The sequence below is a fragment of the Phragmites australis genome, chromosome 14, assembly GCF_958298935.1.
Source record: "Phragmites australis chromosome 14, lpPhrAust1.1, whole genome shotgun sequence".
NCBI lineage: Eukaryota > Viridiplantae > Streptophyta > Magnoliopsida > Poales > Poaceae > Phragmites > Phragmites australis.
In genome coordinates this window covers 28,602,988-28,743,852 of record NC_084934.1, presented here as the reverse complement: position 1 = coordinate 28,743,852, position 140,865 = coordinate 28,602,988, and the positions used below count along the sequence as shown (strand labels likewise).

The 140,865-nt window shown below is 45.6% G+C and overlaps 11 protein-coding genes, 2 long non-coding RNA genes and 2 pseudogenes across 28 annotated transcripts; 8 read left to right on the top strand and 7 right to left on the bottom strand.

Annotated features, from left to right (window-relative positions):
• Positions 1–11,082: 11,082 nt before the first annotated feature.
• Positions 11,083–11,847, top strand: LOC133891404 (uncharacterized). The gene has a single exon (XM_062332121.1). It carries the CDS (start codon positions 11,083–11,085, stop codon positions 11,845–11,847), a length of 765 nt encoding a protein of 254 aa, XP_062188105.1.
• A 3,326-nt stretch (positions 11,848–15,173) lies between these two features.
• On the top strand, positions 15,174–20,477 carry LOC133891010 (uncharacterized). 2 transcript variants are annotated; one of them, XM_062331691.1, is made up of 9 exons: positions 15,176–15,564; positions 16,721–16,782; positions 17,077–17,131; positions 17,243–17,341; positions 17,595–17,681; positions 17,836–17,952; positions 18,330–18,422; positions 19,237–19,267; positions 20,047–20,477. In XM_062331691.1, the coding sequence occupies exons 1-9, from the start codon at positions 15,469–15,471 to the stop codon at positions 20,220–20,222; spliced, it is 816 nt and encodes a 271-aa protein (XP_062187675.1). In that variant the 5' UTR covers positions 15,176–15,468; the 3' UTR covers positions 20,223–20,477. The 2 variants fall into 2 exon arrangements, with proteins under 2 accessions (XP_062187676.1, XP_062187675.1); XM_062331692.1 differs by lacking the exons at positions 19,237–19,267; positions 20,047–20,477 and adding an exon at positions 18,845–19,230 and having other exon boundaries at positions 15,174–15,564.
• Positions 20,478–26,706: 6,229 nt separating this feature from the next.
• Positions 26,707–28,418, top strand: LOC133890404 (protein trichome birefringence-like 11). Its single transcript, XM_062330785.1, has 4 exons — positions 26,707–27,107; positions 27,207–27,596; positions 27,803–27,961; positions 28,100–28,418. The coding sequence occupies exons 1-4, from the start codon at positions 26,707–26,709 to the stop codon at positions 28,416–28,418; spliced, it is 1,269 nt and encodes a 422-aa protein (XP_062186769.1).
• A 2,252-nt stretch (positions 28,419–30,670) lies between these two features.
• Positions 30,671–31,350, bottom strand: LOC133891591 (antifungal protein ginkbilobin-like protein 1). Its single transcript, XM_062332318.1, has one exon. The coding sequence runs from the start codon at positions 31,237–31,239 to the stop codon at positions 30,820–30,822; it is 420 nt and encodes a 139-aa protein (XP_062188302.1). The 5' UTR covers positions 31,240–31,350; the 3' UTR covers positions 30,671–30,819.
• A 4,344-nt stretch (positions 31,351–35,694) lies between these two features.
• On the bottom strand, positions 35,695–39,089 carry LOC133891503 (uncharacterized). The gene is made up of 2 exons (XM_062332232.1): positions 36,936–39,089; positions 35,695–36,536 (listed from the first exon to the last, which is right to left on the bottom strand). Exons 1-2 carry the CDS (start codon positions 38,943–38,945, stop codon positions 36,117–36,119), a joined length of 2,430 nt encoding a protein of 809 aa, XP_062188216.1. The 5' UTR covers positions 38,946–39,089; the 3' UTR covers positions 35,695–36,116.
• Positions 39,090–62,091: 23,002 nt separating this feature from the next.
• LOC133890561 (uncharacterized) lies at positions 62,092–107,969 on the bottom strand. Of its 13 annotated transcripts, none has more exons than XM_062330988.1 (5): positions 88,106–88,544; positions 87,833–88,030; positions 63,376–64,269; positions 62,793–62,942; positions 62,092–62,664 (listed from the first exon to the last, which is right to left on the bottom strand). In XM_062330988.1, the coding sequence occupies exons 2-5, from the start codon at positions 87,860–87,862 to the stop codon at positions 62,296–62,298; spliced, it is 1,443 nt and encodes a 480-aa protein (XP_062186972.1). In that variant the 5' UTR covers positions 87,863–88,030; positions 88,106–88,544; the 3' UTR covers positions 62,092–62,295. The 13 variants fall into 13 exon arrangements, with proteins under 13 accessions (XP_062186972.1, XP_062186974.1, XP_062186973.1 ...); XM_062330990.1 differs by lacking the exons at positions 87,833–88,030; positions 88,106–88,544 and adding exons at positions 64,742–64,873; positions 65,011–65,856; XM_062330982.1 differs by lacking the exons at positions 62,092–62,664; positions 62,793–62,942; positions 63,376–64,269 and adding exons at positions 85,163–85,753; positions 85,882–86,031; positions 86,466–87,359 and having other exon boundaries at positions 88,106–88,528.
• Positions 78,513–83,174, top strand: LOC133891143 (uncharacterized; annotated as a pseudogene).
• On the top strand, positions 96,051–98,137 carry LOC133890052 (uncharacterized). 2 transcript variants are annotated; one of them, XR_009903987.1, is made up of 4 exons: positions 96,051–96,797; positions 97,047–97,124; positions 97,222–97,409; positions 97,517–98,137. It is a non-coding gene; the product is annotated as an uncharacterized LOC133890052 (long non-coding RNA). The 2 variants fall into 2 exon arrangements; XR_009903988.1 differs by having other exon boundaries at positions 96,051–96,935.
• A 34-nt stretch (positions 107,970–108,003) lies between the features above and the next one.
• On the top strand, positions 108,004–110,844 carry LOC133890564 (uncharacterized). The gene is made up of 3 exons (XR_009904073.1): positions 108,004–109,293; positions 109,618–109,657; positions 110,013–110,844. It is a non-coding gene; the product is annotated as an uncharacterized LOC133890564 (long non-coding RNA).
• A 555-nt stretch (positions 110,845–111,399) lies between these two features.
• LOC133890563 (uncharacterized) lies at positions 111,400–114,653 on the bottom strand. Its single transcript, XM_062330996.1, has 4 exons — positions 114,030–114,653; positions 112,660–113,556; positions 112,105–112,254; positions 111,400–111,976 (listed from the first exon to the last, which is right to left on the bottom strand). Exons 1-4 carry the CDS (start codon positions 114,057–114,059, stop codon positions 111,608–111,610), a joined length of 1,446 nt encoding a protein of 481 aa, XP_062186980.1. The 5' UTR covers positions 114,060–114,653; the 3' UTR covers positions 111,400–111,607.
• Positions 114,654–116,869: 2,216 nt separating this feature from the next.
• LOC133891477 (DEAD-box ATP-dependent RNA helicase 57) lies at positions 116,870–121,678 on the bottom strand. Its single transcript, XM_062332190.1, has 11 exons — positions 121,357–121,678; positions 121,115–121,251; positions 120,722–120,813; positions 120,526–120,622; positions 120,353–120,433; positions 120,046–120,278; positions 119,382–119,576; positions 119,211–119,301; positions 117,926–118,048; positions 117,644–117,794; positions 116,870–117,240 (listed from the first exon to the last, which is right to left on the bottom strand). The coding sequence occupies exons 1-11, from the start codon at positions 121,580–121,582 to the stop codon at positions 117,038–117,040; spliced, it is 1,629 nt and encodes a 542-aa protein (XP_062188174.1). The 5' UTR covers positions 121,583–121,678; the 3' UTR covers positions 116,870–117,037.
• Positions 121,679–122,952: 1,274 nt separating this feature from the next.
• On the top strand, positions 122,953–127,119 carry LOC133891012 (E3 ubiquitin-protein ligase SP1-like). The gene is made up of 11 exons (XM_062331693.1): positions 122,953–123,193; positions 123,279–123,331; positions 123,714–123,838; positions 123,933–124,028; positions 124,588–124,725; positions 124,801–124,866; positions 124,969–125,081; positions 125,159–125,269; positions 125,755–125,798; positions 125,879–125,984; positions 126,452–127,119. Exons 1-11 carry the CDS (start codon positions 123,117–123,119, stop codon positions 126,552–126,554), a joined length of 1,032 nt encoding a protein of 343 aa, XP_062187677.1. The 5' UTR covers positions 122,953–123,116; the 3' UTR covers positions 126,555–127,119.
• A 1,275-nt stretch (positions 127,120–128,394) lies between these two features.
• Positions 128,395–128,911, top strand: LOC133890403 (uncharacterized; annotated as a pseudogene).
• Positions 128,912–130,939: 2,028 nt separating this feature from the next.
• Positions 130,940–132,504, bottom strand: LOC133889926 (uncharacterized). Its single transcript, XM_062330346.1, has 3 exons — positions 132,346–132,504; positions 131,305–131,461; positions 130,940–131,203 (listed from the first exon to the last, which is right to left on the bottom strand). Exons 2-3 carry the CDS (start codon positions 131,458–131,460, stop codon positions 131,156–131,158), a joined length of 204 nt encoding a protein of 67 aa, XP_062186330.1. The 5' UTR covers position 131,461; positions 132,346–132,504; the 3' UTR covers positions 130,940–131,155.
• A 956-nt stretch (positions 132,505–133,460) lies between these two features.
• On the bottom strand, positions 133,461–136,288 carry LOC133891001 (uncharacterized). Of its 2 annotated transcripts, none has more exons than XM_062331670.1 (2): positions 134,702–136,288; positions 133,461–133,581 (listed from the first exon to the last, which is right to left on the bottom strand). In XM_062331670.1, the coding sequence occupies exon 1, from the start codon at positions 136,115–136,117 to the stop codon at positions 134,714–134,716; it is 1,404 nt and encodes a 467-aa protein (XP_062187654.1). In that variant the 5' UTR covers positions 136,118–136,288; the 3' UTR covers positions 133,461–133,581; positions 134,702–134,713. The 2 variants fall into 2 exon arrangements, with proteins under 2 accessions (XP_062187654.1, XP_062187655.1); XM_062331671.1 differs by lacking the exon at positions 133,461–133,581 and adding an exon at positions 133,687–133,703.
• Positions 136,289–140,865: the final 4,577 nt, after the last annotated feature.

Sequence of the window (140,865 nt, the reverse complement as noted above, 5' to 3'; positions counted from 1 at the left end):
TCGCGCCTTTGCTGCTCCTGCTCACCCTCAGAATATGCATGCACCCGGGGGAGCCTAGAGTGAGCTCGGAGGGGAGGACCGCCTCAGCGCCGTAGACGAGGAAGAACAGAGTCTCCCCGGTGGCGCGGCTTGGCGTGGTCCAATTAGCCCATAGCACGGCGGGCAGCTCGTCCACCCATCCCTTCCCGTGCTTGGCGAGCACGTTATAGGTCCGGGTTTTGAGGCCCTTTGGTATCTCCGCGTTGGCGCGCTCGACTTGCCCGTTACTCCGAGGATGAGCGACGGAGGCGAAGCAGAGCTTGATGCCGAGGTCTTCGCAATAGTCCCCGAATAGGGCACTCGTGAACTGGGTGCCGTTGTCGGTGATGATTCGGTTCGGGACTCCAAAGCGGCTGGTGATGCCGCGGATAAACTGGAACGCCGTGTTTTTGGTCACTTTGATGACTGGGACCGCCTCCGGCCACTTGATGAACTTGTCGATGGCGACATATAGGTACGCATAGCCCCCGATTGCTCGGGGGAATAGACCCAGAATGTCCAACCCCTAGACCGCAAAAGGCCATGACAGGGGGATGGTATGAAGAGCCTGAGCTGGCTGGTGAATCTGCTTTGCGTGGAACTGGCACGCCCTGCAGCGCCGAACCAGCTCGGAAGCATCTTGGAGAGCTGTAGGCCAGTAGAAACCTTGCCGGAAGGCCTTCGCGACCAGCGTGCGGAACGATGAATGGCCACCGCACTCGCCCTCGTGGATCTCAGTGAGAAGATCGTCGCCTTCTGCCCGGGAGATGCATTTCAGGAGGACACCTCCTGCGCTACGCCGGTAGAGATCCCCATCTACTATGGCATAACGTTTGGACTGCCGAGCAACTCTTTCGGTAGACGCCTCATCCCCGGGAATGAACTTTTCCTTCAAGTACCCTCGGATGTCAGACATCCACGAGGCATCTTGAGAACATTCGGCGAGTGCAGCGCACTCGCCGGACGGCGGCGCCCTGATGGGGCTTCCCACTGAGGGCACCGCCGGGGTCCCTTGAATTGAGTTCGAGGTTTCCCCTTCGTCCTGTTCGGCAGGCAGGACGAAAGGCCGTGCGAGTCTTTCTTCAAAGACTCCGGCAGGGACGCGCGCACAGGAGGAGGCCAGGCGGGAGAGCTCGTCGGCCAGAATGTTATCGCGGTGAGGGATGTGCCGCAACTCCAGGCAATCGAAACGCCTCTCCAGCTTCCTGACCGCAGCCATGTACGCCGCCATTTGAGGATCCGTGCACTGGTACTCCTTGGATACCTGGTTGACCACCAGTTGGGAGTCCCCTTTGACCAGGAGGCGACGAATCCTGAGCCCCACCGCAGCCCGGAGGCCGGCGATGAGACCTTCATATTCCGCCATGTTGTTGGATGCGCGGAACTGCAACTGCACGACGTACCGGAGCTCTTCACCCGTTGGGGAGGTGAGAACCACTCCGGCCCCTGCGCCTTTCAGCGAGAGGGAGCTGTCGAAGTGCATGACCCAGTACCCGGGCGCGTCGTGCCCGAGATAGGCAGAGATCTCTTCTGGAACGATGTTGGGGACGGGTGTCCACTCTGCCACGAAGTCGGAGAGCGCCTGGCTTTTGATCGCCTAGCGACTGACAAAGTGCAGGTCAAATTCCGCCAGCTCCACTGCCCACTTGACAACATGCCCGGTGCCTTCCCGGTTCTGGAGAATGGGTCCCAGTGGATACGTGGTAACCACCGAGACCTTGTGTGCCTGGAAGTAATGGCGCAGCTTCCGGGAAGCGACGAGCACGGCGTAGAGCAGCTTCTGAGCCTGGGGATATCTTGTCTTGGCTTCCCGGAGGACTTCACTGACGAAGTACACCGGTCGCTGTACCCGCGCGGGCCCGGCCGGCGGCATGGTCGGGGCTGGCCGGATACTCGGGCTCGACTCCCTGATCGGGAGGAGCAGTGTGCTCGGGCTCGACCCCTCGCTCAGGGGGAGCCGCGAGGACGGGTGAGCGCTAGGGGGCCACTGGGAGCTGGGACCCAGCACCTGGCCCCATGCACTTGTCACGCTCCACCACCAGTACCATGCTCACGACCTGAGGAGTGGCCGAAACATAGAGCAGTAGGGGCTCACCTTCGGAGGGAGCCACCAGCACGGGTGGCGAGGTGAGGTACTTCTTCAGATCACGGAAGGCCTGCTCGGCCTCCGGCGTCCAGTCAAAATGACCGGTCTTCTTCAGAAGCTTGAAGAGGGGGAGCCCTCGCTCCCCGAGCTTGGAGATGAAGCGCCCGAGGGCCACCATGCAGCCGGCGAGACGCTGGACCTCTTTGAGTCGAGCCGGGGGTCGCATCTGCTCGATGGCCCGGATCTTCTCTGGATTGGCCTCGATTCCTCGGCCAGAAACCAAGAAACCGAGGAGCTTGCCCGCCGGCACCCCGAAGACACACTTCTCGGGGTTGAGCTTGAGGCAGGTAGTGCGGAGACTGTTGAAAGTCTCGGCAAGGTCCTCGAGTAGGGTGGCACGGTCTCGGGTTTTGACCACGAGATCGTCGATGTAAGCCTCGACGTTGCGGCCAACTTGTGAATCAAGGGTAATACGAATAGCGCGCTGGAAAGAGTATCCAGCGTTGCGCAGGCCAAAAGGCATTGACATATAGCAATAAGTTCCCACCGGAGTGGTAAAAGCAGTTTTTTTCCTCGTCCCCTACGGCCATGCGAATCTGGTGATATCCAGAGTTTGCATCTAAAAAGCATAAAAGATCGCATCCCGCAGTTGCATCTACAATTTGATCAATGCGAGGTAAGGGGAAGGGATCTTTAGGGCAAGCTTTATTTAAGTCGGTGTAGTCCACGCACATGCGGAGCTTGCCGTTGGCCTTCGGGACGATGACTGGGTTTACCAGCCAGTCGGGGTGGAGGACTTCTCGGATAAATCCGGCGTCGAGGAGCTTGCTGACCTGCTCTCGGATAAACTCCTGGCGCTCAGGCGCCTGCCGCCGGACCTTCTGCTTCACCGGGCGGGAGTCCGGGCGCACCGCCAAGAGATGCTCGATCACCTCCCTAGGGATCCCGGGTATGTCGGACGGTTGCCAGGCAAACACGTCTGCGTTAGCCCGGAGGAAGGCGACGAGCGCGCTTTCCTATTTGCTGCCCAGGTCACCGCCGATCCGGACGACCTGGGTAGCGCCTTCGCCCACCACGACCTCCTTCGTCGGAACAGAGGCGTCGGCGGCGAGTCGGGGTTTGGATGAAGAAGGTCCCGGGCCCCCTGTACAGCCTTCGACCTCGGCCTGTGCTGAAACCAGAGCCATGTATGACTGCTTAGCGCAGGAGACGGTGCCTCCGGAGTCGGCGATCACGGAGATGGGGCCCGCGGGGCCCGACATCTTAACCGTGAGATATGCGTAGTGCACGGCCATCATGAACTTGGCGAGCGCCGGACGCCCGAGGATGACGTTGTAGGGGAGGGGGAGCTCCGCGACGTCGAAGAGGACGCACTCCGTGCGGAAGTTGTCCCGACTCCCGAAGGTCACGGGCAGCTCGACCTGCCCGAGGGGTAGGGAGTTCCCGGGGGTCACTCCGCAGAAGGGGAGCGACGGCCTTAGGCGCCTAGAGGACACCTGCAGCTTCTCAAAAGCCTCCTTAGAGAGGAGGTTGAGGCCTGCACCACCGTCGATCAGCACTCTGCTGACCTTAACATTGCAGACAGTGGGGGACACCACCAGGGGTAGTCGCCCCACGGCTGCAGTACTCGCGGGGTGATCGGCCATGCTGAACGTGATCGGGGCATCCGACCACCTTAGGGGCCTAGCGGCCTCCTCGCTCGGGGTTGCCGAGCACACCTTGCGTCGCATGACCTTGATGCCACGGCGCGAGGAAGGCGTGTAGGCGCCTCCGTCGATGAAGGCGACGGCATGCTCGGGCTCCTGGAAACCGAGCTCGGCGTTGTCGGGGGCGACCTCTGCATCGCCTCCCCCGCGGGACTCGTCGCGCTCCCTCTGGCACTGCTCGACGAGTCCTTTGACCGTACGACACTCCGTGAGGTCGTGCCATTTGGTCTGGTGTATGGGGCACCATTTGCCTGGCTCGGGCCCCGCGGGAGCGGGGACCCTCGCTGGAGCAGGAGCCCGGCCGGGGTCTGGGGCTCTTGCGGGAGCCGGTGCCCTAGCTGGTGCCGGGGCCTTTGTGAGCACGGGGGCCCGAGGAGGGGCCCTGGCAGGGGTCCTTGCGGGTGCGGGCCGTCTGTCGGCGCCCGCCCAGCGCTCTTGCCGGCGGTCGGGCTCTTGAGCCGGCCTATGGGCGGGGCCCTGGGCCGGCTTGACAGGAGCGGCCTCGCGCTTCCTTCTCTTCTTGTTTTCCCGCTTGTCGGAGTCGGAAGAACTTGGCTGGTCGGTGGCGGGGCGGGGAGCATGCCACGCCATGGCCTCCGCAGCCTTGGCGCACTTATCGGCCAGTGCTAAGAGCTCCGCAGTGGTCTCGATCTCGTGCGTACCTAGCTTTTCGAGCATCCGCTCGTCGCGGACGCCCTGCCGGAAAGCGACGATAACAGCGTGGGGGGCCACCCGCGGGATGGTGTTGCGGACCTGGCTGAAATGCTGTATAAAGCGCCGCAGCGTCTTCCCGTCCTGTTGCTTGACGGCGTGGAGGTCGCACTCCAAGCGGGGGCGCGTGAATGTGCCTTGAAAGTTGGCCACAAACTGGTGGCAAAGGTCATCCCAGGAGCTAATAGACCCCGGGGGTAAGTTCATAAGCCAGGAACGGGCAGAGCCCCTCAAGGCAACATGAAAATAATTTGCCATCACCTTTTCGCTGCCTCCGGCCGTTTGAACGGCCGTAGTGTAGATCTGGAGGAACTCGACAGGGTCGATGGACCCGTCGTACTTCTCCGGTAGCTCGGGGCGGAACTTGGAGGGCCACTTGACCCGATGGAGCTCAGCGGTAAAAGCACGGCAACCGGTGCCGTACCCCGCGGCGTGGGCGGGTGCCCTGGGTGGTGAATGCCGGCGAGCCGGGGATTCCCGGTGATCGTGGGCCGGGAAAGAGGAAGCCTGGTCCTCTGCCTCGGCCTCCTGCCGGGTTTCCCACTGGCGCTCGAGAGTGACACGGGCGTCCTCGTGGCCCCTCCGCTCGTTAAGACGCAAGCGGAGGTCCCGGGCTTCGAACACGGCCAGGGGGGCGGCACTCCGCCTGGAGGCCCCTCGGCCCGTGCGGACGTTGCCCGTTGAGCAGCCGGTTCTGGCGGCGCCACGCTGGGTGGTGGTGCGAGGAATCCCGGCCAGCACCTGGCGGCGAGCAGTGCCGACCAAGGCGACGACATCTTGGATCCACCGGCCTTTCGGAGTGTTCGGCGTGGCCTAGACGGGCGAGTGCCTGAGGAGAGCATGCGCTGCAAGCAGCGCGCTCCCCGGGCTGGCCTCGCTAAAGGCGAGTCTGCGCCGAAGCGGCACCCGGCGCTGTCCAGAGGCGGACCTGGCGGTCGGGGTCTCGACCTCCTGCTGGGGGTCGGAGAGTGCATCAGCGGCGGCGGCGGCGGCCCTGCTGGGCCTAGCACCTTGGTTCCCTTGGGAGGGAAAAACCGCGCGCGTGGATAGTGGCTGCTGCTGGAATGCAGCAGCGACTAGGGCCTCTTGGGCGTCGGGCAGCACTCCGTCACTGGAAGTGGAGCCGGAACGCTGGAGACGGTGCCCATCGGCCATCTTTTCCTGTGGAAGAAAGCAAACGAACAAATTCAGGGATATTCCCCCCTACCTAGCGCGCCAGCTGTCGGAGGATGAACTCCTGTCGCAAGGATCCCGAGAGACCCCTTTTTAAAGATTCGGCCGGGGGGATGATCCTGAACGAGTTCGTCGGAGAAATAAATGGAAGTGAAAATAAATGCAACGGCCGGTGGTGGGGGATGATCGACCTAGTGCAAAGAGAAATAAATGCACCGGAGTTTAGACAGGTTTGGACCGCACGGGGGCGTAATACCCTACTCCTGTGTGGATGCAATATCCTTCCTTGAAGTGAATCCTTCAAGGATATATCTGGTTACAAGGGTGTATTGTCTAACAGAGAGCTTCAGGCTCCCTTGCTCTAGCTCTACTCGAGCTTGCTTGTGGTGTTCTTCGGATGCTTCAGGAGAGCTTCAGGGGCGATAGCTTCTTTTTGGAGAGATAGCTTGATCCAGGTTGATCCCTTCCTTTTATACACTCGCCGACCACGACTTACCCCAAATGGGAAAGAGGGGGCGCAAGTTCCAAGACGCCACGGAGAAAGGTGTCATCATTCCCTCTGGGCGAAGCGACAGGGGCGGTGGAAAAACGCAGCGCGCATCCGACCACCCGTCACTGTGGACGTCCTGGCGCCGTTGAGAGGGCCCACCGGGCGGCCACAAAGGCACCCGGCGCGCCCACCCTGTCTTGTTCTTCTGCCAGAGCAGGGTGGTAGGCGGAACGCTTTGATCCTGGCAACGTTATCCCGAGATACCCCGGATGATACGGGACGGGACCCGTGCAATTAATGGACCCACGCCCCTCTACCAAAGCATGGCAGGGACTGACACTGCGGCGTGGGCAGTTGGGAATGTCAGGATGTCAGGCCGCGCATGCCCATTAAATGCGGCTTCGGACCTTTGACTGGTTGACACCTCGTCGACGGGTCCTTCCGGGTCGTCGGGGCGTCGGGTGATCTTGCGCGAACCTTCGGGGAACCGGGTGCTCGGGAGCTTCCACGTGCAGCCCCGAGCACTCTCTCCCGAGTACTTCTGCAGAACCTTTGGGGAACCGAGTGCTCGGGGGCTGCCACGTGCAGCTCCGAGCACTCTCTCCCGAGCACTTCTGCAGAACCTTTGGGGAACCGAGTGCTCGGGGGCTGCCACGTGCAGCCCCGAGCACTCTCTCCCGAGCCCTTCTGTAGAACCTTCGGGGAACCGAGTGCTCGGGGGCTGCCACGTGCAGCTCCGAGCACTCTCTCCTGAGCACTTCTGTAGAACCTTCGGGGAACCGAGTGCTCGAGGGCTGCCACGTGCAGCCCCGAGCACTCTCTCCCGAGCACTTGGCTGTTCGGCCCATCGGGGGACTATGGTACTTGGGGGCGAGCGGGCACCTCTCCGAGCACTTTCTTCCCGGTACTTGGACTCTGCGGGTCATCGGGGAACTGGGGTGCTCGGGAACCAGAGACTGTGGCCCCGAGCACCTTCTCCCGGAACTTAGATTTTCCTCATCCTGCAGGGGGGACCTCGCGGGATGGTGACACGTGGCGGACACCGGCCTGTTCTCGGGACTCAGGGACCCCCGGTTCCTGATACACCGACAGAGACCGTGTGCACAAATGGTCTATTAGGATCATTCATTTGTATTGAGATTCATGCTAAAAGAGAGATGAATATAAGGTGGGAAGGATAGATGATCGAGATAGACCGTGCATGCGCATCATATTGCGAAGTTGCATTTTCCGTACAATGAAACACTAGTGCAAAAATGGTCATTAGTACCGACTCAAAAATACCATCAGTAGCGATTTTTGAATCGGCACTGATTACTCGATACGATAGTCAGTGATTTTCAGTGCCGGTTTATGAACTGACACTGATAATGAGTATCAGTACCGATTCTTTATTATGAACCGGCACGGATGGTCACTCTCCCATATACAGAATCGGTTTATAATTTACTTGTTCATGCACAATTTACAATAAATTTTTTAATATATTCAGAGAATTGTTTCTTCAATATAATGAAATTTCATTTATGCAAGACAATCAACAAAATCATTCAATCACCACAGTTACACCAAAAAGTTGTTCCATTTAACATGTAGCAAACAATCTGTTAGAACATTACCTCTTGAAGGTAAACAGCTTTACTCACCGTATGAGTACTTCTCGTACAATTATTAAGTCTAATTAACACAATAGGTTGAAATGCACATTGCATTTTTTTCTTTGACATCTAGCTCTTGATCCAAAATGAATATCGTGTAGTTTTAAAATGAGGAGATGAATCCTGATGCTGCTCCTTCCTCCTGCAAAGAAGAATCTGTGGATAGACAAAACTACAATTTAGCTCAAATGAACCAATGCAGCAAAGAAAACATTTTTCAATTTTGGAACCCTCAACATCAGGAAATGCTACTATGCATACAACATTGACTTACAAATGTGGAACGGTGAACACAATACAATTTGTAGACTAACTGTTACTTAAATACAACTTACATAAATCAGATGTAAAATTATCCAATTCTCCACACAGCAAAACAGATGTAGTTAACTGAATATGAACTAGAAAGTTTTCAGAGAACCAAAAACATGGACCAAAAATAAAACTTGAGAGAGGTTTTGCATTCACTAACCTGTATAGCAGTCTAATCTTGAAGACAAGCTTGCCCTCACGTCGAGTAAGCAACCCTAATCATGTGAGATGAAAATCCCTTTCCATTAAAGAAGCGGCACACAGAGGAGAAGAGCTATGCATCCAAGGGCCAAGGCTCCTATTTTGGTCAAACAGAAGGGACATAGCAGAGGGGACATCAATACTCACTTGATTGTAAGTAGTTTACAAAATACTAAAATTTAATGGTGTTTTAAGATGAAGGAATCCAGAATCTTGCACTTTGACTACATTTAGCATAGGCAGAAAATAAAACTTTACATACTTGCCATAGGCCATGTACATATATGCATATATAGAAAGCCTGGAACTGTTATAGCCCACAGCCTAAATTTGTTCCCAAGCAAATTGAAAGGCACTACATAAACAAGGTAAATTAGGTAAGGAGTAATTAATAGGAATGTCTTATATGAAAATTAAAGATAGTAGATACATTAATCGCATTGTAGGATGTTACTTGTTTGGTAAACGCTCCTCAAAATAACTAGTCTCGGACATGGCACGTTGGCTATTTCTATCCATTTGTACATGTAAAAGATCATCACTAGTATTGTTCTGTTGCAACTCGTCCCAAGAGAATTCTAAAATCAAACATGAACAGTCTCATCCCATGTGAGCCGCAGTCCTAGAGTCAGCACTTAGCACTGCAATCCATCAGGGCAATAGCAACGTGGCATTTCCACGAATGCCTCGCAGGCACGGCCACATCCCTCCCCTCCCGAATCTGAAGCAAGAATCTGGGAAGCAACCATGGCAACAAGCACATATGACTCTCGCGCCGTAAGAGAACAGAGCTCACCCCAAGTCTGCGAACTGCCAAGAACCCAGGGCAAAAAAAAAGAAGGCATATTTCTCCTCTAACGCCAATGGTGTCGCTAAACCAAACAAGAAGAGCGGAGCAGAAGCAGTGTCATACCAGCAATTGTGATCAGGTGGTGGATGGAGGATTTGGAAGCCGGGTGCATCTGGCCGAACACGTCGACCACGCCCTTGCTCCCGCCGCTGCCCTCCTTCGAGATCCTCCTCCTCGACGATGACGCTGCGGTCCAGGAGATGAGAGGAGGAGAGTTTGAGAGAGGGAGGAGACGAAGGGGATTGGAGTGAGAGAAAGATGATGAGGAGAGAGGGGCGCAGAGGAGATAGGAGAGAGGCGGACATGAGGCTTAAGAGCGAAAACTTAATGAAGTGTAATTTCGGATCCGGATCTATATTAGTGTCTGTTGGAATTATAAACCGGCACTGATAGTATCAGTGTTGATTTGTATCTGGAGCCGACACTGATACTGAGTATCAGTATTGGTTTAACCCGGTTCAATTGTTGATCGAATGCGGAAGTTATGAACCAGCATTGAATACTTTATCAGTGCCGATTCTATTCTAACCGGTACTGATGATCTGACTTGGATGACTGTTTTTGTTGTACTAAAAGCCGGTGCCAAGGCAACCTCCGTTTCGCAATATTTGTTCACGCCCACCATTACGTATAAACCAAGAAATACTGAAATCGAGTGAAAAAATACAGTAAGATGACCATGTTACCCCTAATCAATGCAAGGATGAGAGCAAGTAACTCACCAGCGTTGGAGTAAATACATGCATGCACTCAAAGGTATAACAGGAAAATAGACCATAAAACATCCTTGGTTACCGTAATAGACAAACAATTTGAGATAAATACTCTCGAGGTCATGAACAAATATTGCGAAACTGAGGGAGATCTGCAAATACTCGCAGCTTGTTCAGCTTCAGTTTGTTAGCTTGCATTGGCCATTAGATCGAGAAACATTTATAGCACCGCTTCACCAGCGGGTTGCCGGGAATAATCTTGAACCGTACGTTTGAGTCCTAACTCAGGTGAAGAAGAGGATCGGATCGAGAAAGAAACAAGATTGTATATTTGATATATTTCAAGGAAACAAGATTATATGAACTGCAAATAATCTATGTTTGAGTCCCAAACAAGATTATTTCTTATTGGTCTCGCCAGGCTCAGCTTAGAGCTAGGAAAAATGGGCCCATCAGTCTCAATTAGCAGACATGATATGGTACGTCGGAGGCTGCTAATTCGCGCGCACGAGATGGTAACTCGCTTCCCCTTTCGACAACCCCTCCTTTCCTCTTTTGGATTTTTTCCTCCGTGTCTTTCTATTTTCGAAAACTTTCTAATAAACTTTTTTTTTTCAAAACATTTGAGAAAAAGTTTAGCTCAAACTTTTGAAAAAAATCTTTTTAGAAAAAGTTTAGCACAAAACTTTTGAGAAAAAAATTTAATGAGAAAAATTTATGAAAAACATTTTATATCAGGATACTAGTGAGCTATGTGGACAGTCTCGCTCAGACACGTGACTTGGCTGCTAGTGCGCGCGCCGATGGAACAGGATTTTCGTACGTACGGTCGAAGGAGACAGGTAAGAATTAAACTAAGCTAGTCACACAAAGATCATCTGGTGCAGAAGCAAAACTTGTCCTTCCGGCACGAGTAAACAATCAACTGAACAAGACCGATGGAACCGTCACACACGACGAGCATGAAGCACCTACAACTCACCTTCTCCCCTGGACTCCCATTCTTTGCACGAATCCAGCAACCATGCAAAGAGAAACACGACGCTCTGTCACGAGCCACAGGCACCACAGGATCGATATATAAGCCGCGGCACGCACGCACCATGCATCGAATATCAGGTAGGTTAATTCTGGCAGCTACTGGATCCATCGAGCGGCCAGTTCATGGCTGCTTCAGCTCTCCGCGTCGCGGTCCTCGCCGCCGTCCTCCTCCTCCCGTTCCTCAGCGTGCCGGCCGCGGCGCAGACCAAGAAGTTCTGCCTCACCCAGTTCGCCATCGCGAGCCAGGCCTGCGCCATCCTGCCGCCCACCAGCCCGGAGTCGCACCACCACCACCATCACGACGACGACGACGAGGATGAGGACGATGATGACGACGAGGACGAGGATGATCACCACAGTGACGACGACGACGACGACGATGGTGGCGATCATGACCATGACCGTGATCGCAAGAGCGGCGTCGTCCGCAGCCCCGCGTCGATGATCACCGTCGAGGCGGAGGTGGATGCCGACGCCGACGACGCCCATCGCAACGGCACCAGCCGCTCCCAGGGAAACCACACCCGCAGCAGCAGCGGCCACGGCTCCAGCAGGCATCGCCACCGCCGCGGCCGCCTGCGTGACGGCGACGACGACGACGACGACCACCATGACGATGATGACCACGACGACGACGACCATCACGACGACGACGACGACGACGACGACGAGGACGAGGATGACGACGACGACGACGATGACGACGAGGACGACGACGACGACCACCGCGCGTACAGGGACTGCTGCCGGTGGCTGAAGGAGGTGGAGCCAGACTGCGTGTGCGACGCGCTGCTCCGCCTGCCGTCCTTCCTCATCAAGCCGCAGCATAAGTACACCGTCAGGGTGGGGCATACCTGCAAGTTCACCTACAGGTGCGGCGGAGTCTGAGCTGGAAGTGCCATGCATGGACTGCATGCAGTCATGCAGAGTAATCTAAGCGGCTACAGACAATTTAATTATCACAAGCTTGTACGAGTTGGTTGGTTATGTACATGTTGCATGCATCTATACGTGCATGCATGCATACTGGTAAGTGAGAGGTTTGGCCTTTTCCCGTGCTACTGCTACCATCCATCAGTTAGTCGTATGATGAAGTTGGTGTACGTGTTTATATATCAGGTAAGTGAAATTAAGAACAGTAGTACTTGAATACAAGAGTTTGGAGTGATCGATTACTGGTAGATATATATACACTTGTAAGTTCAATCTGTACGTGTTAATTACAGCTAGCTGGCCTGTTTCGGGCTTGAAGCTGGTGTACTGTCTGTCAGTGTGCGTATATGTGCGTGTGGCTAACTAGTTGATGTACTTTCAAAGAGAACTCTGTACGTACCTAGAGATGATGTATGTTTACTCATATCCAATCATGGCCCCGATCGAAATTAAAACTAGCATTATTCCTCGATGGAATACATGTTTCTATAGCATCCTGTCAAATTGTCAATGTGTACATGTTGTAGCAGAAGAAAGCTAGAAGAAAACATTGCCCAAGGAATCGGCAATTAATGAATTGAAGCACAGGTGATCGGTGCTCTAGCATGACTGCATGAGCATGATCATATTACCCGACGCACGGCGGCACGCGCGTGTCGTCTCCGCCGAGCCTTCCCAGGTAGCCGCGCGCTACGCTATGCCGCCTGCTGCGCCCGTTGGTTGCATGGCATCGGTGTGCCTCGGCCGCATGAACACTCTCCTATCCTGTTCTATAAGAGCATGTATAATAGACTGTTTAGATGAGGTGTTTATAGAAAAAAGTTAGGTTTTTTCTTAACTGCAATAGCACTTGTGTTTAGATAGAAGGTAATGGGTTTATCTAAATACCGTTGCTTATACTAATATGATAATTAACTATATTTAAGCATATATAGTCTTTGTTTGTATTGAAAATTACAATTTTTAAACATCTGTAGTTTTTGTTTACATTAAAAATTATAATTTTTATATAAATGATTAACACTATTTTTTAAAATATCTAGCTATAAACATCTAAGGGCCTGTTTGTTTCAGCTAGAGATTCTGAAAAGCAGCTTATAAAAGCTGGATTGTGAAAAGCTGGATTGTGAAAAGCTTTTAGACTGTAGATTCTAAAAAAATTTAATGGACAGTTTAGTAAAATAGACTTTCACAATCTATCAAAAGCTAAGAAAAATCAGCTTCTCAGATTATCACAATCCAAACAGCAGATTTTAAAAAACTATAATCAAAAGCTGCCTGTTTATTTCAACTTCGGATTGTAAAAACTGAAAGCCAGAATCCGAAACTGAAATAAACAGGTACTAAGTATCGCCTAAACAGCAGCTGGCCAACTTTGTCTCCTGGCCTGGGCAAATTGGCTTTGTGCGCGGCGATCGAGCAGCGCCGCTGCCCGCGGGACGCTCTGCACGTCGTCGGAACGCGCGCGTCCGTCAATTCCCCCGGCCGTGCGCGATCTGGCCGGCGCACGAGCGCGCCCCACGTCCCAACGCCAACGCGCGCGCTGAACATGTTGTCGCCGGGCCGCGCACTGGTACGGTTAACCCACGGCGACGCGACGCGTCCAGATGACTAGGAGAGATAAGGAGCAAGTTGCTTGCTACCGCAAGGTCAAGCACAGACTATGAATAGAGAAGAGCTCAATCAAACGTCTGAGCAGTTGTACAAGGCTCTCCAACCCTACACGTACGTAGGCCTCATCGTCGTGCCGACCAATTCAAGATACATCCATTTGATCACAATGATCGAGAAGCAAAGCGACATGTACAGACCCAAAGTTAACGCAAACTAAGAGCAGGATGCGACTTGTACGAGAGCCTATATATGCATATACACTGTGCGGGATATTATATACTCTCTCCGTCCATTTTTAATTTATAAGAGGTGTATTTTGATTAAAACGGTCCAACTTTATAGGTTTTGATCAATAATTAGTCACATTGGATGTATATTTAGTGTACAAAAGTTATATTAAAAGATTTGAGTTCAAATAGTTTTAATATGCCGTTGATTTCATATCAAATTGAGAATATATTATAAGAGGAATTAAATGTCAAAATATATTTTTGAAGACTTTTTTATACCAAAATACATATTATAAATTGGAAGGAGGGAACATATTTTAGAACAAGTAGCAAGAGGTTTTCCTTGGAGCAGGCAGAACAACCAATTGATGTTCATGGCCCACTGGTTCCTACTTTTTTTAGCCTCTACTCCAGGGTACAACTATAGTTTTTTTTCTTTTTTGCGGAAGTGGCGGGAGCTCTACCTAATTAAATTAAGAGAAGAAAACCAAATTATAAGAGTCCAATATCACAGAAGAGTGACCAACCATGTCACATATGGAAATGAAAAAACACAATATGGTGACCAAACCGCACGCCAAAAACAAGGGCTCCTCCCTCGTCTAAAAACAACGCTGGTCTCCTTTGCTTGATATCAGCAATGATGCTACCTCGTCTGACAACTATAGTATTCCGAATGCACATACAGTCATACACTGGCACATATTTATACCTCTTATACGCATGCTAGACCTACACAATATACACACAGTCGTCCCTAACGAGATTGACAAAGTCACTTTGGACTCCTACCACTCGCGCTAATGCGTGGTACTCATTTGTTCTTAGTTAGCCAATCTATAAGGAGTGTTGTCGAAAGTGTTGGGCACAAAAACTAAACAGGTTTGATCTTAATATTTACTCTCTCCAATTCAAAATAAATATAATTTTAGATTATGTGCAGTCAACTATTTTAAATTTTGGCTACAAAATACTTTTTATTATTGAGTTTGGTTACTTGAAAATAACACGAGTAAATTTATCTCGAAAAATAATTTCATAATAGTATGATTTGATTTTGTTTCATCAATATATTACAACAAAAACTAGTAGCTAAAATTATATTTTGAGTATCGCATCCATGTTCAAAAAGATAACTATTTTGGATTAAAGGGAGTAGTAGACATGCTGATAGACAAAGTTTTATTTTAAAAAAATTATGTACTTTATCCCGACGCGGCAATGAATGATAGTAGTAGTACATTATCCACGTCTTTGTATAAGGGGCCCCACTCGCCAGTCTCCACCCTCCCCAGCCAGAGCCGACCAGATCACGCCGCGTCACATCTGTCGGTGCTGGCCGCCGGGACGGTCGGTGGAAGCAAGGCGACGCGTACGAGCGAGCGAGCGAACCCTCGTCCGGTCGTCCCTCCGTCCTCCCTCCGAAAAAAGGCGAAGGCGACAAAAAATCGAACCCACACGCAACGCGCGACGGGACGCCTCCACCCGGCGCCAGGTCCAGCTCCACATCTCTCTCTCGCGTACGATGAGCTGCCGCGGCGGGAGAGCGTGCTAGCAGCGAGCGGTGCGCGAGGGCGGAGGAGTGGGAGGAGGCCAGATCCGGGGGGCAAATCTGGCAGGCGCCGCGGTGGGGCTGCGGGCGCGGGGGAGGGCTGGGGGCTGGGCGGACGGCGCTGAGGGCGGGGAGGACTGCAGCAGGCTCAGGCCCTGGCGGAGGAGGCTGCTCGCGTCCATGGCGCTCTCGTGGCCCTCGGCCGTACGCCTCGCCGTCGCCGCCGTCCTGCTCGTCGCGGTCGGCGTCGCGCTCTTCACGCTCCCCGTCGAGAAGGTGTGCGCCTCCTCTCGTTGAATTGGTTCGTTTGGGATTCGATGTCTCCATGTCGGGGTTGGTAAAGTGTGCATGGTTATCTGTGGCTCGTAACTTGATTGCGTGGTTAGGCATGGAAATAGTCATCCGAATTGCTGAAATGTTGATTTGCTTGAGCTTGTGATTAGATGAAACCCTTCGTTACCCTTATTACTCTGCCGTAGTTATGCTCCATGTTATTGCTGTATGGCTGGAAATTTCTGTTCGAGCGGACCTAGTTATCAGCTGTACCAAAGGTGCATTTAAATGTTCCAATCTTCAGAAATGTAGTGTTATTTAGGGTAGACCGATCAATCTTCAGAACCTACGTGCCATGAAGACATGGATTCACAAATTGAAATGCATTTCCTGCCTAGTGACCAACGTTGAAAGGCCCATCACTTCATGACATCCACTGTTGGGTGCCATAGGTCAGAGTAAATAGGGTACATGAATCGGGGGATCATTGCAGGCAGAAGTTATCTATCTACGGAATTGATATTGGCATTTAACCATGCCAATATCTTGTGTAACACCGTCTTTTGTAAGTTTTGTACTCAGTTGTGGTTTTTGAGGATCATAGAACTTTTCAAAGTGGGACCATTTCCATAGATACTGTTTTTCCATCTTAATGTTGTATCTAGCTGGTCACTTGATACCTGCAGTTTTCACCTCTCTCTACTGCTTGCATCCACTTGACATTGTTAACTGCTTTGCTAGTGTTCATGTTGATTGAAATATTATTTTTCTGGTAGACAATATGCCATGGGACTATGGGAATTAGAAGGAATTATTCAGAGTCCCAGCCTACTGTGTTATTACATCTATTTTATGTTGCTAGCCTTTTACAATAAAATATTGATGTTAATCCTTAACTTTAATTTTCTGTAGAACAAAGTCAAACTATCATCTTTCTGTGAAATGTCTCTCTAGTAGTTTTATTTTACTTGTTTAGACCATAATACTGTAATGTGGTGATAGTTATATCTACTTAGAATAGTCCAGAGTATGAGAAATTTTTTCTTCCCCTTTCCCTCTTCACTTACTAGCTGACAAAACCTCAAAGTACGAAGTTCAGAATGTAGATTGATTTAAGATTTTTCATCATATGCTTATTGTTTTAAGTTTTCATTGACAGATTTTAAAGGACTTTCTGGTTTGGATCAAGGAGAACTTGGGCCCATGGGGTCCTTTGGTGTTGTAAGTATTGAACTCCCTTGTGCACAACTGGATCAGTTTCACACTTGCACCACACTTTTGTAGCGCACTGAGTAGGGTACTACATTACGAAGCTTTTCATAAACAAACAACATACCCCCACGGCCCACCCTCTAAAATAAACCAAAAGCCACCTACAAGACACAAGAGTATGCTTTTTTATTTCTGATACTTGGTTTGCAGTGAATCACCATTGAGCTGAAATATTGCGATTATATATTATAACCTTTAGTTTTTACATTCCTACTTAATAATTCATGCTGTGTATTATTTCAGGGCCCTTGCTTACATCCCTCTGACAGTCTTAGCTGTTCCAGCATCAATTCTTACAGTATGTGTGATTCCCATTTCCCTTTTTTATGAGCCTTGCCATTTTCCTTTTCTATAAGCCTTCAGCTCTTGGATCATCTTTTTATGTTGCTGTCTGAATTCTATTTGTTAGCTTGGAGGGGGCTATCTATTTGGCCTGCCTATTGGGTTTGTTGCTGATTCCATCGGGGCAACACTTGGTGCAACTGCTGCATTTCTGCTTGGTAGAACGGTATGTTTAATTTAAATGTTTTTTAAATCTAAGCTATCAATTGCATATTGCCACAGATAAACATCAAATGCCAAGTGTTATAAAGCAGACATTGTTTTCTTTCATGTTATAAAGCGTATATTTTTAGTGTTACACCTGAGTCCTAAAAAGTTCTGCATTACTACCTATACACTTTATTTATGTGGATAATCATGTCCGCTGAGCAGAGTTGCCACTATATTTGCATTACTATAGCTGTATAATATTGTTGCAGATTGGGAGGCCTTATGTACTCTCCAAATGCAAAGATTACCCCAAGTTTCAAGCAGTAGCTATTGCCATCCAAAGGTCTGGCTTTAAGGTAACTTCTTGCGGTCTGGAGGTTTTAGGCATATGGAACTGAAAATAACATTTGGGTGATGTTTGAAACTTTGAATTCCCGAAATACAATCATATTATGATCTTGTTTGACTTATTCACATGATTTTACTAAGGCTTCTTGTTTACTCTGGCAGATTGTGTTGCTACTAAGGCTTGTACCTTTACTTCCGTTCAACATGTTGAACTACTTGTTGTCAGTCACTCCTGTTGGCATTGGAGAATACATGCTGGCTTCTTGGCTGGGAATGATGGTATGGCTCAATTTATTTTCTAGTTAAGTAATTTTCAATATGTTCTACAATCATATTTTATGCAATGTTATGGGACCATGCTACTGGCACATACTGGCTGGCCCAGTGCTGCTCTGTTATCCTCTGCTACATTGTCTGCATTGCATAATTTTGTCTTATACTATGTTCTATTAGTAAATGCACTATTGTCCTTCGGCAGTTCTTGTTTCTATACTTATTTTATATTTTTATCGACATATTTACACAGAAAACTTTGTAACTGATAACAGGATACTCTTATCATTAGCTAACTCGCAGTTTTATATTACATTTTTACTTAAGAAATCATATTATCCCATTGCTACATTTTATTTTTGTTCACCATATTTGTTATGCAGCCAATCACATTCGCTTTGGTATATGTTGGAACAACACTAAAGGATCTATCAGATGTGACACATGGGTGGAGTGAGATCTCAACTACTCGATGGGTGAGCAAATGAAACATTTGGTTACTTTATATGTGATTTGTCACATATTTGGTTTGTGTTTTGTTAACCACTAGTTCATTTAAGGTTCTGAATACAGAGTAAATAGGTTTTTCAAGAAAGGAGAATAGATCATTAGATTATTATTTATGTTTCTTTGTCATTTATCTTGGGTTTCTCCCTAAATATATTTGATTAACATGTTTATTCGCATAAGCCATGAGTTGTTTATCTTACAAAAACTTTAGACAACTGAGATCTATTCATAGGCACTGTGTATGTACACTTTCTTTTCATCTGATTTCACAAGTTGTTTTGTCAAGGAAGCTCTGCAAAACCTATAAACTTACACAGTTGTCTCACTCATTTTCACGGGTACACTCGAATGAGTGATTTAATCTTGGGATGCTTGATTTGAACTTCAGGACAAACTTTTGGTGGTGGCTGACTGCCTCTTACTTACCTGCTGTGATGGTATATTAGTGTCTATAGGCTGCATTTGATTTTGCACGGTAGATGTGACTACTATATTTCGTCTTAGTTTGAGCTGAGACATGAAAGGAAAACATTGTACATACCTGATCACCAGTGTATCAAATGATGTCCTTCAAGTTTTTTTCCTCAGTTGCTAATAAGACAATTTATATACTTGCTACTCCTACTCCTGTATTAGCTTCCGCATTTTCTTTTTACTTTTGCTTAAAGGATAAGGGAACGGAGAAAAAAAGAGCTATTCCTATTTCAAAAGTAGATACTACTCTTATACGCAACTTCCTTGTGACTTTTGCTGACACCTATGCTTGATTCTTCTTGTCAGATTGTGATAATATCTGGCTTCATAGTGTCTGGTAAGTGCCACTTCATTCCCTGCAAATCCCACCATCCCTTTCCTTTTTTTTTATACTTTTAGTTGCATCTTTTTTAGACCTATTTTTAGTTACATCTAATCTGTATATGGGAAGCCCATCTAATTTTAGTCAAAATGTTGATGCCCTGAAAATTATGAAGTCAGTTGGCTTAAAAGTCACGATTTTTTTTCTCTTTTCAATACATCAGTATTTTGTTAGGACACTTCTTTTTCTGCGCATTTCGCTTGTTGCTGGTCCTGAGTAATATGTAGTTCCAGAATATATCCTTTGTCTTAATTCTCATCTTAGAAACGTCAAATCCTAGGATATTTGAAACTCCCATACTCTTGTTTTCCGAATCTAATTAATAAAGAACATCAGTGAGATAAGGGAGTCCCATAAAGAACTTGGTTGCCCTGAGTCTAGATGACTAGTGAAATGTCATCTTGGTATATCTTTAGGCCTTGAGGAACAGATTAAATTGATATTTAACTGACTCTAACTGCAATTGTGGAAGGTCTTTGGGAGAAATAAATTTGCACTCATACAAATCCCTAATCCTATTAATAGATAGCCAGAAAGCAAACAGAACCGCGTTCAACTCTAGGCCTTCAATTGAGCTTAGTGGATTTTATATCGGGCTTTGCAACATAGAGCATTCAATTTGTTTTCTTTAAAGCAGATTTGAAGAATTTCTCTTAAATCACATGTTAAATTGTTGATGTTCTATTAGCAAAGCTCTCCCTCGTATACTGATTGTTTTCTTTGTGATCCTGCAGTTATCTTGATTATATGTGTAACAAGAGTTGCAAAATCATCTCTGGATAAGGCATTAGCTGAGAATGGAGAGGTCGATGTAGGAACTTCACAGCTACCTGTGGTAGCCACTCCCTCGGGTCTACAACAACCTCTTATAATCAAGATTGACACATCAAATGAAGATCATGAGAAGTAAAAGTGTTGTTTACAACATCAGATGTATATAAGTATATTCTTTGGCTGTCAAATCTGTAGCACTATATACGCATAGCTCGGTTTGAGTCTCATTGAGGCGGTAAAGCAGCCCCCACCCCCCAAAAAAAAATAGTACGAGGAATTGAGGATGTGAGTTTGTCTGATAGGTAATGCTGATAGACTATACGCATTGTTTTAATCCACGAGGTACATTACCTTTGATGCAAAGAATTGTAGTTCTACTTTCTTTTATTCACGTCTACAAGTTTCAAGGCCTTAACCCTCAAGTATTAACTGTAAGAGAGGAGAATGCTCGAGTTTTTCATTTATAGTGTGAAGGTACATATACATGATGCCGAAGCACTGCTGGCCGATCAATCCTAACAGACGCTAGAGAATCGGATCAGCTGAAGACCAGGGAAGCGCTAGCTAACTGGTTGAGAATAACCAACTAACTGAACCTATCCCTATCTATCTTACTGATGGAGAGTTGTTCGCTGACACCCCCCGCAGTTGAAGCTTCGGTAGACCGGATGCACAAACTGTCCCTGAACTCGTTGAACAATGGCGTCGGTAGGCCCTTGGTCATTATATCTGCAAACTGTTGTCGAGTCGGAATTTGCAGTACCTTGGATTGCCCAAGAGCCACCTTCTCCCTGACGAAGTGTATGTCAAGTTCGACATGCTTCGTGCGCCGATGATGTACTGGATTTTCAGACAAGTACACCGCTGACACATTATCGCAGTAGATCACCGTGGCCTTGTCGATGATGACATGAAGTTCCCGAAGCAGGTTCCGGAGCCAGCAGCACTCCGCGGCGGCGTTGGCCACGGCTCTGTACTCGGCCTCGGCGCTACACCGGGATACCGTAGTTTGCCGTTTCGATGAGCATGACACAAGCGAGTCACCGAGGAAGACGCAATAGCCCGATGTCGATCGCCGAGTGTCCGGGCAACCCGCCCAGTCGGCGTCGGAGTACACCTTGAGCTCAGTCGATGGAGCAGCCGAGATCTTGATGCCGTGGTTGATGGAGCCGCGGAGGTATCTGAGGATACGCTTGACAAGGTTCCAGTGCACGTCATGCGGAGCATGCATATGGAGGCACGCCTGGTTCACAGCATAGGCGATGTCCGGACGCGTGAGGGTTAGGTACTGAAGGGCGCCGGTGATGCTGCGGTAGAACGTGCTGTCGGACGCGGGTTCGCCGTCATTGGCAGACATCTTCGGCTTGGCTTCCACCGGAGTTGACGCCGGCTTGCAATTCTCCATGCCTGCGCGCTCCAGTATGTCTTCGGTGTACTGTGCCTGATTGAGGAAGAACCCAGTGGCATCGCGACGAACCTGTACGCCGAGGAAGAAACGTAGGTCGCCGAGATCCTTGATCGCAAAGGCTTGGCGCAGCTGGTCGATGACATGGCGCAGTAGAGACGATGTCGAGGCAGTAAGGATGATGTCGTCGACGTACACAAGGAGATACGCCGTGTCCTCACCGCGCTTGTAGACGAACAAGGAGCTGTCGGAGCCTGACGCAGTGAAGCCCATGCCACGAAGATGTTTCCCAAGGCGCTGAAACCAGGCGCGTGGCGCCTGCTTGAGGCCGTAGAGGGACTTGATGAGCAGACATACGTGATCGGGGCAGCTAGAGTCGATGAATCCTGCAGGTTGATGACAGTACACACGTTCGGCGAGATCACCGTGCAAGAACGCGTTCTTGACATCGAGTTGATGCACCGGCCATCGTCGTGTGGCGACGAGGTGTAGCACCGTGCATATGGTCGCTGGCTTGACCACCGGCGAGAACGTCTGATGGAAGTCGACGCCGGGGCGTTGAGAGAACCCGCGAACGACCCATCGCGCTTTACGTCGTTCCAGCGTCCCATCGGGGTTGAGCTTGTTCTTGAACAGCCACTTCCCGGTGATGACATTGGCGTGAGTTGGCCGGGCACGAGCGTCCATGTGCCGTTGCTCTGCAGCGCGTCAAATTCGGCCTGCATCGCGGCGAGCCACGCCGGGTCACGAAGAGCAGCACGGACGGACGTCGGCGGTGGCGAGGGCGCAGATGTCGTGGCAACGTGCGCATACTTGGGATTGGGCATGTGGATCCCAGCCTGCGCACGCGTGATCATAGGATGGCGTTTTGGCTGAGCTGGAGACGTTGCTGCGGACGCAGGCGGCGACACCACAGGTGGAGAACACGACGTCGTAGGTGCGGGTGCTGGTGCAGACGACGTCGTGGTGCTCGAGTCTGCAAGTGGCGACGTCGGCGGGGCCGCAGGCATCACGGCAGGCTGTAGAGGCGTCACGGCGCCACGAGCAGTGGGCAACGGAGGGTCATGTGGTGGAGACCCCGGCGCTGGAGCGTCGTGGACGCGCATCCGTGCACGACGTCGAGGCTGGTGTGGTCCGGTGGGAACCGGGATCACGTCAGGCATGCACGGGGGGCATGGCCGCTCGGCAGCTGTTGGAGATGCGTCGACCTGCGCAAAGGGGAAACATGTCTCGACGAAGTAGACGTGACGGGAGATTAGCACACGTTTGGTAACCGGATCGTAGCACTTGTATCCCCGTTGATCTAATGGATAGCCGAGAAAGACGCAACGAGCCGAACGCGGCGCAAGCTTGTGTGGAGCTGTGGCGGCTGTGTTTGGGTAGCATAGACACCCGAAGACTCGGAGGTGATCGTAATCCGGTGGTGTGCCAAAGAGGAGTTCGAAGGGGGTGGAGTTGGCACGGGGACGACATGGCCGACGATTCAGCAAGTACGTGGACGCCACAAGGGCATCTGGCCAGAAGGTGGGAGGAACCGAGGCCTGGAATAGGAGAGATCGGAGGCCATCGTTGAGAGTGCGTAGGACACGTTCCGCGCGTCCGTTCTGCTGTGAGGTGTATGGGCATGTGAGGCGGAGAGCAATGCCGTGCGTGGCAAAGAACGCGCGCGACGCCGAGTTATCAAACTCTCTGCCATTGTCTGTTTGGAAGCACATAATGGGGAGCTGGAATTGAGTACGCACAAACGCATGGAAGGAGATGAGTGTGGGAAGAACATCGGATTTGTGACGTAAGGGAAACGTCCAGGCGTAGTGCGAAAAATCATCCAAAATGACAAGGTAGAATTTGTAACCGGAATTGCTCATTATTGGGGATGTCCATACATCACAGTGGAGAAGTTGAAAAGGAAATTGAGAAACATTATTGCACTTGCTGAAAGGCAACCTGACATGCTTGCCTAGACGACAGGCGTGGCAAGTATGACTACTGGACTTAGCATTGCTGTCCACGCGGTGTAGGCGGAGCTGCGCGGTGATCGCTGTCCACGCGGTGTAGGCGGAGCTGCGTGGCTTGTAAACGTCGTTCCAAATTTCCTTGGACACGGTGGAGTACAGCCAGGAGACGATGCAGGAGTCGATCTGGAGCCACTCCGGGTCGTCGAACATCACGGCGGCGTCGACCGTGCCGTCGACATGGTTGGCAAGGCCGAACTTCTTGAAGGTGAGTTCGAAGAAGGAGCGCCACTGCCGGAAGTTGCCGTCGTCCGCGGTGAGGGTGACGGGAACATGGCTGTGTATGTTGATCAGCACTATGGTGGAGGCTGGGGGTGGGGTGGGATCAGAGGGCATGGCGAACGGGTTTGTGGCCGCCGACGAAGAAGAACCAGTGGGGCTTGCCATGCCAGGAGCAGCGGAAGCGGAAGGTGTGGATCGAGTAGAACTCTGATACCATGTAAGAGAGGAGAATGCTCGAGTTTTTCATTTACAGTGTGAAGGTACATATACATGATGCCGAAGCACTGCTGGCCGATCAATCCTAACAGACGCTAGAGAATCGGATCAGCTGAAGACCAGGGAAGCGCTAGCTAACCGGTTGAGAATAACCAACTAACTGAACCTATCCCTATCTATCTGACTGATGGAGAGTTGTTCGCTGACATTAACCAGTGTTTAAAAAAGCGGAGCTAGCCGGCGCCTACGCACTGCAGCACCGCTTTGCCTAGCACGTAGACGTTTTTCCCATTTTTATTATTTTATAATGTGTTAATATGTCACAAGATTGGTATTAACCATATGCCGCGTAGCTAGTGTACAAAGCATGCTTGCACTATTTGAAATGATTGGTTCAAATTACATTTCCAGACCAGTGGCAGAATCATTTAAATTATCCAGATGAATACATACGCTTGTCCAGGCTGGGTACAAACACACAAGCTTGGTAGTATCAGGAAGGCTTGCAGAGTTGCAGATGTGTGCTTATATACGGTTATCTGTCTTCTACAACGGTAAACTGGTCGCTGTCAATCGTGCTAGTCCAGCTCTTGGTGGCGTAAAATGTGTTTTTCTTCTGTTTCCTGACAAATCTTGAAAGCACCAGTATATGCCAAGGCGGGAAAATCTTTAGTGCAAACAAGTAAATAGATGCAAACATGCAAATAAATGCCAAACAAAAGTCGCTATGTGTGATCCTCGTCCGAAAGCAAATGGATTGATCCCACCATCCTTTTCCCCCTTCTTTTATGTCTAAAAAAAATTGGCATTCCCTTTCTCCTTTCCGCCCTTCTTTTATGTCTAAAAAATTTGACGTTCCCTCAACCTGCAAGCGACATTAGTTTCAGAATTAATTATTTTGAAATCACATTAAAAATCATTGGGCTGGTATTGCACCGCGAGGAATGTGGTGCATGCTCATTTGCTCAGCAACGTAGTGTTAGTGGGCCGAAAAGAAAGGTTTCGATGACGAACTGCACTACAACCACGAGGATTCTCAAATGCAATTGGGCTGTTACTCCTAAGGCCCAAAACTGCAATACCCTCGAGAATTTTGGCGAGAGTTCTAACATTTATACCGTACCGCTCACGTCGACGAGAGAAAGCACGCTAATAAGCCTGTCCATGATTAATTTTACACTCTCAAATGCTGAAATGAGATTGTAGATTACAAGCGCACGCCATAGCTTTTTCACTTTTTTTAAAGGACACGGTTAAATTCTGAGTGTGTATGCTACAATTTAGCAAAAATTGATCGGAGCACGTATATTTTCTGTTTTTGGATAATTAACATCTAGTGTTTAGAGTTTAATTTTTTTTATCTCATGATTATTGTGTGACAATAACCAAGGACAATCTTAATGAAAATCTATCTATTCTTGTCTTTGTACCCCTACTATATAAGCAAATTTATCAAAATATATAAGTAAAATTATATGATCCAAAAAAAATTAGAACCGTGTGAAGGTAAATCATACATATGTGTTCCATACAAAGAAGAGGACAAGTATGAACACACGAAAAGTAAAATTTCACCAAATACAAATGCTTATATTTTCTAAACTGTGTATCTAATCTCTGATCCGTTTGCACTGTTGTAGTCCTTACATTTTTATCTACAAAATGAGATCCATCTTGGTTATATTTTGGTGTAATTTTTTGGAACAACATAAATTGTCCATACCATAATTAAAAAAATGTTAGACTAATCCAATTAAAACACTTAAGTGGTTTTCTAAAATTGCTTATATTAGAACATTAAAAAAAACATTCACTTATGCAACTCAGTTATTCACTCGTTTCAATGCATGTCCATTCATACTCCTTCACTTTATCAATCATCAATCGGATAAGCAAGTTTTTATAAAGTAATGAGTAAGTTTTCAAAAAATCGTAAGTAAATTATAATACACTCAAAAGCACTTTTTTATATGAAGTTGATGTTAAAAATTTTGTTATTTTATCAACCATCAGTCATATAAGCACGTTTTTGTAAGTTATAAGCAAGTTTTTGAAAAATCTTAAGCAAATTGTAATGCACTAATAATCACTTTTTTCTATGAAGTTAATGTTGAAAAAAATGCGATCAATATATATTCAACTGGGGTCTAGTTTTGAAGTTTTTATCGCACGAAACATAATGGTGCAATCAAATTTTAATTTAGATGCTCGGTTTGAAAACCACTTATTTCAACATCAACAAATTTGTCATCTTTATTTTCTATGCATGCAATAGCATACCAACCGATAACATTCGGTACTGAAGTCGAACGACCTATCCGAACTTGCATGCACACCAACTAACGAGGGCATACACGCTCCGAATTTACTCTTTAGGTTTTTAAATGGTGATTGCCATTTTTTTGGCAGCGGATCGGAGCAGAAGGACGCTGCTGAAGTGCCAAATGCCAACGCCTTGTGTAACGGTTCCAGGTCGGCCGGCCGAGGGAACCAGGTGTGCAACTGCACAATACTTTTAACCGCTCTCGCCGCCGTCGTTCCTCGGGCTCACCGGAACACACAACCGGAGTGATTTTTTTTTATCCATCAACGCGTCGGTTTCTTTCGCGTAATCCAAGAACGAGGGAACAAAACAACCGTCCCTTTACACACAAGAACGGAGACAACAAGATCGCAAGAAAGTGATAATCTCTTGCCCTTGACGCTACGTGCAATGCCAGCCACGCCACTACCGCCGGCAGTGCAAGCCGGCAGAGCCAGGAGCGATGGAGATGGCGAGCGCGAGGAGGAGGGCGAAGCATAGCGGCGGCGACCAGATCGTGCTGTGGGGCGCCTGCGTGCTCATCTCCTCCCTCTCGCTGCTCGTCGCCGCCGTCTCCTCAGGGTTCGGCGCCGCGAGGATCACCGGGGAGGTCAGCGCGCTCGTGAGGGCCACGAGCGGCGTCGTTCACGCGGGCGGCGACGGCGACGGCGGGTACTGCGTCGAGGATGACCTCAGCAGCATGTCCGTCGCCGGGGACTGGGTGCGCGACGCTGTGCAGCACCCGCTCTACGAGCCGGGACAGTGCCCGTTCGTCGACGAGGGGTTTCGGTGCAGGGAGAACGGCCGGCCGGACGACGAGTACCCCAAGTGGAGTTGGCGGCCAAGGCGCTGCATGCTGCCAAGGTTTGCATGCACGTCCGAACCACAAGCATGCATGCATGCATGCACGCATCTGTACGTGCACACTGTTCATCATGCGCGCAACGTTGTAACAATTTTCAGATTTGACGCCAAGAAGCTGCTCGAGATCCTCCGAAACCGCCGCCTCCTGTTCATCGGCGACTCCATCGGCCGGAACCAGTGGGAGTCGATGCTGTGCATGCTCTCCTCGGCAGTCACCGACAAGAGCTCGGTGTACGAGGAGAACGGGAACCCCATAACCAAGCACAAGGGCTTCCTCTCCTTCAGGTTCCGGGACCACAACTGCACCGTGGAGCACTACCGGTCGCCCTACTTGGTCCGGCGCGGCCGTCCGCCGCGCCGCGCACCGAAGCACGTGCAGTCCACGCTGCAGTTGGGCGCCATGGATTTGAGAGCTCATCAGTGGAAGGACGCAGATATCTTGGTGTTTAACACGGGGCACTGGTGGAACCAAGAAAGGCTACTGCAACTGTAAGTGTCACGGTCTAAACTGCATGCCCTCGTGTGTAAATATCGATCGTTTAGTTTCTATTTACCACCCAAACATAGTTGAATCCGAACCGTAAACTGTTCACGTAATTGCACAAATAGATTCTCTTCATCTATGTCACTGGTACTGGCCGGTAGGCCAAACTTTTATACTGGACATTTCATATAGTGTTTCCTGTGTTGTAAAGAGGATGCTACTTCCAGGACGGCAAGAAGCTGCGGCTGGACATGAGCATCGAGGACGCCTACCAAAGAGTGATGAATACACTGCAGGAATGGATCCAAAAGGAAGTAAAAGCAACAAAAACCCTGGTCGTTCTCCGAACATACTCACCAGCACACATAAGGTGAGCAGTTTGCACCACACCAAACTCTAGCTCGAACATTTTATTTACACTTGTACACTTGCTAAAGCAATGTGACATCCAAGATTATACATACATGGCTCGCTTGTGTGATGGAACAATGCTGGGAGAAACTCGCAGGGTAACAAACAATGAAGGCTGTGCCACGGAGACGCTACCGGAGCTGAACACGTCCAGGATCTCACTGCACCAGTGGCCAGGCATGCTGAACCCGGCTTTTGTGGCATCGAAGTCCCATAACGTGCCGAAGCTGCATCTTCTGAACATCACCCTGATGACGGCGCAGAGGAGAGACGGCCACCCGTCGAGATACAACGTCGCCCAGTCGTCGAGGATGTCGGCCGGGCAAAGGGCGGACTGCAGCCACTGGTGCCTGCCCGGCGTGCCGGACGCGTGGAATGAGCTCCTCTACTCTTTAGTTATCAGGAGGTTTTTGTGATCCATCTGGCAAACGTGAGCGTGTTCTTCGTGTTTGGAACAAAACAGTATACAAATTCTAGGAGGCAGCTGCAATTGACCACAAATTCATTTTGGACAAATCATTTACAGGTTTCTAGGAGGCAGCTGCATGCAACCTGAAAGAGGCAGCTGGAGTTGACAAGAAATGGAGATGCAGAGGAAAGGTACAAGGCCGAGGCCCCTACCGCTGCCACTGCTGAACCTACAACCATTGTTGCTGCTCGGCCTTAGGCACCTGTCGCCGTTGAACCGGAGCCGTGAGCTTTATACTGTTGGTTGGTGCGAAAGTGATATATGGATGCTGGTTCTGACGACCTGAAAAGAGTGTCAATTTTCTTTGCATGGTCGGCTGTGATGTTGAGTTTGATGCCGGCTGTGACCATAAAACAGCCTCGACTTTTCTTTGCTACGTTTTCTGCCGTACTGTACTTGTATTATAATTTAACATCCTTCTTAACTGCTAAATAGATGATAGTTGGAGATATTACTATGGAATATCATGCGTTATTACATGAGCAAAGATTTGCTAGGGAGCTCCTCGAACTGAAGTCATGGCAAAGTTAGCAGTTATTTAGATGGAAGTTTCAATCTTGAAAAGAATATTATAGCTTTTTTTTTTTTTTTTGAATGTTGCCACATGGCAACAGATAGTGCCTAGGTAATCCTGGCTGACTACTACTCCATGAAACCATAGCCGTTCAAAAACTGCTCACCGGATTCATCAATAATTAGATTATCGGTTCAAGGGGCTAGTTTCATGAGCAAGATAACCATAACCGCTGAACGACTCTTTCATTGTTGACTCATGGCTTATGTAGTTCGCTATGTAAGTGTAAATATGAATAAAACTTAAACTATTTCGCAGCATTATACATCTTTATCCTAAACTTATTGCAAAAATGAGGTGTATGGATGATATATGTGAATAATGAAGTGTACGTGGTATGCGTAAATGAGATGTGAATGAATCGTGGTGTTATATGCCCGGATAAGATGTGGTGAATGAATTATGCTTATATATTGTTATGTGTTATTTTTTGTTTCACATGGTGTGACTAGTAGTACCCGAAGCTAGCAAAAAATGCAAATTTTGCATTTTAGGTGCTGAATTATCACTACCAGTTTAAGGTCAAAAACTACAACAATATCATCATTGTTACTGTTGATTTTAGCTATGAACTGATAATGATTGACATGAACTGACAATTAACGATAATAAGGTGATCATTGTCGGTGAGTATCACTACCGGTTCTTCAAGATTATGACCGCCGATTGCCCACCGTGGTTATACCAGTTATGAACCGAATGTGTTCTATGGTAGTGTAAACATCTTCTGAACTCCTCGGGTGGCAATTAATTTATATGTTGACGAACTAAACTTTGTTTTTTAATCTCGGACTATAACACTCTTGTCTGTAGCTAGCTTGACTCCCTACATTGCAAGTGCACGAGACTTTCGTGCATTTCATCCTTGTCTTATTTTTCATCAATCCATCATCGTGACTTTTAACGTCCTGTACACGGAATCTAGCTCTCCATGTACATAAGCTTAATCATCTTCGAGTAGGATGGATCAACATGACAAACCAACGGAATCAGTTTCCCTTTTTTCAGCGAGAATTCCCAGCCTGCTGCTTCGTTGCTTGTTAGTTGTCACCGTGACGGAGTCCGCCGTGACCTGGCCGGTTTCCGCGCTCAAGGGAGCTCTAACCATTATTTACCACCCTTAATGGTAATATGAAGCTCTACTAGTTTCCTTGGTTTCTCCAAATCGAATCGAAATGGAACCAATGGTTCCCTTCTGGTTCGATTTGGGCAAGGACTAATCGGGCAAGCTCTACTAGTATCTAAATAGGATTCCTTACCAATGGTTTGCTCCGTGACTTACAAATTTGCATATTGATAAGGCTGGTAAGATCCATCGGTTATGATTTGTTAAGCAACCAAATCATGATCCAAATGTTATGTTTGTTTTGGGAATTTATAGTATTTCTCTTCTTTTTTAGCCTACTGTTTCATGGAGACACCGTGCAGCTTGTAGAGGGGCCTATAAAGATTACATGAAACCAGATGGTGTTCTGTCGGCCCGCTACGTGCAGTGATTGGATCAATCTTCTTGTTGAAATTCGTTTGAAGCTTCAAATTTGGACGATTTTCGCAAACAAGACATCCGGGAGATGGCCAGCCAAGAGTTTGCCAAACTAAACACATGCGCATGATTAGAAACCACGTACGCACGAACATACATTTTGGGCAACAGGTTTAGAGGATTCTAAGAGCCAGCTGCAGGAAGTAAAAAACATGTAGTACTAGACTTGTTCCACGACTGAATTTGAAACACGAATCGAATACCGGCACGAGCACATAGCAGCGCCACGAACTAATCTACGAAGGCGTACTGCTCGTAGCGCACGCTGCAGTCCACTAGCACGGCCCTCGCGCCGACGCTGTGCCCGCAGGTCGCATCCATCTGGCTCGCGGCGGATCGGAGGCAGCTCGCCCAGTCCGCGGCCGTCAGCGCCGCCCGGCACGCGGCGTGCCCGTACGCGAACGCGGCCGGGTACGGGGAGATGTCGTAGAAGTCGTGGCCGTCCCAGGCCGGCGTGGCGGACAGCAGCTCGGACAGCACGTACGCCAGGCTCGTCGCGAAGGGGTCCCCGGCGCCGTACGACGCGCCGTTGCACAGCACCGAGAGCGCGGCCGTGTTGGGCGCGGCCCTGACACCGTGCAGGGAGGCGAGCAGCAGCAGCAGCAGCGCCATGGGAAGGAGGAGCGGTGGTGCCTCGGTTGAGGTCGCCATGGTGATGCTCCCGTCGTTGGTTTTTGACTTGTCTGATCTTGTTTCTTGGTGGTGGCGCCATGGTGGAGCTAGCTATGCGGTTGTATGAATGGAGCCATGCAAGGCAAGGGACATACGGGAGTGGGACAGGCCGGCTGGCCGGCCGGCCGGCCGGCCATGGTCCTTGTCATGGCGTGCTGCCGGGGCCCGGGAGACTGTTCGTTCGTTTGCTTGCTTGCTTGGCAGCTTCCACTCCATTATTCGTGGATGACGTGAGCAATGCATTGTGATCGAGCTCTGTTTGGTTCGATCGTGTGCGCAGAACGGCGAGGACTACAAACAATACTGTATTAAAAGTAAACATCTCTTTTTTTCCCACAAGTAATATGGCGATGCTTGTTTGTAGTAACAAACTAAACTTTGTGTTGTCAAAACAAAATCTTGAGTACCGAGCCTCGGAAAACAGAGTTGGCGCGTGTGAAATCCACCGTAAAAGCCGAAGCAAAACCTGCAAACCCAGAATGAATTCCCTCCCTGAAACCGAAGCTTCAGAGTTCACAGGCTGCAACAGAATTGTAGCATTTGCACTGATGACTGATCAGCAGGAGAGCAGGGACCGCAGGGGGCAACTGGGCAAGGCACAGCAGGCTGCACCGATGCAATCCAACCAGTTCCATACCCACACCCCAGTGGGCATGCATGATGCTCCCCAGACCATCAGTAACTCCACAAAAAAGTAGCACCGGGAAATGACACTGCATAAATATATATAAAACAGCAACCGAACTATAGATGCAGGGTACATAGCTTATTACAAAGTTTAGAGGGTACCCGTGATAGAGCCATCTCAACTGAACAAAGTATTAGAAACCAAACCGTTTAAATAACACGACAACAACCACACGGTTGATTGCAAACAAAGTCATATAATGCAGATGGAAAATAAATAAGATATCTTATGACTCGGCTACCGAAAATGATGAAATTGGTCGTGCTTGCTTACACGTCATACCACCACCCATACCTTGCCAGTTGACTGTGACACCCGGTTTTAAAGAAAACAACCAGATGTATTCCACATGTATGCCAAGATCAAATTTTACATACATGCAGCGACATCATTAGTGATAACATAAACTGTGTCTTAAATAACGTAAACATTCCTTACAAAAGGACCCGAAGGTCTGAAAGAAAATACTAATAAATCTTCAAATGGCAGCGGAACACCCATCCATCCACAGGCGTTGTCCGGGGGAAACACCAGCCTAGGACATGGTCTTCAATCAACGCCTTCTTCCTTCTAGAAATCAGCGTCCTCGCCCGGGACTTCCTCGAAGACTTCACCTTCTGAGCAGCATCCGAGGGTAGGGAAAAGGCAAGCGTGAGTACATAAAGTACTCAACAAGTGGAGGAAAAATATGACATGCAGGCTATTGACAAGGAAAGGTCAACTTAGGGATTACTGCGACTATGCTCAGCTAAACCAGACTCAAACAACCTAGTAATCCTATTTACTAGATTTTTATTCCAACAATTTAAGAGCATAACTCATCGGATTTCATCCGACTACCAGACTCACCAGATACCCCATATCCGGCTACCGACTCATCGGGAGTACCACCACCCGACTACCCAAAACCAACCCTTAAAGTTCCCATCTAATCCTGAAGAAGTCCAAGCCGCTCTTGACCGTGAGCACGGCTGATCGATCAGTTTATTTACTCTGCAGAGTTTGCACACTTTACCCACAAGTCGTGATTCCCTTTTTGCCTTACACTTCCGGGGTGTATGGCCGGGGTCTCACTACAAGGCTGTTACAAAGTATCTCCACATCTATAAGCATCCACTGAGGTTTCACCGCTAACAGGGATCCCATCCACTGCAGAGGCCCCCTCTTGTGCCACTGAACCAACCATTGGTGCGTACAGAATGTGAAGAACACTAATTACTTAGTCAGGTCGTACCCATATAGGCCTCATGGTTGTGCTATTTTGCCAGGTTACAGGCTCCAAGAACCGGTCCTTAGGATCCCACACAGGAACGTACACAAACCCTGCTATGTAGCTCCACCACATACTAGCCATCCAGTTGGGATCCCTAAATTCAAGTTACCACAAGATTATCAATTCTCCCAAGTACTTGTTTCATAGTTATTAATCAAAGTTCATAATAATTCTAATCCCTGACTGCACTAGCATGACTACCCTTTTACGGGACCCAAAAACCCCAAAAGAGGCTACAAGGAATGGCCACACAAATTCTAGTAAACCCTATTCATGGGATTTCAAAATTAGACAAGCATGCAACTAAGGAAAAGTAAACTATAATGATCTATGGTGAAATCAAGGTGATCAAGGATACTTGCCTTTGTAAGTTGGCTGCTCAAAATCTTCGAAAACTTGGTCCTGAGTGCTGGCACTCTGCTCTCCTCCTAAAGCCGAAGCACACACCGGAAAGAAATAACAAAACAGCTAAATACAACACACTAAACAGGATAAAGTAACTCTAAAAAGGCTATGAACGGAAAGTACACGCTGCTACGATCTCGGGAGCGCGAAAATCACCTAAATCGGAGTTCGTATGGAAAAGTTACACTAATTCTACTCTACAGGGGCTTTTCTGAAAGATTGCATGGACTAAATTGTAAAAACAGAAAGTTCTAGGGGCTTAATTGCAATTAACCTAAAGTCCAGGGGCCTAATTGCAATTATCCTAAAGTCCAGGGGCCTAATTGCAATTTTCTAGAAGGGCCTTTATGCAAAAACAGTGAAGCCTAGGGGTTTCCCTGTAAATTTCCCTAATTTCAGAGAATAGGTGGAATTATTTTTATACTGAAAATCCTAATTAATGCGCGAGGCTGACTTCACAGGCTGACTGGGCTGCTGACTGGGCATCCAATGCTGGCTTGGCTCTGCCACGTAGGACAGGGACACCCACGTGGCACGCTGACGTGTCTCGGCTGCTGACTGGGTTAAAGAGGGACACGTGGCACAATCTGGACGGCTAGCGAAGGGGTATTATGCGATCTAATCGGGAGCGCTCAAAATAGATCCGATGGCTGAGTTTGATTGGGGGAAAAACAGGCCGGCGGCGATCGGAAAACGGCGGCGCCGCCTCGGACTTCACCGGAAGATCGCCGGAGACACGCAAATCCCGCGCTTATGGCTGCTAAACTCTACGGCGAGCGGCGGAAAACGAAGGGGGCACACGGGGAGTCTCACCAGGGGATTCTCGACGGGCGGGGAGGTCTCGGCGGCAGTCGGCGACGAAGAGGGGCGGCGGCGATGCTCGGAACTCGACGGGGACCTGGCTGCGACGGCGGAGAGGCGAAATCGGAGGGCGGGGAAGCTTCCTGGGGGACATATGGTGCCGGAGAAGGGGTTAGTTGACCGCGGGGACCTTCGGGCGATGCTAGCGACGGCGAGGGGCGGCGATGCTTACCGGCGGTCGGCGAAACAGCAGCTTTGACGGCGAAGGGGCTTCGGCGAGCAGCAAAACGGACTCCCCACGGCTTGGCGAAACTGGCGGCGTGCTCGGTCGCGAAGGAGAAAGTTCGGCACGGCGGAATCGCTCGGCGACGGCAGCGGCTATGGCGCTCGGCTTTCTCGGGTGTTCTTGCGCGTGTGCAGGGGGGAGAAGGCGGCGCTGCTGGGAATATATAGGCGGAGGCAGGCGCGGGTTGTTGCGCAGGCGCGACGCGAAAGGCGAGCGGGCGACGGTCTCGGATTCGGCGCGGCAGCTTCGGAGATCAGTTCGGATACGGCGCGCGGGCAGAGCGGGCGCGGCAGGGATGAAGGTGCTGACGGGCAGGTCCCACTGGACAGCGGCGCACGGGCGGGCTGGGCCGAAAGCAGGCGAAGGTTGGGTTGGGCCGCGGCAATAAAACGGGCGTCACATTGACACTACAGATGACTCAAAAGCCATTGATGACATATCAGGTTTTTTTTTTAATGTAGCCACAAGATCGGCGAGAGGTTCTTTGTGCTCCATGAATCCTGCTTTCCCCAAGATCCTGTAACTTTCAACCGTTGAGATGTCTTCTATGTTGGTGATATGCCCCGAGGCAATTACAGAGGTAATTATATCATATTTATATTTATGTAATTTTAAATAATATGTTATTCTATTTTATGGATAATTATTATTTATATTGATAGATAAGTTTGTGACCTACTTGTGAAACTCTTTATTTATATTATTATGTTATTATAAATGACCACTGATCCTATATCATAGTGATGATTAAAAGACTAGTACACATATTGATTGATTATCATATTTTATAAATCATAAACATAGAAATATCAAATCAATAAGGTTGACATATGTTAGGGAACATGGTATTGGATTGACCGATCTCAAGACACTTTTAAATTGTTATGCGATGTATCATCAGTTATAATCTCAGATGATATATTTATAGGATCTTATATATGAGGTCATCACAATTTACACCGGTTATTTAACTAGTTAGGGTAACAATAATAGCACCAATACTTTTATTAACTTTCACATATGCAAATAGTAACGTTCACAATTAGCAAAACCTACACACCACCACCAGCACAAAAGGGAAACAACACCTCGGATCTGGGACACACTTTCACAGCAACAACTCTTGCCCTAGCAACTCAAGTAAAAGAAAAAAAAAAGACTCAAAAGGAGCATGTACCCATCACAGCCATGAACTGGACTTTTTTTTTAAGATAATGGGAAAAAGTTTCTAGCCTCTGCACCGTACGATACACACAACCTGATTCATTATTACATAATAGTTATATTAAGCAAACATGTTTGGATACGCAAAACTAGAGCAAACTGCATAATAAATAGACTATCATCCCCCACATAGTATGCTTTTAGATAGCCATGAACTGGATACCTGATGGCGGCAAAGTTCAACGGACGGCCAGCAGCTGTTTAGCCCTCGCCACAAGAGAGGACAAAGTCTGGCCGGTCTCCATGAGCCCTGCATCTCCCAGGAAGAGGTTGTAGTTCTCAACCTCCGAGGCCGTCTCTTCCACCAACGACAGCACGTCGGCCATGCGAAGATCGTTGAAGCGGTTCGCGTAGCGAGAGTCGTACTCCATCAAGTTTATGGCTTGCTCGAGTAGCATCCTCCTGATCCCGGGGCAATCGGCACCGGGTTCCTTGTTTGCATTCAGCGCGTCGACGAGCCGCTTCACAAATGTTTCCTTAATCTGACCGTGCTCTAGTTCTCGGAAAAACTCCCCAGGAATGGCTTTAGATATCTGTGAACTAAGGCCAATGTGGATCTCTAGTTCTGCGCCCTCTGAGAGGAGTGTTCTTTCCAGCACCTGTAATAAAAAGAGCAACGCCATGGAAGTGGTGATTACTGAAACATAATTTGATATGCTGTAGTTATACTACCTATTTAGTCGAGTGTTAATCCCCACGCAGAAAAGAAAAATGATAATCTACATGTTCCCATCGTTTGCGCAGTTGCTAATCAAGTAGGATAAATCATAGATACTTACACGAAAAACAAGAAGATTTCAAGAGTATAGACTAGTTTATATATATATCAGAAAAAATATATATTTCACTTATAAAATAGTATCTATATCTTAAAAAATAGTATTTACTTTAGTTATAATAAAATCAACTATAGATCAAATCGAAGTATGTACTTAAGAAGTACGGACTAGTTTTTCTATATATATATAAATAACATGGATTAGTAGGGCAGGGCTCACCTCTCGCAAGCTGTAGGACAGTTCCTTCAGGTCCGTCTCTTTAAGCTCGGGCCGAGCGTGCAGGATCATACTGCGCAACAGACTTGCTGCCACGCATCTGTACCTATCAACATAGATCATACTTGTGAGTACCTTAATGAATTCATACCCTGGTTCCCTTAACATGGCCAGACAGTTGTTGACACTCTCCATTGCCAACATTGCCAGTGCTTGCCCGGCGACCTTCCGTAGCAACTGATCATCATCTGTACTAGATGGTCCGTCTGGACTGAGAAATGCCTGCATCAGCCTGGTCATAATCGATTGGATGCGCCCAATTGCTTCCCTTGCGTTCCCATCGACGGCAAGGTTCCTAAGGGTTCCTGCCACTAGCTTCCTCAACTCTTGGCTGCTTAGGCTGTCTCCGAGGATATCTGCAAGATTTCTCAGTAGGAAGGGATGCTTAGATATCTTGTGCCGCAGTGTTATGCCGATTTCTCCGTCGATGCTTGTAAGACTGTGCAACAGCTTCATTGATGACTTCATTAGAGCCTTCCGTTGAGCGTCGGTATATATCGTGTCACTTGTGCAGTAGCTTGTGAATCCTACGATCTTTGAGATGAGACTGCTTGCTCTGCTGATTTCCACACAATTTTCCTGATCACAACCAGCAAGGCCGTCGAGAATTGACATGCCCAGTGCGGGTAGAAGATCCTGCTCTGTCAACGGTTCCTCCTGGGGAACTGACCAGAATTTAGAAATCCTTCGCCACCATCTGAGTATCCAGGAGCTATGTTCGGCTATGCCAACTTGATGGGTTGAGCGGTCTTGTGTCTCCAGCAGGTTACCACTATCTAGAACTGCATTCTGTATTTCCTCTTTGTTCTCTGAATCATGTATTTGTTCCTGTTCGCCATCAATAACGTCCAGAAGTGGGTGTCCTCTTTTATGTTTGCTATCAGTATCCAAAAGTGCAGATACAACCTGCACTGTCCCCGGGATAGCGACACCGTTAACTCGAAGGCTCTTTGCAAGCTCAGCAGTGACCTTTGCAGCAAATAATCTGATAGTCGTTTCACTTGGACTCGTCCACTCCAGCATGCTGATCAATCTAGCTATTGTACCTGTACGAGTGGTGAGCTTTGAAAGGAGCAGTGTTCTGGTTGGCTCCCCCTGCAGAAGGCAGTGCATCATCCGAATCCCATGGAGCCGCATCTTTGGTGAGTCTGAGTCTAGAGAGTCCATGGCAAAGCTGCTGAGGCAGATCTTCTTTTTAGCAAGAACATCCCTTTCCATGCATTTCTCCAAAGCATATCCATAGTACAGATTGACAGACTCCACCCCCCACTGGTCTCTGAACCCACCACGACGGACAAGAGATCTCCGAGGGATGAACGAGAAAATCTCGACAATGCAGGCCACAAGGTAGAGTATTCCTTGGCTGAGCACTATCCCGTATAAGATATCCAGAGATGGTTCGAGGTTTGTCTTGGCAGGATCGTTTTCATTATCACCGTAATAGTTATGTTCTATAAGGCGCCACAGTGTGAGCCCGACTCGAGCGGCCGCTGCGGGAATCTGTAAGTTGCCAAATGACACAACCACTACAGCATATAATAAGAATATGAACACTGCCGCTTGATCAACTGGATCATCAGGCATGAACACCAACATCACTAGCGCAGAAAACATGCATAAGTTCAAAATCCGTCGCTGCCAAAATACCTTTTTACTGCCCAAAGCGTTATCTACTAGTTTGATAATTCTTGGGGAACGTAGCCTGGTGATTGTAAGAAGAAGCACTGGTAGAAATAGCAGTAGGAACACTATCCACTTGGCCATTGTGTTTTTGGTGGTGAAAATGGCTATTGAAGGAATCATCAATAGGATTGCAACCAAGGGGCTGTATAGCAATGTGACAGGGCGTAGCCATTTAGGGAGTAATCTTAGAGCTCCTGAAAACCGAAACATGCAAATTACAGGTGGAACAACTATTATTAGCATTGCTATGAGCGCTCGATAGGCCAACATGTATCCCTTCGTTATTGTTGCGATCCAGTAGTTCACAATATTGGAATGATATACGATGACGATCAGCCCATTCCTGCCCAGAGGTCTAACAGCACCTTTGGTATGGAAGAACAATTGGTAATCCAGTCTGTTGTTGCGGATAAACATCCTGAAGTATATAAAGTGTAATTAAAAAGAAAGGAAGCATGCATGGAAGACATAAAAGATAACACGAAGACAACATGCATGTATCTAAATCGCAATGTTTTTTTTTTAAAGAAAAGTAAGCATTGTGGCTCTACAGATCAACGCAGGACACTTGTGAGGCGGACATGAAAAACTGAACAAAGAAAAACGCATCCGTATTTCAATTTCTATCACTAGCCAATCAACCTGGGCTCCTGCACGAGCTCGTAATTTTAGAAAAACATGAATGTTAGAAGCTTTCGAAAATTGTTTGAATGTTTAAGTTTTGGGATCTATAAAGTAGTTATCATTGTTATATAACTACGCATTTTATGGTTTGCAAATAAACTACAATTCTATTCCCGAATTACGGAGACATACCTTCTCTGACTACAACTATTTAGCTAATTAGTTTTTGGTAAATTCTTTAATTACTAATTATAAAATCCTCATCAAATTTTATACCATATTTTAAATTTGATGTACTTAATGCTATATTATATTAAAGTTGCAGGTACGTCCATGGGATCAATCTGTTTGGAGGTTAACTTCTAGCATGTGTAGTGCTAGGCCAAGTTACATTGTGAGAATTTCCTTGGGGAATCGAACCGGCCATTTCTTTTTCCCATTTCTTGGGTACCATATAGAACCAAGTGAAGGTTTGCGTGGAGGGAGACACCAGAGGTGCAATGGAGGGACCATACAGGAATCGAGAGTTGCCAGTGAGTCTTCCAGGACATCAAGGTGTATGATGGCGTGGAACTTGGTGCCATACTGCCAGCGCTCCGATGGGATCATTGAAGGTTGGATCGAGGAGGAGGAGCCTCCAAACACCCGGTGAGTGAAGGTGAAAGACAAGTAACAAATGAACAAGAATTCTCCCTCTCTGTTCTTCCTCAATCTCTATCTGTCTGCCCCTTCTATCTAGCTCTCGCCCATCGATCGGGGCAGTGACAGATACCTCACAGTCTTTCTTATAGATGAACTTGATGAGGTAAGGCTCCGAGGAGTGGTTGGAGACTGTGACCTCACCCGGTGAAGACGAAGCTCGTCCATAATGGCATCCTCGAGCCACCTCGCCCCGCCACCCAGAGGGAGGCTAACTGCCCAAGGCACCAAGGTTGTGCCCTCCCATTCCTTCAACTCATGCTCGAGATCGAAGAACGTGGGGATGAGGCAAGAAACCTCATCTAGCCTAGTGCACGGGGCAATAAGCGAGGCCATTTCCTTGGAGGAGGAAGCAGAGCAGCTCAAGGTCAACGGCGAAGGGCGGTGCAGCGTCCGTCGCCTGGACAATGATTCTTGTGGACGGAGAGGTCAAGAGGGAGCTAGAGCATGGTGAATCCGATGTGGAACTAGAGGTGGTGGCCTTGGGCAGGGGTGCGAAGCACGTGTCTTGCCATCTCGCTCCCTGTGACTCGAACGACGGCATCGGAAACACCTAACCCGATCTTGGCAGGCGGAGACCTGCCGATGGTCCGAGGCCAAGCAAATAGAGCAGCGGCCTCTGGTGTGGTCTCTGAACTGGGATATGGCCTGAGACGATGCACTTGAAATGGAGCGATTTTGCTTCATAGACTAGCGCTTGTACTTTGAAGAGGATGTGGCACGCCAGCCAGAGGGCCTGTTCTTTCGCCACCAATATCGCGCCCTGACTTGAACCCAGCCCGGGCCGTGAAGGTTCTACGCGTCATGAAGCGTATCAGCCAGAGGGCCTGTTTTTGTCACTGGAGCTGCTCCTCCCCATCCTATCTCAGCTTATTACAAATTAACTGGTGTATGTGATGTCCCTCTCCAAGGTTTGTAGTGCTATGTTATCTTATGTTTAGTTGCTGCTATTGTTATAGAAATAAAATGGTAGAATACATAGGAATAAGAAAATCACATAAATTCTGGCCAAAATGACAGCCCCCATCCCTCAACTGAGTTGCGCAAAGACACAACTCCTTGCGAAAAAAATACCAGGAAAACATGTTATAGTTTCTTTTTTATTTTATGTTTTCCACGTAGTCATTGGTGAGACCGAAGAAAGGATGAATTTAGATCGGATGTAGCCGACAACCTATGGGATAAGGTATCCGGCTCTATTTCCTACAACAAAGAGCGGCTCGAGTACCATTCATGCAAATTAAAATTTATATAATAAGGTACAATCTACATGTAAAGAATGAAAGAAGTCAGTAGTAGTACATATTTGTATTCTACATGTAAAAAAAGAAATCAATCAGTAGCATTACATATCTATATTTTTGGCGTGTAAAAGCTTGCCTACGCATACCTTTTTTTTTTTATTAAGAACAAAGAAACTAAAGGGAAAGCGTGACTACACACATGTTCTAAAATGGAGAAATTCCTTAATTGCCATAAAAAAAATTCACTCTTTTCTCTATATCGCTCTAGAAAACGAACTTCCTTATTTGTCATCGGTTTCAATTTTATGTTCCTTCCATGCCCACTCTGTTATGTTTTGGTCAGTTCTATCGTCAAATTTCATAGTCCATGGGCACTATTTATGGACACAATTTCTTCAAAAAATCAGGTTTCTTCTGTTTTTTTAAAAATCCTAGAATTTTTTGGATGTGTTTCATAATTCATGTACAACCTATTTTAATTGAATTCAGCCAAAAAGCATATGTAGAATTTAAACTAAAAATCTTCAAAAAAAAACTACTTTTCTAACTTCTAACAATTATTAGGGTCTCAAATAAAATCTCAAAAATCTAAGAAAATTCATTAATATTCTTCTTATATGATGGACTAATCTATAATATTATTTACAACCCTATATTATATGGTGAAAAAGTGAGTTCCTTTGTAATACTCAATTTATATGTATTTTTATAAAGTAACTCACAGTATCGGTGAATAGTAAATTTCGATGGCAGAATTGGCCAAAAAGGTAATAGAGTGGCATGGAAGGAACAAAAAGTTGAAACCGATGGCAGATAAGAAAGTTTATTTTCTGAAGTGGTATTGAGGGGAGAGTGAATTTTTTTTATGGTAAATAAAGAATTCGCCCTTCTAGAATTTGGGAACAGGGGAGAGTAGCGGCATTACTGCATACCTTGCTGCTTCTAGGAAAACAATGGTTGTCGCAATCCAAAAATCATCCTTTTGGCCGAGCAGTATAATTGACTTTACTTGCACACTTAGTCAATAACCGCGCGTGATTGGTAGGATTAATCTTTTGAGCATTAAGTGAAATTATGTGTGATGAAAAATTAGTTTAGTGATGAAATTGGTAAAATAAATTGATTTATATTTGCAGCATATGTAATGTACTTGTAGTAGTATAATAATATTTATGATTTTGATATATACAATACACTCGTACGAGTGATGTTGTATGGACTGACATAAATCTATGTTTGGAGAAACTTATACTCTAAATTAATTGGACAAGGATAATATGTAGCTAGCTATAGTATAGGTTATTCTGTAGCCAGCGTACGGGACACGTTCCGCGCCATTGCCCATGGCGCGGACCTCAGGGCTCGGAACTGCAGGGGAAGGCGGGTTCGCGCCTGTCGGTGTATCGGGAACCAGGGGTCCCTGAGTCCCGAGACCAGGCCGGCCGTCCGCCACGTGTCACCATCCCGCGAGGTCCCCCCTGCAGGATGAGGAGAATCTAAGTTCCGGGAGAAGGTGCTCGGGGCCACAGCTTCTAGTCCCCGAGCACCCCAGTTTCCCGATGACCCGTAGAGTCCAAGTACCGGGAAGAAAGTGCTCGGAAGGGTTCCCACTCACCCCGAGTACCATAGTCCCCCAACGGTTCGAACAGCTAAGTGCTCGGGAGAGAGTGCTCAGAGCTGCGCATGGCAGCCCCCGAGGACTCGGTTCCCCGAAGGATCTGCCCAAGTACTCGGGAGAGAGTGCTCGGGGCTGCACGTGGCAGCCCCCAAGGATTCGGTTCCCCGAAGGTTCGCGCAGGATCGCCCGACGACCCGAAGGGTCCCGTCGGCAGGGTGTCAGCCAGTCAAAGGTCCAATGCCGCATTTAATAGGCACGCGCGGCCTGACATCCTGATATTCTCAGCTGCCCACGCCCTAGTGTCAGTCCCTGCCATGCTTTGGCAGGGGGGCGTGGGTCCATTAATTGCACGGGTCCCGTCCCGTATCATCCAGGTGCCTCGGGATAACGTTGCCAGGATCGAAGCGCTCCGCCTGCCACCCTGTCCTGACAGAAGAACAAGACAGGGTGGGCGCACCGGGTGCCTCTGTGGCCGCCCGGTGGGTCCTCTCAATGACGTCGGAGGACGTCCACAGTGGCGGGTGGTCGGATGCGCGCCGTATTTTTCCACCGCCCCTGTCACTTCGCCAAAACGGAATGATGACGCCTCTCTCCGTGGCGCCTTGGTACTCGCGCCCCCTCTTTCCCATTCAGGATAAGTCGAGGTCGGTGTGTGTATAAAAGGAAAGGAGGGAGAACACATGAAGACACGCGAAGTCTAGCAGAAGACTAAGTTCAACCGAAGTCGACAACTGATCCCAAGCAGAACCAAGTCCAGTTCAACTAAGCCAAGCCCAGATCAGGAAACGAAGAACATCACAAACCAGCTCGAGCAGAGCTAGAACACGGGAGCCTCAAGTTCTCTGTAGACAATACACCCTTGTAACCTGACACATCCTTGAAGAATTCCCTTCAAGGAAAGATATTGCACTCACACAGGAGTAGGGTGTTACGCCCCCGTGCGGCCCGAACCTGTCTAAACCCCGGTGCATCTATCTCTTTTTTGCACTAGGTCGATCATCCCCCACCACCAGCCGTTGCATTTATTTCCGTTTCCATTTATTTCCCCGACGAGCTCGTTCAGGATCATCCCCCCGACCGAATCTTTAAAAAGGGGTCTCTCAGGATCCATGCGACAGGAGTTCATCCTCCGACAACGCCATGGACAATGGCGTGGGTGTTGGCCGTATTCGCGCGTCAACATCCGCGCCATTGTCCATGGCGCGGACCCTAAAGGCTCGGAACTGGAGGTGACGGTATGGGTCCGCGCCATGGACAATGGCGCGGGTGTTGACCGTGTTCGCGCTACAATATCCGCGTTATTGTCCATGGCGCGGACCCCAGGGCTCGTAACTTGAGGTGAAGGTAGGGGTTCGCGCCATGGACAATGGCGCGGATATTGACCGTGTTCGCGCTACAATATTCGCGTCATTGTCCATGGTGCGGACCCCGTGGGTTGAAACTGTAGATCAAAATAGGAAAAAAAGCTCACAATTTGAGCATATAGGTTGGATCGGGTCATTCGGCTTGGATCGAATGTGTGAGTTGAGTCCGGCCATAGAATAGGATATTCTATAGCTAGTTATATATAAATACATCTATATATATATGTGTGTCTTAAGTATAATATGATCAATTATAGTAAATCAGAACTAGGTTAAAAGAAAGTGAGATTCTAACGATTAAATATGTGATACGAGACGTTTGGACTATAGAACAACATACAAGAGATGTGAGTTTTTTTCCCCTGTTTGTGCTCGGCTTGCAAAAGAAGGTGCAGCAGGATTCGTGGCCTTTGTTTTCTCAACGTGAGAAAACAAAGGCCACGAATCCTGCTGCACCTTCTTTTGCAAGCCGAGCACAAACAGGGGAAAAAAACTCACATCTCTTGTATGTTGTTCTATAGTCCAAACGGGCAGACTGGAGAGGCTGCTCAACGTGAGAAAACAAAGGCCACGAATCCTGCTGCACCTTCTTTTGCAAGCCGAGCACATGTTGGAAGGAATAAAAAAAACTGTGCGTTACGACAGTATAAGAGAGAAAAATGAGAACATATATCTTATTAGAAGAGAAAATCATTTAAAAGACTCGATTTATAGAATTTGCTTCCCATATTGTTTGTCAGGAGCATCGTTTACCGGTGGTACAAGGATAAAGTGTGGTCAGACAAAACCGAATAAAAAAACTGTGCGTTACGACAGTATAAGAGAGAGAAGAGGCTCTCGGACTTGTTCTTTGGAATCAAGTAGGCATAGCATCTGATTTTGCTCTAGCAGTTCCGGAACTTATAAGTCGTAAAAGGATAAAACGTAGTCAGACGATGACTAAATAAAAAAAGTGCTATATGATAGTATAAAAGAAAAAGAACAGGTTATCGGTGCAAGAACCAGGACTTAATCTTTGGAACAACTAGATTTGACTTTGCTCTAGTAGTTCCGGTTATTTACGAGCCTATAAGGATAAAACGTGGTCAGACTGTGACTAAATAGAAAAACTGTGATGTACGGTAGTATAAAAGAAAAGAAGATGCTCTCGGTGAAAGAACCATGTCTTGTCTTTCGATTCAAGTGGCCACAACTAGATCTAATTTTGCTCTAGTAGTTCCGGTGGTTTGCACAATTGCAAGTGTGGTCAGACCGTGACCGAATAAAATAATTTTGATGTACGACAATATAAAAGAAGGGAAAACTGCAAAAACCCCCCCAAAAGTCACTTGGATTTTGATTTTCCCCCCCAAAAGTTGTTTTGTTGCAAAAAGCCCCCCAAAAGTTTGACTTTGTTGCAAAAAACCCCCTAAAAATTCAAAAAAATAAAAAAATCATTAAAAAAATTCTAAAAAAAACTAGAGACAATTCTAAGACCTTCTGTGAAATTTGTTTTCAAAAATAATATCCTTTGCATCATATTTCATGGAGAGGAAGTTTGGAAAAAAAAAGAAAAATGTGCAGCTCATTTATTAACTCATGTTATTTTAACTTTGTCATGTCTACCATTATTTTTCCTACACAAATAATTGTTTAAGTAAACTAATAAAAGTGGTTTCACTAATTTTGGGGGTGTTATGGATTAGTTATGAATTAATCTATCTGCAACCCATTTACTGAATCCTGCACGTTACAATAACTATTTCAAGATTTCATGTATTTTTACAAGATAGAGGATCATGTAAGAAGACTAAAAAATTTTGTTTCATGATTTTTGGATTAGTAAATAATTAACTATGCATTTAACTCGAATTAATAAATGAGTTGCACGTTTTTCTTTTTTTTCAAACTTACTCTCTATGAAATATGATGCAAAGGATATTATTTTTGAAAACAAATTTCACAAAAGGTCTTATAATTGTCTCTAGTTTTTTTTAGATTTTTTTGTGATTTGTTTTAAATTTTTTTGAATTTTTAGGGGTGTTTTTGCAACAAAATCAAACCTTTGGGGGGTTTTTTGCAACAAAACAACTTTTGGGGGGGAAAGTCAAAATCCAAGTGACTTTTGGGGGGGTTTTTGCATTTATCCCATAAAAGAAAGAGAAGATGCTCTCTATACAAGAACTGGAACTTGTTCTTTGGATTCAAGTGGGCGGAGCTAGATTTGACTTTGCTCTGGTAGTTACAGTCGTTTTCGAGTTGTACAAGGACAAATCATGAGCAAGAACTAGGACTTGTTCTTTGGACTCAAGTGGACACAACTAGATCTGATTTTGCTCTTTTAGTTCCCATCATTTACGCATAAGGACACATCGTGTTCAAACCGTGACTGAATAGAAAAATTATGTTGTACAACAATATAAAAGAAAGAGAAGTGAATCTCGGTGCAAGACCCAAGACTTGTTCTTTGGAACGCATCTAGATTTGACTTTGCTCTAGTAGTTTTGGTCATTTACGAGTCCTACTAGAATAAAGCGTGGTCAAACCATGACCGAATAGAAAAATTGTATTGTTCGGTGGTATAAAAGAAAGAGAAAAGGATCTTGGTGCAAGAACCAGTACTTGTTCTTTGAAATCAAGTGGACGCAACTAGATCTAACTTTTGTCTGAGTAGTTCCGGTCGTTTACAAGTTGTACAATGGAAAAGCATGATTAGATCGTGACCGGATAGTAAAATTGTGTTGTACGGTAATATAAAAGAAAGGAAATAGGCTCTCAGTGCAACAACCATGACTTGTTCTTTGGATTCAAGTGGGCATATCTAGGTCTAACTTTACTCTAGTAATTCCTATCATTTACAAGTCATACAAGGATAAACCGTAGTTAGACTGTGTCCATATAGAAAACTATGATGTACAATATAAAAAAGAAACATAAGAGGCTCTCGATGCAAGAACTAGGACTTGTTCTTTGGATTCAAGTGGGCACAGCTAGATCTGATTTTGCTCTTTTAGTTCCAATCGTTTACGAGTCGTACAAGGACACAACGTGGTCAGACTGTGATAGAATAGAAAATTTGTGTTGTACAACAGTAGAAAAGAAAGAGAAGAGGCTCTCGGTGCAAGAACTAGGATTTGTTCTTTTGATTCAAGTGGACACAGCTAGATATGATTTTGCTCTAGTAGTTCTGGTTTGTGCTAGGATGCGTTTATTTTGTTGATTTTTTTGACATTCTATGTTAGTTCTTGTCTTTTCTTTACTACTAGTAATTGTACATGTGCGATACGTACACACAATTTTTATACAAGTACATAGATATACTCCACATCTAGTACACTGCATGAAAGCCATATATCCAAAAATAAAACGATATGTACAATGCACCAAACACCCAGCCAACAACGCGTAATTTTTTGAATAACGATCGCCATATGTATATTGATTGGTGTTCCTGACAAGAACAAAACAAACCAGATGAACATTGTATGCATAGATGACAAGATAAGAAAAAATTAGAGATGCAAGAAGAAAAACCAACTTATGTCACCATTCTAATAATCCATGTACACAGTAATCTTGGTGCTTCTCCCCCATAGTATCTATATGTTTATTTGGCTTAGCTAGAATCCGTATTGATTGTCGTGATACACCACTCAACAATGCAACATATAGTTATCCATGAGAAAATCAGGTTCCGATAGATAAATACCAACATTAGAAAAGGTTTGTCCTTGAGCTTTATTTATGATCATTGTAAAGCTAAGACAGATTAAAAATTGTTTCCTCTTAAACCTGAAAGGAAGTGAAATGCCCTATGAGGGGAAAAAGACCAAGAATGAACACCCTCTTTCCAATATATTGGTCTCCAACAATCTCTGCATCAATCACATTATGTTAGCAGACTCTAACCATTAACCTTGTTCCATTGCATAGACTATTGTGAGGATCAAGATTTCAAAGCAGGATAACTGGACAATTATTTTTGAGTTTAAGCAAATGTGGTGGCAAGCCATTTAGTGTGATTGAGTTCAGAAAGCCAATCGAATAGTTGTTTCGTGAATCATCGTTGATGGAATCAAAGTTATAGTATATCTATCAGTCATAATTGCATTCAGCTCATCTGCATGCTCATTCTTAGTTGAGAGGATAACATATGTGCTCATCTAGGCCATTGGTGTAGAAGTGTTTTGGAGATATGGGAATACAAATTCAATGAGTTTGTCAAAATTGATTATTCTACAGTACTTTAACCAACCACAATACCATTTGGGAGATGCACATAATAATAACCAAACATCTACATCTTTTATGTTCCGCTGCTCCGTGTTCAATGCTTGCTCTGTGTGATCCATTATTTCATCAAAACCCTAACCACTGCTCCGTGTTCAGTGTTAAGGCTACCCATGTCGGTTTGTATAGGCGTTCGTGTGATGTGTGTGTATGTATCATCCAACTTGTACTCGTAAACATTGTTGTATAGGGGTAAACATTGTTGTAGCCAATAAATCATAACTTCATGTTGTCGAGTATAATTCGCTTCTTAGGAACTTGGGTCACAACTACATACTACATCCATTCTTAAATGAATGTTATTTTAAGAGTTTGATTTTATTCTTAAATAGGTGTTATTTTAGGTTTTTAAGGTTGTATTTTACTAAAGTGCCCATATTAAAAGCTATTAAAAATTGAAGTTTCAATTTAATGAGTGTGGTAGATTAGTGGTTATGTGTCATTGATTTAATATTGAAGAAAACGAGAAGGATAAATATATCATGTATGAAAAAAAAATATTACAACATTATTATGTGTGACGAGTACTAAAACGATATTAAAAAAAGAACTGAGGTAGTATTGCCATAGAAAACTGCTCCATCTAGACAATTACACTATTATTAGATATTAATACCACACGCAGCTTATTATCTCCTATACAAATGTTGCCTGGTCACACCCACACAACTGAACAGAGGGGAGCCTGAAGATGCTGCCATTGCCCGGGCAAGACCACCTGGATGTTCAGGAAGCAGCACTGTCCATGTCATACGCACTACGTAGTAGCCGGGCATCACCATGGCGTGGCAGTACAACTGCCCCAATTTCTTTATGCCACAACATCGATCGAACCCAACCACAGAGAGCAACACACCCTGTAAAACCCTAGCTGCAGTATCTAGCAAGATCACCTGGACCGACGTATTAACCTGTTTCGCGGATTCGAAACGTCTGGCGTGTAAATTATATTTGAAACCGTGTATGTAATATTGCGGGCATGCCAATATACAGAGTATATAAAAGATAGGAGAATGTAATAATTGAAACATGTAACTTTATTCATTCATATCGAAATCATAAAGTACAGCTTTTCTCATATACATTTTTACTCCACAACGCACACGCTATCTGACTATCTTCACGATCTGGCAATTGCTTTGTCTTGGTTCCCGTGGCCTCGTGAGGCTCTCCGGTTAATTACGTCCGTCTTCGGACTACCTCCGATTAAGTGCGCTGGCGGTTGTCATACCGAGATCGTCTCCGAGTCTGCAAGGCTGTAGTCACATGTAACAAAGATCAAGCAAAGTAAGCATTAGCAATAGAATGCGGTAAAGTACGGGACAACAGTCTTGGCATAAGCTTTTTGGATTGTTTATGTATCCCGGGTCATCATCGGCCACGTAGGTCTCAGAATCGTGTATGTTCTACGAAGAGGTGAGCTAGGAGCGCGGCACGATGCATAGCTTCTATCGGAAGCGGCGGCATGGCCACAACCAGGAGCTCCGACGTCGTGCTTGACTCACTAACTCACTCTTCGGACCTCGGACTTGTCCTCATCGGCCATCCCCGAAGGCAACTGGCAACGAGCCACACAAGCAAAAGCCACAAAGGCAGGGTGATCACTGGTGGGCCACGCAGGCTCCAGCCACAAAGGCGCATATTCTGGTCAGCCACAAAGGCGATAACCACATAGGCAGGGTAACACCAGGACATCCACGAGAGCATCAGCATGCCATTTAAGCAACATACATGACATGATAAAAAAAATCAGAGCCAACTCTCCATCATCTTGCAAAGATAGATCAGAGCCAACATCAGAGAAGACTGAGCACCATCCAACCTTATACTTTGCAATCTGCTACCAGTGAACATCGGAATTCATGGGACTGAAGGAGAATAGCCCACATTTATCCGGTAATCAAAGTAGTAACACAGTATGAGAAAGGTACTGCACTCATGCCATGAACCAAACTCAGTAGGAACTCATGTCAACAGAGAAGGGGGCAACACCATTAGCAGTAAGCACCAGCAATCAATCCAGTGCCCAGTGAACATTACAAACAGCAAGGGCACCACAAGCCTCAATAGTTGGCAGCCACAAGTCTTATGTATCGGAGGGCAACCATGCCGACGATAGCAATTCGTCAAAAGTATCATATTCCTCTCCCAGCACATGGCAAAATCATAACAAGATAGCACTAAAGATTGCAACCCAGAAGTAGGGACACTCGGTGCTAAGTAACCCCAAGCTCAGCACATCAGCCCAAAGGGCAAAATCGACGGCTGCATATGCGTAGTGGCAAGACGACATCACAGGGGATACCACGAGCAGCCGGGCCTCAACTTATCATCACTGGCTACGACAAACTCTCTATGATGGAGCAGCAGGAACATGGCAGCGAGCACGGCATGATGGTCGGCCACACATATGAACCCTCACGGCGCGATGACCGAGCATCACAGAGCAACGAACACACGGCAACCGACTAACAGGGACAAGGCCGGGCCACAAGCAAAGCGCAACGGCACCGCACCGGGCCTCAGTTTTAACATCACCGACCGCGGCAAAAGCACGATGGCACGAAGGCCGGGCTATCACAGAGCAGAGGGGGAGAAGCGCAACGGCACAGCCGGAGCACCGGCTACGACGGCAAGGCCGTGCATCACAGAGAAAAGTCACGGCCAGGGCTCACCTTGGGTCGACGTCATGGTGGCGATGGAGACGGATTGACAGCACGTTCCGGTCAACGTTGGGGTAGTAGCAAGGGATCGGCCTTTCCTCCTCGACATGGGGTGGCTCGGCCAATGGCGGTGCAAAAGGGGCGACAGCGCACAACCGTAACAAGGGCGTCGTCCAGCAGCGGCGAAGGGCGGCGGAGCAATGTGGCAAAGCTCACACGTTTTCTCAAAAAAAAAACTCTCTTCCCCCACCCCTCCCTGCACCTTATATAGGCACAGCATGGGGCTCCCTCGTGGAGATTTTGGATCGGGGTGTTTGGATTTCGCGAAGGGATAGAGACGGGTGGAAGAGATAAGCACAGGTTCGGCTCGGCGGATAGGGCGAAGCAGGCGCATGTGAATGGCTCGGGCCAGGGCGGCGTGGCACGAGGTGAGTGAGGGGGAGCGGCGCGAGGAGCAGCGCGGCGTGGGAGAGTGGCGGCTCGGGTGGCGGTGCGCTCGGTGGGGCAGAGGAACAGGAGGAGCGGCTCGGCGCGAGGAGCGGACGGCGCGGCGCGGGAGAGCGGCGGCTCGGGTGGCGGCGCGCTCGGTGGAGAAGAGGAACAGGAGGCCAGGCGTGTTGATAAGAGAGAGAGGAGGGGAGGAGGAGCCGGGCCGGCCTAGGCCAAGAGGAAAAAGGGAAGGAGGAAAGAGGCCGGGCCGGCCGAAAGGCAAAAGGCCGGCCGGCCTTCTTCCTCTTCTTCTTTTTTTTTCTTTTTCTTTGCTTTTTATGTATACTCATAAGTATATGGGAGATCGCGTATATGCACGACAAAATACCATCGTACAAACCCTTTCTCAGCTTAGGCCCCAGATCTGGGGGGTCGTGGCGAACAATATTGAATGGCAATCGCGGCAGTAGGAGAAAGAGAGGTCAGTGCTGTGAGGGGTACTGTCTGACGAGGAGGGTGCGGGAGAGCCTTACCTGCGCATGGACGACGATGGAGAAGGGGAGCCAGTGCGTGGGAATGAAGGAGTGCAGCAGCGACACCATCGCGATGCCGCCGATCATCGATGCCTCCTCCGCGGTCCACCGGAGCCGACTCAGACCGCCCCTGTCGCCGTCCATCCCCTATTCAATCTGTCGAGCGCCATAGTCGCTGGGGCGCGAGCCACGATTGCCGGAGGAGAGAGGGAGAGGGGGAGGAGGTTCGGGGTGAGGACAGGAGAGCCCGACGGCGATGAGGACCGGAGGGAGATGCTGTGGTTCATCTCCTTGAGGAGAGAGATCTCACGGATGGCGGTGGAGGGGACACCCTTATCCTCCTGCTTGAGACAGATCTTTTGAGCGTCCGCGGCCATAGGCTCCATTGCCACTTGCTCCTCCTTAGGAGGAATCCAAGGTCCTAGAGCCGCCGCTTAGCCCATGACGGTATTGCCTCTGTACCCTCGCCGGAGGAGTTCAAGGTCCCTGCTCAGGGTCGGTGCGCGTCAAGTGGCGACTGCGGTCGAGGTCGATGGACACGGTGGTCCAGCCGCCGATGGGGGTGGCCGCTGTAGCGTGTCTGGGTTCGCCGGAGGCTATGATTAGGGGCGTGGTGGGGGTGATGGTGGATCAATAGGGGGGAGGATGGAGGGGCGACAGAGGGGGTGGATGAGAGAGGCGGAGGCGACGCGTCTGGCGGGTGAGGTGGGTGGGGGTGGTTTAAGGTATCAGGTTTGATCATTTTTTGTTTTCGCGGTTTTGCTTCTTTTTTTATTAGGTGGATGGAAGGTGGGATTTAGATTTTATCCAGTTTTTTTATCAGATGGAGGTGGGAGGCAGGAAACCGATCGACAGAACACGAGGGTGGGAGGGGGCTGTTAGATTAGATCTAGATGGGATGAATAGGGTGCTAGACACTAAACACATTCGTGTTTTTATAGTTTAGATTTCATTTGCTCTTAGATAACCAGTTGCCAACCTAACATCCTTCCTTGCCACGAAATGGCCCACTAAGATTATGGACTAGTGTTACAATTATTAGAGAAAATTGATTGTATGCCATCAGAAATCACCTCAATTGATGATTTGCCATCAACTAAGTTCATTTTCACTGTGTAAACTGTCAATCCAAAAAACTTTCACTCCATGGTATTACCGTGATGTTACTGTTAACTAGCATGTCAAACATTATTGAAGTACCAATCTTGCCCTCGGACGAACATAGCGTGAAACTCTTGTCTGGCCAATCTCGCCCGTGAACCCTCGTTCCACCAGACAAATGAGAGAGAACCCCAAACCATAGCTAAACCCTAGCCCCCAAATCGAGATGGACCGCAGCAAGGACGATGTCGGCAGCGAGGGTCACTGCAGGGACGACATCAGCAGCGTAGACGGCAGGGGTGACATCGACGACAAGAATGGCGCTTGTGGTGAGGGAGACCGAGGCGACGGCGGCACCTACGGCGAAAACGGCCACGGAGACGACGCTCGCGGCAATGGGCCCCGCGGTGACGACGCACGTAGCGATGGGGCCCACGAAGAACACATGGCCCAGCGAATAACACCTTCTCTGCTCTCCAGGCTTGGAGCAGGGGCTGATGCTTTCAGGTAATTAGGAATTCGTGATGTAATATCATCTACCATTGTGCATTCATGTGAGTTTGATTCTTGATACTTAATTGAATGAACTGTTTGCAGCTAAAAGCAGACCGCGGCATATGTCAGTTTGATCAATTTGTTCAGTCTGAAAATTGTTCAGTTTGTTTAGTCTATTTTTTTTTTATCTACAGAGAATGTTGAGAAAATTGATCTATGCATACTAGTGGACATTTGATATAGAGTGAACTTTTGCCAATGTTAGACCATCTCCAACAGCTACCTCAAATTTTCATCCTCAAAATACTATTACAGCATCCCCTATCTCTAACACTGTAGCACTAGAATCCTCAAATTTGGAGAGGGCCTTATAGAGTGAACTTACGGTGCAGTGGTATAGAGTGAAATTTTTAGTATGCTTATTTTAGTGCAGTGGTATAGAGTGAAATTCCAAAAACCACAAAACAGGGGTACAATAGACTTTTCTTACGACCAAACCGGGCATAAACGGACATCATGCAACGGTGAAGGTATGAAGTGAAGAATCTGGTATTTCAGTGGTCTGAAGTGAAATCAAACTTTGTCGATAGCAAATAATGAAACTAGAACAATCTCGATGGCATACAATTAATCGACCCTAAATATTATGTGTATCCTAGGTTCTGAGCTCTCCAAACTTACCTAGATATCAAACTAATCATCTAGTATGCTAATTCTACTTGCAAATTAAAGTAATCCCTAAAGCAAGATAACTATATAACACCCTATGTTTTTCTCATTATTAAAAACTACTAAAATTTGAACTTTTTCAATTTTACGACAAACTCAATTTGGTAAAAAAAAAAAGGGCATAGTAACCCAAATTCACTCCAAAATTAAATTTATAATTGGAAAACCTGCATTAAAAATATTCATGTTGCCTTCTGGTATTTTCTGGAGTTTATTGAAATTCAAGTTCATGTTTGAATTTCATTCAAATTTGGAATCCTTCATCTTCTCGGAATTCCCAAATAAATTTTCTGTTTTCAAAATTTATTTGGACCAAATCCTTTTCCTTTCTCAACTTCTAGCCCAGCTCAGTCCATTTGAAACCCTCCTTCCTTTTCCTTTTTCTTAATTCTCTATGGGGACCAAAACTCCCTACCGCTCATTTCTCACCCCACCCCGCCTTGCCCGATTCACCTCACCTCACCTCACCTCACGCTTAGCCGGTCAAGTAGCCCAGGCTCCGTGGTCGCTCCGCGCCAACCGCGTCGCAGACGCACCCCTGACGCTGATGAACGGGGCCCATCCTCCCGAATCCCTGCCGCCCTCCGTCTCTCCCTGCTCCCTCTCACTTTCTCTCCTAATCTCTCTGCTCCGGATCCCCGCTCTCCCGTCCCATCGCAGCAGCAGCAACAGCAACAGCGTCAAGCACACTGCCAGCAGGCCCGAAAAGCCGTCGTCAAGTCCCGTCCACCAGCGCCGCAGCCTTGACTCGCGGAGCCCTGCCACCGGCCCGACGCCATGGGGCTCCCTCGCCACAGCCTCCCCGCTCCTTTCTTCTCGTTCAAACACCAGCCCCACAGTTTCCTCTACTCTTCTCCGGAGATCCAAAGCTGTCGCCGTCTTTCTCTCTCTGCTCACCTCCAGCCACGGACTGCCACGGCCGCCGCTTTCTTCCTCGGTACCACCTGCTAGTCTCCCCCCCCCCCCCCCTCGACACCTTGGTGAGCACCACTGCACCCCCATATCCCTCTCCTCCAAATCCTATGTTTTTCTTCCAAGTCCGACTGCCGTTCTCCCGCCGCTCTGGTCCACGCCTTTCGGCCACTTCCCTCTCTCCCTGGAAGCCGGTCTTCACATCGCGCGCACCGAGAGCCGAGCTCCTCCATCGCCATCGACATCGAGATGGAGCTACTCAGGGGCGCCATGTTGCGGCCGGAGATCGCCGTGGCCCCGAGATCCGATTTCCTATTCCTCGCCGTTAGCTTATACTCTAGAGCTCGGCTATGCAGTGACGGCTCAGGATTTTCAACTTGTACATACACGTCGCTCTCGTGTCAGCGCCATATCTGCTGCCGCAACCCCGCCTCTCTCGTGCCCGCGCTGCTGCCGCCGTCGTGGCCCACCTGGCTCATGCTCGCACCACCGCCACCGCTGCCCTCCTGGCTCGCGCCTGCGCCGTGCCCCACCCCTGCCTCGCTCGCACCCGTGCCCCCGTCGTCCTCCATCTTATGGTCGCCAGGGCAAGTGTAGTGCGAGTCACGTTGTTAGGTCGTGAGATGTCATGCACGTGGTAGTAACAAGATAGGTAGTGCGAATCACTCATACGGTTTTAACCTCTTAGGAACCAACATACACACGGGGTGTTAAGTCAAGATAGGCTTAGAAAACCCTAATCAACCTACCACATAAACCTAGTCAACGATAACTGTTGACTTGACCTGGGGTCCTACATATCAGTCTCACCCTTTTTCAAGTCCCTAATCAACATACACATGAACCTAGTTAACGACAACTGCTGATTTAACCTTGGGCCTTACATATCAGTCTCACCTTTTTTCAAGTTTTCAAAAATGGTTAATGAAAACCCAAAATCTTTTTCTAATTTTTTAGGGAATATTATCATCTTTTCATTTTTAAAATTAATCTTCTAGTAGAACTTTTGAGAGTGTTTCTCCCTTTCAACTCCGATTTTGATCATTTTTCACCTAAATACATATAAATTCAAGACTATCCAACTGCACTAGTTTCATAATTTTTGAAGTTTACTTGAATTTGAGTTCATTTTGTTGTAAGTTACAAATAACCTTTTAACTAATAATATAAATAGTTTTAATGATAGATAAATCTGATTATTCATGTTTTAGGGAATAAATACAATTTTAGTAGAAATAAGTAATGTTTTAATTAGTTTAGTTAATAATGAATACCCAATAATTAAGTATAATTGCTACATAACTGTGAATAATATCCTTAAACTAAGAAGATTAATTATGACACCTTGCACCTATAAATATACTAGCGCACATGCACACACACACACAGAAAATCCTGCTAGTCATTTTACAGCTAGTTAACATGTAGAAGCACGTCTATATAGTTAGAATGATTTGATCAGGTTTTCTTTTTAGGTCCATATTATTATGTGGAAGAATAACTTAATCTTGTTTTCGCTACATAATGCCTTTTAATCTTTATATTTCAAATTCATTTAGAAGTAGATAACATGAGAGTCCTTCTCACTAGAACTTGATCCTAGAACCGATTTGTTAAGCCTCTTTTGTGTTCTTTTCTTTGGATTATGGCTTATTTAGATTTTGAGTTGCTCTTGAGTTCGAATTTAAGTATATGTTTGGTATAGTTCTAGCTTTAAATTTTTTTTTTTAGCTAAGTCATCAATAGCTCTCGAAATTATTAGAGCTGGAGCTATGAAGAGATTCAAAGTCTTTGATTAAAGCATTTTATTCTTATTTTGAACTAAAAATATATATTTAAACTTCAAATTTTGCATTGATCTCAAAGCTTAAGATCTGCTAAAGATTCAAGTTTATTCTATTATGTGCTCATCGGTGTTAAATTGCATAGGTTAGAAGTGCAAGAGAGGCTACGCAGCAGTCGACGCCAATGCAACAAGAGACCGCGCGCCGATCCGCCGAAGCCGCGAGTCCGCTGAAAGAGCAGGCACACCTTGTTGCCTCCCATGGTGACTAACTTGCCGTAACTCAGGAAGATCGAGAAGCACCCGTTTTTGAGGAGTGACGTGGATACGCTATTCGAGAGGAAAGAAGAAGGGCAACCCTTTTATCGAGTATGGGAGAGGACGGTGTCGCTGCCACACCTCCGCTGTTTCGGCCACAGGACCCTGCTGTTGTGGTAGTGCGGCAGCCCTTTGGACTGCTCAGCTCAAGTAGCCTTGAGTGGCCCAAAGCTACTCTCAATATCTTATATCTTAGTTGATATCTAAAAGGACAGAATAAGATATTGATTTTAAAAAAATAAGCTTCCAATACATGTATATATGTGTTGACACGAAAAAATACTGCACCAAACACTGAGCATCTCTTGTGTAATATCCAGTGAGCAGTATCAAGGATATCCCGCTTGTGGTGCTGCGTCGTCGGACCTTCATTGTCATGTACTCAGGAGAGACCCCGTTGGAACGCGGATGATCGGTGACTTATCTTTAATCGTCGAGATCAAGAACGGGTAGCAAGATAGATGGGAAAAAGAACGCGATTATAGGAGCTAGGCAAAAGACTAAAGGTAATGTAAATTGTGTTTGATCGATTGAATAGTCGAATCATATCTATAAGTTTTATTTGGTTTGTATTAGAAGTTCTGATTTTGTACGACTAAGACATCGTGCCTTTTAAATATGAGAGATGAGAGGATCATGATCGATTGAAATCATTTTTTTCTTATTCAACCACGTAAATTCTCATACATCTACCAGAGTATCTTTTATTGTAGTTTGACTTTTTTTATTCAACTACGTTCTCAATCCAAACATCTATCCGTATTTCCTGCTCTTGGTTACTGTTCAGTGGTCGAAGTATTGTTTATGGTCGGTTGTATTGTTCATGGTTATATGTACTGATCTCATTCCGCTGCAATAGCCACTGTAAATGCCAATCTTATCATCAATAATATGTTTCTAGTTTTTTAGTCTCTCAAGACAATTAATTGTTTCATATTTATCTAGGATTGCTAAAAAGCTAATATCTTCTATAAGAAACAAATTTCTTATCTTTTCTTTTTAAATTGATTGCTACATCAGATTTTTCTTAGGTAGATACCTAATTAATACCTAAGGTAAGCTAATGTGGAGCATTAGGAGAGACCTAAGATACCCTACTTCTCCTTTTTTTATTTCCTTTTAATTATTTGAATAATCTATCATTCCAAATTTGACTAAAATCCAAATATGAAATTTAGGGGAAACCCCAAAATATTCAACAAATCTTTCCTCGGTGTGGTCTTGGTTGCCCTCGTACGCCTCTGGAATGGTTGTTATTTGGTGTATGTGATGTCCCTCTCCAAGATTTGTGGTGTTATGTTATCTTCTTTTTAGTTGCTGCTATTGTAACAGAAATAAAATGGTAGAATACATAGTAATAGGAAAATCAGAGAAATTCTGGCCAAAATGACAACCCCTACCCCTGAACTGAGCTACGCAAAGACACAACTCCTTGCGAAAAAAATACAAGGAAAACATGTTATAATTTCCTTTTTAATTTCTGTTTTCCACATGGTTGTTTGTGAGACCCAACGAAGAAGAAAGGATGAATATAGCCCAGACCCAACCAGGAAAACTTGTTACAATTTCTTTTTTATTTTGTGTTCTCCACATGGACGGATATTGTCTTCGGCCTGGCGGGATACGATATCACCTTCACCCTAGAGGGCACAAGCTTCCAAATTGAAGAGAGACCGATCAACCCCATGGAATAGGGACCAAGATGACGATGATGACGACCTCCTCGACGAAGATAACCATGAGGGACAAGCTGGAAAATCCAAAAAGAGGCCAAAGAATGTGTCATCTAACGCTAACGAAAAAACACGAAGTTTTGATTTTATGCAGGTGGACATGGAGACCATGGCATTAATACCTTTTACTCCTTGGCCGAGGTCGCCAAAGATAATCCCGAGGGGCACGGTCTGCTCCTCCGGCTGTCGGGGGCACGGACTCGATGCCGCGTTGTTGCATCGCTGTGAATCCTTTCAACCCACGGTGGTGCGCTACTGCGATGGCCGGCCGTGTGATCGGCGCCTCATTACAGCGACGCGGCGCGCCTAATTTTATTTAGTTACAGTGCTATATCTGAAAGTCAGTGCTACACAGATATTTCATCAAAACGAGTTACCAAACTCACGATAAAAATCTTTTAAGTTGCAGTTTTCAATTTTATGGCCCTATTTATGGTTTTTTTAATCATAGCTACTAGTGTTACATCAGATCCGGTAGTTTATTTTATGATTCAGTACGTGGTTTCTCCTTCCAAAGTTTTTTTGAATTAGTTTCTGAGTTAAAAAAGAGTTTTTTTTTTACAATGGAACAATGATCTCACCCCTTGCACGATGCTTGCTTACCATCTCACATCATAGTTTTAGTTGATGATTACGAGATAATTTATTCTTTTGACTTTTCCTACACAAATCTTTAGACGATTATGTAGGTATTTATATTGCTTCAAATAAAAAATTATTAACAACAAAGGTGTAAATTTTGTCGAGAGCTTAATAAGCTGTATTTTATTATCATTGCCGATTAATATAACGAACCGAAAATGATACTTGACTATTAGAGTCGATTTTTATTGGATAAGCTATTACTATTTTTTTTTTTAAGAATTGGTAGTGATACTCATTGCTGCTGGTTACTTTCGGTTTTAAAAGGAAAAGAAATGATTGTTTCTGTAGTAATGATTAAAAAAAGAAATGAGAGTAAAGGAAAAGCGTGACTACACACGTCCTAAAATTTGTCAACAAGGGAGAGTAGCGGCATTACTGCATACCCTGCTGCTTCTAGGAAAACAATGGTTGTCGCAACCCAGAAGTCATTGTTTTCGCCGAGCACCGTCGGGTAGACGCCTAGCAGGACGGCGGTCGCCCACGTGAACTTTATATTATAGATAAAAACTTTATATTATAGATAAAAAAATAGTTAATTAGACAACTCAAGAGTTATCGGGGAGTCGGTTCTGTTTTTGACTCGTTGAACCAAGTGCCCAGCTCTCTTGTCCTCCTGACATGAATCAGGGAAGGCAGAGAGTGGACGGTAAGGGCCTATTTGATCGGTGCCTAATTTTAATACAACTAAACTAAAGTAAAATATGACTTCCAAAAAAATGTGATATAAAATGGTTACTACACATGTGAAAAAGTTTGAAAAAAAATGAATCTACGATTACAGGGCAAGCGGCTAAGAACTTACCAAGACAAAATTATGACATTGAATTAAATATATGTCTAAGAAATCTATGATACGACTAGAGTGCACTGTGATAAGATGTGGTTAGTAGCTTCCAAATAAAATAGGGGCACTTCCATATATGCTATCATTAAAACTTAAAAATCTCTTATATGCCATCATGTGTCTATGACATTTAGGGTCGTCTCAGTCAATGACACGTGAGATCTAATGAAATATCAGAGATTGAATTTTTAACCAATAATATATAAAAAATTATTCAATAAAATAGGCCACCCTTTGTATTTACATGCATAGCCCGTGAATGAGATAAAAGAAGGCTAACAAAACGAACGTGTCATAGCCTCGCTCTCGAAGTATAGAACTTTTGCGTGTCACAGTAAAAATAAGAGGGACCAATTGCACCATGCCCGGATGGTCTCCTCTAGTTCATTTACATGAAATGGGGCCAGTATATATATAATTTAATTTAGGACATATGCGTGATATATATAGTTTATCTTAGGACAAATGTATGATATCGATTACACAATGGTGGAAACCGACGACTACACTCGGAAGGATATTGCACCAACAATATTTTTTCTGATTAGTACATTTCATTTTGGGCAGGCTGAGATACTGGCAAAATTTAAAAAAGAGTATGACAGCAGTTGTCTCAGGATAGAATTTTACAGTGCCAACTATGGATTCTTTTCTAAACATGGGATGGATTTCATCTGCTCTGACATTCGGAGGAATATGTTTGCCTCTCTAGTTCATCATGCTCATAATTCAGCAATGCTGTAGCCTGCACTGATGTACTCTGTGAGAATTCAAAAAAGGTGGTTCAATCGCAAACATTTGCAACATCACATAGTTGAAATTCTGGGGTCAAACTGTCAAGGATTTCCTTGTCTTTGAGTTTGGTAGCTTCGGTTCACAGACATTGGCTTTCGCTTCGGAGCATTCGTTAGCGACAACTTTTTGAACGAAGTGAAGGATATTTTGCTCGCATTTCAACTTTTTTACTATTTACTTTTCCAGATTAAAAAAGTGGAAAGGTCGGCGTGCAGCAAGAAAGTCCCACACTATCAACTCGAATCGTCACCAGCTGTAATTTGTTTTGGAGGGTCATAAGCTGTAATTGTAACTATGAAGGGGTTAAACAAAACTTTTATTCCCACAATATTTAAACACACCTTCCCTAATACTTAGCAAATTAATGAATGCAAGATCTGCGACTGTTCTTCCTCTCTCCTTCCCTAATACTGTTCATCTCATTGGCATAGTAGATTTGACAAAGAAGGTTCTGAAGTTTAATAACTTTGCACTCTTGTTGAAAATGTAGAGTACCAATTGATTCCCATCTTCTACTTCTAACCAAAGTATTTTGATAATGTACTTATTTCTTGATGATTTAGGTTACTACCTATTTTGTTACAACTTCCACACTACGAGAGATGATCAGAGAAAGGATAAACAAACATTTCGCCAACCTTTTATTACATAATGAGGATAAAAGTGCATTTCTTAGAACGACCAACAACCTCCAAAAAGATGATATACCACTTCTTGTTGCAAGAGCCCAACATTATTTCAGTCAGGTATTCTAAATAGGAATTATTTTTCGGTAGGCACGGAAAGATCTTAAACTCGCTCCAGATTCAGGCATTGCACTTTCTAATTATCGAAGATAATCTGGGCGCAAGAGGAGACTCCAACCATGAGCAGCTTGTCCACCATATCTCTCTCATCCTTATTCTTTGGAAACACGCACTCACTAGAAGAGCGTGGTGGAAAAATACCCATTTTTTCGCAGTCCTCGCAAGGGTCGTCGTATTTAAGAACAATCGTGGCCAAATTGGGAGCTTGCTGCATAACAGCTCTTATGAATTCGATCTGTTGTTTCAGCGGCTTGAAGCCAATAATCTGGAGCACTTTCATAAAAGAGTTTTTGCGGCTTGTGATTTCAGGCACCTTCCATAAGGGATTCGTCCTCTCCCCAAAACTTTGCCTTGAATCGTTAATCAAGCATGGATGTTCCCATATCTAATAAGCACAAATGAGTCAACTTTCTTAGTGATAATTGGAGGTGTTTCTTGAAACTAAGAAGCTTGCATTGCATAGAGAACATATAAGACTAAAATTGAAGAGGGAAAGCAAATAGATGAATCTACCTCAATATCAAACATCTCAAGGAATGGCGCAGCTTCAAGGAGGACTCTCATCCATAGTAGATTGAAATCTACGAAAATTCCATGTACAGATAGCTTCCTTAACTTGTTGAATCCAGTGCAAGGTTGTTTTCCTTCCGGTTGCATCCAAAGCTGACAGAAAAAAAACAAATAAAGAATTCCATTTTCATCAAGCGCTGCAACAAAGAAAGATGAAGAAAACAAGAAAAAGAAGAAAATATTGCTGTTTTGCATATATAGAGATCAACTGTGCTCACTACGAAAACAAGAACAAAACTTTTTTTGCCATACCCACACGTCTCACATAAACCATGCTCACTAGATTGGCTCTTTCTTATTAATTAGATGTCTCCAAGCAATTATAAATACAATAAGCAAAAACAGGAATTATTGGAACAAAAAAAAACAAGGCAGCTAGAGCAAGCATGATATATAACTAGTGAATTTTCGTAAAGTAACTTAACACCAAACATAGATCTTTGTTGTAAATCATATAAAATTAGAAGTGCATTAAACAACAATGCCAATGATAATAGCAGACCACGAAAAATGTGCATGGACTAACCTTTTCTCCTTGGAAATCTAATTTCATAGTATGTATAGTTGTATCACGTAGAACTTCACTTAACACAAATCCTTGCATATGTCTTACTGCACCGCATATGAGGTATAATTCCTTCAGGGACGGAACAACACCAAATGACAGGGGGGCACGGGGACAAAGCCAAGTATCCCACTCGAGACGCTCCAGTTTTGGCAGGCAAACTATCTCAAGTCTTCCCAACACGCACATGTTGAGTTGAAGAACACTGAGTTTTGAATCCGGAGCATCTATCTTCCACACCCTGAACCTCCCTGCATCACAATTTGAGAGATACAGATGCTGTAGTTGCTGGCAGCAGTCAAATAGGTGATGATTGATGTCCCATTCAGCAAAGCACAAGTTGTATAGAGATAGCCTTGTGAGGCAATGAAATACACTAGGATAATCACTAAAAAAGTCTCTCGCAACACCAGCTTGTTGTAGCATACGCTCTTCCGTGCAGTCTAGAATTTCCATTTCGTCCAAAAAAGCAAGGTTCAAATCTTTCAAGATCCCAGTGTCAATTGCTTCACTAACTAGAGGGCCAATGTTAAATGCGTAGTTACTGATCAAGTAGATCTTAAGTTGCAACCTTGTAATGGCACCCTCAATCCGAGGGGTAGCCAAGAAGCTCCTGATCGCTTTATCAAGCGATGACATTGCTTCATCCATGTGTTCATTCTCAATGGGGTTTGGTTGCGGGATAGGTAGGAAATCCTTGGCATCAACTGTGAGCTCACGGAGCAACCACGGCAGATGTTTCCACCGCATTGACAATACACTTGTCCTTACAGTCGTAGTTATATCAACTCTTCCCAAGATAGACAGTAAAAGATCATCAATCAATACGCTGAGTCTATCTTCATCCTCCACATTCTGCAACAAAATAGACCATCCAGTTACACAGTTAGCAAATGACTAACTACAAGATACATAATGTTATATGTACCCAAAAATAGTCGTCGAATAAGTGACAAGTCATATCCAGCAAGAGTACTGTATTGCATCACGTGTTTGTTACAAACCCTACTTTGATAATTGATTATGTATTATGTAAGTAGCAGACCTTTTTCTACAGTTTATAGGATACTCTTGTTTTAAATCTTATAGTAAGTTAAAAACAGAAATATGAATAAAGAGCCCTGATGACAACTGGTGACAGTAAAAACTAGTAATCCTGTGTATCCTCTCACTAAAAAGTCACAAAACAGTCGAGCACATCCTGGTTCACCAGCACAAGAAAACATCCTGGTTTACCATATTATAAAGCAGCTGAACCTAAACGATGAATGGTGAAAAAGTAACAACGCACAGCAGATGCGGTGGAAACAAAGATAACAAGACTTACGGAGCTTATTCCATTATTATTCAACTCCATGAATAATCCAATCCGATTGGGGGGTTTTAGCACCTCCGAAGATCCAATGTTCGATTTGATTTATAAAGGTGCGAGCTCCTCCTCCGCAGCGATGAAGTAGCTCTGCCGAAAACACGATGCTCGACTCGAGTTTATTTATAAAGCGTCCCCACCCCCAAAAGAACAGATATCCGACTCGAAGAACTACAACAACCTTTCAATGTTCCCAGTTATTCACTTATTCCTTGCTTTGAACTTACCTTTGAGAAGATGAGAGATTCGGATTTGACTGTTCACAGTGGAACCAAAGGAAGAGCAAATCAAATCGGACTCCCAGAAGAAGAAACCAATCAATGTCCGGCTGGATCTCCACCCCGATTGACCGAGAGACGAGGGGGGACGCCGGGGGCGGTGGCAGCCAGCTGAGGACACCCCCGCCGCCGGCCATCACCGCCAGGTCGGCCGTCGTCCCGGGCCATCCATCTAGAGCCCGCCGGACAGAGATCCCCACCCGAATCCTAACCCGGCGCTCGGCGTCGGCAATACGTCGCAAGGAAAACGACGCTCGCGAGGAGGAAGTCGAACGGCAGAGGCGACGCGTGTCACGCAGGTAGTTGCCCAGGCGCGCAGCAGCGACAAGACGATGGTGCTCCTCGCACAGCACGTGTAACGAAGGAGGTGCCGCGTGACTAGTCGCGTGCGCGTGGTGTCCGCCAGGTTCCCTCCTTGAGGGTCTGCCGCCGTCGGTGCCGGTGTTGTGTCACCGGTAGCACGGGAAGGGCGCAGTCGAAGGCGCGAGACGCGCGCGCGTGAGCAGGCGCTGGTCGAGGAGCGAGGTGAACTAGAGGATCCAGACGCGCGGCATCTTGTGCATGTTGGCGAGCGCCCGCTCGAAAGTGTTGTTGGGCGACGAGTAGGCCGGGTGGTCAGTGGAGTGAGGGCGCGCGTGGTCGAGGCGTGCCAGAGCTTGTAGCTCCCCGGGAGCGCCTTGAGCGCTCGCTCGTAGATGACGGCGCGCTTGGCGAACGGCGCGGCGCCGCGGGCGACGAGGTAGCGCCACCACCCCTTTAGTGAACGGCTCCCGGAGGACTCCTCGTACGGGAGGTCATCCTCCGACGGGTACAGCTCCCGCGATATCTGTAATACCGAATAATTGAGAGAAAAAAAAGAGATTTGATCAAATAGTTGACTTTTTATCTGTTGCTCGTATGGACGATCGGAGACTGTGGTTATATTTATCTCGTCGAGATGAACCCATTTTGCTATTCATATGTCCGTTTCGAGCACTTTGTGACCCGTAGTAAGTCCAATAAATTCAGACCGTTGATTGTTTTAAAAAAAATAAATACATGTATCGGCGCTCAACCTGATCCATCCAGACACCTCTCGCGTTCATCTTTCTCTCTCTCTCCTCGTCACTGGGCGCGTCGCCCTCGTGCCGCTGCCGCACCGCCGTGCGCCTACTCGCTGACGCGCCGCCCGCGTGCCTCGCCGCTGTGCCGCTGCTGCTCGCCATCGCGCCGCCGCGCGCCTGTGCGCTGCGCCGCGTGCTGCCGTCCGCCTGCGCGCTGTCGTGCACCTGCGCGCCGCTGCCATGCACCTGCGAGCCGTCGCCGCCGATGCACCTCCATCCTCCCTCTCTATACTAACCGAAGCAAGCAGAGAGAAAGGAAGAAGCAAGCACGATGAGAAAGCCAGGAAGAAAGAAAAGAAAAGAAAAGGAAGGAAAAAGAAAAGAAAAGAAAAGGAGAGAAAAAAAAAGAGAAAAGAAAAAAGAGAAAAAGAGAAGGATTGGGAAGTTTTTTGATTTCGCTGGATTTGTCGTCAATCCTTCGAAGGTGACTCCTACATAATCTGTCGGAGAGTGAACTCCTGTCGCAGGGATCCCGAGAGACCCCTCTTTAGAGATTCGGCCGGGGGGATGATCCTAGAAAAGCTTGTACGGGAAAAAAGCGGGAACGGAAGTAAATGCGCTGGCTTGCGGGTACACCGGGTTTTTGAACAGGTTCGGGCCGCGCGGGGGCGTAACACCCTACTCCTGTATGAGTGTTATATCTATCCTTGAAGGGGATCCTTCAAGGATATATCTGGTTCTCCAAGGAGAGCTGTTTACAAAGAGCTGGAGGCTCTTATGTTCTAGCTAGCTGGTCTCTTGATCGTCTTGCGATCGGGGGCTGTTGTTTTCTTGTTCTTCGACTGACCCTCTTCTCCCTTTTTTTGTTCGGTGTCCTCCATCCTTTCCTTTTATAGATGCGCCGACCTCGACATATCCTGAATGGGAAAGAGGGGACGCGAATGCCCAGGTGCCACGGAGAAAGGCGTAATCATTTCATTTTGGCGAAGTGACAGGGGCGGTGGAGGAAGGCGGCGTGCATTCGACCACCAGCCGCTGCGGAAGCTTCGGGGTGCTCTGAAAAGGGCCCACCGGACAGCCTCAGAGGTGCCCGGTGCGCCCACCCTGTCTTGTTCTCCTGCCAGGGCAGGGTGGCAGGCCGAGCGCTTCGATTCTGGCGACGTTATCCCGAGGCGCGCAGGCGAAAACGGGACGGGACCCGTGCATTTAATGGACCCACGCCCCCCTGCCATTGCATGGCAGGGTCTGACACTGGGGCGTGGGCAGCCGAGAATGTCAGGATGTCAGAATGTCAGGCCACGCGCGCCTATTAAATGCGGCATCGGGCCCTTGACTGGATGACACCCTGACGACGGGGCCCTTCGAGTCTTTGAACGAGCTTGCGCGAACCTTCGGGGGACCGAGTCCTCGGGGGCTGCCACGTGCAGCCCCGAGCACTCTCTCCCGAGCACTTCAGCGGGACCTTCGGGGCACCGAGTCCTCGGGGGCTGCCACGTGCAGCCCCGAGCACTCTCTCCCGAGCACTTCAGCGGGACCTTCGGGGCACCGAGTCCTCGGGGGCTGCCACGTGCAGCCCCGAGCACTCTCTCCCGAGCACTTCAGCGGGACCTTCGGGGCACCGAGTCCTCGGGGGCTGCCACGTGCAGCCCCGAGCACTCTCTCCCGAGCACTTCAGCGGGACCTTCGGGGCACCGAGTCTTCGGGGGCTGCCACGTGCAGCCCCGAGCACTCTCTCCCGAGCACTTCAGCGGGACCTTCGGGGCACCGAGTCTTCGGGGGCTGCCACGTGCAGCCCCGAGCACTCTCTCCCGAGCACTTCAGCGGGACCTTCGGGGCACCGAGTCCTCGGGGGCTGCCACGTGCAGCCCCGAGCACTCTCTCCCGAGCACTCTGTTTCTACCTATCTTGCAGGGTGGTGATATGTGGTGGACGGCCGGTCTGGCCTCGGGACTTAGGGACCCCTGGTTCTAAATACACCGACAGTAGCCCCCGGGCCCGCTGGCAGTCGATGGGACGGAGACTGCGAATGGGCCCTTCGTCGCGACCGAGGCCAAGGCTGGCCGGATGCCATGTGGCAAGCTTTCGAGAGGTGGCCCCTGCGGATTTTAGACATCAAGTATGTCCCAACGGGAAAATGAGTGGTCGCGTGTCCATACAACTTCCGAGGGGCACGATAATCATACGGGCGGCCCGCGCGGTCGCCGCGCAGATCGAGGAAAATACGCCTGGCAACCGCTGACATCGCGCGATCGGCGGGAGATTCGCCTGACAGTTGCGTCGACCGAGGCGACGCTTCGCCGAGCGAACCGTCCGGGGCGGCAGTTTTTGAATTTTGAGATATAAAAGGGGGAATGGATCGGTCCGTTCCCCTTTTTCACGCTCTCTCGCACCCGTGCTCCTGCTTCCTTTGCGCTTCGAAGCCCCTAGGAAATTCCCAGGCGACCGGAGCGTTCTTCCTTCTCTCTCTCTTCACCACCAAAAAACGCCTTCCACTCCGCTGAGATGACGAGGGTTGGAGGAGGACGCCGGGATAGGACTCCGGACAGCATCTTGCCGGAATCTCGCCTGAGGAATGAGGAGGCGGCGGATAAAATCAAGAAGCTGCTGGTGCCGGAAGGTCAGGAGGGTGCTGTGGTGGTGAGGCCGGCGACTCTGACGCCGACGACGACCGTTCCTGGACGAACCGTCCTCTTCACCTCCTTTGTGGCGTCGGGGCTAGTGCCGCCGTTCTCCGCCTTCTTCCTGCAAGTGCTGGAGACGTACGGCATCCAAATGGCGCACCTAAGCCCCAATTCCGTCGTGGCGTTGGCGGTCTTCGCACATCTCTGCGAAATGTTCGTGGGGGTGATGCCGTCGGCGACGCTGCTTCGCCACTTCTTCGTCCTTCGGCCGGTGGGGAAGAAGAGGGGGCACTCCACGGCGGACGTCGCGGGGTGCTGCAACCTTCGGCTCCGGGAAGGCCTGGGGGACCATTATATTCCCCAGGTGGTGCGCAGCAAGTGGGAGGAATGGCGACGGGACTGGTTCTTCGTCGACATCGACCCCCACGAGCGGCTCGAGTTGCCAGAGAAGGCGGCGGAACCTCGGCGATCGACGTGGGAGGCGCCGCCGCCAGAAGATGCGAGGCTAAAGCCGGTGCTGGAGCGCATCTTGGAGCTGCGCGAGTCCGGGCTGACCTCTGTTATGGTGGTCGTGGACTTCCTGCGTCGACGACTGGCGCCCTTGCGGGAGCGGGCCCGACCAAGCTGGTTCTATACCGGGCCGGAGGACATCACTAGGACCCAGATCGGCGCGAGTTGGGATCTGGGGCAGGCGGAGCTGCGAGGGATGACCCGAGTGATCACCGGGTCGGAGGACATGAGCCGGGCGGAGCTCCCGTGGCCGGAGATGGCGCTCTGCGCCCATCCCGACCGGGTGGCTATCATCAGGCGGCTGCCGGAGTTTGACGCCCAAGGGCCCGTGGACCGGCCAAGAAGCCGGAGTCCCGAGGCCTCTGAGCTCCCCGGGCTGGAAGAACTCCTGGGTGAGGAGGTTGTTGGCAGCTCGGCGCAGGCTGGCGACGGGGCCGCCACAAGCAGTAGCCGCCGCGCCAGAGAAGAGGGCGCCCCTGAAGCTGCTGAAGAGTTGACGCCGGGAGACCGGGGAAAACGACCCCGGGCCTTGATCCTGCTGCCGGAGTCTCCGCCGTCGCCGACGGCGGCGGCGGCGTTTCCGGTGCTGGAGCCGCGCCTGGTGCGGATGGGGCCCGCGCCGACGCCTGCGACCTGCGCGGCGGAGACCGAGACTCGTGCGGCGGCACCCGAGGCCCGCGCGGTGGCCCAGCCGAGCCCTCAGCGGAAGAGGCGGCGGGAGGGGTCCGGACCGACGGCACCGGACCCGGACATTAGGCTCCCAGCGGCCAAATGGCGGTATCGGTGAGTCATTTTTCTTGCTTTTCCATGGGTCCTTTCGGCCCGAACTAAGTTTTGACAACTTTTACTTGTCTCCCGTAGGCCGGCCGCAGGCGTTGCGGCGACGGAGAGGGAGCAGGCGCCAAGGCCAGAGCCGAACCTGCCCGCTGCGCCAGCGGAGGCCAGTGTAGGAACGGCGGAGGCGCCAATCGACGTGGAGGCGCCAATCGACGTGGCGGCCATAGGGAGAGAGGCGGTGGCGGCGACTACCGGAAGGGCGCCGGCGGAGCCTACCCCGGGCGCGGAGAGCCCGGGGCGGAGAATGGTGGAGGCGGATGCCTCGCCGGGGCCGGTGGGCAAGGCGGCTGATGCGGGAACGCAGCTGCCGTCCGAGGCCTTGGCTCCGGAGGAGCCTACCCCGGGCAGGCAGAGCCCGGGGCGGATGGCGGCACAGGGCCCTGTGGAGAGCTCGGCCCCCCTGGAGGCATCCGGCGGAGAAGCCTGGGACCCACCGGCGCTCGCAGTGCCTGGCCGGCCTGCCGATCCCCTCTTGGCCGCCATTGAAGGCGTCCGAGCCGCAGTCGGGCAGTTGGGCGCGGCGGTGGAGGCCAAGGAGGGGGAGCTCGAGGCCGAGCACGCCCGCCTGGTACTGGAGAAGGCGCAGCTGGCGGGCGCCCGAGAGGAGGCCCGCGCGGCAGCCGCGCGGGAGCAGAAGCTCCTGGAGGACATCCGTGCGGAAGCCGCGCGGGAACGAGAAGGCCTGAGGACCGCGCGGGCAGAGGCCGCGCGGGAACGAGAAGACGCCGCCCGCCTGGCTGAGGCGTCGAGGCAGCAGGCGGCCGAGGCCCTTGCCAGGATGGGGCAGGCGCAGGTGAGGGAGGCGGCAGTCACGGCCCGGGAACGGCTTGCAGAGGAGCGGCAGGCCGAGCTGGCCCGCCGAGAGGGCGCGGTCGAGACGACGCGCGCCGACCTCCAGCGCTGGGAAGACGACCTCCAGAAGATCAGAGGAGAAGTCAAGCGCTGGGAAGAGGACGTCTCCATCCGGGAAGTGGATAACGAGCTATTAGCGTCTGATCTCGGAGCCCGGGAGGATTCGGTGGTCCAGCAGGAGGAGGTGCTGGCCCGACGGGAGAATGAGCTGAGTCGCCGGGAAGGCGAACTGAATCGCCGAGAGGGCGAGCTGAGTCGCCGGGAGGGCGAAGCCGCTGCCGCGGCGGCCACCGCGGCTACCAGGGCGGAAGAGAATGCGAAACACGAGGCGGAACTGACCGCCCGTGAACAAGCCCTGTCCGAGGTGGTGGCTAAGGCGAAGCAGGATGCCGTCCCCGCCGCAGCTGGCGGTTCTTCCGGTCCGGCCGAGGACCAGGGACTCGAGGCACAGCTGCGGGCTGCCAGGGAGAAGCTCGAGGCAGCCTTTGTTTCGCGGGTCAACCTCGTGCAGATGCTGGAGGATATACTCCGGCGGATGCGACGGGCCATGGAGAAAGGTGGTCTTGGGCGGCTTGTCGGCGACACGAAGGGCGACGGCCCCGCACGACAAGTGTTGGAGCTGCAGCAGGTCTGCGAGCGCCTCGAGACCCTGCCCTGGGCAGTTCAGGAACTTGCCGCCCGGGAGGGACGTGGCTTGGCCCAAGCCGTGGCCGAGCATGTCCTGGCCTGCTACCGAAGCAGGGACCCGGACTTCCCATTGGAGCCGGCGCGGGAGGGAGTGGTCGAGGCTGAGGAGGAGGTCGCCCGAGCAGCGGTTAGGAGTACCGCCTCTGCAGTGGCGGCCGGCTTCAGGCGAGAGGTGCCGCCACCGCCAGCCCCCGGGGACGACTCAGAGGACTCAGCCGACGCCTCTGCCGCTGACTAGGCCTTCGGCGCCCTTTTTTCTTTTGTTGTAGATGCAGGAGTGAATATTAGGAGTGAACCCTTAGAAAAATGCTTTGTCTATGTCTTGTGAATATAATGGCAGCTTTTCCTTGGGCTCGCAACTCCAATTTCTCTGTATGCTTGATGTTTCCTCTGGCGCTCCGCCTGGAAGTCCCGAGGAGTACTCAGTCGGGCCGCTCCCGACCTTCCCATCCCCGAGAAATGAAGTTGTTCTGGTTGCTGGCGTTGGCGCAGCCAGCCTTCAAGCTCTCGCGAGTCCGTACTGCCTAGTTTAAGAAACAAAGACACAGACTCCCTTGCTCGGGAGATGGAACGGCCCTGCCCGGAACACGCCGTGCCCAGCGGACACCTTTTCACTTTGCGACCACTCAGCCGGTAGAAGAGAGACGCGTGTGAGCGAGAATGTGACCAAGAGTCCTCGCGGTCCGGTGGTGCCCGGGCTCAAAAAGGGCCGGACCGAGCACTGACAGCCTGCCCCCAAGGCCTGAGCTCCGGACTACTCGAGCAGCTCGAGTGATAGGATTACCCAGGGCACCTGAGGACCCGGTAGTGCTCGGGGTCCTTAAGAGCGGACCGAACACCACGACCACCACGAAGGGCTTCGGTCAGACGTTACCGCACGCACGGTACTCCTTTCTACGAACCGCTCTGTCGTTCTGGAAAAAAGCCGACACGCGGCAGGGTTTTTGCGTGCCAAGAGACCACCTCACCGAGCAGATTAAAGCGCAAGAGCCCCCGAGAATGACTCGGGAACATAAATTTACTGAAAGCAGACTTGTCTGAACATAACCACTCACCGGACAGCCGTCGGCCTTCCGGCCAGCCGACCCAGAAGGGGTTGATTCCGAGCTCGGGGGCCCGGGGACTTGATCCTTTCAACGGAGCGCCCGAGCGCCCAGAGTCATACGAGGCTCCTAGGGTCGGGTGATCTCGACCACCCAAGCCTAGGCGGTAGGACCACCCGAAGACCCTTGGGGCCGACCAGAGACCGGGGCATTGAAGCCCTTGCGGCCGAACTGCTTGTGATTGCCGACCTGTGACTTGAAAGAGAGAATATAGAATTTCTTTGTCTGGTGCGCTCTGTTAGTGCGGTACTTGCCATAGACTGCTCTCGTTTTTTTTTTTCGACCCGAGACCTCTCGAATACCCGAACCGGCAGACAAAGGCGGACAGAGGCATAACCTAGAGGTCCTATGGTTTGGTGGCGCCCGGGTATGACAGGCCAGACCGAGCACCGACAGCCCGCTCCGAGGGCCTGAGCTCCGGCCTACTCGAGCAGCTCGAGTGATGGGATTACTCAGAGCGCCCCGAAACTCGGTTAGTGCCCGGGAGCCCGTCACGACACCGAACACCACAGCCTACCATGCCGGACGTAAGTCAGCGGCGACTGCTCGCATGTATACCGATTGGGATTCTTTTGTCAACGGGAAAAAATGAGAGAGCGAACTTTTTCTCGCACAACCGAGCACCTCACCAGACAGATTAAACATAGGGAATCCAGAGATATAATTTGACATAGTGATTGCTTATTAAAATACTGAATGTACGATATTTACAAGGTTGGGTGACAGCAATTTACCACACGGGGCGAAGCCTCCAGACTGCTCGGGCGGGGAGAAGCCCCCGGCCTTATCAACCTGAACCGCGAGCTTGACCGTCTATGGGTAGAAGCGTCGAAGATGCTCGATGTTCCACGGATTCGGGAGTGGCTGCCCTTCCTCCGTAGCCAACCTGAAAGAACCTGCCCGGGGTAGGGTCTCGAGGTGATCCAGAGGCGGACCTAGCGGCCGGGGCCCTGACCATCTGCTGGGGGTCGGAGAGTACGCCGGCAGCGGCGGCGCTGATGGGCCCAGCGCCCTGATCCCCTTGGGCGGGAAAAACCTCTTGGTCGTGGGGCGGCGTTCCGTTACTGGAAGTGGAGCCGGAACGCTGGAGACGGTGCCCACCGGCCATCTTTTCCTGTGGAGAAAAAAGGGAAACAAACAATCTAGGGATATTCCCCCCTACCTGGCGCGCCAGCTGTCGGAGAGTGAACTCCTGTCGCAGGGATCCCGAGAGACCCCTCTTTAGAGATTCGGCCGGGGGGATGATCCTAGAAAAGCTTGTACGGGAAAAAAGCGGGAACGGAAGTAAATGCGCTGGCTTGCGGGTACACCGGGTTTTTGAACAGGTTCGGGCCGCGCGGGGGCGTAACACCCTACTCCTGTATGAGTGTTATATCTATCCTTGAAGGGGATCCTTCAAGGATATATCTGGTTCTCCAAGGAGAGCTGTTTACAAAGAGCTGGAGGCTCTTATGTTCTAGCTAGCTGGTCTCTTGATCGTCTTGCGATCGGGGGCTGTTGTTTTCTTGTTCTTCGACTGACCCTCTTCTCCCTTTTTTTGTTCGGTGTCCTCCATCCTTTCCTTTTATAGATGCGCCGACCTCGACATATCCTGAATGGGAAAGAGGGGACGCGAATGCCCAGGTGCCACGGAGAAAGGCGTAATCATTTCATTTTGGCGAAGTGACAGGGGCGGTGGAGGAAGGCGGCGTGCATTCGACCACCAGCCGCTGCGGAAGCTTCGGGGTGCTCTGAAAAGGGCCCACCGGACAGCCTCAGAGGTGCCCGGTGCGCCCACCCTGTCTTGTTCTCCTGCCAGGGCAGGGTGGCAGGCCGAGCGCTTCGATTCTGGCGACGTTATCCCGAGGCGCGCAGGCGAAAACGGGACGGGACCCGTGCATTTAATGGACCCACGCCCCCCTGCCATTGCATGGCAGGGTCTGACACTGGGGCGTGGGCAGCCGAGAATGTCAGGATGTTAGAATGTCAGGCCACGCGCGCCTATTAAATGCGGCATCGGGCCCTTGACTGGATGACACCCTGACGACGGGGCCCTTCGAGTCTTTGAACGAGCTTGCGCGAACCTTCGGGGGACCGAGTCCTCGGGGGCTGCCACGTGCAGCCCCGAGCACTCTCTCCCGAGCACTTCAGCGGGACCTTCGGGGCACCGAGTCCTCGGGGGCTGCCACGTGCAGCCCCGAGCACTCTCTCCCGAGCACTTCAGCGGGACCTTCGGGGCACCGAGTCCTCGGGGGCTGCCACGTGCAGCCCCGAGCACTCTCTCCCGAGCACTTCAGCGGGACCTTCGGGGCACCGAGTCCTCGGGGGCTGCCACGTGCAGCCCCGAGCACTCTCTCCCGAGCACTTCAGCGGGACCTTCGGGGCACCGAGTCCTCGGGGGCTGCCACGTGCAGCCCCGAGCACTCTCTCCCGAGCACTTCAGCGGGACCTTCGGGGCACCGAGTCTTCGGGGGCTGCCACGTGCAGCCCCGAGCACTCTCTCCCGAGCACTTCAGCGGGACCTTCGGGGCACCGAGTCCTCGGGGGCTGCCACGTGCAGCCCCGAGCACTCTCTCCCGAGCACTCTGTTTCTACCTATCTTGCAGGGTGGTGATATGTGGTGGACGGCCGGTCTGGCCTCGGGACTTAGGGACCCCTGGTTCTAAATACACCGACATAATCCCTAGGCAATTGAGATTCAATTGAATCAGTCGATTTCCATCGGATGCGTGATCGATAATCCGAATTGCTTTCGATAGCCGTCGCTAAAGCGAAGATGTGATATCCAAATTTAGATATCCATTCCTTTTGATAAAATAAGGTTTAACCAGTAAAAGAATTCTAATTCAACTCTGGAGTAGAGATGTCACATCAATTTATGCTTTAGGAGTTTCCGTTCGACATGTCCCAAAGTGTTGACGTGTATGCGACGTTTTCAGGCGTAGGATTGATGCTTCACATTATATGTGTTTCAGATGTGCTTTAGTACTAAAATGTGTTTGTGCAGGTGGTAGTGCTTCCGGGCGTATCTAATCGAATCCCTTCGTCGCTTCGGTAAAAGGCAAGTAATGTGAGGGTGTAATTCAATGCAATGTTTATATTCATGTTTTACTTCTTTCACAGATAAAATTGAAATATCTGATATTTTCCAATTTATTCATATGATGAATGATGTCGCATTTGACGAATTAAATCAATGTCATTTCATTGATTTTGAGTATATCGTTGATGTTATGAACTAGTAATGGTGATACTCATGAAAAAGAATCATCAAAAGAAAAATAAGAATTGACGTCAATTCACATACATACATTTGCATTTATGCATTTCATATGGTGATAAAGGCCGATCACTGCCATCGTGCGTGATTCGTACCGATACATGGAGTTGCATGAGAGGTTGGCATCGCCCAGCGCAAAACTCTCAAATGGAGTTGCATCATGGCATTCATACATTTATTATAATGTTTGAAAAATACAGAATCTGAAAGGGGTTAGTGCCATGATATATGGGAGACCGTATTGGAGTTTGTTGTTGTGTTTCCGTTGACAGGTGAATCAAGATTGTTATGGCTTAAAACTCATATGTTTTGGTTTTTCATGGTGAGAAAAATGATTGTATCTGAAATTCTCTTTAATCTAGTGAGATATGTTTATATTCATAGCCGTTACTTGTTGAGCTTGTCTCACCCCGTTAACTCACTTTTTTCAGGTACGCTTAGGTTGTTGACGTGCATTTTTTTGGGATGGACTTGGTAGTTGCACGCACTACCTTATCACAATACCAATAATCTAAACTTATGTTTGATAACCATATTTTTGACAGTATGTCGTTCGTGCTGTAATAAGCTTTGTACTTGAAGAAGTAATCCTGTATATGGTGTAGATAGATATATGTTGTGGTTACGTTGTTTATATCATATATTGTCTGCCTGTGAATTGTGTGGTCAGTTATACTGCCTCTATAGAGGAAATACTGCCAAAATTTTCCATATTCGAATAAAATATGTTTAGTTGTAAAGTAGGGTGTTACAATATCCCAACCACCGGGGCAGGAGCGGGCTTCGCAGCCGCCACGACCACGGCCACGGCCACGGCCACCTGACCTGCGGCCGACGGCATCATCGCACGGGGATTGTATTCCGCCGGGTGGGGTGAATTGCGGTGGCTACGAGCGACGAGTCAGGGAAAAGGAGATGGGCGAGCGGGGTACCTCTATATATCTAAGGTTAGTTAGATACCTACCATTATAAGTTTTTTGTTTGAAATATACCATTGCATAGTTAGAAATTAAAGCCATGCTATTATAATTTCATACAAATTTGAACCATGCCATTAGGCTGCTGTATTTCTGTACAGGGCGATTTGCCCCCGCCGTAGCTTATAAGAGTCCTCGGTTCGACCCGATCAGCTCGTGTTGTCATTCCTCTTGTGCCCGATAAACCCTAACCCACTGCTTTGGTGCTCGACGACGGCGATGGAGGCGACTAATGATTGAAGCTCATCGGCGGCGATAGAGGCGGAGGGCACGTGAGGTCCGGGAAGGCGCTCGTAATTGACCCTGTCTCCAGCCCCCTTCGCTGCCGATGGAGGAGAAGGACCACTCCGAGACAAGTTAACATCCATCCCCCTCCCCTCCACCCCAAAATGCATGTGGATTGGCTGGATTTAGTAGATGTTGTTCCGTATTCGAGTAAGTTTGACTCAATTTGATCCCCTTTCTTGGTAGGAATTGGTTAACGCAAGAGCTTAAAGTTGAAGGTTTTGTGACTAGAGACTTAGATGGTATAAAAGTTTATAACAAGGGCAGTACTGTGAAATGGGTTGTGGAGGTAGATGACTTTTCACTAGATTCCTTGATAAATAGCTTATGCACTGAGTTGAAATAGGGCACGAACCAGACAACTTATATGTGGTTCCACGAAGGAGGTTGGGTGAGGACGTTATGCTAGTAGATGATAGTCAGATGGTAGACTTTTTTGAGCTGTACAAACCAGATATGTGTGCTCAGGTTGTTATAGGAGTATTTGACAGTGCAGTGGTTGAGGTACATGAGCTAAATATATTGCAACATCTGTGTATTGTGCCACCTGAAGTACCTACTGTGAGTGTTTTGCCATATGAAGTAGCACCTAGTGAAACATGTTGTCCCATTGCACCACCTCAGACAGGCCAGGGAGCATCTGCATCTAAATTGGAAGATTTTGGAGGACCTGCAGCTAAAGATGAGAGATTCGGATTTGACTGTTCACAGTGGAACCAAAGGAAGAGCAAATCAAATCGGACTCCCAGAAGAAGAAACCAATCAATGTCCGGCTGGATCTCCACCCCGATTGACCGAGAGATGAGGGGGGACACCGGGGGCGGTGGCAGCCAGCTGAGGACACCCCACCGCCCGCCATCACCGTTAGGTCGGCCGTCGTCCCGGGCCATCCATCTAGAGTCCGTCGGACAAAGATCCCCACCCGAATCCTAACCCGGCGCTCGGCGTCAGCAATACGTCGCAAGGAAAACGACGCTCGCAAGGAGGAAGTCAAACGGCGGAGGCGACGCGTGTCACGCAGGTAGTTGCCCAGGCGTGCAGCAGCGACAAGACGATGGTGCTCCTCACATAGCACGTGTCACGAAGGAGATGCCGCGTGACTCCGCTAAAAACGGAACCGCACGTCCCACCCCCACTTCTGGTCATTCCCACATCCACCATCCTTTCTCCGCTCCTTCTCCAAACCTCTCCTAAACCCCCTCCCTGGGTCATCCCCCTCCCTCCTCTCCTAAACCCCAACCTGACTGCAAAACCATAATCCCCTCCTCCCAGCTGCCATGGGCTCCACCGCCGCCGAGAATCTGGTCCTCATCCTCAACTTCGGCTCGCGGTACACTGTACACCCATCTCACCACCCGTCGTGTCTGGTAGCTGGGGCGTCTTGTCCCTCTGCATCTCTGGCATGACGCCGCTCTCCTCCCTCAAGGGACTTCGCCCACGCACCATCGTCCTCTCTAGCAGTCCCCACTCCGTCCACACCGTCGGCGCACCCTCCTTTCCCGAGGGATTCCTCGACTTCGCCACTGACGCCACCGCGCACGTGCTTGGTGTCTGCTACAGGATGCAGCCCCTCGTGCAGTCTCTCGGTGGCACTGTCGTGCCCGGCGAGCGGCACGAGTACAGGAATATGGACGTGGAGATGACGGCACCGTCCTTTGCGTTGTACAGAGAGGGGAGAGGCGGAGGTGGGGAAGCGACATATGGTGTGGATGAGCCATGACGGCGAGGTGGTCAGGCTACCGAAGGGGTTCGATGTCGTCACCCGCAGCGTGCAGGGCGCCATCATTGCCATCGAGAACCCAGAGAAGCGCTTCTATGGGCTCCAGTAACAGCCCAAGGTACAAACCGTTACGATTCTTGTGATGAATTATTAGTTAAATTACAAGTTTGCTTTCGTTTATTCTCATTTCTTGAAAAAGAGAGCTTATTTTTCCTTGGTAAAAATTGTGGAAAGTTGTACAGAGATTGTTGTTGATTGTTCGGTTTAAATTTGGAATTATTGTTTGAATCATTCATCGTCTTTTTCTCATGGTGAAATAATCAAATAAATGGCCTGCTTTCTAAATCGAGCTACTGATTGGGTTGGAAAGGAGTAATCATTTACATGTCAGGATATGTGATTATTGTTGTTCATTTGAATTATTTTCTCTTCAATGTCATGATGATGCAAGGTTACACATTCACCTCAAGGCTCAAGGAATGGAAATGCTACGCCGCTTTCTCTTTGATATTTGCGTGACAAAAGCCGACTGGAAGATGCTAGATGTGCCGGATGAAGAAATCGAGACCATCCAAACACTACTAAAAAAATATCATCACTACCGGTTCAAAATTGACATCACTACTAGTTTTTAAACCAACAATAAATTAGCGGCAATGATAATCACGGCTTAGGAAACAGCAGTGATAGTGGGTATCACTGCTAGTTCATGTCTTGAACCCACAATAATAACTCGATGATCAGTGCCGGTTCATAACATGAACAGATAATGATAACCTAACCATCACTGCCGATTCATGTCTTGAACCAGCAGTGATAATCCTTCCGTATTTGCAAAAATACTCTACCAGGAACTCTTTAGCCTGGGGATCTGTCTCAAGTTCAAGAAACTTAAACTTGAGACAGAAGACCCCATGTCGAAATATTCGTGGTAGAGTATTTTATACATATATCTAGCTTGAACGAATGACAATATCTAAATCTACATTCACAGTAACAATGTAAGTCTAAATGAATGGCAAAAACACAATCCGTCTTCAACGCATTTGTGTTTTTTGCCATTCATATAGATCTACCTATTATTGCCACAATCATCTTCACACAAGATTTGCGCTCACAGTGGAGACGTCTATCTAAATCTACATTCGCGGTGGAGGCAGGGGGAGGAGATGAGGCGACCGTAGGGAGAGGAGATGAGGAGACAGGGAAGATGCGTGACCGCGCGGGTTGCTCAGGAGACGACGAGGTGGCTCAAAGCTCGGTATGGAGGATGAGTTAAAGCCATTTACAAGGGACAGAGGCCATCTCTGTCCCTCGAGAATGACTTCAGGAGAGCGAAATGATATGGCTATGGCTCGAAGCTCGAAGGACGGCGAGGTGGTTACAGCTGGACGGACGACAAGGACGCGTTGAAGCTAGGCACAAGGAACAGAGGTAGTCACGGTGGAGACGGTAACCACCGCTCCACTGCAACCGCATCTGTCTCTCGGGAGCAGCTTCAGGAGAGCGAAATGGGATGGGGGAGTCTGTGGTAGACGGGTTCTATTTATAGAAAAATTATCACTGCCACTTTGGATTACAAACCGGCAGTGACAACTGCTGGTTCGTTTTGTCAATTATTAAAAACACATCTTTTTATGCATGTCTTTTTAAAAACCGGCAGTAATATATATTATCACTGCCGGTTTGGAATATGAACCGGTTGAGATAAAAATTATCACTACGGATTATTAAAGGCACATCTTTTTATGCGTCTTTTAAAGAACCGGTAGTGATAAAAATATTATCAATGCCGATTCTACTTACGAAACAGCAATGATAACTACTACCACTGTCGGTTCTTGCCGGCTCGGTTTTTTATGCGAGTCTGAAGCTTAGGAACCGGCAGTAATACTTTATACTGTCGATTATTACTGAACTGGCAATAAAAGTGGGGCAGGGATGACCCTTTCTGTGGTAGTGAAAGCATGGTTGGCCCCAATGAACATGTTATTTGTGCTTTATTAGGTAGAGTTGGTTCAACAGTTATAGTCACTCTGGTTGACAAGGCAATAGGAGATATACTTCACTGTGTTTTTGTTGACAGGGCGGACCCAGGCTCATAGCAAGCTAGGCTTCAGTCCGGGCTATGGGCCGGAATTTCCATTTAAATTACTGTAGAAACAGTAGAAATTTTTAGATCCAAACCAAATTTGAATGGATCAACCTGGGTCTTAGCCTAGGGCTGGTTCCGCCCCTGTTTGTTGACAATGGTCTATTAAGGTAATAATATACTGTTGTATTTCTGTAAGTTTTTTATTCGAACATGTGCTTATTTCAAATCAATGGGTAATGAAACTAATATGGAACCTCATTTGCAGATATAAGGAGAGAGAACGAGTAATGTCAACCTTTGAAAGTGACTTGCACCTGCCAGTCACATGTGTTGATGATGCCTAAGAGCAATTTCTTAGTAAGTTAAAGAGTGTCACAGACCCAGAGAAGAAAAGAAAGATTATTGGCAGGGGATTCATAACTGGCTTTGATGATTTTCACAAGCTAGAGTAGAAGATAGGGAAAAGGCCTGAATATTTAGTCCAAGGGACATTGTACCCTGATGTAATTGAATCATGCCCATCTCCTGGGAGTGGAAGGACATATTCCCACACTATCAAAAGCCAGCACAATGTCGGTGGCCTTCCAAAAGATATGAAGTTAAAGCTCATCGAACCACTAAGCTCCTATTTAAGGATGAGGTGACAATCTACATTGTGCTGGCTTGTTGTACGTGTTCTAGGATTTGTGTTAAAGCTCATCGAACCACTAAGCTCCTATTTAAGAGATGTGCAAGGATTTGTGTTAAGTGAAGTTCTACGTGATACTACAAGCATACATACTATGAAATTAGATTTCCAAGGAGAAAAGGTTAGTCCATACACATTTTTCGTGGTCTGCTATTATCATTAGCATTGTTGTGTTTAATGCGCTTCTAATTTAAATGATTTACAACAAAGATCTATGTTCGGTGTTAAGTAACTTTATGAAAATTCACTAGTTATATATCATGCTTGCTCTAGCTGCCTTGTTTTTTTTGTTCCAATAATTCCTGTTTTTGCTTATTGTATTTATAATTGCTTGGAGACATCTAATTAATAAGAAAGAGCTAATCTATTGAGCATGGTTTATGTGAGACGTGTGGGTATGGCAAAACTTTTCTTGTTCTTGTTTTCGTAGTGAGCACAGTTGATCTCTACACATGCAAAACAGCAATATGTTCTTCTTTTTTCTTGTTTTATTCTAGTGTAGATTGTCATTATGTATTATGTAAGTAGCAGACCTTTTTGTACAGTTTATAGGATACTCTTGTTTTAAATCTTATAGTAAGTTAAAAACAGAAATATGAATAAAGAGCCCTGATGACAACTGGTGACAGTAAAAACTAGTAATCCTGTGTATCCCAAATTCATTTTTAAAGCGACACCCATTTCCTAGGTCTGGTCTTGTTGTACGTGTTTTAGGTGATGTTACAGAAGGCAATGCTCTGGAGGTTCTTCGTCAGGTTCGAGCTTTTGGAATTGTTGAAATTTTGCTAGAGCATCTTTGATATATTATGTTAATTGGTGATTTCTCTATTTATTTCTTTCAGGTGGACGAGATATTTGTTCAAGCTATTAAAGATGCAAGCCTCTATGATGAAATTTGGCAAGCTTTTGCTGTGTTCTTGCTGTTCAAACAGTTGGGGTTCAAGGTGACCAGAGAACTCACTCCAACCCTGTTGCTCTAAGGGCAGTCATCAGTGAGGATGGCATGACTGCAGATTGGTATGTAGTCCTAAAGTTCCAGCTCTGTTTCACTCTTTTTTTCTTTTTTTTTCTTTTTTGCAAACTTTAGGTGCAGTTGTACTCTAGTGCAATATTTTGTTGCAGTCGTACAGATAAGTTTGCTTCGTTGCAGCAGTTAATCTTTCTTATTCTGTTCCAATAGGAATGAGATTGTCAACCTGCAGCTAGCTTCCATTGAGGTCAATTCACATGTTTCCCATATGTTGGTTCCTTCTCAGTTTTTCCTTATTTTTCTGGTGAATTGTTTTGGTAACATGTTTGTCTTTTGTTTACAGGCTTCAATACCATCAGAAGCACTTCAATCATTTTGGACTGATATGTATCGGAAATCTTGGGGTGTGAAGTTGTACTCTACCAAATCTATTGGTGAAATATTCCAGGTTCTGATGCTATCATAACGCACGAGCACAATACTAGTGTCCTTTAGGCATCTCTCTGATGCAGGGTTGCAAACATGCAAGCATATATCTCGGAGTGAAGCGGAACAAGAGTACTTACTTCATACAATTCAAACTATTGCGGATTACATTAAGTTTTGATTTGAACCTCCAACTGATTCCGTGCTCTTGTACCTACTGGAGTCTGTCCTGATGTTCTGATTAAGCACACCTAATTGTCCTTTTGTACCAGTGCAAGCATGTGAGATCCACCATAACAGTAGTTGTTGTGTCTCAGGGTAGAATTTTACAGTGCCAACTATGGATTCTTTTCTGAACGTGGGATGGATTTCATCTGCTCTGATATCCGGGGAACATATTTGCCTCTCTAGTTCATCATGTTCATAATTCAGCAATGTTGTAGTTTACACTGATGTACTCTGTGAGAATTAAAAAAAAAGGCAGAATTGTCCTGGTAGCACTGCAATCGAACCGTTCAGCTCCCATACCATTATTTTTTCCGTAATTTCTCTCATAGCACTACTAACAGCTCGTCTCTTGCTCCGTCTAGCATTCTATCGTCGGATTTTGCACGAACGGTCCTGATCATGCCTGAATCCAACCACCGTTAAGCCCATTCCATCTCTCCTCCCCTGACTACATCCTGCACAACCACATTCGATTCCTCACCCGCGCCGACACCTTCTTCTCCGGCAAGCCGCCACCTCATGCCTGCCTCTACCTCCACTCCCACAGACGCGAAGCCGAATTCGAGCCATTGAATCAGCCACCAACCGCCAGATCCCATTTCGCCCCTCCTGGTCAGCCTCACATGTGGGGAGGGGATGGCCATTGTGGCCGCTCGTGCACCAGCAGCTGCAGCCATGGTCGTCGTAGTGGGCCAGCCTCGTTGCCAATCCCCTCACTCAACCTCGTCCAAACTCAGCGGCCTGCTCCCAGTGTGGCCTGCGCATGTGTTTGAAAAGTCAAAGGAGGAGGCGGGTAGGCTTAGAGAGGAGAGCTGATTCGGCGGCTCGGCTTCGATTACTAGAGGCCGCACGTCACCGGCTTGATGGGAGGAGGCTTGCCTGAGACCTCACCGTTGTCGCCGCTGCTGGAGACGAGCTCCCTGTTCGCGCCGCTCCCACAACGTCGGCCGCCGAGCCATCACCCTCTCACCCGTAGGCAAGTGCCCCATCTCCTCTTCCTCCTCGCCTCTCTCTGAGTGCCTGCACCCGTCGGAGAAGAAGAAGAAGAAGATGCTAACAGATCCAACAGAGTGCTAGATGTAGGGAGGAGGGGAGCAAAACCAGTGCTATTTCTGAAATCGCCGAAAAAATAATGGTACGGGAGCAAAATAGTTCAATTCCAGTGGTACTAGGGCAATTTGGCCTAAAAAAAGGGTTCAATCACAAACATTTGCAACGACATCACATAGTTGAAATTCTACGGTCAAACTGTCAAGGATTTTCATGTCTTCAAGTTTGGTAGCTTCGGTTCAAAGACATTGGCTTCGGTTCAAAGCATTCGGTAGCGACAACTTTTTGAACAACGCAACATGTACAAGATCTTTGCACGCATTTCAACTTTTTTACTATTTACTTTTCCAGATTAAAAAAGTGGAAAGGTCGGCGTGCAGCAAGAAAGTCCCACACTCAGCTCATCAGCTGTAATTGTAACTATGAAGGGGTTAAACATATCTTCTATTCCCACAATATTTAAACACACCTTCTGTTCCTCTCCTTCCCTAATATTTAGCAAATTAATGATATATGCAAGATCTTCGACTGTTCTTGGTCTCTCTCCTTCCCTAACATTGCTCATCTCATTGGCATAGTAGATTTGACAAATAAGGTTCTGAAGTTTAATAATTTTGCACTCTGGTTGAAAATGTAGAGTACCAATTGATTCCCATCTTCTACTTCTAACCGTAGTATTTTGATATTGTACTTATTTCTTGATGATTTAGGTTGCTAACTATTTTGTTACAACTTCCACACTATGAGAGATGATCAGGGAAAGGGTAAACAAACATTTCGCCTACTTCTATTACATAATAAGCATAAAAGTGCATTTCTTAGAACGACCGACAACCTCCATCAAAGATGATATACTACTTCCTGTTACAAGAGCCCAACAGTATTTTAGTCAGGTCGATTCTAAATAGGAATTTATTTTTCCGTAGGCACGGAAAGATCTTGAACTCGCTCTAGATTCTGGCATTGCACTTTCTAATTATTGAAGATAATCCGGGCGCGAGAGGAGACTCCACCCTTGAGCAGCTTGACCACCATATCCCTCTCATCCTTATTCTTTGGAAACACGCACTCAGTAGAAGAGCGTGGCGGAAAAATACCCATTTTTTCGCAGTCCTCGCAAGGGTCGTCATATTTAAGAACAATCGTGGCCAAATTGGGAGCTTGATGCATAACAGCTCTTATGAATTCGATCTGTTGTTTCAGCGGCTTGAAGCCAGTAATCTGGAGCCCTTTCATAAAAGAGTTTTTGCGGCTTGTGATTTCAGGCACCTTCCATAAGGGATTCGTCCTTTCCCCAAAACCTTGCATTGAATCGTTGATCAAGCATGGATGTTCCCATATCTAATAAGCACAAATAAGTCAAATTTCTTAGTGGTAATTGGAGGTGTTTCTTGAAACTAAGAAGCTTGCATTGCATAGAGAACACATAAGACTAAAACTGAAGAGGGAAAGCAAATAGATGAATCTACCTCAATATCAAACATCTCAAGGAATGGTGCAGCTTCAAGGAGGACTCTCATCCATAGTAGATTGAATTCTACGAAAATTCCATGTACAGATAGCTTCCTTATCTTGTTGAATCCAGTGCAAGGTTGTTTTCCTTCCGGTTGCATCCAAAGCTGACAGAAAAAAAAAACAAATAAAGAATTCCATTTTCATCAAGCGCTGCAACAAAGAAAGATGAAGAAAACAAGAAAAAGAAGAACATATTGCTGTTTTGCATATATAGAGATCAACTGTGCTCACTACGAAAACAAGAACAAAACTTTTTTTTGCCATACCCACACGTCTCACATAAACCATGCTCACTAGATTGGCTCTTTCTTATTAATTAGATGTCTCCAAGCAATTATAAATACAATAAGCAAAAACAGGAATTATTGGAACAAAAAAACAAGGCAGCTAGAGCAAGCATGATATATAACTAGTGAATTTTCGTAAAGTTACTTAACACCGAACATAGATGTTTGTTGTAAATCATGTAAAATTAGAAGTGCATTAAACAACAATGCCAATGATAATAGCAGACCACGAAAAATGTGCATGGACTAACCTTTTCTCCTTGGAAATCTAATTTCATAGTATGTATGCTTGTATCACGTAGAACCTCACTTAACACAAATCCTTGCATATCTCTTACTGCACCGCATATGAGGTATAATTCCTTCAGGGACGGAACAACACCAAATGACAGGGGGGCACGAGGACAAAGCCAAGTATCCCACTCGAGACGCTCCAGTTTTGGCAGGCAAACTATCTCAAGTCTTCCCAAAACGCACATGTTGAGTTGAAGAACACTGAGTTTTGAATCCGGCGCATCTATCTTCCACACCCTGAACCTCCCTGCATCACAATTTGAGAGATACAGATGCTGTAGTTGCTGGCAGCAATCAAATAGGTGATGATTGATGTCCCATTTAGTAAAGCACAAGTTGTATAGAGATAGCCTTGTGAGGCAATGAAATACACTAGGATAATCACTAAAAAAGTCTCTCACAACACCAGCTTGTTGTAGCATACGCTCTTCCGTGCAGTCTAGAATTTCCATTTCGTCCAAAAAAGCAAGGTTCAAATCTTTCAAGATCCCAGTGTCAATTGCTTCACTAACTAGAGGGCCAATGTTAAATGCGTAGTTACTGATCAAGTAGATCTTAAGTTGCAATCTTGTAATGGCACCCTCACTCCGAGGGGTAGCCAAGAAGCTCCTGATCGCTTTACTAAGCGATGACATTGCTTTATCCATGTGTTCATCCTCAATGGGGTTTGGTTGTGGGACAGGTAGGAAATCCTTGACATCAATTGTGAGCTCGCGGAGTAACCATGGCAGATGTTTCCACCGCATTGACAACACACTTGTCCTTACAGCCGTAGTTATATCAATTCTTCCTAAGATAGACAGTAAAAGATCATCAATCAATATGCTGAGTCTATTTTCATCCTCCACGTTCTGCAACAAAATAGATCATCCAGGTACACAGTTAGCAAATGACTAACGACAAGATACATAGAGCTGTATGTACCAAAAAATAGTCGTCGAATAAGAGTGACAGGAGTCATATCCAGCAAGAGTACTGTATTGCATCACATGTTTGTTATAAACCCTATTTTGATAACTGATTATATATGATGTGAGTAGCAGACCTTTTTGTACAGTGTAAAGGCTACTCTTGTTTTTTCCTAATAAAAACAGGCCATGTGCCTTTCATTTTAAATCTTAAGTTAAAAACATGAATATGAATAAAGAGCCCTGATGACAACGGGTGACATTAAAAGTTAGTAATCATGTGTACATCCTGGTTCACCAGCACAAGAAAACATCCTGGTTTACCATATTATAAAGCAGCTGAACCTAAACGATGACTAGTAAAAAAAATAACAACGCACAGCAGATGTGGCGGAAACAAAGATAACAAGACTTACGGAGCTTATTGCATTATTATTCAACTCCATGAATAATCCAATCTGATTGGAGGGGCTTTAGCACTGTGGTCCAAATATGTCGAAGATTCAATGTTCGAGTTGATTTATAAAGGTGCGAGCTGCTCCTCCGAAGCCATGAAGTAGCTCTGCCTAAAACCCGATGCGGACTCCCAGATATCCGACTCGAACTACAACAATCTTTCAATGTAACCAGTTATTCCGAAATCGAGTCATACACAGTTATTCCGAAATCGAGTCTTGCTTTGAACTTACCTTGAATCTACTTGTAGTAGTATACTTATTCAAACGAACCCAACCGTCCCCCCCAACTAACCTAATTGAGAACATGAGAGATTCGGGTTTGATTGTTCACAGTGGAACAAAGGAAAGGTCCCAGAGCAAATCGAATCGGACTCCCAGAAGAAGAAATCAATCCATGTCCAGGTGGATCTCCGCTCCGATTGACCGAGAGGCGAGGGGGTGCCAGGGGTGGTAGCCGCCGGCTGAGGAGTGGCAGTTGGCGGACCTGGCAGAGGGAGGGAGTGAACGGCGGTGGTACGTAGGGCCGGCGGTGGTGTGCGGTGCGCGCAGGAAGTGTGGGCTTGGACTTTATAAACCTTGGTGGCTGGGGTGCGTTCGTGGAGTGGCAGGCCGGTTGCAGGAGGGACTCTGGGCTGCTCTCTCCCTCTTTTGCTCTTGGTACTAATCCAACAGAAGCCGACACCTTTACACCCGGTCACCTCAAAATTCCCTTAAATCCACGAAAATTCATCAAAAGGAACCCAAATTTCGCAGGCAAACAATAAATCTTCCTGCCTTAGAAGCCAAGAAAAGGGGGCCGGAGTTGCATTTACTCTTTTAAGTTGTCGTTAAGTCAGTTAATTTTTTCACTTATTGTTAATTTCGTTCCGATCTGTAATCAAGCTGAGCATATATAAACAACTGGGATGGTTGTTGCAGGACATTATCTTGGTGGTGGTGGCCAGACTCACCAAGTATGCACACTTCATCCCACTATCTCACCCAGTCACTGCAAATCTGATAGCTCAAGTATTCATGGAACAAATATACAAGCTTTATGGATTACCAACTGTCATTATGTCAGATAAAGATAGAATCTTTACTAATGATCTTTGGCAATATCTTTGTTCAAAAGTCTTAAGGTCTCACTAAGGTTCAGCTCAGCCTACCATCTATAAAGTGATGGCCAAACAAAACGAGTTAATCAGTGCCTTGAAACTTATTTGAGGTGTATGGTTTTCTCTAAACCAAAAAGGTTGTGTGCATGTCTACCCCAAACTGAATGGTGGTATAACACTAATTATCACTCTTTCCTGAAATGTACCCCATTCCAAGTCCTCTATGGTTATTCACTACCATTGATCAGTGAGGTAATGGTCTCATGCCCAGACTCTCTAGCAAGAGACTATCTGACTGAAAAGAACACAATGATTGCTAAACTGAATGATGACTTGGCTCAATCCCAAGCAAGAATGAAAAAGTATGCAGACCTCAAAAGAACTGAGACAACCTTTCAAGAAGGTCATTTTGTTTACCTCGAGATGCAGCCACAAGCAGCATTTGGTTTAAGGAATTCTCTCAAGCTCACCACTAAGTATTATGGCCCATTTCTTATACTGCTGCACAACCTAAAAGCTGCAATTTCCACCTGATGCACAAATCCATCCAGTATTCCATGCCACGGCCGAATCAAGTTTGCACCTGTCACAGTACTGGACACTCGAGCACTGCCAAGAGGCGAAAATCTGATAACTCAATGGCTAGCTCAGTGGGAAAATTCCTCTCCGGATGAAGCCACATGGGAACACTACCTAAAAAAAGGTATTACATGTAGATTTTAATTCCTATCACAGACGATTATAGATTCTGTCTCTGCAAAAATGTCTATAATATCGACCTTGTTACAGACGGTTTCAGAACTGTCAGCCATAGAGTTACACACAGATGATCTTTTTGTTAAATCGTCTATGCCTAATAAAAATCACAGACGGGTTTTGTTGAAACCCGTCTGTGTGTAGTTAGAGTCACAGACAGCTTTAGTATAAACTCGTCTGTGTTAATTGTCACAGACAAATATTTAAAAAAATGTATGTGTCACCCTTTCTCCCTATAAGCAAATTTGCTTCATAGATGTGCAACCAGGAAGCAAATTTGCTTATAGATGTGCAACCAGGAAGCAAATTTACTTATAAAGGGAAATAGTCACACAGATACACACTTCATGATTCAAAAATTAAACAACATATTGACACATTGTTCAAAATATCCATCACACATTGTTCAGAATACAAAACACAGGTATTTGCATATGACAAATTTTAAGAACATCAAACAGATGCACATCAGACATTATTTAGAACACATAAAACTAGCTAGCTAAACACAATTCCTAAAAATGCATCATTGGCCGATCGACGCTGTCTTCCAAAAAGATGAAATGATTGATATCATAGCGACATTGTCTTCTAAAAAGATGAAAAATGATCTACAAACTTAGGTCGATCGACACCCTCTTTCAAAAAGATGAGATGTTAGACATGATCTCAATCTCCCGCATTCCAGAACAACATCAACACAAGCATCATCTTCAATAAGCAGCTCGCAGTCATTCGAATCTGGCTACATCTTGACTATCTCACGTATGAACCAGAACCAAATTGCGTTACTGCCAAACCACCATCCATGGTTCAGTAAGAAATGGGCGTTTGAGTATATCTTGTAGTTGACGAAAATGTCTAAATTGTGCCGAACAACAATGGAAAATTTTCCACCCAAAAGAATATAATGGAGAACGCGGTTGACATCATACACAGGGTCGACGGAGGGGGCCCTCACAACTGCGAAGAAGATGAAATCCACCCGGCCAAAGTTGACACCAAGCACCCACGCCATCGAAGCCGCTATAGGGACAACCCCATCCTACCACCTCCTGATTACTATGAATTGCGCCATTACAGAACTACGATGAAAATAAGGCTTTGTTGTCAGTTACAAACCCTAACTAAACCACGATGAGAACCATATGATACTCACCTCGATGCGATGAAAGGGATTCGGCCCCCGTTGAGATCTCGCTTCTCCGACGCTGGTGGCGTGTGAGGATTTCTCAGTGTAGTGGAACACTTGGATATGGTGAGTGAGGAAGAAGAACATTCATCATCACTTTATATTGAGGGGAGACAAGATGTTGTGTGTGTGAGAAGCCAAAAGAGCTTGGGGAGACGAGCGAAGTATGTGTGTGCGAATTTTTTAACGTAGTTTGTGTCTGTACAATACAAACAGACGGATTTATGAAAACTATCTATAAGTTTTATCACACCTTGACAGCTGTCTAGTTACAAAAGCATATGTCTTAGCAACCGTCTAAGGATATTTTATCAGTGATAGTGCCTAAAAAAATCATCTGTGATACACCATCTGTTATCAATAATTCTGTGGTAATGAAAGATAAGTCCTTCATCAAAACTACATTCCCAAGCTTCTATTGGAAGTCAATCAAGGATTGATGGCCGCTGGGAACATCAGCTCTAGAACCTGAAGACTAGAGGGCACAGGACGATCCTGACCAGCTGGACACTTGAGGGCAAGTGTCTGCTCATGGAGGGGGCCTTGTCATGACTGGCTCATAATCATCAATGACTGAGATCGCGAGATACCCTTTCAGATTGCATCGGACGGTTGATCGCTAGCAGACTGCTATCTGTTTCGTGTTATTACCGTGCTGGATAACTACACTTGCATTTACTCCTTTAAACGTTAAGTTAGTTGATTTTGCCACTTACGATTAATTTTGTTTTGAGCTGCAATCAAGCTGGGCATATATAACCAGTTGGGATGGTTGTTGCGGGACATTTCTAAAGAATATTCTATAATAGAACCTTCTAGAACATTCTAATGCATAGCTTCAGATCGCCGCCCTTTCCCCAATTCTGTTTTCTTCAGTTTTTTTATGTTCTTTGTCTGAATCCGCTCGGATTTCGATCAGGTTCTGACAGCTACCCATACGTAAAGATGCTACAAAAATTCCAAGTGTTGGTGGAACCGATCAATAAATGAGTCCCACGTGGATGTGTAAACCTTCCCTGGCAATCATAACTGTTCTCCGCATGAGACCTTGGTCTGTGTAGCTGAGTCAACACGTAAGTTTTTTTTAGACATTTAGTGTGTGTAACATTGTTCGGCCGAAGTTGTTGACTGTTTCCATCAGAGTTAGGGATGTCAAGGAGGCCATACCTGTCGGAGAACACTCTCCATATCCATCCTCATTTAGCTACCGTGGAGAAGTTTTTTCCCATCTTCATCAACATGATGATTTTGTTGGGACCGAGGCCCAATAGAGACATAAAATTAAATTATAGTTAGTTATTTTTATATATTTATCTTGTCTTTGTAGTTAAATAAATAATTTTCCTACATAAGAGGATATACTAATACTTAGATGAGTTAACCATTACAGGTTAGACAAATATACGAGAGTTCTCTGCACAATGATAATATATTATACATATATATATTGATAAAAATACATATATTTGTATATATTAGGGATATAGAGGGGAGCGGGAACAAAGGGAGTATTCACATTCCCATCCCTGTATAAGTTTGTGAGGCTAAAATTTTCTTCATTCTCTAATAGAGGAATTCCCATTGTCGTCCCTAATTAGAGCCCTTCATTGAACAATCACAATGGCCTCTGATTTCTCATGAACTGTGTATTTTTAAACGTGTAAGTCCATGTTTGAAAAGGGCATATTATGAATCAATTCATTCCCTGAAGGAATTCTGGGACAGAAAATATGAGTTCTCAGATTAAGAGTGCCCAAAATTGGAACGTTGATAGACCTGGAACAGCAGATTGCGTCTCCATTTTCAAGAAACTAAACAAACAACAGATTTTCACAAAAGGATGCTAGTTCTTTAGCAAGTACACAACATCAGGGCATCCTATGCCTGATTGAGATTCTATGGTTGCCTGATAAGATGGTTATCTGAAATGTAACTCACATTGCATCCACGATCTCACCACTGCTGTCAATATCAAAATCAGATTCAAGTCCATCCATGTCATCGTCCATGTCTAGTCCATCAGCTTGGACGTTTATACTTCGAGAACAAGCAGGCAAGAAAAGCTAAACTGCTGGGAATCTATATCATTCAGAACACATTCTATTTGAACATTGTATGAACTATGAAGATTGCAGGAAGCGACCATGTTGCAATTGATCAGAATGCAACTCATTCAGGACGGAACGAACAATAACATGATATTTTTCCCCAAGAAATTTACATACCAGAAGCTAGCACTCTTTTTACCCCAATGGGAACACGCTTGGAATAGTGCAAGAACCGGACGCATCAATTCAAGAAAGAATGAAAAGCAACCAGGCGAGTACCTTGGCAGAATATAACCTGACCAAAGCAAACCAAATGCTAGCCAAATTTGGCCAATGCTACCAAATTTTGGTAAGGTCAGCATTGACAAAGATTGGTTGCAAACCAAACACACCCAAAAATAAACAAAGCATGGTTACCCGTGTTCATTAAACTTGGCAATGATGCAGTGTTGGAATGGCATTACACAATGTTAATATCACATGACCACAGGATCACGTGATATCATGTAAAATGTAAGTCTGACTAAGATACCATGATCAGGAACAGTCTACGATATACCATGTAAAATGTAAGTCTAACTAAGATACCATGATCAGGAACAGTCTACGATACCATGTAAAAATCAGTCATTACAGGCTGAATCAACAGAAAACGAGAGAGAAACCCGATAGTCCACGATACCATGTAAAATATAAGTCTGATTACGATACCATCACCAGGTAAAAGACATCATGGATAGCAGACTTTGCATACGAACGAACAGCTGTGGAACATCGCAGAGCGGGATCAAACGCCGGGGCCGGCAGCAGCGGGGGCGGTGGTTGGGGCCGGGGCCGGGGCCGGCATGGGGGTGGGGGCGCCGTGAGCCGGCGGCGGAGGAGCGACGGGGCCTGGGCCGGGGGTGGGGGCGACGGGGGTGATCGGCTTGAAGAAGCGGAATGCTTCATCGTCAGCCTCGGCGTCCTCTCCTAGGAAGGTGAGCTTGAACTTCGTCGATTCTTTCGTCGTCAATCCGCCCGAGACTTTCCGGTTCCTGCCCTTCCTACACGGAAAATAGAGGAAAAGATAGAGGGATTAGATGATGAGGGAGGGTAGGGCGCGACCCGGGAGATGACTCACCCCATTGCCGGAGCGGATTCTGAGGCGGCGGCGGCGGACGTGAGGGTTTGGGCGGCGGCGAGCGTGAGGGTTTGGCCGGCGGTGGGCGGCGGTGGGGTTTTGGGGTTTTGGGGGTGCGGCTCTGCGAGGCTGAATCGTATTACGGTTTTGCGCCCGCTCGTTGAGCCACGTCGCCCAAAAAGTGAGGACCGTCAGATTGGGATCGCACGGTCATGACGAGGTATGTCCCGTTCGTTATGGAAGCGTTTACCGTGCTCTCCACGCCGCCGCAGCGCTTGTGAAAAAATCGCTAGTGCCGCTGCACTCGTGCTCTCTGAAACGAAGAAAAATCGCTCGTGCTCCTGCTATCTCGCCCTCTCCCTCCACGCCGGCGATGTTGTCGGAGCCGCCGCCCGCAAGGTCCCCTGCGGCGCCTCCGCCTCCTCTCCGAAGTAGCAAGTTTTATGGCCCATTCCTCATTCTGAAGAAGATTGGAGCATTTGCTTATAAGCTGCAGTTACCACTAGATGCACAGATCCATCTAGTTTTCCATGCAAGTCAACTTAAAAAACACATTGGCTCACATGTTGTCCCTAGCACAGATTTGTCCTTAGTGGATCCTCAAAGCTGCTCCTGTCAAAGTGTTAGACACTAGAGCTCTACCCAGGAATGACAACTTGATCACACAATGGTTTATTCAGTGGGAAAATTCTCCTCTAGATGAAGCCACATGGGAAGACAAGTCCTTTATCAAAACCACCTTTCCGGGCTTCTATTGGGAGACTATCAAAGATTAGTGGCCGCTGGACTCGGTTGAGCACTCACATCAGGATCAGATGGCGACCACTGCTCCAGACATTCAGAACACTCGAGGGCAAGTGTATGCTCAAGGGGGCGGCATTGTCATGACCAAGCGGACGGAATAGGATGGACGGCGGATAGCTGACGGAGTTGCTGTCAAAGACGAGTTAATTACCGTGCCGGATAAACTACAGTGTCTCTTTTGCTTTTAACTGCATTTATTTCAGTTAATTTTGTTTGCTTTTGGTTAAAAACGTTTAGCGCTGTAATCCAGCTGGAGTATATAACCAGCTCGGAGGGATTAGACAGGGATATGTGCTGAGAATATGCATGTAATAGAATTCCCTAGAATGTTCTAAGACCATCTCCAACCATAATTCTTTTATTTTATTCTCTTTTCGATTCTTCTTTCCGTTCCCATTCCTTTTATTCTCTCTCATCTCTAACAGCTTCACTTCGAAGAGATTTGTGAAGAAAAAGAAGAGATAATCTCGTCCTGAAGTGAATGGCCTTAAGAATCCCTTCATAACGGGAACCGTGAAGAGAAACTGTTGGAGCACTGAAAGGAATGAAAATCCCTTCGTGAAGGGAATTTGGTTCCTGACGGGAATCCCTTGGAGATGGTCTTAGACCTGATCCTCCAACTTCCTCCTTCTCTTGTTTCGCCTATTCTTCACTTGAATTCCTTCGGATTTCGATCACAGTGTGAAAGCGCCTGCCTCCGCCTCCCCTCCCCTCCGAAGGACGCTGGCAGCGGCGGGGCAGAGCGGCGTTGGGGCCCTGGAGACGAACACGCTCTGGGTGGGCAACCTGCCTTCCTAGGTGAGCGAGGGTGATGTGATGGCTCTATTCGCCCTGCACAATGTGCTCTATTGCGCCCTCGCTCGGATCCCGTAGCTACACCTTCGTCCTCTTCCGCTCCCCCGCGGAGGCCCACGCCGCAATTGACGCGACGTGGGCTCCGCCATGCACATCAAGTTCGCGTGGCCAGTAATTTATCTTGCCACCCGGGAGGTGCGGCAAGAACGGACGGATGCGATTCATTGATACCTCTTCGCGTTGCATCAGACGACACTGAGCTTAAACGGGTGTTGTCCGTCGTTAAACAGTAGTTGGTGTCTGTTAATTCAGTTTAGCTTCAGTTAAGCTTATTTTAGTCCTAAGCTAATGCTGTGTAATTAGATTGGGAGAAATATCTGAGTTGCGTGTGGATCATGCGGACATGTTCATGAACTGAGTTGTAACAGACCCGTATGGGCGACATGCTGTTCTTCCTCGTTTTCCAGCATAATTCCACCGATTTTCCCCAAACTTCTTCATGTGTTCTCGATTTTCCTCTGCTGTTTGTCTCGGAGTCGAATTGGTCGTGTCACCCTTGCCCTCGATAGGATCTACTCCCTCCCACCCTAGATTTTCCCCTGTGATTTTGCTGTGGTTGGTGCTTCCGCGTTGTTATTTTTTGCGGTAGCTAGGGTTGAAGTCCGTGTATTTTGTGATGTTATCACGTAAGAGAGATTGATCTGCAATCTGGAGCTGCTGATGTATGGTATGCAGGCAGTGTTGGTCGGGGATACCTGTCGTATGCTGTGCAGATATATTTGCAATCGGGTTGATTAGGTCCTTGTTTAGTATTAGATGTTCCTTTCTCTTGGGTGCAATTGCTTACGCAGTAGTGCTGCTTTGGCTGTTGTGTGATGATGTATGTAAGTTGTAATTAGTATTTTTATAGGTGTTTCATTGTAATACAGGATTGGGTGAGGACAATGTATCTCCATTGTTTTTTCTGAAGCTGGAAACGAGTACCCACCTTCTTATGGAATTTGTTTGCTGATTTGCTTTTTACAGGCCAGAGCTGCTAGGAATCTGTGGGTTGGTGGCATTAGCCCATCGGTTTCAAAGGAGGAGCTCCAAAAGTTTGGAAAAATTGAAGGTGTTGCATTCTCCCTGGATCAGACTTCTACATACATTGATTTCGAGAAGCTCGAAGATGCAATTTCTGCACACATATCCTTGAATGGAAAAATTTTAGGCGGCACGGAATTGTGTGTTGATTTCCAGAGGTCCAAGGGTAGAGCGATGTGTATAGATTATCATTTACTGGATTACTGAGTTGTAATCTCTATTACATGTTTACGAAGGGATTTTTCTTATTGCAACTTATTTGTACTGATTTGTATAGGAATGGTCAGAGGCAAGCAACTTCAGCGGTAGAGTATCAGGGCCACCGGGTGAAAAGAGAGGCACTGGTCCTGCAAAGGTTTGCCCTGTTTAGATATACTCGTGTCTGTTCTACTGTTGGCTCTTCTCTTTTAACTGCTGATATTGCTTACCATCATGTTCTGTTCGCATGCCAGGGTTCCACTGGAATACGAATGCGAGAAGCACAGCCAACCTATGTTCTCTGGGTTGGTTTCCCGGGTTCATCTAAAGTTATTGATTAGGAAGCGCTTCAGCAAGCCATGGTACCATACGGTGTGGGGAAGCTGTTGTTCTTGCTCATGGATATGGCGCATGCTCTTACTATGACATTGCAAACCATGAGGTACTTGGTTATTTGCTACCAATGTTTTTATTTCTTTCATGTTTTTATGGGTAGCTAATTAGATTTCAAGTGCTGACTAGTGACTACATTAAACTGTATTGATACAGTTCAAGACCGAATACAAGCCTCCCAACATGGTATCAAATAATATGTGGGGTTATTGCTGGTTGATTCGTGCCCCAGGTGTAGATGGATGCTCTGGAAGATATGTTGTTGCGGCATCAGCTGGCAATGCATTGGAGCCTGGTTTTTGCAGCTGGGACTATTATACTAGAGAAGTAAAAGCATTTCATGTTGAAGAGGAGATGTCACATGCTTCTAATGTAGGTCCAGGGCTGTTCTTGGGCCTCTTTCTAATGTAGGTCCATCAAGATCTAGCTCTGCATTGCCAAATGTAGAAATACAGCAATGGTGGTATAGACCCTGTGGTCCTCCTCCTTTCTACTGCTAGCAAGCAAAAGATGGTCACAGCTTATGATACCCGTGATGGTGATCTAGTCATGAAATAGGAAGTGAACAACCCAGTAATGGGAATGGAATACTCCAGCCCACTACAATGGCGTAGCAAGGGAAAAGTAGTAATTGCTGGGAATGAGTCGATAGGTTTGTGGGATGTGAATTCGCTTAACCCACAACCCTTATTATTTGTTTCTTCTTCTGCTAAGAAAGTGTGCTGCGCCTTCATGCGAATAACACTGATGCTGAGGTGGGTGGCGGAGTTCGTCAAAGTGTACTGCCTTCAGTAAATCTGACCTAGAGTCATTTAAAATCCTGTCATGGCTACCTCAACTGCTCAACTTATGCTAGGGAAACTGGGCAGTATTTATCCTTTTATGTTTCTTTAGTTATCAACAGCAGCGAATATCTTGTCCTGCTGTTAATGAAGTATTTGAAGGAGATGTACGAAAATCTGCTTTGCAGTTTATACTTTGGTCACATTATCTAAAATTTGTTTGCAAGCGTTGCGGAAAGTTATAATGCTAAGAAGAATCTAGATGGTCGTCTTTTCAGTGATCACAGGATTCAGATTCTTTTCTCCAACAGTGACCTTGCACCAAATAAACTGGATAACCCAACACCGCTTGCTGGGTTTCCTAGATCAGAGATATATTAGAGTGGGATCGGATGGTCATGGCCTTTCAATAATCCCACCGTTTCTCTCTCCCCTTTTTTCTCTCTCTTCTTCAGTATCTCTGTCTCGGTGCTCCTCACCCGCCTCTGCTGTCTTGCCGCCGGTGACCCAAGCCGTCCGCGCCACCGCCTTGTTCCCGCGCGCCTGCTCCTGAGGTTTCTGCCACCTCCTCCTCCCACCGCCACCCCCTCCCCGCCTCTTCCTCTTCCTCGGTCCCTGTTGCCTCCCCCGCCGCGTCCGCGTCCCTGTAGTCCCTCGCCTCTCCCTCCGCTCGACGGCGTTACCGATCCACGTGCTGAACTCCCTCCTCATGATCCAAGTGCATGCACCATGGCCGCAGCTTGCAAGTTGCACGTCAAAATGCTCAAGAGGGGAGTTCGGGGGCAGCCAGGTGTTAGTGAGAGGATGGTGGTTGTCTACCCGCTGCCGATTGCACTGAATGTCCTAGGTGACTACGCTGATAAGGGTGCAGAACTGCAGACCTGTTTCTTGACTAGCGCCGATCAGTACACTATCAGCGATATGCTTTCATGCTGGGGCAGCAACTTCACTCTCTATTTTTGCAGGTACTACATGCTTTCGAAATTTCTAAACATCTTAGCACAATTTGCTTGAGCAATTTGTGTCATATTTAGCAGTCCTTAACTATAGTGATTCAGAATACCAGTATATTGCACATCATTATCGATCAGGTAAATAAGTACCTATCTTAACATATGCTTATTACCCTCTAAGCAGCAGCGCTGTTGCTTAATCTAGAAATCTTTTTTTATTGTCATTAGTCTAGCACTCTAGATTTCACTTCATTAATCGTAGCTTAATTATACCAGCGCTGCACAGAGGAAATGAGCAACTTAGGGCAGCATGAAACTGAAGCTCATCCTCGACAGCAGCATAATGCTAGTAATTTTTACACCAATAACTGGCATTTCAATCTGATAATCTCTACTGTTTTTCTAGTGCAACCGCCAACCGGGAGGACCCGCAAAATGACATGGTGCAGTGCAGCGGCACATGAGCACGCGCCGGCGCGCGGTGGAGATGTGGGCCGGACGTGTTGGGCCTTACTGGCCGGATGGCGCTTCCGAGGCCCGCTCCGATGCTTGGTCCTTACGGGCCGTATTGTGTGTCAAGCCCGCGTTGGTGCTTGGACCTGGGCCCCTGTTGACGAGTTTGGACCCTCAGCTCGAGAGAGGACAAGGACTCGTCGCGGAGGCGGCGATGAGAGGCCAGTCTGAAGCCTGCACTCCCCGCCACGGGATTACAGGTTCTGGAAACTTCTAGCAAGAAACTACTGTTCTTCTGGGCCGCGGAGGGTTCGAGAGATGCAATTCTGTTAGACCAAACTCAACAGGTACCCTTCGCAGGGAAGATTTTTATTGTGAAGAGATTTTCGTTCTCTTCAGCGCTCTAACGGTTTTCTTTTACGGTTCTCTTCACGACGGGATTACCAGAGTTATTCCAGGACGGGATTCTCTCCCCGTTCCTTTCGCGATTCTCTTGGAAGGAAAGCTGTTGGAGATGAGAGGAAATAAAGGAAATAAGAACAGAAAAGGAAATCAGAAAAAGAACGAAATGAAGAAAATATGGTTGAAGATAGTCTAAGATTCAGCGAGGTGGACAGAGAATATGCAGAACGCAACGATGGATGCCGTAAACAAGAGGACAAAACTGAGGGAAATGGGCGGTCGAACACCATCGAAATGTTTCTCGTACATATTTGCAAACGCCACCCATAGAGTATGAGATTTACCAACCGCCTTCATTGGGTCCACAGTTTTCACAGCCTCAACATATGCGGCTACTTGCCTTGCAGGATCCTTCTCGAAAAGTTTCACCCTCCTGCACATATTATCGCATCGTTAGCCAATTCCATCAAGTTGGAGGCCGCCAAATGAATTGTAGCATGCATTAATAGGCTGAGAATTGATGACACTAGGATGTTATATGTTCGCATTCCGCAAGATCAATTACTTTGAAATGAGACTTGCACATGGAGGCTTGCTACCACCAAAGAATCACAAAGCAGCCAATTATAGAAATTAAAATGTGTAACTTACAACTCTATGTGTTAGGATCTCACACATTAACCAATACCAATGTCTGACCTTACACCATAGTTTGTTTGAAAAGACATCAAACACTAATTGCAATGCTAGTAACTTCGGTAATGGTGTAACTGGTTAGCTGGTTTACTGCGAATTTTCTGACTAAAATTTGCTTTAGTAACATACAAACTAGACAGACAATCTTGCTTGGATGTCTCACAAATATTCAGTTAAACTGATAAAAAATGCATTTAAAGGTAAATAAAAAGCACATAATTCCTCAGGTGCATGCGCACCTGGATGACTACTTATATGCATTTTTGGTAGCTAATCTTCATAGTAAATGTATCTAATTAATAAATTGAGGTGCTATATCAAGTCTCACCTGTGCCACTCCTCGACGTTATGTGGATTCTGTCGCAACAGCACACTGCTAAGGAGCTCAGGTCTGCAATCCAATAGCACAATATTGATTAAATATTGAAATAATATTCAAATTGTTGAACTAGTATAACAGAATGGAAGATTTTTTTAAATAATATATATTCATATTGGATCTTTTTTTGCTATACTAAATTTAAATAACACCATAGTTCAAACGAATTTAAAACAAGCTTACGGTTTGAGAGAAAAATGCATTGAAAATTTGAAAATCATTCCTTTTCCCATAACCCACCAACTCAAATTGGACAAGTACCCGTGGCAACCCTCGACCCGCATTCCCATCGCATCACAGTCGTTGCATTCATATTGCACGAATCTACAAACATTGTCCTACGCGAAAGCACAAAAAAGAAATTCCACGCCTTTGTCGCGCTCTCTGGCGATTGCCGCCTATATGCAAGACGACCGGAAATTGCTTCCGGGTAGATCGGCCCATCAGCATGTGGGTTAGGCCTAAGACCCAGGTTTGGGTTTTCTTTGTGTTGTTTCATTTTTTAATCATTGCGATTAATTCACAATGTACTGAATTTATAACAGCTTTGGAACACTAATTCAACATTTTTCCAATTCACCGCCGAACATTTCATTTTGTGCCTTCATAGCATTCGACATTTTGAAAAAGTTTATTCATTTTTTTGCAAAACATAGTTCAACATTTTTCAGGTAAATGATTAACGTGTTTTTTTTTCAAAATATTAAATTCGTACATTTAAAATGTTGATTTAAGAAAACAAAAATAAGGAAAAATATGTACATATATAATACAATGGTTCAAACGGATTCTAAAATGAAGTCACGGTTTAAAAGAAAAATGCATTTGAAGTTGCAAATCAACCCACCCATCCCGCCCACCCAACTAGGGCGCGCCATGTGACTTGTACAGTGTACTCCCCCTCCTTCCCCTACAGTTGATAGCAATTGTCTGATCATCCCATAGCACGAATCGCAAAGCGTCTATAGCAAAGCTAAAAGAGATTGCCAATGTATAAGATTCCCGCAAGCGAATAGGGCACAAGAAGATTAATCGGGCTAGGTTAACGTGGGTCGGCGTCACTTGTGATTTTCAGGCTATTTGACGGGTGGATTCCGGACTTGGTGTGGGCAAAGAGTTTGTTTCCAAGAGGCTAACACAAGCGATAGCTAGTGGGTTGCTTTGGTGGTTGCGGTGGACATGGTTTCGGGAGATTTTGGGCTGTTTTGAGAGCTTTGGGCTGCCTTGGCTGCCTTTTGTGAGTTTCAGATGGGTTGGTCCCGCAGGATGGTGGCCTAGTTGGGTGAGAGGCGGCCTAGGTTTGGATTAGTCGTGATCTGAGACTAGTGTGGCGCTAATCATTTGGTCTACCCACATGAACCGGACCTTCACGCCACCCATACCCCTCCCGGTTCCCATGTCTCCTAGCACTCGACGACAACGTTGTTGCGGCCACTATGCTCCCCCCCCCCATCGACTTCGCATTCCTTCTCATTCCCGGAGTCCTCCCACTCCCGAACCGGCGACGCCACCTTTATGTTTCTCCATCGTCTCCATGTTCCTCCTCGTCATATCTGGTAGCTCGTTCATTAACCCGGATACCGTCGTCATCTCCGTGCTCACCGTCGTTGGCACACCTCCTCCTTCTCCATTCTAGCCGACAGTCCTTCCTCTCCCGGTCGCCGCTGTAATCCCCATGCTCCCCATGATCTCCATGTTCTGGAACATCTGATTTCTAGGGTTAGATCAATTGGTGTTCACATGTAGAACATTTGGTTTCATTGCTTGGACCATATGAGGTGGGGGCTCATCGAATGAACTAGCTGGCGCCGTCTACGCCTTCAACGAGCAGTGGGAAAGTCGAGAGCTAGGCAGGGAGGTGCATTGGTGGCGTTGATGGATGCCGTGTTCAAATTTGGGCTTACGTGTGCTGACCTGATGGGCTTAGAGCATCTCCAGCAAAACCCCCATCTGGACCTCTATAGCTAAATTTTGGGGGATTTAAGCAAAAAATGCTCTCCAGTAGGTGCCCTATCCGATCTCCTATCTTTAGAGGTCCCTTAAACCGAGCACCTCATCCCCCGAATCTAGGGGACCGAAGCCATCCTCTATCCGGTTGCCCCCCTCTTGCTCACCCCCTCCCGCGCGCCTCCTGTATAGCCCCTCCCGTGTGCAGACAGTTATCAGCCCCCGGAGCAGACGGCTGGCCTGCTGCATCACCTCAGCGCCGAGGAGCAGCCGCCTGACGCCACCGCGACCTAGAGCAGAGGGTCAGCGTGTTGCATCGCCTCAGCACCCAGGAGCAACCGCCTAGAGCTCGCACCACCGCCCAACCCCGCCACTTGACTAACTAGTTGTGCGTCACTTGCTTGGGCTCACACGTGTCGTCTCTGACCTCCGATCACTGGTGTAAAGCCCCGCCACCGAAGCCTGGCCATGTGCCCACCGCCAGCCTCTTCGGCTGGCTTCTACCACGTGAACGACCCGATGGGAGAGTCCCCTGCCTCAGGGAGCACCTCGACGCCCGCCTCCTCACTCGTCATAGCCTCGCTGCCATGGTCCCCGTTCCCGTCGACGTCCAGAGCGACGCAACACTGGGTGCACGCCATGCCGGACCAAGTTAGCCAAGTACCACATGATATGAATAAAATATAGGAGATAGAGATTTAGGGGGGGTGAGGTTTAGGAGATCTACTGGAGAGCGAAGAGATATAGAGGAATCTTTTAAGGAGAACACCTATATGGGAGATATAAGTGATGAGTTTTAGGGGAGCTATTGGAGATGCTCTTACGGTCTCATCCTGTTGTTGATCCACGTTAGCAAAATACCTTGGATCGTCAGAGTCTTCGTGAGTCCTCCAAAAGCACGCCACTCCTCATCCTTTCTTCCCCCCGCTGCCTTGCTCCTTCCTCCTCTCCTTCCCCCTCCTCCATCGCCAATTGATTACTTGCTCTTGTATGGTTGTACCTACTGGAGTCTATCCTAATGTTCTGATCAAGCACACTTAATTACCAGTGGAACTACGTTATCGGTCACATTATGGAAAATACCGTAGGTTGCTATCACACGACAGCAGTAGTTGTTGTGTTTATGGGGAGAATTTTACAGTGCCAGCCATGGGTTCTTTTCGGAACGTGGGATGGATTTCATCTGCTCTGACATCCGGGAGAACATGTTTACCGCTCCAGTTCATCATGCTCATAATTTAGCAATGATGTAGTCTGCACTGATGTACTCTGAGAATTCAAAAGAGGTGGTTCATCGTGAACATTTGCAATGAGATCACATAGTTGAAATTCTGTAGTAAAGGATTTCCTTGTCTTTGAGTTTGGTAATTTGTAATTTGTTTTGGAGGGTCATCAGCTGTAATCGTAACTATGAAGGGGTTAAACACACCTTTTATTCCCACAATATTTAAACACATCTTTTGTTCCTCTCCTTCCCCAATATTTAGCAAATTAATTGTATATGCAAGATCTGCGACTGCTCTTCGTTTCTATCCTTCCATAATATTTCATCTCATTCACAAAGTAGATTTGTCAAAGAAGGTTCTGAAGTTTAATAATTTTGCAATCTGGTTGAAAATGCAGAGTACCAATCGATTCCCATCTTCTACTTCTAACCATAGTATTGTAAAAGATTATTGGAGAGATGTGTTAATTTGATACTGTACTTATTTCCTGATGATTTAGGTTACTACCTATTTTGTTACAGCTATGAGAGATGAAGATCAGAGAAAGGATAAACCAACATTTCGCCTACTTTTATTACATAATAAGGATAAAAGTGCATTTCTTGAAGACTGGCAAACCTCCAACAACGATGATATACTACTTATTGTTACAAGAGCCCGACACTGTTTTAGTCACCTTGATTCTAAATAGAAATTTATTTTCTTGTGGGCACAGAAAGATCTTAAACACGCTCCAAATTCTGGAATTGCACTTTCTAATTACCGAAGATAATCCGGGTGCGGGAGGAGACTCCACCCGTGAGCAGCTTGACCACCATATCTCTCCCATCCTTATTCTTTGGAAACACGCACTCGGTAGAAGAGCGTGGAGGGAAAATACCCATCTTCTCGCAGTCCTCGCAAGGGTCATCATATTTCAGAACAATGGTGTCCAAATTGGGTGCTTGCTGCATAACAGCTCTTATGAATTCTATCTGTTGTTCCAGTGGCTTGAAGCCGATAATCTGGAGCCCTTTCATAAAAGAGTTTTTGCGGCTTGTGATTTCAGGCAACTTCCACGAGGGATTCGTCCTTGCCCAAACACCTTGCCTTGGATCGTTGATCTGGCAAGGATGTTCCCATATCTAATAAGCACAAAGAAGTCAAATTTCTGAGTGATAATTGGAGGTGTTTGTTGAAACTGTGTAAGAGAAGCTTGCATTACAGAGAGAACATATAAGACTAAAATTGACGAGAGAAAGCAAATAGATGAATCTACCTCAATATCAAACATCTCAAGGAATGGCGCAGCTTCAAGGAGGACTCTCATCCATAGTAAATTATATTCTACGAAAATGCCATGTACAGATAGCTTCCTTAGCGTGTTGAATCCAGTGCAAGGTTGTTTTCCTTCCGGTTGCAACCAAAGCTGATGGGGAAAAAAAAACAGACAAAGAATTCCAATTTCATCAAGCGCTGAAACAAAGAAAGATGAAGAAAACAAGAAACAGAAGAACAGATTGTTGTTTTGCATGTATAGAGATCAACTGTGCTCACTACGAAAAGAAGAACAAGAAAAGTTTTGCCATACCCACACGTCTCACATAAACCATGCTCACCAGATTAGCACTTTCTTATTAATTAGATGCCTCCAAGCAATTATAAATACAATATGCAAAAATAGGAATTATTGGAACAAAAAACAAGGCAGCCAGAGCAAGCATGATATATAACTAATGAATTTTTGTAAAGTTACTTAACACTGAACACAGATCTTTGTTGTAAATCATTTAAAATTAGAAGCGCATTAAACACAGCAATGCTAATGATAATAACAGTCCACAAATAATGTACACGGACTAACCTTTTCTCCTTGGAAATCTAATTTCATAGTATGTATGCTTGTAGTATCACGCAGAACTTCACTTAACACAAATCCTTGCATATCTTCTGTTGCAGCGCATATGAGGTATAATTCCTTCAGGGACGGAACAACACCAAATGACAGGGGGGCATGGGGACAAAGCCAAGTATCCCACTCGAGACGCTCAAGTTTTGGCAGGCAAACTATCTCAAGTCTTCCCAACTCACAAAAATTGAGTTGAAGAACACTGAGTTTTGAGTCCGGCGCATCTATCTTCCATGCCCTGCGCCCCCCTGCATCACAATTTGAGAGATATAGATGTTGTAGCTGCAGGCAGCAGTCAAATAGGTGATGATTGATGTCCCATTTAGCAAAGCACAAGTTGTATAGAGATAGCCTAGTGAGGCAATGAAATACAGTAGGATAATCACTAAAAAAGTCTCCCACGACACCAGCTCGCTGTAGCATATGCTCATCCGTGCAGTCTGGAATTTCCGTTTCGTCCAAAATAGCAAGGTTCAAATCTTTCAAGATCCCAATGTGAATTGTTTCACTAACTAGAGGGCCAATGTCAAATGTGTAGTTATTGATCAAGTAGATCTTAAGTTGCAATCTTGTAATGGCACCCTCACTCCGAGGGGTGGCCAAGAAGCTCCTGATCGCTTTACTAAGCGATGACATTGCTTTATCCATGTGTTCATCCTCAATGGGGTTTGGTTGCAGGACAAGTAGGAAATCCTTGACATCAATTGTGAGCTCACGGAGCAACCATGGCAGATGTTTCCACCGCATTGACAACACACTTGTCCTTACAGTTGTAGTTATGTCAACTCTTCCCAAGATAGACAGTAAAAGATCATCAGTCAATATGCTGAGTCTATCTTCATCCTCCACGTTCTGGAACAAAATAAATCATTCAGTTACACAGTTAGCAAATGACTAACTACAAGATACACAAAGCTGTATGTACCAACAAATAGTCGTCGAATAAGAGTGACAGGAGTCATATCCAGCAAGAGTACTGTATTGCATCACGTGTTTGTTACAAACCCTATTTTGAATAATTGATTATGTACGATGTAAGTAGCAGACCTTTTTGTACAGTTTATAGGATACTCTTGTTTTAAATCTTAGTAAGTTAAAAACTGAAATATGAATAAAGAGTCCTGTGACGACAACTGGTGACAGTAAAAAGTAGTAACCATGTGTATCCTCTCACTAAAAAGCCACAAAATAGTCGAGCAAATCTTGGTTTACCAGCACAAGAAAACATCCTGGTTTACCATATTATAAAGCAGCTGAACCAAAACGATGATTAGTAAAAAAGTAACAACGCACAGCAAATGCGGCGGAAACAAAGATAACAAGACTTACGGAGCTTATTCCATTATTATTAAACTCCATGTATGATCCAATCTGATTGGGGGGCTTTAGCTCCTCCGAAGCTGTGGTGCAAATATGTCGAAGATCCGATGTTCGAGTTAATTTATAAAGACGCGAGCTCCTCCTCCGAAGCGATGAAGTAGCTCTGCCGAAAACCCGATGCTCGACTCGAGTTTATTTATAAAGCGTCCCCACCCAAAAAAAAAACAGATATCCCAGTTATTCCGAAATCGAGTCATACACAAGAAAGTAAACCGTCTTGCTTTGAACTTATATTACCTTTGAGAAGATGTTCACAGTGGAACAAAGGAAGAGCAAATCGAATCGAACTCCCAGAAGAGGAAATCAATTCATGTCCAGGTGGATCTCTGCTCCGATTGACCGAGAGGCGAGGGGGCGGTGGCAGCCGGCTGAGGAGCCGCAGTTGGCGGACATGGCGAACTCCCAGAAGAGGAAATCAATTCATGTCCAGGTGGATCTCTGCTCCGATTGACCGAGAGGCGAGGGGGCGGTGGCAGTCGGCAGAAGGAGGGGGTGAGCGGATCCGGATCCCCTGATTTCAGGTATGCACGAGAAAACAGTAAATTATGAGTAGATGAATAATTTTCTAACGTTAATTACTGTAGAGTAACTCCAGGAGAGTCGGCAAATACCGAGTAGCATCATTGTGCCATCCTTTTCCCCCATCAGCTGCCGGATTTGCACTCTAGCAAAGGCAATTTCCACATACGCGCAGCAAGTGCCGTACCAGCCGGTGCCACAAATATGCGGGAGGAGAGAGAGGAGTGGTAATACTATTTACTGAGTATTCATGTAGGGTTGTAGGGGGAAGAAAAGTAACGAAAGATAGAAAATAAGATAGCTATTGAAGATAGAAAAAATAAGAGATATTGTAATAGTGTTAGAGAATACTGTTACAGAGGATGAAAATAATAGTGTTAGAGGATACTGTAATAGTGTTATAGAGGATGAAATTTTAAAATACCTGTTAGAGATGATCTTAACTAATTTACATGAAATGTGGTTAGGACATATGCGTGATATATATCGTTTATTTTTGGACAAATGTATGGTAAAAACAGACGACTACACTCGGCAGAATATTGCACCAACAAATTTTTGTCTGATCAGTACATTTCATTTTGAAGAAATTTACGATGGTTAAAAATTAATATGGGCTATTTATTTTTAAGTTCAACGGTCTAGATTAAACATGATACTACTTATTTATAGATAGTATAAATGAGTAGTACGATAGTATTAGAGTTATTTTAGGGAGAAAAATACATGGTATAAAAATAATTACCTGCACTTGTATGTCTTTAAATAGAGTAATATTTCATTATCGTTCTAACATTCTAATTTGCATCCGGCCGGAGAGTTCATTTGCTATCCATCGACTAGGATTCACGATCCGGCATTTGCGGTGAGGCCGGTGGTGACACGTGCGGTGGGGCGGAGGGAGGCGGTCGTGACGCCCTTACCTCGGAGTTGTTTCCTCCGATCCCGGGTGGCGCCCTAACGCACTGCGGGGGCAAGGCGCGTGGCAAGCGATGGGGCCGAGGCGTGCGGCAGGGTGAAAGGGGAGCAGCACCAAGCGTGGGGCGGGGCGGAGGCGCGTGGCGCATGGCGGTGCATAGGACGGCTACGGCATGCAGGGCGTCGCTGCGGCACCAAGCGCAGGGGGGTGGAGGAGCACGGCGCCGCGCAGCGAGCTGCGGCGTCATGCTGCACCGTAGGTGCAGTGCCATGCGCGGTGGGGCGGAGGGGAGCGACGTGCGTGGTGTAACGAGCGGCGGCGGCGGCATGCTGGGTGCCCGAGCACCCGCCACCATGGCCTCATCTTCGGCAAGAGGAAGACCCGAGCCGGTATCTCTCCTCATCCTCCATTTTCCTCTTTGCACCTGTAGATTAATGGCATCAACCGACAGATTGGACATCATTTTTCTGCTTGAGTGTTACATCATTTTCATTATTCTGTAATCTTTACATGTAAAATGACAACCACAGCAAGAGTCACTGCTAAGGCAACAGGAGCAACAAAAATTAGCTGAAGAGTCCCTGCTGAGGCAACAATTCATGAAACTGTGTGGCCTTCAAAATAAGCACACACTTGCTGAGCATTTCCCTGGATATATCTTTGCATTCATTATATATGCCTCGAATTCAAGTTTTTTTTTTCCTTCCATGCAGAGGACGCTTCTGAGTTTGCTGCATGCAAGGCATTTCAATGGTAATGTACCTAACATATTTCAGTTTGTTAATTTTAACAAAATATAATGTTTATACATGTATACTGCATAACCCATGTTCTGGTATGGTGCTTTTCACTACACATGTCTAGTAACTTACTATGGCCATATTCATCAAGGACTCAAGATAACCTTGAGATTATGTGTGATAACAAGTAAGATGGATGGTTGAGCACCTTAAGTCATGATGGCTTTGTCAAAACTCAAAAGAAAAATTACAGGGCTGATTAGGACAGTTACTTGCACCTATAGTGTTGTTTCATAGTATTCTTCTAGTTGTGTTGAACTCTTCGTGCAAATTATACAAGGTATTGACCCAGTTTCTTATTATGACAGCAAGATGGTGAAAAACTTGAAAACCAGCTACATGACATGGCTTTGATGGTTGAGAAGCTAGAGGGAAGCCGCCAGAAGCTGCTAATGGAGGTGCTTGATGTCCTCTTACCTTTTCTTTTGAATTAAGTCTCCTAAGTGGTGGTTGAGTTTATAATTGTATTGGATAGATTGATTATGAATCATCAGAAATAGAAAAGCTGTTTGAGGAGAACTCAGACTTGTCTACATCTTACCAAGAAGCCATGACCGTTACAATACAATGGGAAAACCAGGTGTGTTGCCGGCGGTCTTGGTCATTTCCTGCTGCACGAAACTTTGCAGAAGATACTTGCATGTTAGAGATTGTTTGAAGCAAAATGAAGAGCTCCGTTCCCACCAACTGATTCCGTGCTCTTGTACCTAATGGAGTCTGTCCTGATGTTCCGATCAAGCACACCTAATTGTTCTTTTGTACCAGCGCAAGCATGTGAGATCCACCACCTAATACAATTGCTTGTCGGTCACATTATGGAAAATACCGTAGGTTGTTATCACATGACAGCAGTAGTTGTTGTGTCTCAGGGTAGAATTTTACAGTGCCAGCTATGGGTTCTTTTTTGAACGTGGGATGGATTTCGTTTGCTCTGACATCCGGGGGAACATGTTTGCCTCTCCAGTTCATCATGCTGATAATTCAGCAATGTTGTAGTTTGCACTGATGTACTCTGTGAGAATTCAAAAAAGGAGGTTCAATCGCAAACATTTGCAATGACATCACGTAGTTGAAATTCTGCGGTCAAACTGTCAAGGATTTCGTATCTTTGAGTTTGGTAGCTTCAGTTCAAAGACATTGGCTTCAGTTCGGAGCATTCGGTAGCGACAACTTTTTGAAGGATGCAACGTGTACAAGACCTTTTGCTCGCATTTCAACTTTTTTTTTACTATTTACTTTTCCAGATTAATAAAGTGGATAGGTCGGCGTGCAGCAAGAAAGTCCCACACTCTCAACTCAAATCGTCATAAGCTGTAATTTGTTTTGGAGGGTCATCAGCTGAAATTGTAACTATGAAGGGGCTCAATATATCTTTTATTCCCACAATATTTAGACACGCCTTCTGTTCCTTTCCTTCCCTAATATTTAACAAATTAATGATATATGCAAGATCTGCGACTGTTCTTGGTCTCTCTCCTTCCGTAATATTGTTCATCTCATTGGCATAGTAGATTTGACAAAGAAGGTTCTGAAGCTTAATAATTTTGCACTCTAATTGAAAATGTAGAGTACCAATTGATTCCCATCTTCTACTTCTAACCGTAGTATTTTGATATTGTACTTATGTCTTGATGATTTAGGTTACTACCTATTTTGTTACAACTTCCACACTATGAGCGATGATCAGAGAAAGGATAAACGAACATTTCGCCTACTTCTATTCATAATAAGGATAAAAGTGCATTTCTTAGAACGACCGACAACCTCCAACAAAGATGATATACTTACTACTTCCTGTTACAAGAGCCCAACGGTATTTCAGTCAGGTTGATTCTAAATAGGAATTTATTTTTCGGTAGGCACGGAAAGATCTTGAACTCGCCAGATTCTGGCATTGCACTTTCTAATTATAGAAGATAATCTGGGCGCGAGAGGAGACTCCACCCATGAGCAGCTTGACCACCATATCTCTCTCATCCTTATTCTTTGGAAACACGCACTCAGTAGAAGAGCGTGGCGGAAAAATACCCATTTTTTCGCAGTCCTCGCAAGGGTCGTCATATTTAAGAACAATCGTGGCCAAATTGGGAGCTTGATGCATAACAGCTCTTATGAATTCGATCTGTTGTTTCAGCGGCTTGAAGCCAGTAATCTGGAGCCCTTTCATAAAAGAGTTTTTGCGGCTTGTGATTTCAGGTACCTTCCATAAGGGATTCGTCCTCTCCCCAAAACTTTGCTTTGAATCGTTGATCAAGCATGGATGTTCCCATATCTAATAGGCACAAACAAGTCAATTTTCTTAGTGATAATTGGAGGTGTTTCTTGAAACTAATAAGCTTGCATTGCATAGAGAACATATAAGACTAAAACTGATGAGGGAAAGCAAATAGATGAATGTACCTCAATATCAAACATCTCAAGGAATGGTGCAGCTTCAAGGAGGACTCTCATCCATAGTAGATTGAATTCTACGAAAATTCCATGTACAGATAGCTTCCTTAGCATGTTGAATGCAGTGCAAGGTTGTTTTCCTTCCGGTTGCATCCAAAGCTGACAGAAAAAAAAAACAAATAAAGAATTCCATTTTCATCAAGCGCTGCAACAAAGATGAAGAAAACAAGAAAAAGAACATAATGCTGTTTTGCATGTATAGAGATCAACTCACTACAAAAACAAGAACAAGAAAAGTATCGCCATACCCACATGTCTCGCATAAACCATGCTCAATAGATTAGCTCTTTCTTATTAATTAGATGTCTCCAAAAACAGGAATTATTGGAACAAAAAAAAAAACCAAGGCAGCTAGAGCAAGCATGATATATAACTAGTGAACTTTCGTAAAGTTACTTAACACCGAACATAGATCTTTGTTGTAAATCATTTAAAATTAGAAGCGCATTAAAAACAACAATGCTAATGATAATAGCAAACCACGAAAAATGTGCATGGACTAACCTTTTCTCCTTGGAAATCTAGTTTCATAGTATGTATGCTTGCAGTATCACGTAGAACTTCACTTAACACAAATCCTTGCACATCTCTTGTTATAGCGCATATGAGGTATAATTCCTTCAGGGACGGAACAAAACCAAATGACAGGGGGGCATGGGGACAAAGCCAAGTATCCCACTCGAGACGCTCCAGTTTTGGCAGGCAAACTATCTCAAGTCTTCCCAACACGCAAAAGTTGAGTTGAAGAATACTGAGTTTTGAATCCGGCGCATCTATCTTCCACACCCTATACCTCCCTGCATCACAATTTGAGAGATACAGATGCTGTAGTTGCTGGCAACAGTCAAATAGGTGATAATTGATGTCCCATTTAGCAAAGCACAAGTTGTATAGAGATAGCCTTGTGAGGCAATGAAATATACTAGGATAATCACTAAAAAAGTCTCCCACAACACCAGCTCGTTGTAGCATACGCTCATCCGTGCAGTCTAGAATTTCCGTTTCATCCAAAATAGCAAGGTCCAAATCTTTCAAGATCCCAGTGTCAATTGCCTCACTAACTAGAGGGCCAATGTCAAATGCGTAGTTACTGATCAAGTAGATCTTAAGTTGCAATCTTGTAATGGCACCCTCACTCCGAGGGGTAGCCAAGAAGCTCCTGATCGCTTTACTAAGCGATGACATTGCTTTATCCATGTGTTCATCCTCAATGGGGTTTGGTTGCAGGACAAGTAGGAAATCCTTGACATCAATTGTGAGCTCACGGAGAAACCATGGCAGATGTTTCCACCGCATTGACAACACACTTGTCTTTACAGTCGTAGTTATGTCAACTCTTCCCAAGATAGACAGTAAAAGATCATCAATCAATATGCTGAGTCTATCTTCATTCTCCACGTTCTGCAACAAAATAGATCATCCACATACACAGTTAGCAAATGACTAACGACAAGATACATAAAGTTGTATGTACCAAAAAATAGTCATCGAATAAGAGTGACAGGAGTCATATCCAGCAAGAGTACTGTATTGCATCACGTGTTTGTTACAAACCCTATTTTGATAACTGATTATATATGATGTGAGTAGCAGACCTTTTTGTACAGTGTAAAGGCTACTCTTGTTTTTTCCTAATAAAAACAGGCCATGTGCCTTTCATTTTAAATCTTAAGTTAAAAACATAAATATGAATAAAGAGCCCTGATGACAACGGGTGACATTAAAAGATAGTAATCCTGTGTACATCCTGGTTCACCAGCACAAGAAAACATCCTGGTTTTATCATATTATAAAGCAGCTGAACCTAAACGATGACTAGTGAAGAAGTAACAACGCACAGCAGATGCGGTGGAAACAAAGATAACAAGACTTACGGAGCTTATTCCGTTATTATTCAACTCCATGAATAATCCAATCTGATTGGAGGGGCTTCAGCACCTCCGAAGCTGTGGTGCAAATACGTCGAAGATCCAATGTTCGAGTTGGTTTGTAAAGGCGCGAGCTCCTCCTCCGAAGCGGCGAAGTAGTTCTGCCGAAAACGTACCTTTGAGAAGATGAGAGATTCGGATTTGACTGTTCACAGTGGAGCCAAAGGAAGAGCAAATCGAATCGGACTCCCAGAAGAAGAAATCAATCAATGTCCGGCTGGATCTCCACCCCGATTGACCGAGAGACGAGGGGGGACGCCGGGGGCGGTGGCAGCCAGCTGAGGACACCCCCGCCGCCCGCCATCACCGCCAGGTCGGCCGTCGTCCCGGGCCATCCATCTAGAGCCCGCCGGACAGAGATCCCCACCCGAATCCTAACCCGGCGCTCGGCGTCGGCAACACGCCGCAAGGAAAACGACGCTCGCGAGGAGGAAGTCGAACGGCGGAGGCGACGCGTGTCACGCGGGTAGTTGCTCAGGCGCGCAGCAGCGACAAGACGATGGTGCTCCTCGCACAGCACGTGTCGCGTGCGCGTGGTGTCCGCCAGGTTCCCACAGGGTAACCTCAAAATAGTGGAGTAATTCTGTTTTCCGAATGCCAACCCAAGTCAGGTCGCCGTTATCTCCCGAGAGCAGGTGGATGGTAATGGATACATTTTATCTGTGTATAAAAACTCTAACTGTGTAGGTTTGTGATGTAATTTTTTACTCGTGAGTATAAATGTAGGTACAGAGATATAGCTATAAAATATGTTTACTCGTGATCATTTTGTCCGTGTATCCGTTCCACTTATCTGACATGTGGACTCACTTAGTGATAATTTGATTGTAGATTAAGATGATGAAAAAGTCATTAATAATAGCTTCTGGTCCTGCCTTGAAGACATTGAAAAAAAATCTTACATCACTTTTTGTTGACTCAGAATAATAACTACCTCGTTGCTTAGTTATGCTTCGTTGATATTTATTTGTATGATTAAATTTGTTGTTTTGTTGAATAATATTTGTTTGTGTTGTATAAGTATTATGTGATAATATATTAATGTGATACGCATACTATATATATGTGAGATACTTATTTATTATTTTAGTTGAGATGCATGTTTAATTCGATGATATTATTGTTACATACTCGTTCTTATTTTCAATACATGTTAACTATATGGGTAGGCATACGAGCGTGCCTGCGATGGTGTCATACAGGTATTAATTTTTATTTGTGACGAGTAATAGATAGAATGAAAATTAGCTTATAGGTATAAATTTATATAGCATCTATTCGCGGATATCGTACCTGTTAGCATCCTAAGCCCTACGAGACAGGAATCCTCACAAGGTGCCACGTGTCTCTTGGAGGAGGCACGTACGTTAAAAGTGTGTTTGTTTCGATTTTGGATTGTGGTTTTTAGCTTTTACAATTCGAAGTTAAAACAAACAGACAGCTTTTGATTATAGTTTTTTAAAATCTACTGGTTGGATTGTGGGAATATGAGAAGCTAGTTTTTCGTAACTTTTGATAGATTGTGAAAGTCCATTTTACTAAACTGTCCATCAAAGTTTTTTAGAATCTACAGTCTAAAAACTTTTCATAATCTAACTTTTTATAATCCAACTTTTCACAATTTAGCTTCTATAAACTGTTTTTTAGAATCTCTAGTTGAAACAAACAAACCTAAAACTCTCGTGTCACATCACACGGTCCTCCTCGTTATCATCTGAGCGTATCTCTAGTCTTAAGATAGAAGGGAGATGGAAACTTACTGAAGCCTGAAAGTAATTTTGATAAGAAAAAAACGTGTACTCCAAATTAAAAACATTGACTAGAGAACTTTTTAGTGGACATTACTAACCTTTTTACTGAGATAATGTCTAACTTTTTACTGACATTACTGACATTTGATGGGAATCGAATGCATTGGTAATGGGGTGTCTAGCTTGAGGAGCAGAACCGGCGTTTTGGTTTCATGGAATCTTCCTACCAAGTTTTGGACCGCGGATGAGGGCGGAGCTGGTCGACGAACTACTCGTCGACGTCCGTAGGAAATGAAGCCATATCTATACTATATATTAACCGGCTAAGATTCGAAGGACTCTCGTAGGCTAAGGCACTGTATCTACTGTAGCATTTGTACTGTAGTTATTGTTTATATAGGTCCTACGTATATGTGTATGTATGTATATATGTATCCGTATATTTACATGTATAATATATTTTTTGAAAATTTCAGAAAAATAGCGAAAGGTATAATAGTTATATTGGGTTGAAATAATTTAAATGCACAGAAAAAAACTAAAACTAAAAAAATATGAAACAAATTTTGTTAGGTTCGTATTATTATCGTCTACGTATTAAAATTATATGTATGCATAAAAATAATATTATTTTCCTCATAATTAAATAATGTGTTAAATATTAATAAATTTATAAATAAATATTAAGTTGTCGATGAATATAATTTTTTTATCTTCTTTTGTCATATTCTGTAGACGCGCCAATCCGCTAGTAATCTCGGGGCCCGAGCCGAAGTGAAAAGAGCGAAGGTCCCACGTGTCATCTGACTATTGCCCAGGAGCGGAGCCGCAAGCCTGGGTGCCGGTGCTGCGGAGTGCCTCTGCTTGTGGGCCCCACACCCCCAAGTTCTCTAGAACCATCTGGCTACAGATTATGCAGGCCGTGCTGCCCGTGCAGAATGGCTAACAAGTAACTATGCTAGTAAGAGTTTGGATAATATAAACATGGAGTAAATATTTGTGGGTGATATCATCTTGTGTGTGACGAATCTCATCAACACAAAATTTCAATTCACTATTATAATCAAAACTGTAGATAACCAAAGATATGCATATCCAAATCTCAGGTTTTGATCAACAAACTGATTAATGCACCGGGCATTCAAACATGGAAAACTGAAGCCAATGTGTCATCTAAAAAATGCTATGTTTACGATTCCACTCTTAATCTTCATCAGGCATGGTGCAGATGGGGTCCCTCTGTACCCTGTGTTTCTTTCGCTTGAGCTTAGGCAATGTCATTATCCAGGAAGGAACTTCACAGCCTGAAGATGTCAGCACATTAGCGATGTTCCGTAAGAATGGCTTATCCTCCTCTGTGAAAAAAGTGATGGCCTCCCCAGATCTGCCTGCTCTTCCAGATCGTCCTATACAGAGGAAAAGATAAAGTAGAGTTGGTTCATTTGACATTGAAAGAGATACAGATATAACGTTTTCAGTAGCAAGGTATCTGCACAAGATGCACAAATGCAGACTGAGGTCCCTACGACATCCAAAACTTAGCCAATGTGACTAAAAATAAATTTAAGGATCCCTTAAACTAATTAGTATAGGAAATAACTGGCTACATTTATATCTGATCAGAATTCAATTAAAAACGAACCTAACAGGAAAGATAATGAGGCAGATTTGAAAGGAATTAATCTAGAATTCTATATCATAATCCTGTATCAATATGGAGCCAATCGAGCGCACATCAGAGCGCAGACATCTACAAAGTGAGTGTGCAAGTAGAAGTGTCTGGGTCAACCAGAGCTAGATATATCTTACCTATCCTGTGAATATAGGCAGCAGATGACTCTGGAAAATCGTAGTTTATTACGCAGTTTACACCTTTGAAGTCCATTCCCCGGGCAATGACTTCTGTTGCTATAAGTACCCAGGTCTTTCCAGCTCTCAAGTTGTCAACGGCATCTTGACGCTGCAGTACAAGAAATATAAATTGATAACCAGTGAGCCTGATGTAGATAACAATACAACAATACTACAGCTACAAAAAAAAAAAAAAAAAAGCCAAAGCATTTATAGTAACAATAATATGCAAAACAATACCTGCTGTTCAGTGAGGTCTGCATGGATTACATCAGCTCTAACGTCGTCAAATGCCAATTCTTTATAAAGCTCTTTTGCCCTCTCTTTGCTTTGAACAAAGATCAAAACTGGAGGATTGAGAGACTACAATTCAAAAAAGTTGATCAGCAACAAACTCTTAAATGTACAAAAGAAAATTTTCTATATAAATAAGCATCAGCACTTGATATGTCATTATGGCTAGTTGCAGATTAGTTTGGAGATTATCAAGTTGTTAGTCTATAAGGATGTTACTCACCTTGTCATTTGTTGCAGACTATATCTATTTGTTAGGGAGGATCATCTTATATAAAAGCGCGTGGAATATCCCCAAAGAACTATCCATGGATAAAAGCGTGTGGAAGTTAGCAATCCACATGTCAAAACCATAACTTATGCATCAGTCTCCTTGTACCGGTATTACTTTTACTTTTTTATAGAGGTCTAAGTCACCACCCGCCCTGCCGGGTCTCCATCCAGCCCACCCCGATTGGGGCGGGTTTATTATTATTTTAATTGTTGTCAGGGCAAGTCGAGGCAGGGCACTGGTCGGGGTGGGGCGGGGACGGGTCAAGGTCTGCCCCACCCAGCCCCACCCTAGAGTATATATTACACGAACGTTTAGTGGGTTTATTATCATTTTGTAATGAATTTTTTTTAAAACTAATGCATGCATGTAACTATTGTCATGTTATGTTAGATCCCGTGAATCTTAGATGCGGCTTTTTATTAATTTGTATGTTGTGGTAGCTGTTATCTCCTAATTAAACTTGATCTAGAGCTTTTGACGATTTTAGACAGGACAGGGTGGGACGGGTTAAAGTCGGGGCTCCATGGGGCGGGGCGGGGCAAGAAAAAATTCTACCCGGTCTAGGGACGGGAGACATGTGGGTGGAGGCAAAACCCGCCCCCACCCCACTCCATCTAGATCTCTACTTTTTTTACTATTACTATTACCTTTATTTATTATTTTTTATCTTCATCTTTTTAGTTGGATCTTGTGGGTTTCATCTCTAGCCTACCCCAACTTGCTTGGGACAAAGGCTTTGTCATTGTTGTTGTTGAGTTTTGTCATTGTTGTTGTTGATCATCTTATATAAAGATGGCGACCTCATTCATTCACGTCATGAAAAAACAAGCCCCTTCCTCCCCTATTTTTGCTAGGGCCTCCAGGCGCTGCTCCCTGGGTTCATCACCTTGCTGCAGCCCCCAGAAACTCCACATTTTCACCACCACTAACACCAACCCACAACATACTATTACATACCTCTTGAAAGCTTTGGCGAAGAGCTAGCAACTTCCCCTTCTCAGTTCCAGCGAAAATCAACTTTTGCTTAATCAGTGAGGAGGCTGAATTCCTGCAAGTTGAACAAATAATAATAAAAACAACAAATGAAACAGACCTGCTTTAAGCTCATATTAAGAGGGAGATACTCACTTTCTTCCAACAATAACTCGAATAGCATCATGCATTATTGTGCGCGCAAGAGCCTCAATTGAATCGGGCAATGTGGCACTGAACAAAGATCGGATTACTGAAGGATTCGAGCAGGCTTCGACAACTGAATCGATCACTTCAACAAATCCAAGCTCAAAAAGTTTATCAGATTCATCCAAGACAAGGTACTCCACACTGCAAAAGGCAATTCAGTGTTATTTTCAACTATGATGTATAGTGCTGAAAGAAACAACTCATTGCTCCTCTGTAATCACACGAAGACACACATAAGTTGGAACACAGCATAAGGATTGCTGAATTGATCTTACTAAATTTTGAATCTTAAATAAAATGAGTAGGAATAAATGAAAAACAGGCTTCATAACGTTTCTGACAAATAAAAAACTTAACTGGCACAATTTTCTGAACAACATATGAAGAATTGTATTCTACTACAAGTAACCATTTCATTACTGAAATACTACTAACTGCATATGCATTTAATGTTCCAGAAAAAGTTAGAAAATGGGACCACAGGTTGACAGCTATAATCAAACATAAAAGAAACCACAATGTATCAGAAGTGGCCATCAAAACATTGCTTATGTGAACCCAATGGTGGTCAAAAACAAAACAATAGAACATTGAAGCTACGATCACAGACCTACTTAAATCCAGGTCTCTTTTTTTAACAGCATGGTCCAGACGAAGCGGGGTGGAAACAAGGATGTCACAGTGCATATCCTTGAAATTCCCAGATTTGGAGAGATCTTTGGTCATTAATTTAATGTAGTACTTCCTTCCCTTAGCCAACTTCTTGCACTCTCTCACAGTTTGTGCTGCCAATTCCCTTGTTGGGCAAAGAATCACAGCTTTAATACCACCTTTAGACCCTGGCTATTAGAACAATACTCATCAATAACATATAAACGAATCTGAACAACATAACCCAATCCAATTAATGCAAATACCTTAATTTTCATAAGAATCGGAAACAAGAAAGCCAGTGTCTTGCCAGATCCTGTAGGTGCACAAGCAAAGCATTCCCTCCCCTGAAGCAAGGAATGCAAGATAAATCACCTCAAACAACTAAGAGTTTCCAAGTGAAGGGGACTAAATCCAAACAGAGTTCAAACTCACTCACCAAAAGAAGAATGGGGATGGCCTGCCTCTGTATAGGTGTAGGTTCTTGAAACCCAAGTTTTAACAAGTTCCCGACCAAATAGGAATCGCAACCATACCTAGAGCAAACGAAGTAGGGTCAACTTAACTGCCTTAAATGATTCCATAATTATGTGAAGCTGATCTAGTTGTGCTCTTGAATGGTTGAAAATGCTAACCTCGAAACCAGTTCTTCAAAGCTCTCAAGAGGTGCTGGAACCTTTTGTCCTGAAATGTGGATGTCAAACCTCTTCCGAAGAATGGCAGCTCTCTGGAAACAAATAAAAAAAATATTAAACTCCAACCATCCAGCGGAAACAGTGGTATGAAACTTTGGAAGTTGCAGTTTCAGATGCAATACATCTAAACTGCAAGTGCTGCCACGACCTTCAATTCAAGCAGCATATTGAAGGGATCGTATAAAAAAGACTACCTTACTTATCAAATTTTTGGAAAATGCAAGGTTTTGACAACCAATGCTTCGTGAGTAAGAATTTACTTCAACGAAATTTGACCGCATGATTACATAATTAACCGTGGCAGGTAAAACATCATTGTGAAACGCCCATTACCTCAATTTCCCTCTCGATTTCCTTCCGCCGCCTTACAACCTCCTCATCCTCATCCTTACCCGTCTCCACCTTCTCAGAACCCACCTCGACATGATTATCCGCCAATCCCTTGAACACATTGAACGCCTCCACAACATCTGCAGAACACAACGCACACAGGAGTGTCAAATTAACAACGCAATCAGTCAATCACTATCCAAGCAGCAACCTTCCGAGGCAAACCAACCGGAAGCGAGCCTCACCAGACGAGGAGGCGGCCGCCGCTTCGGCCAGCTTTTTCTTGCTCTTATTTGCCTTGGCCTTGCTCTTGCGCTTACGCTTCTTCCCAGGGGACGGCGCGGAGGACTGGGCGGCATCGGCGGATGGCGGAGGCGGGCCTTTCCGGAACCGGGCGAAGTCGCCGGCGAAGCGCTTGCGGTCGAAGTGGGTGCCCGCGAAGAGCGCCGATGAGAGCTTCGAGTTCTCCATGGTTCGCCGTCGCCGCCGCTGAGAACCCCCTCCCCTAAAACCCAAACCCTAGACAACCCCCACTTCTCCTGTGAGTGCAGCGAGAGCATTACTTTTTTTCATTAGGTTACAACCCAGAATACACGACTCACACACCACACACACAAACATATACGCACACGTGTACACATATTATACATATACTAAATTTACACATATTATATATATATACTAAACACGTATATATGCGTATCCTAGATAAAAAAAAAACCCATAAGATGAATACTCACACGAGCCACTACTTGAACGCGAGATGGCTCGAGCGCATACTAGACTCGCGAGAGCATTACTCGAGTAGATGAAGTCGAGCCCCACATCACAGCGAAGGAGGCTGCCCTCCCCATGCTACGTGGCGTACAACACAGACTCAAATCGTAGAAAGTTTCTATCGTCTAATTTTGATGACTGCGATCAAGGATGTGTTAAGCAGGTTAAACGGAAAACAAATAGAGTGAAATTATATTTGTTGAAAAAATGATGTTTGGTTGGTTATATATGTGTTGACAGGCTGAGTTGAGATTCTGTTTAGATGATCTAAAGCCACATGAATAGATATAATGTTTAAGATTATGATTATTTATTCATATGAAGATGATTTTGTAACACTATTAAGTAGGTTCAACTGCATGAGTGGATGTAGAGCCTCTATTCACCAGGCTAGGTTGCGGAGTGAAGTTTGAATATTTGCACTCCAACCCCAGACCAGACCATATAGTTACACTTCAAGCTAGGATCACGCTATATATTTGCATATATCAAATCAAATTATAATAGTAAACACGTATAACTAAACATATTTTTTTAAGATTCTACGCATCTGTTCGCTAGATCAAGATGAAAGAGATACATATTTGCGAAGAACCAAACCCAGTGTGGAACATTAAGGACACGTTTAGATCCCTTACCCAGCTTTGCCTCTTCTTGCTGGATAAGTATGTGTGTTTAAAAGTAAGTCTAAAAAGCTTGCTTTGCTAGGTAAGCTAGCTTGGGAAAATAAGAAAAAGCTTACCGCAGGAGACGAGTTAATTTCGCTCTCCAACTTAAATAAAGTAAAGCGTGTGAAATAAAAAAATAGTACGTGCAACAGATAGAAAAAACAAACACAAACAAACACTTAACGAGGAATCAAAAAAAAAAAAAAACTCCACACATAAACAAAACAACTAAACACCAAACCTTTTCTTGCCTTGCCCAACTAGCCTAAGCAAACCTTGCCCACCTAGCCTCACGTAGCAAAAGAACCAAACATGCACTAACCTGATCCAAATCCACCACTCAAATGTCACGGGCCATGACAGGTGGGGCCCACCCTTCTCAATGACGTGGCGTCCCCTACCGCTTCTGGTATCCAGTTCTTTGCTTTGGCCCCCCTTCGCCGCCGCCCTCCCGGTAAAGCTGCCTGCCGTAGGGAAGGAAGGGGGGGAAATTCCAGCACGCGCATCTCCACCCATTCCCGCGCCGCAAGTCTCGTGCTTGTCTGTGGAATCGCGGTGAGATGATGATCCCTTGGGGCGGGGTGGGATGCTGCCTCAGCGCCGCGGCGTTGTATCTTCTCGGGAGGAGCAGTGGGAGGTGCTGGTTCCTCGCGTTACGGTTTTTTTTTCCTTTCGATCTCTGGGGAATTTTTGTGGTTCTGATTTGGTGGTTTCGTGCTCAGGGATGCGGAGGTGCTGCGATCGGTGGCGAGGGCGGGCAGCATGAAGGATTTAGGTCAGTGAGTAACGGGTTAGGGTTTGGTTGCTGTGTTGTAGGTTGTTTGCTAAAGAAGTGCTCAGGTGCGGTTGTCTCTTGTAGATAGATATGTGATTTTAGTGCTGTAGTCTCCAGGACACTAATCTGTGCTCTCGGTAAATGTCCAAGTGCCCTGAGTTTATTACCTTGGGTTCAGATTTGGCGATTAAAGCTCGTTTTCTGATTTTTCTCATTATACGGTCTAGAGGAAGAACTTTATCCTCACTCTGTTTTGATTGGTTAGATACATAAATGAACTTTAGCTTAGGTGTATATTTTGTACAGACATTTTCAGCCGTTTTGATTGGTTAAACATATCAAATATACTATTTCTTTGACATGTCTACACCGTATTGAACAGCTGCTATCTTGGACACTGCAATTAAAGTTCTACCACTTGTAGTTGCCGTCTCTGGACGAGTTGGTTCAGACACGCCACTGATATGCCAACAAAGTGGCATGAGAGGTGTAATCGTTGAGGAAACGGTAACTACTGGTTTCATTCGTTGTTTTTTTTTTTATTGTGATGAGCAGATGGGTTGTTTTAAATCTAGTATTTCTACTAAATTTTCCTTTGTAGGCAGAGCAACACTTCCTGAAGCACAACGATGCTGGATCCTGGATTCAAGATTCTGCAGTGATGCTTTCTGTTAGCAAAGAGGTTCCATGGTATCTGGTAATTAAATGCTATATCTATTTTGCTTTGGTTTTCTTTGCTTCTGTAAATATAAAAATCAATTTAGCCTGGGTTCGAACTAGCACTATGTGTCCAAGATTGTGTTTGTCATGATGCTAAGTTATGCAAACTTGGGTTTATAGTAGTAAGCTAACTAAGCTTATGGTGTCTGTTTGGATTACCTTAAGCTTTTTTTGTCGAGCTAATTGGTTAGCTTGTTGTGCGGTTAAATTAGCTTATAAGCCCCAAAACCCAGCCTTGCTAGCCCTGGCTTCTTCTTGGAGGCCAGGCTAAAGCCTAAAATTAGCCCCTAGATTAGGCATTGTTAATATTACACTTTGCTTCTTGTCCAAAAATGATAAGTCTAAGCCTAAGATAGGCCAAATGGGTATTTAAACATTAATCAAGTTACAGCTCACTAGCTCAGGATGAAAATGAATATGGTTATTCCAGATTCACTATATGGATCCTTTAAGCAAATATAAATGATTTTATTTTTTAATATTTTCATGCACATTTTGCAAGTTGAATTCTTCTCTAACCTTTAAATTATCACTAGGATGATGGTACTGGGCGTGCCTATGTGGTCGGTGCGCGTGCTGCAGCCGGTTTAATTTTAACTGTTGCCAGTGATGTTTTTGAGGAGTCAGGGCGAACACTTGTACGTGGAACTCTAGATTATTTACAAGGATTGAAGGTTTGTCTAATCGCATCTTCAACAATGCCAATGCTTAGAGAAATATGATTAATGATTAAGCAATAATCTCTGTAGATGCTTGGAGTAAAGCGAACTGAAAGGGTACTTCCAACTGGAACTTCATTGACGGTTGTTGGTGAGGTAGTATTTGTATCTTTAATTGGGCTGTGTTGTGTTGCATTAATTTTTGTTGACATATCTAATGTCTTTTGTCCCTTATGTATTCTTATGCTGTGCAATCAGGCCATTAAAGATGATGTTGGAACTATTCGAATTCAGCGACCGCACAAAGGACCATTTTATGTATCCCCGAAAAGCATCGATCAACTTATCTTGAATCTTGGAAAATGGGCCAAGTAGGGAAATTCTCTAGAACATTCTCTTTCTCTTAGTTCAGGTCACTTGATGCTAATAGCATGTTTGTTTGTGGCAGGTTATATCGACTCGCTTCCATGGGCTTTGCAACATTTGGTGTCTTCCTTCTTGCAAAGCGTGCAATACAACATTTTCTGGAAAGAAAGCGACGGAATGAACTGCAGAAAAGGTGTGTTGTAACATCAAATTCCTTTTATTTAGAACTTATTTTTACATGTTGTTAGACAGAAGCAACGCCATTCTTTCAGTGTTTGTTTTTGAAGAAGTTCATCTTTCTTTGCTGGGCATGGCTAGAATGCAAGTGGCTGGCATCACCATTATTTACTGTGTGAGACATTCCTGTGTGATGCTGAGTAATGCTGTAATCTCTGTATGCCTTTCCATGTAAATAAACCCCACATGTGCAAACCTGCAGCTGATATATTTCTTTTGTAGAGGTCGAATACTAAAGAGTGAATACATTGTACTAAGAAAGTTCTTAAGTGTGGGACTACTGTTGTGATGGGTGAAAATGCAAGTAAAACCTAAAATGAAAAGTGTTAAGAGTTTCTATTTGCATTTTAATGTTACCGCAAACCAGTGCTCATGCATGCGATTGCATACTAAGAGAATTTAGTGAGCACAGAAGATTCTGATACTATTTTATCCATATAGGGTTCTTCATGCTGCAGCACAAAGGCAAGCTAGGGAAGCTGAAGGTGATTTTCTTATAGATTGGTTATGCTGTATTATTAGTAATAGGTCCTGTTTAATCATCATCTTGTACTATTTTGTTCAGGGGCCAATGGTACATCGGACACAGAGCCTAACAGTAGAAAAGATCAATTAGTGCTGGACATATGTGTCATATGCCTTGAGCAAGAGTACAATGCTGTTTTTGTGCCGTAAGTATCTGAAGTATTCTGGGACATAACTGTTCTTTGTTAAGCATGAATCAAAATGGTCTCTTCTTTTTTCCCCTTTTTTTCTTTTTCCATAATCCCAAATATGCTAGCCAACATTTATAGTTTTACTGCTTCATGCTGACTAATTGGTCAAATTCTTTCTTAAAAACTTGCATTATAGCTTCCCAACCTCTCAAATGTTGTTGCTAAATGGTTAAATAACTCAATAAATATTGTTATGAGTGATGTGCTACAATTTTTTTTGGAGCTTGAGCAAATATTCGAACTGCAGAACTTTTGAAATATTGTATTCAGAGTGAACGTGAGAAAATAAACAGTTAAACAACTCAATAAACATGAGTTCTATTTACATTTTTAGCCCTGCTCATTGCTAGTTTTGCTCTCATTGTATTGTCACCCCATAAAGTTTTTATTCAGACTGACTCAGTAAATCAAATGTTATACAGGTGTGGCCACATGTGTTGCTGCATGACCTGCTCCTCGCATTTAACAAACTGCCCACTTTGCCGGAGAAGAATCGACCAAGCTGTCAGAACTTTCCGCCATTGACAGTAATATACGATGCAAAACCTGGCATCGTACCACCACGGTGAACTGCTTCTTTTGAAACCAGTTGGTTCTTCGAGTGCTCGCTACTGTCAGTCAAAGACATGAACTGCAATACTGGGCTGAAGGTTGTTCAAGGAGTCTGCTTTACTGACAGAACAGCGAGTGATGCAAACTCGCAATTGGCAGCTAACATTCATTGTCAAACGGTGCTCTTGCCTGTAATCTACAATTGTGTACAGAATGTTCTTGTGTAAATGCGCATAGGCTGCGCACACCTGTCTATCATGCGTCTATGTGAAAGATGTTTGGGTCATTTGTTGCTGCCCAAATGCCCAACGAAAATTTGCGCAAAGGAATAACAAAGTTGTTTCGCTTTGTAAATGATAATCCATTTTGCTGATTAATGGAAATGAGACGCCATCTCTTGATGGCTTGTGTGCTCAAATCATTTTCGCGGGGCCATAGGAAACAAAGTTTGTAATGTGTTGCGACTCATTCTGTAATCTGTATGCTTAACAGTTTCTGTAAGGCTTCTAGTACGCGTAAAATCCATGTTACCACTTCAGTTCCCATGGTCCATATCTGCTTATCTCTTTGGTTTAGACAGGTGCAATAAGATGGCTTATGAGCAATATGTTAATTTGTGTGAATATCATTGACGAAAGTAAGCTAGATGGGCAAAGTAGGCAAAGTAAAAGGAATTGGTTAACTTTTGGTAGGATAACTTTTTCTTTAATGTTGCAACCTGCAAATTTCAAGATTGTTGTACTTTCTAAAATTGCAAAAAGCATGCATTGGAAATATTCCAACATAATCAAAATAAATAGAATAGAAGACTATGTTAAGGTTACATTATATTATTTTAGACGATAATAAGTTTGTGGCCTATTTAGCAAGCACAAAATTTATAGAAAGTTCACATGGAACAATTTAATTTCCGTAAGATTCAAGAAAAAGCCCCGGCATTTCAAATGTAGCTTACTGTATTGAAAGAAAAAAATTGAGAATTCGTACAGCTTAAAGCGTAACAGCCAATGATGTATTAGGATTTGGATTGCCATTGCCGAAGAACCTGTGGCATCTGGGACTCTGGGTGTCCTGATTTTCTACGCCCGGATTCTTATGACCAGGGCAATCCAAATCCTAGTGCACACCCATTCCCTGACATGAGGCTGAGGTCCGCTCCAACCGGAATCACAGGCCTCAATGACACTAGATTTGAGATTTTTTTAAGTTGCTTAAATCTAACTTTAAAAGATTTTTAATTTGAAATTGTAGTGAATAGAGAGTATTTATTTAAGTCATATAATTTTTATTTTAAATAAAAAATTAAATCACTTTATTTTATCATATAAAATTCAAATCCATCCTGATCTTGAAATTAGAGCTTAGCCGAGCTCCCGCAGAAACCCTAATCCCGGTAATCCCCTCCGGCACCGGATTCCCATTCCCAATCCTGCCTCTCCCCGCCTCTCGCTGCCGACGTCCTCCGGCCTTGGCCTCCGCCGCTTGCGAGGTACGGCTCCGTGTCCTCTCGTTTGTCTTTATAGATGGGGCGATGCCTAAGCCTCAGATTGTAACGCGGATTTCTACTTCTTTTTCTTTCAAATTTCTTAGTTTCAGGTGCTCACGTGCCGATCTTGTTTACATCCCGACGCTCAGTGCAAAATTTGGTACTCCAGTTCATGATGTCATTTGCTTTGTATCAGATGCTCTACTCTCTGATCTTTTTTCAGTAAGGCATTGTTCAGGTTTGAAGCGTTTCGGTAATGTCATGTGCTAATCTTGTTTTTGCCACGAAGTATTATGTAATTTTTGTTATTTTTATTTTGTTCTAGGGATGAATCATACTGAAAGCTCCAGAATTGTCCGCGGCAGAGGAAGAAATAAAAGGAAGTGAAGATGAAGAGCTTGTCAAAGCATTGTGCGAGGTATCTGCTGATCCTAGATATAAGGTTGAAGGAGGGGACTTCAAGAACTGTTATTCTCAAGGCATAGAGAGCATTCTTGCACAAAAGCTACCTGACCATGGTATTAAAGCCAGCCCTCATATTGATTCTCGGTTGAAAGTGATGAAGCGGAAGTATTATGCCATCAAGGATATGTTAGCATCGCCAGGCTTCTCTTGGGACAACACAAAAAAGATGATCCAATGTGAAAAACAACGATTCGATGAATATTGCAGAGTAAGCCAATCTAAGGATTTTGGTACTTGTATTTTTTTTTTACTATTTTGTTTGCTGAAGGATCATCCTAGAGCCAAGGGTCTGTATGGTGTCCCATTTGCATATTTTGATACATTTGATGCCATATATGACAAGGACAGATCCACGAGAGAAGGATTGGGAAGGGTCTGAAGAAGCAATTGCTGACATGGAGAATGAAAATACAAATGAAGTTGGAGATAAGGAAATGGAGGAGGATAGGACGTCCAAAGGACCATCTAGTCGCTCTTTGGCTGCAACATTAAACATTAAATTTGAACATCTCAAATATTAAAGATAAAAAAATAAAAAATTAACTCAAATGGATAATATTTTTAGATCCAGATCTGTACGCAAGAGATTCCGGGATACAATATACGAAAATAACTATGTCAACAAATTTTCGTAATGTCTGAAACATTGAACTTGAACGCCTGAAACATTGAAGATGAAAAAAAATAAGAATGAACTCAAATGGATAATAATTTCGGATCCGAATTTGTACGCAAGAAATTCCGGGATGTAACATACGAAAATAACTATTGAAACAAATTTCAATAACATATGAAACATTAAATTTAAACATCTAAAACATTAGATATGTGAGAACACAGAATTAACTTAAATAAATAATATTTTCGGGTTAAATACATGGGCCGGCCCAGTAAAACGTCAGATGCTCGGACGTATGTAGGCAAGCATTTCCGTTTTCTTATCCCAAGATCACACAGGAAAACAGTAATAAGTTACGACACGTACAAGATAACTTCAAAACGACGCACTTGCACGTAGTCTAGTGTAGGCTATTTGCTGCAGGCTTCATCTTCCTGATGTAATATCTATAATTGTTTAAGCTGCATCCACTAGTTTTTTTTGTTAGTTTCCATTTGAGTTTATGCGCGTTATCTTTCAGGTTGCATCTCCTAAGGGTGCAGCATGTGGAAACTGTAGGTTTTTGTTCAGATTCACATTTGGTACTAGCTGCATATGTCATCCTTAGTTGACTATGTACTCGAAAACATGGTCGCCCCAGCACACATTTAGTTTGCTCCAGCTATGGGTAATTGCTTGCTGCTTGCTTCTGCCATGTAATGTGTCAAATTATATGCGTCGTGAGAAGAGATAGTTATTCAATTTTTGATAGTTTATGGGCATCATGTGGTGTGTTTAAGGTCATAATTATCAATCATTGCTAACATTTTTGGTTCGTTAGTTCGCATTACAAGGCTATTCCGATCTGCAGGAACATTGTATTGAGAGTATTATGCTTATCTTGATTATGCTAAAATTCGAGCCGAACCACCTTTGTTTTGTTTACCAGTCTTTATATGCTTGTTGAGAAGTGGTTGCAGTTTTGCAAGATGGAACTGAATGAGCCAAAGTCTCTTTCGATGTCACTTGAAGCTAACTCCTGTTGCATTTCCTTTTGTTTCAGGTGGACAACCTAACCATTTTTCAGTTGGTTGGTATTCTTGAAAGCAAGTTGACTACAGATTTGTAAACCGTTATCACGTGGCATTCATCTAATGTCCCGTCCCATCCGTGTGTTTTCAATTTCTGATGTGGTCTGTTAGCATGTGTCAATTTTTTTCTTAGTTCTTACTTAGGGATGAAGGAATTACTTGCAACTTGACCTCATTCTTTTCCTCCCATTCCATTCCTGCTCGAAGCATTCCTATACACTATTGGCATTTCCATTCCAATTCCTAAAACCAAAAAGTTGCTGAGAATTCATGGCTTGTTAGAAAAGAGTTTAGCCTGGCTACAACAAGTCAAGAGTTCAGCTCAAAGATGACTGTTCTAGCATCCTGAGACTAAATAAGCGCCGTTCTTTCTTCTTGGAAAGCATCAACAAACCAAACGAAACGGGCGTGATTGTTTTCGTATGTGAAATGTAAATCTGAATTGGTAGCAAATTGAACGTCTTCTTCCACTAAACCGTTTCCATTCACAGATAGATCAAGAGTCTGAGTTCGAAGGAGGTACAACTTAGCCAGATACCAACGATTCTTCCAACACGCAATATATATAATGCACATCCCCACGATAGCCTGGGATTATGTCTTGCCGTGTGGGCTTTGAGCCCGATTCGTGTATGAAATGGATTACTTACCGACGTCGAGTCACATGAACACAAAGTGTACCATGGTTTAGCTCCAATCGAAAGGAAACTCAAAGGACAAAAGGAAAAGTGCAAATGTGCAATTAACCGATATAGCAACGAAGCTGATGTTCAAGTTACTGACATTAGATATCCACAAAAACCAACAGAAAATGAACTGGAATCGTATTTGAATTGTTCTTTGACAGTATTATTTTGCAATCAAAGAAGACTTCATAGCCTGGTTGGTGTGACTTCCATGGCAAGTACAGAGATACTCGTTAACCCACAGAAGTTCACTCCTTTTTCCCAATCCCGTGAGACATGTTGTAAACTCCACGACCCTGTTTAGGAAACAAGGTAACAAATCACCAGGTGGTTGGAAACAAGAAAAAAAGAAAGAGAAACAAGTAATCATAGGATTAGGTTGAAAGTTGAAACTTACAATCATGAACATGCTGGAAGCAGCAAGTGCAAGGGGGATGGCAACGGAGGTGATCACATCGTAACGCCCTTTCAGGAAAGTGTGCTTGGTCAAGTTCTGGAAATAATGCTGCTGCTTGAAGAGCCTCTCACGTGGAAAAAATGGTGCTTCTGTCATCCTGCATTACAAGAGAAGAAACTTAGATGACTTATCGACAAAATAAAAAAAATAACCTCCCTTGCACTAATCTTCAGATAGGAGAGAACTTCCCATGGGCAGTTATGGTGTAATCATTATTTTTCACAACTGTAAACACTACAAAAATCAGCAACAATTGCCCATGAAAACTCCTGTACTGATGTCTTACACAGTTTTTAATTAGTAGTTCACACAGTTTTTAATTAGTAGCTCAGTTCTCATGCAACGACACTTGAAAGAACTTGCAAGCACATTATGTACCTCCCATCCACCATTTGCTCAATGCCAAACTACTATGCTGTTCCAATTCATAACACATAAACCAAGTCTACGGATTAAAATACCAGTGACTAGGTTCGTGCATTACATGAGGGAAACTACATCCGTACGCGTCTTTTACATTCAGCGATGCGAAAAAAACCAAAGAAATGCCTTGAGATCGCACGGTAATAGCAATCCCCGACATATAGCCAATCATGTCACCACACCAGAATTTGAACCGAGTAATCCAATCGCCCAACTAGGCAAGGTGCTAAGTAGACACCAGATCAGGCAACGACCAGAACCGGACGAGAATACAACATCACCGGCACGGAGCCCGCCGCGACGCCACCGTCGTACCGAGCAACGCATCGCATCGACAGCGAGAGAGAGAAAAATAGGCGCATCACACGCGCGCCAGCGAGATCCTAAGCGCGAACGCCCCCCCCCCCCCCCCCCCCACACACACGCGGACCATCCATTCAGCGAGATCCCATCACAGAAAGCAAACTACGCGTCCTTGGCCGCCCCGGATTCAGAGACCAATCGGCGGGACGGAGGGATAGGTTCAGCGCGAAGGGAAGGAGAGAGATCGACGCGTACCTGGCGGACGAGGGGCGCGACGCGGTGGGCGGCGGCGGAGAGGGTGGGGATCTGCGAGCGGCTGGGATGCGGGGGTGGAGGAGGAATAGAATGAGTCGGGGCGCCGCCGCGGTTTTGTGGTGCCGGGGTCAAAACGGATCCGATACGGTCGGATATCATAATTGTTTTCATTTTTTTTTATCAAAATTACAATAAATACAGATAATTTCGGAGACGAATCTCTACTTTTACTTAAAAAATACGTAATATTCTCGCACCAAACAAGATATTCTGCCTTCAGTCCTACATATTATCTCTAAATTTCGCAGAAATTACCCATCTCATACCACTTAATCTCTACTATTCCGCTTGCATGTGTTCCGCTCTCGGAAATCTCACTCCCATGTTTCACCTCTGGCTCGCGCGTTAGCCTGCCCAGCACACTACGCGTCATGCACGTCAGTCACCTCTCGCAGCTCCTGACTAACACCCGCACATGAGCGGATCCAATAACTAGTATAAATATAAATAGTCTTCAATAAAAAATATGAAGTGAATATGAATCGAAGCAATATGATTACGGATATTTCTTGAAACAAAACTACTTCTTAAATTATTCGTCAAACCTACAAAAGTGCCAAAATAAATAAATATTTAAGATTACAAGTTAGACGATGCTTAGATATTGAAAAGTACAAATAGAGTGCCCAAGCAAAATACGGATAATCTTGAATATAAATACGGAGAGAATATGAATCGAATACTATATAATAAACAACATTGGTTGCTCTAAAAAATTATAAACAGCGTTAGTATTTAAGGCTAATTTGGTAGGGCTCCAGATTCTTTCAGAAACGTTTCGGTTTCAAATTCTTCCTGAAAACGTTTCTCTGGTGAATCACCCTCAATTTTTTGTAAATGTTTGGTAGAGATTCTGGATTCGGATTCTTGAAGAAAAATGATTTGAGTGATTCTCGAAACGGGTGAAACAATATTTTAAGTGATTGTCCTCGTAGTGTTAAAAATGAGAAACGTTTCAGGTGATTCAAGATGAAACATTTCACATTTTGATACGTTTGACAGAAATTCTAAAGAATCACCAGAGAATCTAATTGCAACAAAACGGGACCTTAATCAAACAGGTGGATGCTTCCATTGGTATCCGACGGTTCAAAATGTTGGGCACAACGCTACTCAGAATATTCAAGACACGGTGAAAACCACTGCAGAGCTTGTTGTAGCATCGCCCCATAGGAACTGCAAATATCAAGATAAGGCAGACCAGCAGGATCAGCAAAAAGATCGTCTGCTCTACGGTCTATGGCAATGTTCAGAACTTCAGAAAGCATTCTGTCGCCAGGTACACAGACGAATTGGAGCTGTCAAAACAAAGATACATTTCTTCATTTTTGGTGGGTATGCGTATGCAGATGATGTGTCCCACAGACATCACTCAGCCAAACCAACAAAACAAGGCAACAAATAGGTTGTGTCATCCTTCAAAAGCAGAGCCAGACGACATAAGGTAAATGGTGCATACACTTGTGTCTTATGATGTATGCAGAAATGATAATTAAATTATGTCAAATGTGATGCCCTGGCAATTTGAAGCAGCGAAAAACAAGCTCGATGTTGACAACGGTAAATGGCAATGCATGTACCCAATGAATTACCCCATCAAAAGGTATTGACACATTGAGTTTACACTAGACAATCCTTCAAAAACATGTGTGACTTCTCCCTAACTTGCCATAGCTAAGTGATTGCATGGTTTTACATATTTAGAATTTAAAACTACCCACTGCCATGGGTAAATGATTCAGCCAGCCTGAAGATGTCAGTGCAAATTGTTTTTGCTTCTCGCCCATAAAAGACAATTTGAACCATCAAGACTCGCAAGACATTCATTATGTACAGAAGAACCTTACGTCCAGTATCTGCTGCTACTGGATAAAGCTTGATGACTAATGCATGAACCAACATCAGTGAGAGGTCGTCACCAATATATATGAATATCTACCAGGAAATATGAATGAGGAAAAACACTAATAGCATGTCCTGAGGCAATGATGGTTCTGAAAGAAACTGTTCAAGATCTGTTCCAAATTCCGGTGCAGCCAAATGTACATTAACCAAACAACAGTATAGCACACAAGTTAAAATAAAAGCAACATATTTACAATATCACAAAGATAGCAGAACAGGTTGACACATAGCCAGCTGCCACTTGATATCATCGAACTAGAGAGTTTACAGTTTAGACACGTATCCATAACATAAGCAGCACAATTAACCAATCTTTATTGGCCGAATCACAGTATCTTGCACAGAGTAATGAAAGGTAAGAAATGTAGAAGTACAATTGACACTTCCATACCTGCATGAATATTCAAGCCTTATCATCATCATCCTCGATATCCCAGCTCAAATCCTCGTCATCTTCAGCAACACTCAGCCTCTTCCGCAAGTCCTCCTTCAGAGCAGGGCTAGAGCCGTGGGTGCTGTCCTTTTCTTCATGCTCTCCAAGATCCTCAATCTCATCCCACTCAAGGTCCTCGTCCTCCGTTGTTGTTCGCTGTCTAGACACTATGGAGTAATCACTATCCTTGCTTGAATCGCTTGTCTCATGCTTTGCTCCTTCTTTCTTGTCACCTGATTCTTCAACATTCGACTTGGAGGGCTCTTCCTTCTCCTCCTCATCCACTACCACCAAAGAGCTACCAAAAACCACTGGTTGTGGCGCATCAGCATTCTTCTGTTGCTTCTCCAAATCATCCTTCTCCTCCTCATCCACTACCACCATAGAGCTACCGAAAACCACTGGTTGTGGCCCATCAGCATTCTTCTGTTCCTTCTCCAAAGCAGACGCTCCTTCCACTGCCTCAACTTTGTGTTCTTCCACCATTCTCTCATTTTCCTTTTCGACCACTTCATGTTTGATTTCTTCTTTGATCGGCTCTTGCCTTGCTGGTAGCTCCTTCGCATCCTCTTTCTGCTGCTCTTCCTCATCCTCATCATCCACCTCCCAGCTCAGATCTTCATCTTCCTCCTGCGCAATCACGCGCTTCACAAGCATCGCCCTCGCGTCCTCCTGCTGCTTCAGCTTATGGACACGGTAAAAGTACCTCGCCCAGAACACCTCGCTCTCCACAGTGTCCGGCACGAGCCTGTCCGCCATCGCTTCCAGCGCGTCACTCTCGTAGCACAGGGCCTCGATCTCCCCCTTCCTCTCATCCAAACTAAACCCTTTACTCCACGCCGCGAAGTCCTCGGCATCCTCGGGATCGGCAGTGAAGGTGGCCGGATCCGCCTGGAGCGTCCGCAGCTGCGCCTCGAAGCGATTGTACCGGAGCTGGCCGGGGGCGGAGCTGGGCTCGGAGTCGCCGCCGTCGGAGTGCGTGGAGGCGGAGGTGGGGGCGGCCGCGGCGGCGGCGACCTGGGAGAGCGCGTCCTTGCCCTGCGCGACGATGTCCGCGAGCCCGTCGAGCGCGTGCGCGGAGGAGGGCAGGTCCCGCGCGGCGCGGGCGGCGGCCTCGCGGAGCACCTCGGTCTCGCGGCGCAGGCCGGTGCCGAACTCGGCGAGGTCGCGGCGGTAGGCCTCGAGCACGGTCTCGGACTGGGAGGTGAGCGTCTTGAGCAGCCCGCCGAAGCCCCACCCCCCGCCGCCGCCGGCAGCGGGAGCGGCGGGTGGGGACGGGGCGGATCCGGCGGGGCCGGTCTCGGGCTCCGCCTCAGGCGGCGGCGAGGCTGGGTCCGGATCGGGCTCGGCGAGGATGGACTTGAAGAAATCCATGGCGATTCGGATCGGATCGGATCAGGGAGGTGCCTTTGGCCGCGGAGGAGGAAGAGCAGTGTCGGGAAAGGCAAGTCGTTTCGTTTTCGTTCGTGGGGAGGGCTTCGCTTCGCTTTCGCTTGCTGCGCACGGGGTTCGCCTTGTGTCGCACCAATGTGGTCGGTCGGGTTGGACTGCCGGCGCCGGAGGCCTGAACAGATTCCTGCCTTGTGCCGTTCAGCACAGCGGTTCGTGTAGTTCAGCTTCCTTCATCTTCTTTTTTCTTCCTTCTTTCCTGCAAAATTCAAAATTGATATTACAGATTAAGTACCTTAACTAATTTGGTGGTTATGTTTCAAAAGACGGAGAAAGGGATACTATGAAAGCTACATGTCCCCAATTAGAGATTATAACAATGAAGATCTCCACGAAAAATTGATGAAAGTTTAATAATATAGTATGTTTCTGATGTTATTTTGTATTTATATTCTGACATTTTTAGGCCAATTGTTAAACATTTTATGACAGTATGATTGCTTTAAATCTTGTAATAAGTATCGGTTACATATATCCATGGATACAGAGGTTAAGATATTTTCATTATTTTGATAAAATAAAAAACTGTTTATCTAAAAAAATTAATTTGGTGATTGCATTTGAATGAATTTTGAAATAGTCCTGCCAATCGATGCTCCTCCTAAACTATTTTTGGGGCTCTATACAAATCACGTGTAAGGATGGACTTGCCCCTTGAATATATCCATAGTGTAGCTCTGTGTCGCTATGCACTCTCGTTTCCACATCCATTTTACATCCATGTTTTCATTCTCATCTTTGATGTTTCATCCTTAACTTGTACTGTCCCTACCATAGTAAAAAAAAAAAAAAACTTCATGATATAGCTCGTACTAATATTATAGCATTATCAACCATTTTTTGTCATGTTCAATTATCCTCAACATAGGTCATTGGATTCTTTGTCCAGAGATGCAAACCACCAAACCCATCATCCTTTCGGAATCTTGACATCGACAATGACCTCATATTGCAGTATTGTACCTTAGTCTATCAAACAAAAAGATCCTACGGAATGTTCATTAACAAAAGTGTGAGAAAACAAACAAATCTTAAAAAGGACATGTGGCATATTTGATCCGCAAATTGCAACCACTCACAAGCCAAAAAGATTTAGAAATATGAGCTCTGGACTTGTTAAATCTCGCAAAACTAAATTACACAAATCACAAAATAGCAATGAAGGCATGGACTTTGATAGCTTTAGCCCGGATAAAATTGAAGTTGGGCCAGTTAGAAAAAGGTAGCAGCCAAGCAAAGTGGTAAAGTTTGTTCAGGCTGTTGAAATTTTCTGGCTCCGACACTGACTAAGCAGATGAAATATTTCAGCGAAATTAAATTTTTTCCAACTAACTTACCTCGGATTCAAGATATAAAACATTTTTTCTAGTAGTGTATAATTTGATCTCAACCGTTCAATTGAAAAAAAAGGGGCGGAATCAATCAAGATTCTCAAGTGGTATCCACCCGTCCCTGTCGCCAAGAAGGAATTTCTCCGATGGCTTTGGCTCGCCTCGAAAAGGGACTCGCATCCTCTGACAGCATGAAGCAATGTCACCGAAAGGAACAGTATGGTAACAGTATCTACTATATTGATTCTAATGTAGTATAATACTATAGCGATTTTACTGTATATTACTTTACTGTAATATCAGAGGATGCGAGCCCCTCGAGAAGTGCATGATCCGTTGCCTCCACCTGCAACCACCACCGCTGCTAATGCCAATCACGTAACCTCTCTCGTCCTTCTCCACCGGATAGAGCCCGATTGGTTTTCTCAACACGATTCCTGTGATTCTTACATCCAATTCCATTTCTGTTTCAGAGATTACTATGCTTTATTAGTCCCTTCAGTTTAAAATAAATGTTATTTTGAGTTGCGTGCAGCTAATTATTTTAAATTTTAGTTACAAATTACTTTTTATATATTGAGTTTGGATACTTGAAAATGACGAATGTAGATTTGTTTCGAAAAATACTTTCATAATAATATATTTTTACTATGTTTTATCAATATATTAAAATAAAAAATAATAGTCAAAGTTTTATTTTGAAACCGTGTCGATGTCTAAAACGACACTTATTTCGAACTACAGGAATTACTCACCAACAGGATCACAGTCCACAGCAATTATGTTTGTAGTATAATCTGAAAAGCTATAAAAAAAAACATATGTGCATCTGCATTCCTAACAAAATTAACTAACAAATTAACTAACAAACATATGTCTTGTTTGCTTAGCTTCAATCCACGCGGGCGGATGCTTAAGAGGTGGTCGAGTGATCGGTTGCTTGTTTGTTCCTGTTTAAGCCCCGCTTAGACTCATTTCAATCAGTTCATCTGATCGGTGATTTAGGTAATTAGGTTTTGCAAGCGTGACGCACAATGACAACAACGTGATTGATCACAAGCTTGGGGTGCATCACCCGTCTTCTGAGTAATTTAGCACGCAAACTTTGGAATTTGTAATGGGTCCTGCTAAATTTTGGTTACAAGTTTGTGTCTCTGCAGGTTGATCTGCATCTTGTAGTCCATCTGAGTCATGCGAGGCCGATGTCAACAGCAGCGTCAGCAGCGGCTATCATCAAAGGTGCCCGGAAGGTGTGAGGACATTCTGATTTACTTTGGTTATTTTTCCACCTGGAAGAGTGCTATATTAAGTATAGTTATTTTTATTTCATATGTGCAGGTTGTCATGGAGAATCCTTATTTGTATATGAGCCGTACAGCCCGTGGGAACGTATTTCCTTCTGGAAAAGGTAAATTTTCAGTACATATTTTGATGATTCTCCTTAGAGAAATCAGTGTATGGAAAAGGTAAATATCGTTGCCTTGTATTGAAATTACACTCTTTTTTGGCGTGTTATAGTCTTAAAGATGCAAATGTTTCTTAAAGTTAATTCCTGTTGTATGATAAAAAAGAAACTTCTCCGTCATCATAACCTTGATTATTGTGAATTAGATGGTTTACATTAAGTGGCTGGAGAAGGACAAAGGAGGACATCATTTTGGTGGTACTGACTCTTCTATTGAAAAACTGCTGCTGCAAAAGCTCATTTTCCCGTTAGTTCCTTTTTGTTGTTTCCGGTGATTAACTTTGATTTCTATTATGTCGATCTTTTTTTCAACCATTTAGTTCAGGGGTTTGAAACCCAAAAGTTTAGCTTTCTCATCCTGTGCACCACTGCTGAAATCAACCAGGTAGATACTGTAAATGGTTGTGCATGGCTAAAGGTTCTTCTCCATTGATCAATTGTTGACAGTATTTGGTTGAAAACCATATTGTTTCTGGTGATCCATATGCTCCAGACTGCGATTATAATTATCTCCATGAAGCAAACATTGTTGAGCTTCCTTTTGAGATCCACCAGCGCATCATGTACTTTCAATGTTTCTGGTTCTGCCTGGACAAATGATATCCCAGCACTCCTGAGCAGACAAAGAACCATACTGTGGTATGTACATCTCGATAACATCAAGGTATACAAGCTAAGTTTTTTTTTTAACTCTAATAGCAGTCTGGCTAATAAATTTGTATTTTGTACTATGTTTTCATAATTGGACCATGCAATTGCTTTTATTGGCTAAGTATTGTTTTGCTTTGCAGATTGGCCTCGATAGGAATGACCTCGATAAAGCTTTTATACAGGTTACACTTGAGTTTGTCACGAAACAGGTTTCGTTCTCTGAGACTTAAGTGCTCGTGCGATTCAATACAGTACATATACCTATTTTTTGTTTGCGTTTGAACCATTGGCTTGATGCTGAAGTCTGAACATGATTCACTGATTGCTTTCCCTCTATTTTTATCTATATCCATCTTTTTCAAAGTTCATAGTTTAAACTTTTATCTTCACAGATTGTCCTGCAGTTTTAAGTTCTGGTCTTTATAATTATCTTTAAAATGCACACATCTCTTACATAGAACATGCATAAGAGCTGTGTATTTTTGCAATATTCATATTTTTCCCTGTACAATCCATTACCTGTTCTGATGTTGAGTTTTGTTGTTCTTGGTATTAAGATCTAATCTGGATACCTCAATTCATGGTACCACGTATGTTGCTTTCATGTTGCACTTGTATGAAGTATTCTCTCTTGCCAGTGTTTGCACATAGCTGTATGTATCTGCCTGACTGCTCAGATCAGATTGGTCTGACTGCCTACGGCATTTTTTTTGGGTGAGAATTCTATACTTTTTTTCTTGTAGCCTACTTATGTACGTCATTAAAATAGGTTCTCAAAGTTCACATCTCTAATAAATAATAAGCATCAAAATTAGAATCTGTAAAATGTCTACATTCAAAACTGGCAAGAGTGAGTTTGTTTTCTTAGATACTACCCTGTGATGTTGTCTATCAGTACCATTGGATGTCTCAACTCTCAAACTGTGGTGGTATAATGTTTCATGTAGTATTTCATGCACATCTTGTGACCATTTCGTATTTTTTCTGTAGAAATTTGAAGCCTGTAATTCAAAGGGTGAGGTTGTGTCTGGAGACAAGTCAAGGGAGGTAAATTAAATATGCCAGAGCATTTGAAATTTAAGTGTCAAACAAGTGAGAATGAGATTAGCTAGGTTCTAGAAAACACCAAGTGCATGACTTCATCCTCAAATGTCTTACAAGTCTATCAAAGTTTATTAGCTCCTTGTTCAAGAAACACAGGAGCCTGGGGAGGACAGGTTATGTTA

Excerpts from the sequence above, each read along its gene's own strand:
- LOC133891404 (XM_062332121.1), top strand. The coding sequence starts at position 11,083 with ATGGCTGCTTCAGCTCTCCGCGTCGCGGTCCTCGCCGCCGTCCTCCTC.
- LOC133891010 (XM_062331691.1), top strand. The coding sequence starts at position 15,469 with ATGGCGCTCTCGTGGCCCTCGGCCGTACGCCTCGCCGTCGCCGCCGTC. Across the intron at positions 17,682-17,835 it reads TCCAAAGGTCTGGCTTTAAG|ATTGTGTTGCTACTAAGGCT; the intron begins GTAACTTCTTGC and ends TTACTCTGGCAG. Across the intron at positions 19,268-20,046 it reads ATCTGGCTTCATAGTGTCTG|TTATCTTGATTATATGTGTA; the intron begins GTAAGTGCCACT and ends GTGATCCTGCAG.
- LOC133890404 (XM_062330785.1), top strand. The coding sequence starts at position 26,707 with ATGGAGATGGCGAGCGCGAGGAGGAGGGCGAAGCATAGCGGCGGCGAC. Across the intron at positions 27,108-27,206 it reads AGGCGCTGCATGCTGCCAAG|ATTTGACGCCAAGAAGCTGC; the intron begins GTTTGCATGCAC and ends AACAATTTTCAG. Across the intron at positions 27,962-28,099 it reads TACTCACCAGCACACATAAG|GGTAACAAACAATGAAGGCT; the intron begins GTGAGCAGTTTG and ends AGAAACTCGCAG.
- LOC133891591 (XM_062332318.1), bottom strand. The coding sequence starts at position 31,239 with ATGGCGACCTCAACCGAGGCACCACCGCTCCTCCTTCCCATGGCGCTG.
- LOC133891503 (XM_062332232.1), bottom strand. The coding sequence starts at position 38,945 with ATGTTGGCCTATCGAGCGCTCATAGCAATGCTAATAATAGTTGTTCCA. Across the intron at positions 36,537-36,935 it reads TGTCCTACAGCTTGCGAGAG|GTGCTGGAAAGAACACTCCT; the intron begins GTGAGCCCTGCC and ends TTTTTATTACAG.
- LOC133890561 (XM_062330981.1), bottom strand. The coding sequence starts at position 107,445 with ATGGAGTTTAATAATAATGGAATAAGCTCC. Across the intron at positions 105,607-106,041 it reads TAGATTTCCAAGGAGAAAAG|CTTTGGTTGCAACCGGAAGG; the intron begins GTTAGTCCGTGT and ends TTTCCCCATCAG. Across the intron at positions 105,323-105,456 it reads TTGAGATGTTTGATATTGAG|ATATGGGAACATCCTTGCCA; the intron begins GTAGATTCATCT and ends TGTGCTTATTAG.
- LOC133890563 (XM_062330996.1), bottom strand. The coding sequence starts at position 114,059 with ATGGAGTTGAATAATAACGGAATAAGCTCC. Across the intron at positions 113,557-114,029 it reads ATAATAACGGAATAAGCTCC|AACGTGGAGAATGAAGATAG; the intron begins GTAAGTCTTGTT and ends ATTTTGTTGCAG. Across the intron at positions 111,977-112,104 it reads TTGAGATGTTTGATATTGAG|ATATGGGAACATCCATGCTT; the intron begins GTACATTCATCT and ends TGTGCCTATTAG.
- LOC133891477 (XM_062332190.1), bottom strand. The coding sequence starts at position 121,582 with ATGGAGAACTCGAAGCTCTCATCGGCGCTCTTCGCGGGCACCCACTTC. Across the intron at positions 120,814-121,114 it reads AAATCGAGAGGGAAATTGAG|AGAGCTGCCATTCTTCGGAA; the intron begins GTAATGGGCGTT and ends ATTTGTTTCCAG. Across the intron at positions 120,279-120,352 it reads CGATTCTTATGAAAATTAAG|CCAGGGTCTAAAGGTGGTAT; the intron begins GTATTTGCATTA and ends TTGTTCTAATAG.
- LOC133891012 (XM_062331693.1), top strand. The coding sequence starts at position 123,117 with ATGATGATCCCTTGGGGCGGGGTGGGATGCTGCCTCAGCGCCGCGGCG. Across the intron at positions 125,082-125,158 it reads AATCTTGGAAAATGGGCCAA|GTTATATCGACTCGCTTCCA; the intron begins GTAGGGAAATTC and ends TGTTTGTGGCAG. Across the intron at positions 125,985-126,451 it reads TACAATGCTGTTTTTGTGCC|GTGTGGCCACATGTGTTGCT; the intron begins GTAAGTATCTGA and ends AATGTTATACAG.
- LOC133889926 (XM_062330346.1), bottom strand. The coding sequence starts at position 131,460 with ATGACAGAAGCACCATTTTTTCCACGTGAGAGGCTCTTCAAGCAGCAG. Across the intron at positions 131,204-131,304 it reads CTTCCAGCATGTTCATGATT|GGTCGTGGAGTTTACAACAT; the intron begins GTAAGTTTCAAC and ends TTTCCTAAACAG.
- LOC133891001 (XM_062331670.1), bottom strand. The coding sequence starts at position 136,117 with ATGGATTTCTTCAAGTCCATCCTCGCCGAGCCCGATCCGGACCCAGCC.